The sequence below is a fragment of the Phyllobates terribilis genome, unplaced genomic scaffold (genome assembly GCF_046119375.1).
Source record: "Phyllobates terribilis strain yellow unplaced genomic scaffold, ASM4611937v1 Scaffold_14__1_contigs__length_39327217, whole genome shotgun sequence".
Classification (NCBI taxonomy): Eukaryota; Metazoa; Chordata; class Amphibia; order Anura; family Dendrobatidae; genus Phyllobates; species Phyllobates terribilis.
This window is the reverse complement of record NW_027362774.1, coordinates 21,322,188-21,466,366: the sequence shown is the minus strand read 5'-3', so window position 1 is coordinate 21,466,366 and position 144,179 is coordinate 21,322,188. Positions and strand designations below refer to the sequence as shown.

At 48.4% G+C, this 144,179-nt stretch overlaps 1 protein-coding gene across 2 annotated transcripts; it reads left to right on the top strand.

Moving 5' to 3' along the window:
* Positions 1-91,722: 91,722 nt before the first annotated feature.
* Positions 91,723-134,301, top strand: LOC141175821 (uncharacterized). Of its 2 annotated transcripts, none has more exons than XM_073659763.1 (5): positions 91,723-91,860; positions 110,053-110,167; positions 117,694-117,769; positions 118,020-118,089; positions 126,618-134,301. In XM_073659763.1, exons 2-5 carry the CDS (start codon positions 110,074-110,076, stop codon positions 132,549-132,551), a joined length of 6,174 nt encoding a protein of 2,057 aa, XP_073515864.1. In that variant the 5' UTR covers positions 91,723-91,860; positions 110,053-110,073; the 3' UTR covers positions 132,552-134,301. The 2 variants fall into 2 exon arrangements, with proteins under 2 accessions (XP_073515864.1, XP_073515865.1); XM_073659764.1 differs by lacking the exon at positions 91,723-91,860 and adding an exon at positions 93,778-93,825.
* The last annotated feature ends 9,878 nt before the right edge of the window (positions 134,302-144,179 follow it).

Below are 144,179 nucleotides of genomic sequence, written 5' to 3'. Positions count from 1 at the left end.
GTGCTCTCCCCACCCTCCACTCCAAATTCCCCATACTCTCTTCCCACCCTCCATGTGCTCACCCCCAAGACCATTTAATTAATTCTATTTAAAAATATAAAGTTTTCATACTTACCTCTCATACGATCCCTGCAGCTGTGCTGGCATCCTGGCGCTCTCTGCAGGCGCGTATGCGTTGAGTCATCGCATACGTACCTTCACCAGCGCGTCACTGAAGGGAAGGAGGAACCCCCTTGGAGCCGCTGCACAGCCATTCAGGCTTGAAGGCTGTGAGCGCTCCTAGGGTCCCTGCACCGAGGAGAGGTACGCCGCCGGTTCTCCTAACTTCTGGTCATGTGACGGTGCGTACGTGATGTCACCTGACCAGAAGTCAGGAGAAGTATACTGGAACTGCTGGAGCTGCGCAGCTCCAGCAACTCACATAGCGCTGAGGTGTGCACCGCCGAAGGCAGTGCCCCGGTACTCGGCACTCTGCTACAGCATGGGGCCCCGTGAACAGAAGCACAAGAGGGGGGGCCCCGAATGGGCCCAGGCCCCCCCTCTGTACTGCTGCTCACGGGGCCCCATATAGCAGCAAGGGCAGTAATGCCCTGATGGCGGCCCTGCCTTCCAGTGCACCAAGTATTGTAGGGAATGACGTTGGAGACAAAAATCTACAATCCTCGAAATCTGAAACTCCAGATTACCATCAACTATTATTGGGGGCGGCAATAGGGGTGAGGGTTCAAGAGGTTGATGCTTTCTGTGCAAGTGGCACTGAGTCAATGGCGAAGATGGGAATAGGCATAGCTAAAGTACAGCAAGCAAGACCATGAGTTTTCACAAACTCAGCATCAACCATGAAGACTCCAGCTCCACTGTCAACAAACACAGAAATTTTCTCGGATTTGTTCTATAGCACCACCTCTGCAGTCAGGACAAACCAGGAGCTGCAGGTTGGCGATAAATGCACCGCTTGCTTATCCAACTCCAGACTCCCAAAGTTTAATCGAGTTTCCTTTTGCTTAGGAATCAAAGGACAGGTCCCAATAAATGCCCCCCCCCAAAAAAAAAAAAAATATACGCCTTTTTTCTTGCGAATCTCTGGGGAAATGTATGCTGCAGAGGCACCCCCTAACTGCATGGGTTTCTCCACCTCCCCCAGTACTGGTTCAATGCCAGACCACTCCTCTGGCAGAGGTACATAACCCCGACAAGAAGGCCCCAGAGAAGGTGGTTTCACCCACCTATCCCGAAGGCGTCTATCAATACGTATAGCCAACAACATGGCAGCCTCCAAGGACTCTGAGGTTTCATACACTGCCAAGGCATCTTTTAACCTTTCAGTAAGGCCCTCACAAAATTGGCTTCTAAGAGCTGAGTCATTCCATTTAGAATCCGTTGCCCATGTACGGAATTCAGAGCTGTACGTCTCCACTGATCGATTCCCCTGTTGAAGGCGACGTAGCCTAGACTCAGCCAAGGCGACTCCGTCATAGATGAGGGTCAGAGCCCCGAAAAACCCCTCCACAGACTGGAAACAAATCGAATCCTGTGGCAAAGAAAAAGCCCAGGATTGAGGATCTCCCTGTAGCAGTGAGATCACAATTCCCACTCATTGCTCCTCATTTCCGGAGGAGTAAGGACGAAGTTTAAAGTACAGTTTGCAGGCCTCCTTGAACACAAAAAACTTGTCCCTCCCTCCTGAAAGCCTGGCGGGAGGGCAACCTTTTGTTCAGGCTGGACAGGTCTATCTGCAGAGACCCCCACATTAGCGACCTGTAGCCGCTGATGCTGTTGCTGAACTTCACAGCGGAGGTCATTCACATCCAGACACAGACAGCACAGCCGCTCTGCGAGCTCTGCAACTGAACCCATACAAAGGGAGAAAGGGGGAAAAAAAACACACCCTAAAAAAAGTAAAAAAAACACACAAACCCAAGTGTCAGTTTTTTGTTTTTTATTCTCTAAATGTGCATGGCCGGTGATAATGTCATGCAAGGTGTGGGAAAGACAAAGTGCAATACGAAGGGAAGAGGGGAAGGGAGCACAGATACTAGGGAAAGGGGGAAAGGGGACCTCCTAGGCTGATCTGATAACACCCTGTCTCCCCTATAGCCCCTATATTGGTTCCTCACCAGTTGCCATACAGGAACCTTAACATTGTATTTCCCTAGAGCTTGGCCCTGGATAGGGAAGGGGGGATGAGCAGTAGTCTGTCCCCATTAACAACTAAAGACAACAAGGGAGACAAGCACAGGGGAAAGGAACTTAGCTTAAGCCGACTTCAGAGAGATTACACCACATGTCCTCTTAGCACCAGAGAGGAAGTAAACAGACTGTAATAGCTCCAAGCCTTCACAAGGGAACATGTGAATATCACCGGCACCTCCCTGTAGCAAACAAAGTATTTAAACACCCAGGCCTGGGTGTCAATTAGCAGGAGGGAGGTAGCCGCTGGGTCCTAGAGTGAGACAGATTGTAAAAAGGTGTCTGTAATGCCAAACGAAGAGATCTCCTGCAACCAACTGCAGGGGGACTGTGACAACTGCATCCTCAAGACCTGCTGCATCCCTCCAGTCCTGCATCCTCCAACCCTGCTGCATCCCTCCAGACCTGCATCCCTCCACCCTGCTGCATCCCTCCAGCCCAGCTGCTTCCCTCCAGCCCTGCATCCTCCAGCCCTGCATCCCTACAGCCCTGACACATCCTCCAGCCCCGCTGCATCCATCCAGCACTGCTGCATTCCTCCAGCCTTGATACATCCCTCCAGCACTGACCGTCTCTCACTCTCTCCTGTCTCGACTGCTTGTGACATCATAGCAGAGGAAGAAAGGCCAGAGCTGCTATTTCTGCAGTTTCTGTAGCTCCCCTGCTTGATTTCATTGGCTGGGGGCTGCAAACTGCAGCTGTGCTAAAGATCTGCATCTGGTGCCACCTCCTAGAGAGGTAAGCAAATTACCCACGCCGACCCTGAGCAGGAGCTGGGAGACCGGCCTGGGGGGCAAATGACTCCCTGCGCCCCTGGCCCAGGCCACCCTGCCCAGCGGCCATAGCACCTGTGATTGATCTGGGAAGGGGGGTGCCAATATATTGCAAAAGGACTGGTAGGGTAACAGTAGAAGCCCTTTCCCTCTATTAAATGCTCTGTTAACCACGACATTAAAGGAAATCCGTCAGTAGGATTTTTGTTATGTAATCTGAGAGCAGCACAATGTAGGGACTAAGACCCTGATTCCAGTGATGTATCACTTATTAGATTATTAAGTCAGGGTTTTATCAGCAGGAGATTATTACTACAGGACTAGGTGTCCCGTGCCTCCTGGTCCAACACTGCCACTAGAGATCCTGTGCATTTCAAGGAAACCTATTTGTGTACATAATTTGGCCTCTACTGTATCCAGCATTCTAATGAATGATATTAAGAATATTTCCATTCTACAAACCTACAGCCAGCGACATAAAATTTATATAAAATGATGGACGAAAGTGAAACCAAAAGTGACCAAAACCCGATTTTGTAACAAATATTTGTTAGTACAGGGCAACCTTGAACCGAATGTTATACAGTAACTGGAGTTTGCATTTCTGTAATGTTTGCCATCATGACTGATTAACCTTCTGTATAAATAAAGATACATTTTGGGGAGTGTCAGGGAGATATTGATGTCAAGAAAATGTTCTTCCATATTTCCCTGACATGGATATTGACCATTTCTCCCTTTTGTCAGTATCAAGCTGTCTCCATAAAAATCTCAGCACAAAACCCCAATTAACACAGCCATGAGTAAGAGCTTACACAAACAAATGGCACCCAAGAGGAGCCACCAAGCTACGTAGAGTGCAAGCATCTTGTCCCTGAAAGACACAGGGGGGAATTAGTGGCAGGATTGCAATAATTTGTCTGTAACTGAGAAGGTTTGCTTTCCCGAGCTTAAAAAATAGATCTCTAGCCACGTCGACTCCGATATGAAATATGGAATAAATAATGTTCTATAATTCTGACAATAATGGGACCCATATTTTTGGTGGCAGGGACAGCTAAGAAACAAGATGCTCAGTTTTTTCATAGTCGTAGGCCCCTCTGGGGAGCTGTAGTGCAAAAATACCAGGATAGCAGACTGCAACTATGCGATGTGTGGTCTCTACATGAAAGTAAAATCATAATAGAAAATATTATATCAATTTTGGGCTTCTGGGATCAACTCACGATGAGTTATCCCAAAACCCAGGTTTTTAATACAAATCTGAAGGGTGGAGCCCTCTCCCATCAGCATAAAATAGTTTGTTGAGGCTGAAGCCGTGTTCTTTACCCTGGGGTATATGTCTATCATAGCGGAGGATCCTGTTTGATAACAGTTTAAACGGAGCATCTCCCCTCCACCTATATTAAATGGTCTCAGCGATTGTATAGTAAGTTGTCTTCTTTTATCCTGTTTTATTTTATGTATCTGCATATGTATTTTAATGTCCCCTTTGTAACATCCTTGTATATATTTTTCCTAAACACTGCCTCCCTTTTGGATTAAATATAAAATGTAATAGTTCTGTTTCTTTTGTCCTGTAATTGTTCCCTCCCCCGAAGCCATATACGCTACCAAAACGCAGGCGTCCGCCCAGGCCTGCATTATATTTCAAATCTGGATGGTAATGGCAGAGAATAATAGTAATAATCGGTCTATCGTGCAGCTGGCAGCAACCGTACGGGGCGTGCACCCATATTCCTGGAGGGGGAATTCGGAGGTGTGACGCCATACGCTTTCTGCGTGCTCGCCGATGCAAAAGGAGTGAGTAGTCTGAATCGTGTGCTCGCGATTCCGGACAAAATACTGACAGCGTTACGGCACGGTGAGATATTGCGTGATCTCCCCGGTGTCGTCCCTGTGGGAATCCCTGACAGGGAGATTATGCCATTATAGATTTCATTTGTATGACAGTGTCGTCTTTACAGCACCAGATCATCATCATCATCACTATGCCCAGGTAAGATTTCTTTATAAACTCCAAAGTGGTGGTAAGTTATATGTCATCCATGTCCGACCACTGTGACCCTCGGCAATCAGTAGAACAATTCTGTTCCCACTGTGCGCCTATAGGTACTACTGTCCGCTCTACTTAAAGTTCATCTATTATTTACATCTTTAAAAAAAAAAAACCATCAGGCGATTTCTGCTGCCCAAACAGAATCAGAGCCTGGCTACGCTCGAGTTTGATAAAAAGTATACTTTGCATATCCGGCCAAAGACCAGACTAGACCTGCTCTGTTCCCGGCCGGCTCTTCCCAGCGCTGCTGCAAGTGACTGGCAGATTTCTCCCTATGTACACATCAGGGTGAGATCTGTCAATCACCTGCCGTGGCGCCAGGAAGAGTCGGCCGGGAACAGAGCAGGACTAGTCTTGGCCACTGCTATGGTCCCTGGCCAGATCTTCAACGTATATATTCTCTGAAACACTGAAGCAATTCAGAGAATAATATACCGGGTCGCAGTTGGGCAGCCAGCCTGCGATTCATGGTTCAGGCAGCATGAATTGTTCGAAATGATAAGTAGTACCTAACATGTGAAGCAGTTTCGATCCGGGTCTTGAGACCCCACTGATCAGTCACAAAGCCGCTGTGTGCGCACAGACAGACTCTGTACTTAGGCTTTAGATCTGGACCCGTAGACTTAGTATTGATGCTGCGCACCACTCTGTGAACGCGCTAATAAAGGGCATTTACAGCGAATAATGGGGGTCTCAGGTCCCAAACGCACCAATCTGTTGCACTTTAGCTAGTACCTATCATATACATATGTAAATTAATTAATTTATAGGTACTCTTTAACGCTGTATTGTTAGGCAGTAGTCTGCTATTTCAAAAGATCATTCGTGTATAGTTTCTAAAGTTGAAATGGTCAAAATCAGCCATTTTGGCAAATATTTATCTTGCACAGGTAAAAGGTTTTGCTGCGGATTTTGCTCAGCAAATCTGCACAGAAGTTTGTGTATGTACATTTTGTTGTGGATGACACTTTATGCATTGCATTGTGAAAATCCACAACCGCAGATCAATTAATGTGCAGGAAAAATTTAGCAATATGCCCAACCATATTCCGGCTCTGTGCCAGCTCTGTGATTTTTTTGGATTTTTTGTTATGCACTGACCTGTGACATGGTGCGCCTGAGTGGAGGTGTTTTTGTATGCATTGCATAAATTGCCAACTTATAAAAAAATGCACTGCTCCAGCATTGGAATTTTGGAAAAATTCACGTATGTACATAAAAAATGCAAGGCTATGTTCACACTTCTATTTTCCTGTTTCCATTTAGCAGAATAGACAAATAGAATTCATGTGCAAAACGGATCCGCTGCATTACTGATGCAAACTAAAGCAGAGGGGCCCCATCGATTATTATGGGCTCCAACTGGGTATCCGCTTTGTATCAGTTTTGAACGTTCTAACAAGTGACACAAAACGGAGCCCATAATAATCATTCAGCGGCCTCAGTCCTCAACAGGTTCCCATGTTATAAAATATATGTTTCTTTACTGTATAGAATAGAGCTGACTGCGGTGCAGCCCTAAAAATGCACACCTCAACTTACAACTGTGGGAAAAGTGGCTCATAAATGGAGAAAGATGAATATTTCTTTGATAAGACATATTTCAAAGTTTCTTATATTCCCTTGTACTATTGATTTATGCAGAGTTTTGATTTAGCGACAGCGACCATTTAAGAAATACGTTAAGTAAGTCATTTTCGTTTTCTCTAGACCATGTTGATGATCTAAGAGATGGATTCAAAGAAGAAGACGTTTTGGTTGTGTATCGTCCTGTGGACCGTTGTGCACGTGCTGAATATTCAGAGTGGACAGCGTAGATGATGGTAAGGAGAGTGAGATGGTTTTACGTAGGTTTTATGTAACTTTTTCACTGCAGTTCAAACTATTACAGAAGCCAAACTCCAAATTAGATTGGTCATCATAAAAAAAACAATTAAAAGGGTTATACAGGACTTTAAAGTGAATGATGGTCCATAGGTTATGTTACTAATCTATGATCGTCTGTGTCAATCTCAAGAACCTCCACAGATCAGCAGACCACATAAGCTGCAGCACTCCACTTGGCCATCTCAGCTCCGTCATTGTCATTGAAGTTTAGATTGCAAAAAACTGGGATGGAATCTAACTTTTGGGATGAGTCTATGTCCCTATTTTGGGCTAGGACATACCACATGACCAGTGATATCATCAAGCCACTGGCCCAAACAGTGCAAGCAACAGAGCAGCAAAGTGGCACTGAACATGACCGGAATAATCCAATATACAATACAGAGGGGATAATAAGTATTTGATACACTGCTGATTTTGCACGTTTTCCCACCTACAAAGAATGGGGAGGTCTGTAATCTTTATCGTAGGTACACGTCACCTGTGAGAGACAGAATCTAAAAATAAAAACCAGAAAATCACATTGTATGATTTTTACATAATTAAATTGCATTTTATTGCATAAAATAAGTATTTGATACCATAGAAAAACAGAAATTAATATTTGGTCCAGAAACCTTTGTTTGCAATTACAGAGGTCAGACGTTTCATGTAGTTCTTGACCAGGTTTGCACACACTGCAGCAGGGATCTTGGCTCCCTCCTCCATACAGATCTTCTCCAGATCTTTCAGGTTTCGGGGCTGTCACTGGGCAACATTGAGTTTCTGCTACCTCCAAAGATTTTCTATTGGGTTCAGGTCTGGAGACTGTCTAGGCCACTCCAGGACCGTGAAATGCTTCTTACGGAGTCACTCCTTAGTTGCCCTGGCTGTGTGTTTTGGGTCATTGTCATGCTGGAAGACCCAGCCACGACCCATCTTCAATGCTCTTACTGAGGGAAGGAGGTTGTTGGCTAAAATCTCACGATACATTATCTCATCCATCCTTCCTTCAATATGGTGCAGTCGTCCTGTCCTCTTTGCAGAAAAGCACCCCCTAAGTATAATGTTTCCCCCACCATGCTTCACGGTTGAGATGGTGTTCTTGGGGTTGTACTAATCCTTCTTCTTCTTGCAAACCCGGCGAGTGGAGTTGATACCAAAAAGTTCTATTTTGGTCTCATCTGACCACATGACCTTCTCCCATGCCTCCTCTGGATCATCCAAATGGTAATTGGCGAACTTCAAACGGGCCTGGACATGTGTTGGTGTGAACAAGGGGACCTTGCGTGCCCTTCAGGATTTTAATCCATGACGGTATAGTGTTTTACTGACAGTAATGCTTGAGACTGTGGTCCCAGGTGTTTTCAGGCCATTGACCAGGTCTTCCCGTGTAGCTCTGGGCTCATTCTTGAGCTTTCTCAGAATCATCTTTACCCCACAAGGAGAGATCTTGCATGGAGCCCCAGAATGAAATTAGATTGACAGTCATCTTGTATTTCTTACATCTTCTAATAATTGTGCCAGCAGTTGTTGCCTTCTCAACAAGCTGCTTGCCTATTGTCCTGTAGCCCATCCCAGGCTTGTGCAGGTCTACAGTTTTGTCCCTGGTGTCCTTAGACAACTCTTTGGTCTTAGCCATGGTGGAGAGGTTGGAGTGTGATTGAGTTGACGCACCCCTGGGCCTGTGTCGCACAGCGTTGCGCATGCAGGAGCTTACCCGGAGCCGGATCTGTTGAGGGTTGTAGTCTCGTGGCGGTGACACGGTCCGTGCCCAGGGAGTCAGACTAAGTGGCGTTGTATTAGCGGTAGATGTTGGACGACTACGCCACCCGTTGAATGCAGCGAAGGAGCTGCCGCTGCAGGGCAGACCGCTGAGGCCGGTGGTAGGATTGTGCAGCGTGATAGTATCACCCCCAACGGGAGGGGTATGGCCTCAGGGCAGCCGACGTGGATGATGGGGGTAGCAGGAATCACTCAGAGACGATGCGGTGTAGTTCAGGGTCTTTACTGGTGATAAAGATAGACCCTCCCGGAGTACTGGCTAGCGATCGGGGCCTGGTCAGTCCTTGAGCAGATGGGATCTCCCCTGGCCAGGCGGAGTTGTAGGCCTCCCAAACTGACTGTACTCTTCTGGCTACCTTGCTAGAGGCGGGTATAAGTAGCCCAAATCCCTGAGTGTACCGTGTGGTGCTCACCCGTATGGCCGGTGACTCGGGGCCTTCTAGTGGCGTCCGCTCCACGACGGCGGTGCTGGTCCCACGCGTGTGACCGTGCCTTCGGGTTTCTTGGCCAGAGGACCTGGAATCCCCTGCCGGGCGGTTTCTGCTGTTGGGTAAAGATTAGTCCCCACAGCCTCGGACTCCGGGTCCGGTGATAGCTTCTCAGTCAGGGCGAGCTCTGCAGCTGCCAGCCCCTGACTCCTTATAGCACTGCTCCCACAGAGCTCCTGATGTTCTTCTCCTATATCTGCTTCTCTTCTCTGTCTCTACTTCTTCTCTACTCACTAACCCTGCCTCAGCCCTAGGTTTATATAGGGGAAGTTCTTCCCCTCCCAGGACTGGGCAGGAGGTGTGGCATGCATAGGATCCCTAACCAAGAGACCTCCCACCTGCTCTCAGACATAACATTGCTGTTACTGTGGGAACCAGACCCCTGGGGTGCCACATTCCCCCCTAGTGAAATTTAGTACTCCGGGACTAAACATATTTTTACAAAAACATAACAAGGTATAAACAATAATAATACAATAAGAAAAACACATAAAGATGGTTACGGCGTGTCCGCAACCGGGTGCAGTTTTGAAGAAAAGCAAGGTGTCCATTTCACCAAAACAGGGAGACGTAACCAGGTAGGGGTCTGTCCTGCCCCGAGTCCTTAACAGTCTTTAGTCCATTCCTAGGTTACGCTCCAACCAATTGTACAAGGATTCCCGGTAAATCCACCAAGGACTCCTAAAAATAACTAGAAACACATAATTATTTACAAGTAACAGACAGGTGACCACAAATAAAACAATTTAAACACTTCAAATCCTCCAACGTGCGGGTAACTGGCCTCTAGTGGCCCTAGTAGACCTACGGAGCTGACTGTCTGGCCCTGAACTACAGGGTGTAGGAGCTGTCAAGGGTAAACTGGGCAGCTGTCTACGGGCTCTTTGGCTCACTAGGGGTACGGCAGGCTTACTATGAGCAGAGGGTTGATCCTCCTGTTCTGCTTGTGTGGAGTCTGCTGCCTCCTGGACCGGCTGCTCTTCCAGCTCTACCTGTTGCTCCGTAGGCACTTGGGATGCTGGTTGGAGGAACGTGAGGACGGGTACCACAACTGCACCATTGACTTGAGTCCAGGACCGAGGGAAGTCTCCGAGCACAGTACTAACCATATCTTCCCTTTCCTCTACGGGTCGAGGGTCTTCTTGCTCTCCTTCTGGGTTCCGTAGCTGTTCGGGACACTTCTTCAGGTGATCCCGGGATACAATGGCTGTGGTTTCCCCTCCGTCTTTACTGATGGTACAGACCTTTGGGTTGTCGTGGCTTGAGGGCAGTACGGTGTACGGGTCCTTCTCCCACTGGTCGTCCAACTTGTGGAGCCGTCTCTTCCTTTTCAAGACCTGCTCTCCGGGTACCAGGGGAACAGCGGGAGCATACTGGTTGTAAGTTTTCTCTTGTCTTTCCCTAGCGAGACAGAGACTTCGCTCCACGCTCTCCTGTACTTTCCGGTACTGCTGCTGCCTCTCTGTGTCCCAGTCTGCTTCCGATGAAGTGTCCTCGGGTGTCAGGACTCCCATCTCCAGGTCAACAGGTAGCTTACCAGGCCTTGCCCTCATTAGGTAAGCCGGGGTACAGTTGGTGGAACCTACAGGGATGTAGTTGTATAGGTCCACCAGGTCGGGCAGCTTCTCAGGCCACAGACTGCGTTCTTCCAGGGGCAAAGTTTTCAGAAGATCCATTACCACCTGGTTCATTTTCTCACAAAGTCCATTAGTTTGCGGATGATAGGGTGTCGTCCTTATCTTCCGGCAGCCATACAGATTGCAGAATTCCTGGAAGACCTCCGCTTCAAAGGCAGGTCCCTGGTCCGTCAGCACTTGGTCCGGGTACCCGTGTGGACGGCAGAAGTGCTGCTGGAAGGCTCTAGCTGCTGTTTGAGCTGTTAAGTCCTTAACGGGGACGACAACCAAGAACCGGGAGTAGTGATCCACAATGGTTAACGCGTAGACGTAGCCACTTCTGCTTGGGGTCAGTTTTACATGATCCAAGGCTACCAGTTCCAACGGCTGCTTGGTGACGATGGACTGAAGGGGGGTCTTCTGGCTGGCACGGTCCTTCCTTCTTAGGTTGCATGGGCCACAGTCTCTGCACCACCTCTCGATGGTTCCCCTCATGCCTACCCAGTGGAACCGCCCGCGCAGCAGGAACTCCAGCTTCTTCCATCCGAAGTGTCCAGCCCCGTCGTGGTATGCCTCCATCACCATGGCTGCGTCTCTTCGTGGCACCACTACTTGCCAGATTAGTTCATGCGTCCGGGAGTTAACCATTCTGCGGCACAACTTCCCCTTGTAAAGGAACAGTCGACTCTTCTCAGCCCACAGTTGTTTGGCTTCCTCCGGAGCGTCCGGGTCAAGGCGAGCCTCTGGCCGAGTCAGCATCTCCTTCACCAGTCGGACGGCAGGGTCACTGTCTTGCGTTTCCTCCCAGTTGTAGTGAGGCAAGGGGTTAAACGTAGCGGCTTGCTTACTCCTTACCCGATGGGAATACTGGATAGTCCCATGACGGTGGAACGCGGGGAGTTCGACTTCTTCCAGTCCCTCTGGATCTTCTCCTACGTCCGGTAGGTTTGGCATCCTGGACAGGGCGTCAGCGTTGGTATTGGAGCGTCCTGCCCGGTATTTGATTGTGAACTCGTAGTTGGACAGACGGGCCATCCATCTCTGCTCTAGGGCACCGAGTCTTGCCGTGTCCAGGTGTGTCAACGGGTTGTTATCCGTGTACACGGTGAACCGGGAAGAAGCGAGGTAGTGCTTAAAGCGTTCGGTGACTGCCCACACCACTGCCAGGAACTCTAGCTTAAATGAGCTGTAATTCTCAGGGTTTCTTTCGGTGGGTCGCAGTTTTCGACTGGCGTAAGCGATTACTCGTTCTTTCCCCTGCTGGATCTGGGACAGTATGGCTCCTAGCCCGATGTTACTTGCGTCGGTGTAGAGGATAAAGGGCTGGCTGTAATCAGGGTACGCCAGGATTTCATCCCCCGTGAGGGCCATCTTCAGCTGGCGGAAGGACTCTTCTTCTAACTTCTCCCATTTGAAGGGCGGCTTCTGGTTCTTGGCCTTCCGGGACTGGCCTATCAGGAGGTCCTGCATAGGAGCTGCCTTTTTGGTGAAACCGGGGATGAATCTGCGATAATAGCCTACCAACCCGAGGAACTGCCGCACTTCCTTTACACTGGAGGGACTTGGCCATTCCTTAATTGCGGTGATCTTATCAGGGTCGGGAGCCACTCCGTCAGCGCTCACCACGTGTCCCAGGTACTGCACCTTTGGTTTTAGGAGGTGACACTTGGAGGGTTTTACCTTTAGGCCGTAGTTTGCCAGAGCTTCGAACACTTCCGCCAGGTGTTTCAGGTGGTCCTCATAAGTCTTGGAATATACGATGACATCGTCCAGGTACAACAGGACCGTCTCGAAGTTTCTGTGGCCCAGACAGCACTCCATTAATCGTTGAAAGGTTCCTGGTGCGTTACAGAGTCCGAATGGCATGCAGGTAAACTCGCTAAGTCCCATCGGGGTGGTGAATGCGGTCTTCTCCCGGTCCGCCTCTGCTACAGGAACCTGCCAGTACCCGCTAGTGAGATCCAAGGTAGAGAAGAAGTTAGCAGATCTTAAAGCAGCCAAAGACTCCTCTATCCTTGGTAAGGGGTACGCATCCTTGTGTGTGATACGGTTGATTTTCCGGTAATCTACACACATCCTCATGGTGTTGTCTTTCTTTTTGACTAAGACTAGTGGAGCTGCCCAGGGGCTACAGCTATCCCTGATCACCCCAGCCTCCTTCATGTCCCTAAGCATCCCCTTGGCGTGTTGGTAGTGTGCAGGGGGTACGGGTCGATACCTCTCTTTTATGGGAAGATGGTCTCCCGTGGGGATGTGGTGTTCTACCCCCTTGACTCGCCCGAAGTCTAACGGGTGTTTACTAAACACTCTCTCGTACTCTTGAACCACCCGGTAGACTCCCTGTCTCTGGTGTGAGGGAGTGGAGTCAGTACCCAAATGTAGTTGCTGACACCAGTCCTCCATTGTTTCCTTAGAGCCGTTACTTTCCTCTGGGGAAGATGGAGGCAAGGGTTCTACGGACTGTATGGAATTTTGATTGATGGTATACAATTTGGCTAGCGTGGCATACCGGGGCAGGTACACTTCCCTCTTCCCGATATTTATTATGCGAACGGGCACCCTCCCATGGCGTACATTGACCACCCCCCGTGCTGTCAAAATGGTGGGCCTACTGTCTGAGTAAACTGGTTCTACCATTGCCTGGTAATCTCTACCTCTCAGACCAATAGCTGCCCGGCACCAAATCATCATTTCACTTTTTGGGGGCATGGCAATAGGGAAAGGGTCACACATTCTTACGCTACCAATCTCACCACCGGAGAGTTCTATCTGTTGCCGTCGCATCAGTGCCCGGATCTCTTTCTGGAGCACTCGCTGCTGGCCGGAGCTGGCGTTCTTGGCAACCTGCTGTAAAAGGAAAATCACCTCTGCAAGACAATTTTCAATTACATTAGTTCCTAGAGTTATCTTTGGGTGACTCTCGTGCTTGTCAATGTCTACAATGATCAGTCCCTGTGCCGCCAGTTCAACTCTACCGATTTTAATGGTCACCTCTTTAAATCCAATCTGTGGCACGGGCTGACCATTGCTGGCGATGATACTCAAATCGTCGTCAGGGTAGCGGGTGATATCCGAGTCATTCCAGTACTGCTTGAAGAGCACGTACGGGATAGTGGTAACCTGTAACCCGGTGTCCAGTAGGGCACTCATAGGGATGCCATCCAGTACCACAGGCAAGACTGGACGTCCTCCCACATATTTGTCGCGCCAGTTCGATGGGCCTGATGATCTTTTTCCTGGGGTTTGGCCCTCTACCCCAGGTTGTGCCAGTTTAAAGGACAGTACCTTGCCATATGTCCGGGTTGATTGCAGCGGCGGCAGATGGGTTGTCCGTCCTCGTTGTATCGGTCGCTGGGTTTTTTGCTCTTCTGTGAGGGGATACACCTGGAAGAGGCTATCCAGCTTTTCTCTAAAGTCATGCAGGGTATGTGACTCCCCTGAGTACTGGGGTAGCCAGGCCGCTCCCGGGATATAGGGCATGGTGAAAGGCATGACTGCAGCAGCGGTGGCGCTGGCGGGGGTTGAGGCAGTGAAGCTCTCCTCCGGATCCGACATCTTCCTCCCCCCTAGTGGACCGTGGCCTACCTTGCGATGATCCTCTTCCGTAGGCCGCGGCTCCGCAGTGGATCGTCAGGGTTGAGGACCTTCCGTCGCGCTCCTGTGACGTCGGCGTCTGCTGGGCTCCTTCCAGGACCTTACGCAACGTCCGCACGTGAGGCGGGGCTTCAGTTCTCGCGCGCTTTCGGAGTCCACGCCCCTCTTCTTCCCGCGCGGCGTCTTCAAGATGGCGTCCAACGGCGGGAAAACTCCACGGATGGCGGGAAGAAGGCAGAAGATGGCGCCGGATGGCGGGAAAACTTCGCGGATGGCGGGAAGAAGGTAGAAGATGGCGCCGGATGGCGGGAAACCTCCACGGATGGCGGGAATCTTCACCACTGGTAAGTTTGAACAGTCTTTTTCAGGCACGCAGTACCCGGTGGTTGCGGGCACGAAATCCTGCCGACTACGCCAAAAGTTGACGCACCCCTGGGCCTGTGTCGCACAGCGTTGCGCATGCAGGAGCTTACCCGGAGCCGGATCTGTTGAGGGTTGTAGTCTCGTGGCGGTGACCCGGTCCGTGCCCAGGGAGTCAGACTAAGTGGCGTTGTATTAGCGGTAGATGTTGGACGACTACGCCACCCGTTGAATGCAGCGAAGGAGCTGCCGCTGCAGGGCAGACCGCTGAGGCCGGTGGTAGGATTGTGCAGCGTGATAGTATCACCCCCAACGGGAGGGGTATGGCCTCAGGGCAGCCGACGTGGATGATGGGGGTAGCAGGAATCACTCAGAGACGATGCGGTGTAGTTCAGGGTCTTTACTGGTGATAAAGATAGACCCTCCCGGAGTACTGGCTAGCGATCGGGGCCTGGTCAGTCCTTGAGCAGATGGGATCTCCCCTGGCCAGGCGGAGTTGTAGGCCTCCCAAACTGACTGTACTCTTCTGGCTACCTTGCTAGAGGCGGGTATAAGTAGCCCACGTCCCTGAGTGTACCGTGTGGTGCTCACCCGTATGGCCGGTGACTCGGGGCCTTCTAGTGGCGTCCGCTCCACGACGGCGGTGCTGGTCCCACGCGTGTGACCGTGCCTTCGGGTTTCTTGGCCAGAGGACCTGGAATCCCCTGCCGGGCGGTTTCTGCTGCTGGGTAAAGATTAGTCCCCACAGCCTCGGACTCCGGGTCCGGTGATAGCTTCTCAGTCAGGGCGAGCTCTGCAGCTGCCAGCCCCTGACTCCTTATAGCACTGCTCCCACAGAGCTCCTGATGTTCTTCTCCTATATCTGCTTCTCTTCTCTGTCTCTACTTCTTCTCTACTCACTAACCCTGCCTCAGCCCTAGGTTTATATAGGGGAAGTTCTTCCCCTCCCAGGACTGGGCAGGAGGTGTGGCATGCATAGGATCCCTAACCAAGAGACCTCCCACCTGCTCTCAGACATAACATTGCTGTTACTGTGGGAACCAGACCCCTGGGGTGCCACAGAGTGTGTGGACAGGTGTCTTTAATACAGGTAACGAGTTTACACAGGTGCAATTAATACAGGTAATTAGTGTAGAGTAGGAGGGCTTCTTATAGAAAAACTAACAGGTCTGTGAGAGACAGAATTCTTGCTGGTTGGTAAGTGATCAAATACTTATTTCATGCAATAAAATGCAAATTAATTATGTAAAAATCCTACAATGTGATTTTTTGTTTTTTATTTTTAGATTCTGTCTCTCACAGGTGAAATGACCCATGATAAAATTACAGACCTCTCCATTCTTTGTAGGTGGGAAAACTTGCAAAATCAGCAGTGTATCAAATACTTATTTTCCCCACTGTATATCCAAACAAAAATCTATTTATCTATTTATTGGCATATATGTAAGTACGCACACATATAGAAACAGGATAACATAGGCACAGCACAAAGAGATGCTCGCACCCAAATGATCCATCCCAAAAGTTCAGGAAGGTGTAAAGGCTTCTAGCCAAAAATGATCCCTGAGCTGCCTATGACTATAAACGCAGGAAGCCTCATCTATTCTGTTATGTTTTTCCTTCAGTACCTAGAGAATTTCAGCACTTAGAGCACTACAGAGCCAGGATCGCTGGAGAAGATGGGAAAAATCTGGATCTTAGGGGGGTGCAATAATCTGTAATACAAGTCTGACGTGAAAGAAAGAAATGCAGACGTGTAGGTTTGGAAGAATTTGTTAAAAAACCAAAAACAGTTAGTTACAAAAAAAAAATGGGTGTCTGTCTGCTGGTATGAAGCCTAATAAAATGAATAAAATGTTTTTGGTATAAATTATATCACCCTATGTCAAACAATTTACCAGTTGGTGCAATATTCTAAGAAAACCACCAGACTCTGCATTCATGATCTGCAGGTTTTTGAGTCTGTGTATTTGAATAATTAATTGTACGGGGGTGTGTTCAAAATAATAGCAGTGTGGAGTTCAATTAGTGAGGTCAATCATTCTGTGAAGAAACAGGTGTGAATCAGGTGGCCCTTATTTAAATGTGTCACTGCTCACATTGGACCCTAGGCTTTTTCTTTATGCACTCCTGACCATAGGCGGATTATAATGAGGGCAATCTGGGCTACTGCCCGGGGCCCGAGAGGCCCGAGGGGCCCATGGTCAGATTGCCCTCATTATAATGTTTTGTGCGGAGGCAGGGGCAGGTTTGGCAGGGGGACCGCACTGTATCTGACGCTGGCCGGGCGGCCACATCACAGGGAGGCAGACACGCCCCCTGCACGCTGTGTTCTGCGTCTCCAGGACTGACGTCACACAGCAGCACCTGGAGCTGCATCATCCTGCCAGAGAGGAGCTGGTGCAGTGGATGGCGGTAAATACGAGGTTTGGGGAGGATGTCTGGAGTAAGGAGGGGGCTGCAGGATGCTGCTCCCCTCCTGATGAGTTTGCATAAGATTCCATAGTGTCAGTTCAGCGGCCGCTCTGATGGGGCCCTGTATATGTTATTGCAGGACTTTGACCTATGCTGCAGATCAGGTCACTCTGGGTCATCGGCTCCAGCGTTACCAGATCTGCCGGAAAATTCAGAGTCCTGTAATAAATCACACTGAGCCCCAGTGTAACATACCTGGCGGCGTCCTTGCATAGTGGTCCATCTCCCACTGTGCAAGAGCGCGCACTTGATCTCCAGTCCAGAATGTCTCTCTGGCTTCCCTCCATGCTGTCTGTTTGCCTCTGTGTCTGCTGCTTAAGGGCGGCGCCCGATCACTTCCTGCTTTTTGTAGCTGCTGCAGGCACACCCCTTGTGCGTCCTCAGCCTATTGCTGTCTGTCACCTGGTATTTAAAAGAGCTGCCCCAATTAACCCATGCCTGAGCATCTTGCCCTGTCAGTTGGCTTTTGTCTCTGACATGCCAGGTCCTGTCTATGTTACCTGTCTTGCAGTATCTGTTCCCATGTCTGTACTGTGTCCTATCTGTGTACTTTAACCTGCAGTCTGTACTCGTTCCTTGCCTGTTCGTTCCGCCTTCCTGGAGGCTGTATTTCCAGGCCGGCCTGAACACGCTCCTTGCCTGTTCGTCCCGCCTCTCTGGGGACCGTATTCCCAGACCCGCTCCTGTATCCCGCTGCAGTGTCGGTCTCCTCCGTACACTCAGTTCCAGTCTGAACTCTCTCCTATCTTTTACCTGTTTTTTCTCTATGTCCGTTCCTTTCCTTTTTCTGCAGAGTCTGAACTCGTACCTACTCCTGCTCGTTGTCACTGTACTTCCGTTTGTGAGTTTGTGGTCCACTCGCTACTTCTCTGCAAGTACCCTGTGGGTATCTGGTTCTGCCTTTCCCTTCTAGTCTGTTCCGTGTGAACAGAGCCCTGTTCCCTCCGCGTCTGCGGTTTTCGCTTTGCTCTGCTCTGTCCGCCGCGTCTGCGGTTTTCGCTTTGCTCTGCTTTGTCCGCCGCGTCTGCGGTTTTCGCTTTGCTCTGCTCTGTCCGCCGCGTCTGCGGTTTTCGCTTTGCTCAGCTCTGTCCGCCGCGTCTGCGGTTTTCGCTTTGCTCAGCTCTGTCCGCCGCGTCTGCGGTTTTCGCTTTGCTCAGCTCTGTCCGCCGCGTCTGCGGTTTTCGCTTTGCTCAGCTCTGTCCACCGCGTCTGCGGTTTTCGCTTTGCTCAGCTCTGTCCGCCGCGTCTGCGGTTTTCGCTTTGCTCAGCTCTGTCCGCCGCGTCTGCGTTTTCGCTTTGCTCAGCTCTGTCCACCGCGTCTGCGGTTTTCGCTTTGCTCAGCTCTGTCTACCGCGTCTGCGGTTTCGAATTTGTCTCCCAGTCTGTACTGGACCCTACCCAGCCTGTGCTCTAGTCTGCCTGTTCCTGTATTCCCCGGTGTGGGTCAACAGCCGTGTCCGGAGTCTGACCTGGAGTAGACCCTGGTTCCTCTGCTCGGTTCCTCCCTGGTGCACTGGCGTCGTATGCCGTCGTGCGACCTTGGTCGGATCGGGCAGATACTTAGTTACGCCCCTCCAGGCACTCTCCGGTTCATGGCACAGTGGAATCACTACATAAACACGCACACGCCAGTCAGTCCGGGCGTGTGCTTTACAGCATGCTCAGGCCATGGTTCCCGTTGAGCCCCACGGCTTTCGCTCTCTGAGACTTTTTTCCAGCGAATACGTGCATTAAAAATATATATATATATTTTTTTTTTCTCTAGCTGAGTTCCAGGTGAATTACGCACCCGTCCAGATGGATCTATCAGCTCTCGTTCCTGCGGATCCGCCACGTTACTATGGGGATCCAAGACAGAGTCGTGCATTTGTGGAGCAATGCATGCTACACTTCAAGTTCTACCCTCTATGTTTTCCCACAGATCGGGTTATGGTAGGATTCATGATGTCTTACCTAGCGGGTGATGCCTTGAATTGGATCATTCCCCTATGGGACGCACAGGATCCTATCGTCCTAGACATAATGGCCTTCCTGGTGGCCTTTCTAATGGTCTTTGATGATCCTAACCCGGAGGCTCCTGCTGAAGCTTCAATTCCCAGTATCCCGGAGCAGCCCTGATGGGTAATATGTGTGGGTAGCGCAATAGTCCTTCAGCCCAATGAGACTACTGCCCACCCAGAATCCTCACAGGGTGACTACACTCTCCGGAATACTTCTCCCAACCTCAAGAGGCAGTCCAGACGTGCTAGACGTAGAGGCAAGCCATCACGCCAGGGTCTGTCCTCCCTGAGACCTCCTGACCCCAACCTTGAAGTCCCTACTGAAGCTTCATCTCCCTGGATCCCGGAGAAGCCCCAACGGGTAATGTGCGTGGGTAGTGCACCAGTTCTCCTGCCCGAAGAGACTGCTGCCCACCCAGAATTCACACCGGAGGACCCCCTGTTGCCTCCTGAATCTCCCGGGATACCACTTGAGGACAATTGGAGAGAGACTTCCCTATACCCTGCACCTGATACCTCGCCCGCTTCGTCCAGTGAGTCCGACCTAGTGTTCTCCGAAGCAGAGGTTACCCCTGAGTCTCTACACCCCTCCGATCAGGCGGAGGATCTCCAGTTGTCTCCTGAACCCTTCGGGGTGCTACCTGGTAGCGAATGGACAGAGACTTTCCTATACTCGGTACCTGATACCTCGGCTGCTTCATCCAGTGAGTCCGACCTAGTGTACTCTGAAGCAGAGGTTACCCATGAGTCTCTTCACCCCTCCGACCTGGCGAAGGACCTCCAGTTGTCTCCTGAACCCTTCAGGGTGCTACCTGATAGCGAATGGACAGAGACTCTCCTATACTCGGTACCTGATACCTCGCCCGCTTCTTCCAGTGAGTCCGACCTAGTGTACTCCGAAGCAGAGGTTATCCCCGAGTCTCTACACCCCTCCGACCAGGCGGAGGACCTCCAGTTGTCTCCTGAACCCTTCGGAGTGCTACCTGATAGCGAATGGACTGAGACTCTCCTATACTCGGTACCTGTTACCTCGGCCGCTTCTTCCAGTGAGTCCGACTTAGTGTACTCCGAAGCAGAGGTTATCCCCGAGTCTCTACACCCCTCCAACCAGGCGGAGGAGCTCCAGTTGTCTCCTGAACCCTTCGGGGTGCTACCTGATAACGAATGGACAGGTACTTTCCTATACTCGGTACCTGATACCTCGCCCGCTTCATCTAGCGAGTCCGATCTAGTGTACTCCGAAGCAGAGGTTACCCCCGAGTCTCTGCACTATTCCGACCCGGCGGAGGATCCCCAGTTGTTTCCTGAATCCTCCTGGGTACCACCAGATAACAAGGTAACAGGGACTTTTCTACACCTTGTACCTGATACCTCGCCCATTTCATCCTGTGAGCTTGACAAGATGTACCCCGAAGCAGAGGTTACCCCCGAGACTCTGCACCCCTCCAACCCGGCGGAGGACTTCCAGTTGTCTCCTGAACCCTCTGGGGTGCTACCTGATAATAAGTGGAGAGAGACTTCCCTGTGTGCTGTTCCTGGTATTCCACCCTTTTCGTCTGTTGCTGAGGATGGCTGGATAGGAGGTAGCATCCTAGCTAACCAGATGAGACCAGTTTCTCCAGTGGACAGTGGAAGTGATCCCCTTGAAGTGAAGGATTGGCCCTCGAATTACCTGCGGAACATTCTGGCAGGCCTGAAGAAGAGGGGGCGTAAAGGGGGGGGTACTGTAACATACCTGGCGGCGTCCTTGCATAGTGGTCCATCTCCCACTGTGCAAGAGCGCGCACTTGATCTCCAGTCCAGGGTGTCTCTCTGGCTTCCCTCCATGCTGTCTGTTTGCCTCTGTGTCTGCTGCTTAAGGGCGGCGCCCGATCACTTCCTGCTTTTTGTAGCTGCTGCAGGCACACCCCTTGTGCGTCCTCAGCCTATTGCTGTCTGTCACCTGGTATTTAAAAGAGCTGCCCCAATTAACCCATGCCTGAGCATCTTGCCCTGTCAGTTGGCTTTTGTCTCTGACATGCCAGGTCCTGTCTATGTTACCTGTCTTGCAGTATCTGTTCCCATGTCTGTACTGTGTCCTATCTGTGTACTTTAACCTGCAGTCTGTACTCGTTCCTTGCCTGTTCGTTCCACCTTCCTGGAGGCTGTATTTCCAGGCCAGTCTGAACACGCTCCTTGCCTGTTCGTCCCGCCTCTCTGGGGGCCGTATTCCCAGACCCGCTCCTGTATCCCGCTGCAGTGTCGGTCTCCTCCGTACACTCAGTTCCAGTCTGAACTCTCTCCTATCTTTTACCTGTTTTTTCTCTATGTCCGTTCCTTTCCTTTTTCTGCAGAGTCTGAACTCGTACCTACTCCTGCTCGTTGTCACTGTACTTCCGTTTGTGAGTTTGTGGTCCACTCGCTACTTCTCTGCAAGTACCCTGTGGGTATCTGGTTCTGCCTTTCCCTTCTAGTCTGTTCCGTGTGAACAGAGCCCTGTTCCCTCCGCGTCTGCGGTTTTCGCTTTGCTCTGCTCTGTCCGCCGCGTCTGCGGTTTTCGCTTTGCTCTGCTTTGTCCGCCGCGTCTGCGGTTTTCGCTTTGCTCAGCTCTGTCCGCCACGTCTGCGGTTTTCGCTTTGCTCAGCTCTGTCCACCGCGTCTGCGGTTTTCGCTTTGCTCAGCTCTGTCTACCGCGTCTGCGGTTTCGAATTTGTCTCCCAGTCTGTACTGGACCCTACCCAGCCTGTGCTCTAGTCTGCCTGTTCCTGTATTCCCCGGTGTGGGTCAACAGCCGTGTCCGGAGTCTGACCTGGAGTAGACCCTGGTTCCTCTGCTCGGTTCCTCCCTGGTGCACTGGCGTCGTATGCCGTCGTGCGACCTTGGTCGGATCGGGCAGATACTTAGTTACGCCCCTCCAGGCACTCTCCGGTTCATGGCACAGTGGAATCACTACATAAACATGCACACGCCAGTCAGTCCGGGCGTGTGCATTACACCCAGCAGAGCGACCACAGACATACAGGATCCTACACTGACAGATCAACCCTGAACCTACAGGACATCACATACTATACTGCTCCATATATAATATGTGAGGTCCTGTGTGTAGGTCCAGGTCTGATCAGTACAGTGTATATCCCTGTACAAAATGTCACATCCAGTATACAGATTAATGTATGGTATACTGTGGTACAGACATCAGATGGGATATAACAATGTGTATAGTATATAACATCTAATGTCTGCATCACAGTACATTATACTAGCTATTGAACCTGTTCTACACCTGGGTCACGAGCATTTTTAGTGGTACATTTCTTGGGTGATTTTTTTTTTTAAGACACAGTGTCTGTGAATTCTCATATACAGTGTCTTCAATAAAATGGCGCCGGATAGCGTGGTATGCGCATGCACTGACTCCGGCACCATTTCATTGAAGTATTGTGCTACAAAATTAAAGGGATCCTTTCATGAGAAATAACGCTATTAACCTGCAGGTTAAAAGCATTATTATACTTCCCAGCAGCTGAGTGCAGTGAGGAGAAAATGAACTTTATTCTCCTGTAACCGAGCCCCCAGCACTGACTGACACTGGCTCTACATTGAGGCCGGCTGTCAGTCAGGGCCAGGATTACAGCGGTTGCTCTGTATACTCAAAGTAATGACTTAACCAGCGTTGGGCCAGACCCCATGACTAAAACCGAATGCTCCCCCATCCTGGTATATGCTCTCCCCATCCTGGTATATGCTCTCTCCCCATCCTGGTATATGCTCTCCCCATCCTGGTATATGCTCTCTCCCCATCCTGGTATATGCTCTCTCCCCATCCTGGTATATGCTCTCTCCCCATCCTGGTATGTGCTCTTGTGTCACCCTGGCCTGGATGCCACAAATGTATAATAAAGCTGTGTCTGAGAGCAAGGGAGAGGTTCTCTGGTCAAGGACCATTAGCACGCAATACCTCCTGTCCCAGGTCAGTAGGGGGAGCAGGCTGCCCCTAAAAAGCTGGAGCTGGGGGCAGGGTTAGAGAGAACTGGACAACCTGTCTCTGGATTGAGAGGTGTCCCAGAGCAGGGACAGACAGTTGTGTTGCAGCCTAAGAGGCCGTGTGGCAGTAGGAGAGCCATGAGCCAGGGACAAAGGCGAAGTGAGCCTGTCCTGGCAGATAGAGAAACTAATCTACCAGACTTTGGTGTCTGAGACTGTTAGGATTCCAAGTTCTACAGCAAATAACCAGTCCGCAGGGGATTGTATGTTCCCTGGCCTAAGAAGCCCGGAGGTTCCGCCACAGCAGAAGGGACCAGCAAAGCCGTACCAGGCCGGGAGTAGAAAGGGACCCAAGTTGCAAGCCATACGGGCGAGAAGACACGGCAAGCTCAGGAACGTGGGCTATTACACCACGAGGAGGGAAATAGCCAGAAAGAGCGCAGAGAGCACGGTAGGCCTACAACCTCACCCTGACCAGGGCCAGCTTCCCACTTGTTCTCAGACATCCAGGCCCCCTCCTAGCCGGGACTGTTTTTGGGTCGTCTCACCTGTTCTAATAAAGACCCTGAATTGTTTAAGAGGCCTCCGTTTCCTGGCTATTGCGGACGGAATCATCCCCTCCATCATCCATTATATACTGGCCTGGGGCCATACTCCTCCCATGGGGAGTTGTACTATTCAGTGCTGCACATTTACATCTGCCCCAGCAGTCTGCACTGCAGCGGCGGTTAGCCCTGACCGCAATCCATGGGTGGCGTAGTCGGACATTGCAAAACATATAGAAGACAGCCACTGGTCTGACCACCCTGAGCCACGGACCGGGTTGCCACTACTACCCCTATTATTGCCCTGTTGCCCGGATCCGAGTGCCCCACGGCCCAGGGGGCGAGTCACTCTCCCCATCCTGGTATATGCTCTCCCCATCCTGATATATGCTCTCCCCATCCTGGTATATGCTCCACCATCCTAGTTCCCCATTCTGGTACATGCTCCCAGTCCCACCCATCCTGGGATATGCTCCCCATCCTGGTCCCCCATCCTGGTATATGCTCTCCCCATCCTGGTGTATGCTCTCCCCCCATCCTGGTATATGCGCTCCCCATCCTGGTATATGCTCTCCCCATCCTGGTATATGCTCTCTCCCCATCCTGGTATATGCTCTCCCCATCCTGGTATATGCTCCACCATCCTAGTTCCCCATTCTGGTACATGCTCCCAGTCCCCCCCATTCTGCTGGGATATGCTCCCCATCCCGGTCCCTAATTCTGGTATATGCTCTCCCATCCTGATATACAGAGCTGTGGAGTCGGTAAGCCAAACCGCCGACTCCGACTCCTCAATTTCCATGACTCCAGCTCAACTACTCCGACTTCCTCATACATGGCTCATGTTTAAGTGATAAATTTACTGTAGAACAGATTCATCTCAGCTAAAAGTCTAGACCCTTAGATCAGGAATAGGACAGACATTTATAGGACATTTCATAACTTTCCCAAATTCTTATGAAAAAATATTCCCCACAAACTGCATTGAACTACTGTACCCAGTTTATTATATATTTTAGGAGTCGGTCCATTTTATACCAACTCCGACTCCACTAAAATGGGCACCTACTCTCAGACTCCGACTCCACAGCCCTGCTGGTATATACTCCCCCATCCTGGTATATACTCCCCCATCCTGGTATATGCTCCCCCATCCTGCCTGCTCTGCTGTTCTTCCATCCATACAAAAAAAAAAAAAAACACTCCTACTCGCTTTTTCCCCTCTCCCTTGCAGCGCGTCCTCAGACTGGCTGGAGGAGTGTGGCACCGGAGTTCGCACCTGCGCATGAGTGAACAACGACGCCACACTTCTTCAACCTCACCAGAGATCAAGGTATGTGTCCTAATGGCACCGAAGATGGCAGTATGCGGTCGACGCTTAGGCACCCCGTGATCTCCGGCATCACAATCCTTTATCCTCTTCCTTCTCCCTCTCACATGTAACGTCTGATGTGTTCTTCTGTCTTTGGCCAGACTGCTCGGGCGCATTGCGTGCACAATCTGTAGAGGCTTCCAACAGACGCACACATCTCTGATTATATTATAGATAGCAGTCATGTATTCTCATATACAGGGTCGGACTGGGGTGTCTGGGGCCCACAGGGGAATTGACTCTAGGGGCCCACCTACAGCCATATGCAAATATCTGTTATCCGCTATCCCTGTTATAGTGGAGCATTGACAGGCGGCTCCTGCACATCTACTGTGCGACACTAACTGGGATGTACAATTACGGTAGTTTGCAGTAAAGGGGTTCTTTGGTTAAAACAAGTTATCACCGATCCATGGGATCCACAGGATCGGTAATCACTTATTGATCGTTTGGGTCCGAACATTGGAAAACGTGCCTATCAGAAGAATGGGGAAGTTTCATCCCTGACAGGACACTTATCCCCATTTTAAAATGCAGCTTCCAAAAAAGAGCAGCGCTCACAGTCACTGAGGGAATGACTGGATGAGTGGTCGCATCTCACATGCCGCTCCAGTCTAATGGGGAGAAAAGCTCCACATTCTGCCGATTGTGTCCCAGCAGTCAGACCCCCACCAATCAATATCATCACTGATCCTGTGGAGAGGTGATTACTTGTTTTCACCAGAGAACCCCTGTAAGTGCATCTCTGCCGCTCTGGTCCAAGTATTTAATCTCTAAGGCCACGGCCCCACTATCAGTATTTGGTCAGTATTCGGTCAGTATTTTTTCTCAGGAGTGGGAGCCAAAACCAGGTGAGGAACAATCAGAGAAAAGGTATAATAGAAACAAGTCACCAATTCTGCATTTATCACCCCTCCTGGTTTTGGCAGCGACTCCTGAGAAAAAATACTAACCAAATACTAATGGTGGGGCTGTGGCCTAATGGAAAAAAATCTTTTCCTAGTTAATATCAGCAAGAACAAAATGACTGCCATACACAACACAGTCCACTATATCAACACCAATAATACCACATACAAAAGGGACAAATATCGCCACACCATGACTAGATCACATATTACCACCACATAGTGACCGAATAATACCACATACAAGGAACAAATACGGCCACACCATGACCAGACCACATATTACCACCCCAAAGTGACCAAATACTACAATACTGATCATGAATACAAACCACAATACTAACAACACTGTTATTACCACCAGCGACATTATACACAGGAGCTCTGTATATAGTGTCAGTGTACAGGTAATACAGGGATCACCAGTGACATTATACACAGGAGCTCTGTATATAGTGTACAGTGTACAGGTAATACAGTGACCACCAGTGACATTATACACTGGAGCTCAGTATATAGTGTCAGTGTACAGGTAATACAGGGTTCACCAGTGACATTATACACAGGAGCTCTGTATATAGTGTCAGTGTACAGGTAATACAGTGATCACCAGTGACATTATACACTGGAGCACTGTATTTAGTGTACAGGTATTACAGTGGTCACCAGTGACATTATACACAGGAGCTCTGTACATAGTGTATAGTGTACAGGTAATACAGTGATCACCAGTGACATTATACACAGGAGCTCTGTATATAGTGTACAAGTAATACAGTGGTCACCAGTGACATTATACACAGGAGCTCTGTATATAGTGTACAGGTAATACAGTGGTCACCAGTGACATTATACACAGGAGCTCTGTATATAGTGTACAGGTAATACTGTTAGAACCTTGCTCTTAGTTTTTTTTTCCTTTGCTGGTCACATGACCTTGTTGGCCTATTTAATCCTGCTCCGCCGATCTGGCTTTGCTGGACTTCATTGTATAACTACTTTCTAGCTAGCCTGTGCTCTGTGTCTTGCTCTGTTAGTTTGCTTGGTCTACTGACCTCTATGTTCTATATATTTTGTTTGTTCGTCTGTCTGCTACTATTTCTGTTAGGAGGTGTCCCATATTCCTCCCAGTCCTTAGTACTTGTAGGGATTCCTTCCCCACATCTATAGGTCTCCGTACAGACTAGCTTAGGACTTTAGCAGGTCTGATCGCAGGATCAGGTTCCCTGTTACATCGTAGGGATTAAGCTGAGTTCTATCGTAGGGACAGATCTCCTCTCTTTCCTTAGCTCTGGTAGCAGAACATAACAAATACAGTGGTCACCAGTGACATTATACACAGGAGCTCTGTATATAGTGTACAGGTAATACAGTGGTCACCAGTGACATTATACACAGGAGCTCTGTACATAGTGTATAGTGTACAGGTAATACAGTTGTCACCGGTGACATTATACACAGGAGCTCTGTATATAGTGTACAGGTAATACAGTGGTCACCAGTGACATTATACACAGGAGCTCTGTATATAGTGTACAGGTAATACAGTGGTCACCAGTGACATTATACACAGGAGCTCTGTATATAGTGTATAGTGTACAGGTAATACAGGGATCACCAGTGACATTATACACAGGAGCTCTGTATATAGTGTCAGTGTACAGGTAATACAGTGATCACCAGTGACATTATACACTGGAGCTCTGTATATAGTGTACAGGTAATACAGTGGTCACCAGTGACATTATACACAGAAGCTCTGTATATAGTGTATACATAATACAGTGATCACCAGTGACATACACAGGAGTTCTGTATATACTATATACACACGTGGTCAGAATTGTTGGTACCCCTCGTTTAATGAAAGAAAAACCCACAATGGTCACAGAAATAACTTGAATCTGACAAAAGTAATAATAAGTTAAAAATCTATGAAAATGAACAAATGAAAGTCAGACATTGCTTTTCTGCTTCCACTGAATTTAAAAAAAAATTAAACTCATGAAATAGGCATGGACAGAAATGATGGTACCCCTGAAAATAATGTGACAAAAGGGACATGTTAAATCAAGTTGTGTCCACTAATTTGCATCACAGGTGTCTACAATCTTGTAATCAGTCAGTGGGCTTGTATATAGGGCTACAGATACTCACTGTGTTGTTTGGTGACATGGTGTGTACCACACTCAACATGGACCAGAGGAAGGAAAGGAAAGAGTTGTTTCAGGAGATTAGAAAGAAAATTATAGAAAAGCATGTTAAAAGGTAAAGGTTATAAGACCATCTCCAAGCAGCTTGATGTTCCTGTGACTACAGGTGCACATATTATTCAGAAATTTAAGATCCATGGGACTGTAGCCAACCTCCCTGGACGTGGCCGCAGGAGGAAAATTGATGACAAATCAAAGAGACGGATAATATGAATGGTAACAAAAGAGTCCAGGAAAACTTCTAAAGAGATTAAAGGTGAACTTCAAGCTCAAGGAACATCAGTGTCAGATCGTACTATCCACCGTTGTTTGATCCAAAGTGAACTTCATGTAAGATGACCAAGGAGAACACCATTGTTGGAAAAAAAAAATAGTAAAAAAGCCAGACTGGAATTTGCCAAACTACATGTTGACAAGCCACAAAGCTTCTGGGAGAATGTACTATGGACAGATGAGACAAAAATGCAAGTTTTTGGCAAGTCACATCAGCTCTATGTTCACAGACGGAAAAATGAAGCATATCAAGAAAAGAACACTGTCCCTACTGTGAAACATGGGGGAGGCTGTTATGTTCTGGGGCTGCTTTGCTGCATCTGGTACAGGGTGTCTTGAATCTGTGCAGGGTACAATGAAATCTCAAGACTATCAAGGGATTCTAGAGATAAATGTGCTGCCCAGTGTCAGAAAGCTTGGTCTCAGTCGCAGGTCATGGGTCTTGCAACAGGATAATGACCCAAAACACACAGCTAAAAACACCCAAGAATGGCTAAGAGGAAAACATTGGACTATTCTGAAGTGGCCTTCTATGAGCCCTGACCTAAATCCTATGGAGCATCTTTGGAAAGAGCTGAAACATGCCGTCTGGAGAAGGCAACCTTCACACACAAAACAACTGGAGCAGTTTGCTCATGAGGAGTGGCCAAAATAGCTGTCGAGAGGTGCAGAAGTCTCATTGACAGTTACAGGAATGGTTTGATTGCAGTGATTGCCTCAAAAGGTTGTTCAACAAAATATTAAGTTAAGAAGAACCATCATTTCTGTCCAGGCCGATTTCATGAGTTTAATTTTTTTTAAATTCTGTGGAAGCAGAAAAGCAATGTCTGACTTTCATTTGTTCATTTTCAAAAATTTGTAATTTATCAGATTCAAGTTATTTCTGTGACCATTGTGGGTTTTTCTTTCATTAAACGAGGGGTACCAACAATTTTGACCACGTGTGTAGTGTAAGTGTACATGTAATACACTGACTCACCAGTGATGTCTCTAGGTGAAGTCCTTCATCTTCGCTTTTCTTCTTCATCTGGCACAGACAGCCATCACTTCTCCCAGCCAGGAATCATCTCTGCAGAAAATAACACACAGTTATCAATAACTGATCTCTTCTAGAGAATATTCCCACTTTTCCCCTCGACTTCTACACTATACCAGTTGAAGAAAAAAAGCAACATAGTGCTGTCCTGCACAGTAACAGGACCCCTCTTTTGTCCCATCCCATGGAAAACAATTTCCTAAAAAGTAAATTATATTACAGAAGTAATAATGTAATAATAATTGGAATCTAAAGTAATAATGTTCCCCACTGGTCACCATAAACTAATAAAGTATGTTCCTCAATCTGGCTCCCAAACAGTAATTAAGTCCCTTGTGTAGCCAGGCATCCCCATATGTCCCTTCTGGCCACCATTTGTCTAGTGTGACCCCTCCATATATTTATCCTAGCACACGTGTATCGAGCCTGCTCCCTCCCATATACCCATCCTAGCCCCCCCATGTGGCCAGTCTGCCGCCCCCACATATCCATCCTTGCCTCCATGTTTCCAGCCTGCGCCCCCATATATCCCCCCCATATATCCTCCATGTGTCCAGCCTGCCCTCTACATATCCATCCTGGCCTCCATGTGTCCAGCCTCCCCCCTCATATATCCATACTGCCCTTACCCCCTGCATATATCCATCCTGACACCCCCCATATATCCAGCGTGCCCCTCCATATATTTATGCTAGCCCATGTGTATCGAGCCCGCCCCCCCACATATTCATCCTAGCCCCCCATGTGTCCAGCCTGTCCCCCCCCATATATCCATCCTGGCCTCCATGTGTTCAGCCTGCCCCCCCCCATATATCCACCCTGGCCTCCATGAGTCCAGCTTGCCCCCCCCATATATCCATCCTGGCCTCCATGAGTACAGCCTGCCCCCCCATATATCCATCCTGCCCCCCATATATCCATCCTGGCCTCCATGTGTCCAGCCTGCCCCCCCATATACCCATCCTGCCTACCCCCCTTTGCCTGGGTCCAGCCAGGGCCCCCCCTTGTGTGTCCAGCCAGGGCTCCCCCTTGTGTGTCCAGCCAGGGCTCGCCCCCTTGTGTGTCCAACCAGGGCCCCCCCTTGTGTGTCCATCCAGGGCTCCCCCCTCGTGTGTCCAGCTTGGCCCCCCCTTGTGTGTCCATCCAGGGTTCCCCCCTTGTGTGTCCATCCAGGGTTCCCCCCTTGTGTGTCCCGCCAGGGTTCCCCCCTTGTGTGTCCCGCCAGGGTTCCCCCCTTGTGTGTCCCGCCAGGCTTCCCCCCTTGTGTGTCCCGCCAGGGTTCCCCCTTGTGTGTCCCGCCAGGCTACCCCCTTGTGTGTCTGTCCAGCTGGGCCCCCCCTTGTGTGTCCAGCTGGGCCCCCCCTTGTGTGTCCAGCTGGGTCCCCCCTTGTGTGTCCAGCCTGCCCCCCCATATATCCATCCTGCCCCCCATATATCCATCCTGGCCTCCATGTGTCCAGCCTGCCCCCCCATATACCCATCCTGCCTACCCCCCCTTTGCCTGGGTCCAGCCAGGGCCCCCCCTTGTGTGTCCAGCCAGGGCTCCCCCTTGTGTGTCCAGCCAGGGCTCGCCCCCTTGTGTGTCCAACCGGGCCCCCCTTGTGTGTCCAGCCGGGCCCCCCCTTGCGTGCCCAGCCAGGGCTCCCCCCTCGTGTGTCCAGCTTGGCCCCCCTTGTGTGTCCATCCAGGGTTCCCCCCTTGTGTGTCCATCCAGGGTTCCCCCCTTGTGTGTCCCGCCAGGGTTCCCCCCTTGTGTGTCCCGCCAGGGTTCCTCCCTTGTGTGTCCCGCCAGGGTTCCCCCCTTGTGTGTCCCGCCAGGGTTCCCCCTTGTGTGTCCCGCCAGGCTACCCCCTTGTGTGTCTGTCCAGCTGGGCCCCCCCTTGTGTGTCCAGCTGGGCCTCCCCTTGTGTGTCCAGCTGGGCCCCCCCTTGTGTGTCCAGCTGGGCCCCCCCTTGTGTGTCCAGCTGGGCCCCCCCCTTGTATGTCCAGCTGGGCCCCCCTTGTGTATTCATCCAGTGTTCCCCCTTGTGTGTACAGCCAGGGCCCCTCCTTGTGTGTCCAGCTGGGCCCCCCCTTGTGTGTCTAGCCAGGGTTCCCCCCTTGTGTGTCCATCCAGGACCACCGCTTTTGTGTCCAGTTGGCTCCCCCCTTGTGTGTCCAGCCAGCCTACCCCCTTGTGTGTCCAGCTGGGCCCCCTTCTTGTGTGTCCAGCTGGGCCCCCTTCTTGTGTGTCCAGCTGGGCCCCCTTCTTGTGTGTCCAGCTGGGCTCCCTTCTTGTGTGTCCAGCTGGGCTCCCTTCTTGTGTTTCCAGCTGGGCCCCCCCCTTGTGTTTCCAGCTGGCCCCCCCCCTTGTGTGTCCAGCTGGGCCCCCCCCTTGTGTGTCCAGCTGGGCCCCCCCCTTGTGTGTCCAGCCAGTGGGTCCAGACCAACACACACACACACACACACACCTCTTACCTTCCTGCGCTCCCGTGCGGTGTCCTCCTCCTGAGTTGCGCGCCTCCTTCACAGCAGGCGCATGACGATGACGTCATACGCCGGCCGGCGAAGGGAGACACGCAGCTTCAGCTGCTTCACTGGGACGTGTGCCGCGGTGGTTCAGGTAATGAACGCTGCGTGCGTGCGTCCCTGCATACAGTGTGCCTGCGCTTTTAAATGGCCCGTGCCCCTTAAAACCGCAGGATTTTTTTTTTTTTTTCTCCCCCTCTACTCTGCAGCAGGGGGCGGGTCCCACCGGGAAATTTCCCGGTATCCCGCCAGCCCAGACCGACCCTGCTCATATAGACTGTACAGGGCCGTACCTAGGAGAAGAGGAGGGGCATGTGACTTGGGTACAGCCATCAGGGGGTGCCTTCGGGCTACCTCATGTGGTGGTCAGAGGTGTCTCACAGGCAGCTGCATTTTGCCGCCCCCAGAGTGGGATTCAACCGTTCTCTGAGCTTGCTGTGGAACTGACAGTCGATCAGAGAAGGGAGCTATGTGCGGGCTCATACTGTATACAGGGAGCTATGTGCGGCCTCATACTATATATAGGGAGCTATGTGCGGGCTCATACTATATATAGGGAGAAGTGTTGAGCGAGCATGCTCGACACTGCTCGGTACTCGCCCGAGTATCTCACTACTCGGGATGTTCGGCGAGCACTGAGCATTTTCGGGTTACTCGGGCGGGAGCTCGGGTCTCTGCCCTGCATGTTTGGCGCTCTTTACAGAGCCAATGAACATGCAGGGATTGCCAGCCAGTCACTGTAATGCCGCAGCCATGTTGGTTGTGGGCATTACAGTGATTGGCTGGCCGCACAGTGTCACCTCGAGTATTTAAAACCGGGCGCCGCCATCTTGGACACAGTCGCTCCGGATCAGACAGTGTAGGGTCAGCGCTGCTGAGCTAGGGAGAGATTTATACTGCGAAATAGGTAGTGTAGGGTCTCTAAAGCCTGCAAAATCAAACAAACAGTCCTTCTCAGGACTAATATCCATCCCAGATATCAGGCAGGCAGGCTGTATAGGAGACTCAGTGGTTATACCAACAAACGCTGCATTACAGTCCTGTGTGCTGATTCTCACATTGCTAGACTTAGCCCCAGGTCTCAGGGGCCAGGAAAAATCATTTTTTTTCATCTAAATCCTCTTTTTTTTTTTTTCCTCAGTCAGACTCTACATATGCCCGTCTTATTAACCTTTTGGTACTCCCCCCCCAAAAAATAAAATTGAGTGTGTCTGTGAGTGTTCAGACACAAATATATCTGTTTAAAAGAGTCTGATGTAGGCGAAATAACTAGAACTGTGGTTTTTCAGTTCCACGGTTCAAATCTCTGTATTATCCACTTTTTTGCCTTTTTTCCATAAAAAAAAAACAGTTTGAGTGTCTCGCTGTCTGTTCAGACACAAATATATCTGTTTAAAAGATTCTGGTGTAGGCAAGAGAACTAGAACTGTGGTTTTCCTTTTCCACGGTTCAAATCTGGGTGTAATCCACCTTTTTGCATAACAAAAAACAGTTTGAGTGTCTCGCTGACTGTTCAGACACAAATATATCTGTTTAAAAGATTCTGGTGTAGGCCAGAGAACTAGAACTGTGGTTTTCCTCTTCCACGGTTTTAATCTCCTTTTTATTACCCTTTTTCCATTGATAGTGCGAGTGTAAGCTATTTTACTTCATTTACAGTGGGCAAGGCGCGTGGCAAGGGACGTGGAACTGGACGTTCTGGTGATGGTGCGTGCAGAGGATGGGGCCGTGGCCAAGGTGAAAATGTGCCACAACCAACAGCCACATCTTCTCGCTCCCAGTTCTTGACCAAATTACTATGGAAGCACACAACAACACCACTATTGCGAACTGATCAGTGTGAACAGGTTATTAATTGGATAGCAGATAATACTTCCAGTCACTTGGGCACCACCACCTCTGGTCTGTCTTCCACACGGTCAAGTGTTAGTAGCCGTGAGTCTCGACAGCATACTCCTCCTCACCCCGATGCTCCTTCCTCCCACCATGCCGAGTGTCGTCAGACAGCAACTGATGCCACAGTTGGACACTCTGAAGAGCTGTTCACTGGTCCATTTCCATATTTGGGCCCCTCACCTGCTCCGCTTGAAGTGGTGGAAGAGGACATCCCATGTAGCGATGGCCAAATATTTGAACAGCCACTGCCACAGGAAGGCGACGCTGGCAATTTGTCACAAGAGGTTGATGATGACGAGACACAATTGCCACGAAGTGAGGAGGAGGATCATGGTGCGGAAGTGGAAGAGGAGGAGGTGGTGGATGATCTAGTAACTGACCCAACGTGGCAGGAGGACACGCAGAGCGAGGCCAGCAGCACACAGGGGGAGGGAGGCAGAGTACCCAAACAGGCAGGAAGAAGCAATGTGGTGGCCACAGACAGAAGACGGGCAACCGCTCCCCGTAACACCAACACGAGGGACGTTGCCAGTACAACCGGTAGGTCTTCCAGAGTCTGATAACCAAAAAAAGGCCATTTGTACCACCTGCCAGGCCAGCATCAGCAGGGGTGACAAAACTACCAGCCTGACCACCACCAGCATGATCAGGCACATGTCAGCAAAGCACCCGACTTTGTGGGGCGTACCCCAGGGTCCACAACAAGTGTCAGCGGGTGTCACCACTGCTTCTTCCACTGTTGTTGTTAGAACCTTGCTCTTAGATTTTTTCCTTTGCTGGTCACATGACCTTGTTGGCCTATTTAATCCTGCTCCGCCCTTCTGGCTTTGCTGGACTTCATTGTATAACTACTTTCTAGCTAGCCTGTGCTCTGTATCTAACTCTGTTAGTTTGCTTGGTCTACGGACCTCTATGTTCTATATATTTTGTTTGTTCGTCTGTCTGCTACTATTTCTGTTAGGAGGTGTCCCATTTTCCTCCCAGTCCTTAGTACTTGTAGGGATTCCTTCCCCACATCTATAGGTCTCCGTACAGACTAGCTTAGGACTTTAGCAGGTCTGATCGCAGGATCAGGTTCCCTGTTACATCGTAGGGATTCAGCTGAGTTCTATCGTAGGGACAGATCTCCTCTCTTTCCTTAGCTCTGGTAGCAGAACATAACAGTAAGTCCAGCCAGCAAATTCTCTAAGGAAAGATTTTTCTGTTCCATCATGGTGTCGGTTCAGGATTTGGCTCATCGCCTGCAGGGACTCTCTCTGGAGGTGGCCGAGCTCCGTCAGCACGTGAGTAACTGTCCTGGAGCACATTTCTTGGAGCCTAAGGTATGTTTGCCGGATTTATTTTTTGGTGAACACCGAGAATTTTTTTCATTTAAAAATGCTTGCTTATTGTATTTTTGTTTGAGACCCAAGTCCTCTGGGGATGAATCCCAGCGCATAGGGTTCATAATGTCACTTTTGCGCAAAGAGCCTCAGGAGTGGGCCTTTTCTTTGCAACCTAGTGATACATGCTTCAGATCAGTGGATAGTTTTTTTTCTGCTTTGGGACTATTATATGATGATCCTGACCGTGTCGCATCAGCTGAGACTGAGTTGAGACGTTTGAAACAGGGATCAGGTAATGTGGAAAAATATTGTACTCATTTCCGTCGATGGTCTACTCAAACAGGGTGGAACGATTCTGCTCTGAAAAGTCTATTTCTTGCTGGGCTCAATGAAAGGGTTAAAGACCTGCTAATTGCTTATCCTACACCTGAAGATTTGCAACAGGCTATGCAATTAGCTATACGGGTGGATAGGAGACTGCGTGCAAGGGTTAATGAGAGCAAATCCTCTGCTATGTCAGTTTCTGGTTATGAGAATGTGTGTACTAACAGTGGTGAACCGATGGAGATTGGATCAGTGGCACCTCGCTCTCAAGAAAAAGACCGTCGATTTTCTGAAGGCTTGTATTTCTATTGCGGAAAATCTGGTCATTTGATTAAAAGCTGTGAGCTTCGTATGAAGAAAGAAAAAAAAATGGTCAGTCATGCCCGTATTGCCTGTTTAAATTCCAAGGGTGTATTTTTAGCTGCTTCCACGATTGCTCAGGAAAAATTAATGGAATTTCGGGTGTTTGTTGATTGTGGGTCTACTCTGAATGTAATTGATGGGGGATTCTTGGAAAGACTCAATTTAAAACCCGAACCTTTATCATCCCCCATTGCTGTGGTTTCTGTGGATGGTTCCCCTTTGAAGAATATTACTCTCAAGGTCTGTGAATTTCCTCTCACTATTAATGGTGTTCACCATGAGAAATTGGATTTGGTAGTTTTGAATAACTTGCCTTCTCCAGTAATATTGGGATTGCCCTGGTTAAAATTTCACAATCCTGTACTGGATTGGTCTACCAGTGAAATTAAATCCTGGAGCCATAAATGTTATGACAAGTGTTGTAACGGGCGTATTGCAGCTTTGGATAGGGGAGAATTGCCTTTTTGGAGAGTTTTTTCTGAGAAGGAATCGCAGGTTTTGCCTCCCCATAGAGACTATGATTGTTCTATTGAATTTGTCCCTGGAGCGACTCTTCCTAAAAGTCGTTTATTTAACCTTACTATTCCTGAGAGGAAGGCTTTGGAGGAATACATACAGACAAGTTTGGCCGCCGGTCACATTAGGCCCTCTAAGTCTCCTGTGGCGGTTGGATTTTTTTTTGCAAAAAAAAAAGACGGCGGTTTACGTCCTTGTCTGGATTTTCGTGAGATTAACAAAATTACTGTGCGCAATCCTTACCCACTGCCATTGATTCCTGATCTGTTTAACCAGTTAATGGGGGCCAAGTGGTTCTCTAAAATTGACCTTAAGGGGGCATACAATCTGTTGCGCATGAAGGAGGGTGATGAATGGAAGACTGCTTTTAACACTCCTGTGGGTCATTTTGAGAACCTGGTTATGCCTTTTGGTCTTACTAATGCTCCTGCATTTTTTCAGAATCTTATTAATGACATCCTTAGACCTTTGATCGGCAAAAATGTGGTTGTGTATTTGGATGACATTTTGATTTATTCGCCGGATCTGGAGTCTCATTGGCGGAGCGTACGTGAGGTATTACAGTTATTAATGGACAATTCGCTTTTTGCTAAGCTGGAGAAATGTGAGTTCGCTGTACAGAGAATTAGTTTTTTGGGTTACATTATCTCCAGCGAAGGTTTTGAGATGGACCCGGTTAAAGTTCAAGCTGTACAGGAATGGCCTAGGCCTATTGGTTTGAAATCGATACAGAGGTTTTTGGGTTTCGCCAATTATTACAGAAAATTCATAAAAAAATTTTCTAGTATTGTCAAACCTCTGACCGATCTCACCAGGAAAGGTGCTGATGCGGTTCAGTGGTCTTCTGAGGCCATTGAAGCTTTTGTGTATCTCAAGGAGAGGTTCACCTCTGCTCCCATCCTTATGCAGCCTGATGTGACTAAGCCGTTTTTGGTTGAGGTTGATGCTTCCTCTGTGGGGGTTGGCGCAGTATTGTCTCAGGATAACGGGGATGGATTACATCCCTGTGTCTTTTTTTCAAAAAAATTTTCGGAGACTGAACTGAATTACGATATTGGTAATCGGGAATTATTGGCTATTAAACTCGCATTTGAACACTGGCGCCACTTCTTGGAAGGTGCGGAATTTCCCGTTCAGGTTCTTACGGATCATAAAAATCTGATATATCTTGATGCTGCCAAGCGCCTGAATGCCCGTCAGGCTAGGTGGGCACTGTTTTTCTCGCGGTTTAATTTCTCCGTTACTTACATCCCTGGTACTAAGAATGTTAAGGCGGATGCCTTGTCTCGCAGTTTTTCTCCCATAGTCGGTGCTGAGAATGAGGAGAACATTTTACAAGAAGGTGTTGTGATAGCTGCTTTGGACTCCGTTTTGGAAGATGAGATTCTTAAAGCACAGGAGAATGCCCTATCTAACACTCCTCATGGGAGGTTGTTTGTGCCTGGGACCTTTAGGAGAGATTTGTTTGTTGAGTGTCATGAATCTCGGTTGGCAGGTCATCCCGGAATCTCTGAGACCAAGAGACTGGTGGGTCGCAGTTTTTGGTGGCCTGGATGGCAGAAGGAAGTCATTAAGTGGGTGCGTCAATGTACTATATGTGCTAGATCTAAGTCCTCACATACTCCTGCTGCGGGGTTGCTTTGTCCTTTGGAGGTTCCCAGTGCTCCTTGGACACATTTGGCTATGGACTTTATAACTGACCTTCCCCCCTCTGAGGGTTTTACTGTCATCTGGGTGGTCGTGGACCGTTTTAGCAAGATGTGTCACTTGGTTCCCTTCGTCAAACTGCCCTGCGCTAAAACTCTCGCTAAGGCCTTTGTCAAGGAAATTGTCAGACTTCATGGCGTTCCTACTGACATTGTTTCTGATAGGGGTCCTCAGTTCGTGGCTCGTTTTTGGCGTGCCTTTTGTGACAGGTTGGGAGTTCATTTGTCGTTCTCGTCCGGATATCATCCTGAATCTAATGGCCAGACAGAAAGGAAAAACCAGGATGTTGAGCAGTTCTTGCGTTGTTTTGTGGCAGACAATCAAGAGGGGTGGTCTGAGTTTCTGCCACTTGCTGAATTTGCTCTGAACAATCATACATCTTCTTCTGCTGGTTGTTCGCCTTTTTTTTGTTGTTCTGGGAGACATCCGTCGTTTGGGTCGTTCTCCAAGTTGGGATCTGCCGTGCCTGAGGAGAGTTTGGACGGATGTGCGTGGTAATCTTCAGGAGGCCAACAGAAAATCTAAAGACTACTTTGATAGGAAACGACAGGAGGTTTTGTTCGCTGTTGGTGACATGGTCTGGTTGTCCTCTAGGAATCTGCGGTTGAGGATTCCTTCTAAGAAATTGGTTCCCAAGTTTGTAGGGCCCTTTAAGGTGCTTCAGGTTGTCAACCAATCTGCTGTTAGGTTGGAGGTTCCTACCTCCTGGAGAATTAATCCGGTATTTCATGTCTCTCTGTTAAAAAAAGCTGTTGTGTCGGATGGTGACGCCTCTGCCTCTGTTCCTCCGGTGGTGGAGGACGGGGAATATGAAATTTCTCGCATCCTTAACTCTAGACGGTATAGAGGTAGTTTGCGGTATCTTGTGGCCTGGAAAGGTTTCAGACCCGAGGATAACTCTTGGGTGAGGTCAGATGATGTTTCCGCGTCCAGACTTATCAGAGCGTTTCACAGGAGATTTCCTGATAAGCCTGGTCCTAGGGGATCCGGAGGATCCTCTTAGAAGGGGGGGTACTGTTAGAACCTTGCTCTTAGGTTTTTTCCTTTGCTGGTCACATGACCTTGTTGGCCTATTTAATCCTGCTCCGCCCTTCTGGCTTTGCTGGACTTCATTGTATAACTACTTTCTAGCTAGCCTGTGCTCTGTATCTAACTCTGTTAGTTTGCTTGGTCTACGGACCTCTATGGTCTATATATTTTGTTTGTTCGTCTGTCTGCTACTATTTCTGTTAGGAGGTGTCCCATTTTCCTCCCAGTCCTTAGTACTTGTAGGGATTCCTTCCCCACATCTATAGGTCTCCGTACAGACTAGCTTAGGACTTTAGCAGGTCTGATCGCAGGATCACGTTCCCTGTTACATCGTAGGGATTCAGCTGAGTTCTATCGTAGGGACAGATCTCCTCTCTTTCCTTAGCTCTGGTAGCAGAACATAACAGTTGTGCGTGTAAGAGAACCCCCTATTGTGCGTGCAAGGCAATTCCCTGTCCATACTGCATGCAAAGATGCCCCCTCCTCTCAGTCGTCACTTGTTATGGCAGTTTCTCAAGAAGCAGAATCAACGTCCACGTCCACGTCCCACCGCAGCGTTCAATTGTCCATATCCCAGACCTTTGAACGAAAGCGGAAATTCACAGCCAACGCCCCACAGGCCACAGTCCTAAATTCGCAGATTTCATGACTGCTTGCGTTAGAAATGATGCCTTTTAGGCTGGTGGAGACGGAATCTTTCTGCAACCTTATGGCGGTGGCTGTCCCTCGGTACTCGGTCCCCAGCCGACACTATTTTGCCCGGTGTGCCATCCCCGCACTACACAAGCACGTGCCCCAAAATATCTGCCGTACCCTCAACAACGCAGTTACTGGGAGAGTCCACCTGACAACGGACATGTGGACAAGTGCTTATGGCCAGGGACGGTACATCTCCCTGACGGCACACTGGGTAAACATAGTGGAAGCCGGGACCCAGTCGGACCTTGGGATGGAACACATCCTCCCCACACCGAGGATTGCGGGCCCTATGTCAGTCAGAGTTGCCCCCACAGTGTACAGCTCCTGCGCATTATCCTCCTCCTCCTCCTCATGTTCAGCCTCCATCACAGATATCACCACATCAGTTACAAGCTGGAAGCACTGCAGTACTGCCTCAGCCAAGCGGCAACAGGCTGTGCTGAAACTCATAAGCTTAGGTGATAAACCTCACACTGCTTGTGAGTTGTGGACAGCTGTGAAAGAGCAGGCAGATCTGTGGCTGAGACCGCTGAACCTACATCCAGGCATGGTCGTGTGTGACAATCGCCGTAACCTGGTGGCGGCTCTGAGGCGAGGCAAGATCACACACGTGCCATGCCTGGCTCATGTGCTTAACCTCGTGGTTCAGCGGTTTCTTAAATCGTACTCCGAGTTGCCAGATCTGCTCATCAAAGTACGCCGCCTGTCAGCTCATTTTCGCAAGTCGGCTACAGCTTCCGCCGCCCTTGCTGTGTTGCAGCAGCGTTTGCAGCTTCCGACACACCGACTGTTGTGTGATGTCCCCACAAGTTGGAACTCTACCCTCCACATGCTGCAAAGGATTTGTGAGCAGAAGAGAGCAGTTGTGGAGTACCAGCTGCAACAAGGCCGTCGATATTCAGGTCAGACTCCACACATAAGACCTCAGGAGTGGACCTGGATGTCTGACATATGTACCATCCTGACAAACTTTGGGGAGTCCACCAAGATGGTGAGTGGCGATGACGCCATCATTAGTGTCAGCATTCCACTTGTCTGTCTTTTGCAACGCTCTCTGCAGAGAATGAAAGAGGAGGCATTGCAGCCAGAGTATGATGAGATGGATCAAGAAGCCGTAGCGGGCAATTACACACAGCCCAGCCTCATCTCATCCCAACATGCATTGGGGGACAATGAGGGAGAGGAGGAGGAGGAGGAAGAACAGGAGTTGGTATCATGCTCTGTAGACGGTAGTACCTGTACAACTGTCATACCGTCGGTTCAGCGTGGGTGGCCTGAGGACAGGGGAGAGGAGGAGGAGGAGAGCATGGTCAGTCGTCATCTTTGTGAGGACACGGAAGTCTTGCCCGTTACCAGTCTGGCACGCATGGCTGACTTTATGTTACGCTGCCTTAACCGTGACCCTCGCGTTGTCAAAATATTGGGTGACAGTCATTACTGGTTGGTGACACTTTTAGACCCCCTCTACAAGCAGAACTTTCACTCTCTTATTCCTGAGGTGGAGAGGTCTACAAAAATGGGGTAGTCCCAGAAGGCCCTTGCTGCAGAACTGTTAAAAAAATTCCCATCTGAACACACTAGCGGCAGAGGTCACAGTTCATTGCCCAACCAAGGCGTACAGGCGAGAGAGACGCAACTCCAATCCAGCAGAGGCAGGGGAACACTGTCAATGTTCTGGGACAGTTTTCTGAGACCCGCCCAGCTTACAGGCCCTGAGGCGTGGGGTACTCTCACAAGGAGTGGAAAGCGTGTTATCGGAGCGTGTTTTTAGTGCCGCTGGGGGAATTAAAACTGATAAGCGCACTCGCCTGTCAACTAACAATGCTGACAAGCTGACCCTTATCAAAATGAACAAGGGCTGGATTGGGCCAGACTTCTCATCACCACCAAATGACAGCAGAGTAGCATAAAGTCAAATCAACTGTGTTATTTCGGGAGGTGTATTCCCATTCACCGCTTCACACCCACACATGGGTATACGCTTCCTCATTTCGGCTGTTTTTTGCTCTTCTCCTTATCCTCAGCCTCCACCACCACTATACCACCAGGGTGACCGTGGTCCGTGTTGCCAGCATTGCAAGTTCCTCCGTCCTAATTTTTGGAAGCTTTTGCTTGGAAGGCATAGGCAAAGACTATGGGAGACCCACTCCCCAATAATGATAATAATGTTTTTAATATGCTGTACTACATGGCTCTTGTAAGGGGCATTGCAAGTTCCTCCGTCCTAATTTTTGGCAGCTTTTGCTTGGAAGGCATAGGCAAAGACTATGGGAGACCCACTCCCCAATAATGGGAATAATGTTTTTAATATGCTGTACTCCATGGCTCTTGTAAGGGGCATTAAAGTCGTCTTGTTAAGCTACTGTGACCTCCACGTCTCTTCCAAGGGTCATTGATATTGTCTTTTTATTTCACTGGGACCTCCACCACTCTTCCAAGGGGCATTGATATTGTCTTTTTATTCCACTGGGACCTCCACCACTCTTCCAAGGGGCATTAAAACCATCTTGTTAAACCACTCTGAACTCCACGTCTCTTCCAAGGGGCATTAAAACCGTCTTGTTAAGCTACTGTGACCTCTACATCTCTCCCAAGGGGCATTAAAACCGTCTTGTTAAACCACTCTGAACTCCACGTCTCTTCCAAGGGGCATTAAAACCGTCTTTTTAAACCACTCTGAACTCCACGTCTCTTCCAAGGGGCATTAAAACCGTCTTGTTAAACCACTCTGAACTCCACATCTCTTCCAAGGGGCATTAAAACCGTCTTGTTAAGCTACTGTGACCTCCACGTCACTTCCAAGGGGCATTAAAACAGTCTTGTTAAACCACTCTGAACTCCACGTCTCTTCCAAGGGGCATTAAAACCGTCTTGTTAAGCTACTGTGACCTCCACGTCTCTTCCAAGGGGCATTAAAACCATCTTGTTAAACCACTCTGAACTCCACGTCTTTTCCAAGGGGCATTAAAACCGTCTTGTTAAGCTACTGTGACCTCCACGTCTCTTCCAAGGGGCATTAAAACAGTCTTGTTAAATCACTCTGAACTCCACGTCTCTTCCAAGGGGCATTAAAACAGTCTTGTTAAGCTACTGTGACCTCCACGTCTCTTCCAAGGGGCATTAAAACCATCTTGTTAAGCAACTCTGAACTCCACGTCTCTTCCAAGGGGCATTAAAACCGTCTTGTTAAACCACTCTGAACTCCACGTCTCTTCCAAGGGGCATTAAAACCGTCTTGTTATGCTACTGTGACCTCCACATCTCTTCCAAGGGGCATTAAAACCGTCTTTTTAAACCACTCTGAACTCCACGTCTCTTCCAAGGGGCATTAAAACCGTCTTGTTAAGCTACTGTGACCTCCCAGTCTCTTCCAAGGGGCATTAAAACCGTCTTGTTAAACCACTCTGAACTCCACGTCTCTTCCAAGGGGAATTAAAACCATCTTGTTAAACCACTCTGAACTCCACATCTCTTCCAAGGGGCATTAAAACCGTCTTGTTAAGCTACTGTGACCTCCACGTCACTTCCAAGGGGCATTAAAACAGTCTTGTTAAACCACTCTGAACTCCACGTCTCTTCCAAGGGGCATTAAAACCGTCTTGTTAAGCTACTGTGACCTTCACGTCTCTTCCAAGGGGCATTAAAACCATCTTGTTAAACCACTCTGAACTCCACGTCTTTTCCAAGGGGCATTAAAACCGTCTTGTTAAGCTACTGTGACCTCCACGTCTCTACCAAGGGGCATTAAAACAGTCTTGTTAAATCACTCTGAACTCCACGTCTCTTCCAAGGGGCATTAAAACAGTCTTGTTAAGCTACTGTGACCTCCACGTCTCTTCCAAGGGGCATTAAAACCATCTTGTTAAACAACTCTGAACTCCACGTCTCTTCCAAGGGGCATTAAAACCGTCTTGTTAAACCACTCTGAACTCCACGTCTCTTCCAAGGGGCATTAAAACCGTCTTGTTATGCTACTGTGACCTCCACATCTCTTCCAAGGGGCATTAAAACCGTCTTTTTAAACCACTCTGAACTCCACGTCTCTTCCAAGGGGCATTAAAACCGTCTTGTTAAGCTACTGTGACCTCCCAGTCTCTTCCAAGGGGCATTAAAACCGTCTTGTTAAACCACTCTGAACTCCACGTCTCTTCCAAGGGGAATTAAAACCATCTTGTTAAACCACTCTGAACTCCACGTCTCTTCCAAGGGGCATTAAAACCGTCTTGTTAAACCACTCTGAACTCCACGTCTCTTCCAAGGGGCATTAAAACTGTCTTGTTAAACCACTCTGAACGCCACGTCTCTTCCAAGGGGCATTAAAACCGTCTTGTTAAGCTACTGTGACCGCAACGTCTCTTGCAAGGGGCATTAAAACCGTCTTGTTAAGCTACTGTGACCTCCACGTCTCTTCCAAGGGGCATTAAAACCGTCTTGTTAAACCACTCTGAACTCCACGTCTCTTCCAGGGGCATTAAAACCATCTTGTTAAGCTACTGTGACTTCCACGTCTCTTCCAAGGGGCATTAAAACCGTCTTGTTAAACCACTCTTAACTCCACGTCTCTTCCAAGGGCATTAAAACCATCTTGTTAAACCACTCTTAACTCCACGTCTCTTCGAACGGGCATTAAAACCATCTTGTTAAGCTACTGTGACCTCCACGTCTCTTCCAAGGGGCATTAAAACAGTCTTGTTAAACCACTCTGAACTTCACGTCTCTTCCAAGGGGCATTAAAACCGTCTTGTTAAACCACTCTTAACTCCACGTCTCTTCCAAGGGCATTAAAACCATCTTGTTAAACCACTCTTAACTCCACGTCTCTTCGAACGGGCATTAAAACCATCTTGTTAAGCTACTGTGACCTCCACGTCTCTTCCAAGGGGCATTAAAACAGTCTTGTTAAACCACTCTGAACTTCACGTCTCTTCCAAGGGGCATTAAAACCATCTTGTTAAGCTACTGTGACCTCTACATCTCTCCCAAGGGGCATTAAAACCGTCTTGTTAAACCACTCTGAACTCCACGTCTCTTCCAAGGGGCATGAAAACCGTCTTTTTAAACCACTCTGAACTCCACGTCTCTTCCAAGGGGCATTAAAACCGTCTTGTTAAACCACTCTGAACTCCACATCTCTTCCAAGGGGCATTAAAACCGTCTTGTTAAGCTACTGTGACCTCCACGTCACTTCCAAGGGGCATTAAAACTGTCTTGTTAAACCACTCTGAACTCCACGTCTCTTCCAAGGGGCATTAAAACCGTCTTGTTAAGCTACTGTGACCTCCACGTCTCTTCCAAGGGGCATTAAAACCATCTTGTTAAACCACTCTGAACTCCACGTCTTTTCCAAGGGGCATTAAAACCGTCTTGTTAAGCTACTGTGACCTCCACGTCTCTTCCAAGGGGCATTAAAACAGTCTTGTTAAATCACTCTGAACTCCACGTCTCTTCCAAGGGGCATTAAAACAGTCTTGTTAAGCTACTGTGACCTCCACGTCTCTTCCAAGGGGCATTAAAACCATCTTGTTAAACAACTCTGAACTCCACGTCTCTTCCAAGGGGCATTAAAACCGTCTTGTTAAACCACTCTGAACTCCACGTCTCTTCCAAGGGGCATTAAAACCGTCTTGTTATGCTACTGTGACCTCCACATCTCTTCCAAGGGGCATTAAAACTGTCTTTTTAAACCACTCTGAACTCCACGTCTCTTCCAAGGGGCATTAAAACCGTCTTGTTAAGCTACTGTGACCTCCCAGTCTCTTCCAAGGGGCATTAAAACCGTCTTGTTAAACCACTCTGAACTCCACGTCTCTTCCAAGGGGAATTAAAACCATCTTGTTAAACCACTCTGAACTCCACGTCTCTTCCAAGGGGCATAAAGCCGTCTTGTTAAGCTACTGTGACCTCCATGTCTCTTCCAAGGGGCATTAAAACCGTCTTGCTAAACCACTCTGAACTCCACGTCTCTTCCAAGGGGCATTAAAACTGTCTTGTTAAACCACTCTGAACACCACGTCTCTTCCAAGGGGCATTAAAACCGTCTTGTTAAGCTACTGTGACCGCCACGTCTCTTGCAAGGGGCATTAAAACCGTCTTGTTAAGCTACTGTGACCTCCACGTCTCTTCCAAGGGGCATTAAAACCGTCTTGTTAAACCACTCTGAACTCCACGTCTCTTCCAGGGGCATTAAAACCATCTTGTTAAGCTACTGTGACTTCCACGTCTCTTCCAAGGGGCATTAAAACCGTCTTGTTAAACCACTCTAAACTCCACGTCTCTTCCAAGGGCATTAAAACCGTCTTGTTAAACCACTCTTAACTCCACGTCTCTTCGAACGGGCATTAAAACCATCTTGTTAAGCTACTGTGACCTCCACGTCTCTTCCAAGGGGCATTAAAACCGTCTTGTTAAACCACTCTGAACTCCACGTCTCTTCCAAGGGGCATTAAAACCATCTTGTTAAACCACTCTGAACTCCACGTCTCTTCCAAAGGGGATTAAAACCATCTTGTTAAGCTACTGTGACCTCCACGTCTCTTCCAAGGGGCATTAAAACCATCTTGTTAAACCACTCTGAACTCCACAGCTCTTCCAAGGGGCATTGATATGTTGTTTTTAATTACCTCTAACCTTCTCGACTCTTCCAACGGGCATTGCATTTCCTCCGAATTTTAGTCAGCGTTTGCTTTTCAATGCATAGGCGAACACTAAGGGAGACCCACTCCCCAATAATGGGTACAAGGTTTTGAGTACGCTGTAATCCACGTCTGTTTCAAGGGGCATTGCAGTTCCTCATAATTTTTGTAAAGCCTTCCATTCACTGCTTAGGCCAACTGTGTACAGGAGACCCAGTTGCTATAAATGGAAAAAACGGTTTAGTTAAGGCCCTCTGACCTCCATGTCACTTCCAAGGGGCATTGGAGTGCCTCAAAATTTTTGGTAGGCATTGCACTCACTGCATGCCCTCTAACTGTGTAGCCGAACTGCTCCTTTTGGTACAGAAACATATCCTACAAGACATGTGTGGTTGACTGGCCTGATATTCATGTGAATGGTCCCTGTTCCTCCTGCTCTTTCTCCTTTGCCACCACCTCATCCATCATTCATCACCTGAAGCTTTGTTATAACGGGAGTCATAGAACTGGGATAGTAGCAGGAAAACATCCAGCAATCCTCGGAGGAGGTAGGATATGCGCCAAAACACTGACCTAGCCGTTACTACATACATGAGCTTGCATTCCAAGGAACAGAAAGCTAAGGAGATGGATGGCCTCATGATCATGAATAATTTACTCGTTGTGTAGGAGGCCGAACACTGCTGCTGTCTACCTTCTGAACTTTGTGCTGAAGCTTGATTGACCCAGGACCCGCAATCCTCTATGTCTGGAGGACGTGTTCCATCCCAGTGCCCAACTGTGCCCCGGCTTCCACAATATTAACCCAGTGTGAAGGCGTCAGTGAGATGGACCATCCTTGGCCACATTCACTTGTCCACGTGTTTGTGGTTAGGCTGTCCTTCCCACTAAATGCACTGGGGAGGGCACAGGTAATGGTTTGGTATGCGTGCTTGTGTATAAGGCGCACCGGGACAAATAGGAGTGGCTGGGGACCAAGTATGGACATCCGGCTGCCCACTGGCGGCTGGGGACCAAGCGAGGACACCCGGCCGCCGGGCGGCTGGGGGTCTCTCCAGAAATGAAACTTTATTACTAGAAATACTCTGAATAACACAATCATAGGCAGTGAGGACACGGATGTACTCTACGGTCTAGAAGATGACGTACTTCAAGGTTCTAGTGGGAAAGATTACCTCTCCGGGGGAGCTGGGGATGACAAGATACATGGAGGTGAAGTAAGCGATCTTATTTTAGGTGGTGAAGGTGATGATGTTCTCAACCCCGGTCAGGGGGCAGACGCAGTTTATGGAGGTACTGGATCCGATACTTTATTATTCTTTGGAGATGGTCGAAACAAAACTGGTGTGTTTGTAAATCTATATCTTGGATATGGAGCCGGAGCAGATGCTGACGGCAACCTCTACTTTGGAATGGAGAACGTGGTGGGCACCAGTTATGATGACATCTTGATAGGAAATTATGATAGTAACTATATCAGAGGTGCGGGAGGTAATGATCTTATTCAACCACTGGGTGGTAATGACTTTCTCCAGGGAGGAGATGGCAAAGATATCTATAATCAGGTGGACGCTACAGGAACTAAAATGATTGATAATTATGCCAGTGATGGTAAAGCAGATGTAATTTACATTAATCATTCTGTAGAACTAGAAATAATAAAAAAGAGATCCCAAGATCACCTTCACATAACCATGGACCATAAAAATTATGAAAAACTTGAAATCATTGTGAAAAACTGGTTCAGGTCGGAAAAATACAGGCACCTCATCATACAGATATTGAAGAGGGAATTTACAAATGGAAATGAAAAGCTTCGGATTTATAAAGAAGAGATTGTCAACTAGTAACAGTAATGACATCTAATACATCATAAAATGCGGACAATACTAATCGTGAATTCTATACCGTGATATGCATTGCTTTTTGTAAAGAAAATTGCCTTACAAAAACTTAAAAACAATTTTAGTATACTCACTTTATAACATGCAGATTTTTGGTTATTCAAGTTAAAGAGATAATTTTGACGCTTTTTCTTCATGTCTTTTATAAGCATTTAAAAAAGATGAAAATTTGACATTTTTCTTTTTGCTTTTGTGTTTAAATAATTAAAACTTTCCTTATCACCAACTTTGAGGTGGCGTCTGTGTCATTGAAAGAACTAATCTAATAAGTAGTAGTCTAAAACCAGTGATGAGCACATACATAACGCTGGAAGAATGAATTTTAATGAAAAATGATGGAAAAATGTAAACTTTTTACAAATTAAACATACAATGATAGCAAACTATAAAGTGGTTTCACATTTTTGATAATTTAAAGCTTTCTTGGATGTTCAAAACATAAATATACACAAATATACAAGTTTAATTCACTGAGGATCTAGCCTTTATCTCTCCTCTCCTGAATCATCTTCTAAGCTGGTTTATGATGTAGCATCGGCGTCTCTGCCTCCTGCCGGGCAGAGATGCCGTTCTCCTCACCGCCGTGGTCCTGGTCCGGCGTCTTCCTGTTCCTCTGCTGCTAAGGCGCGCACTGCGTGCAGCTTCCCGGGCACTGTACTTAGGGCGCGCGCTCGCTCCCTCCCTCTTAAAGGGGCCGCGCGCTCACCGTCCTAAAGAGTCCCTGGCCAATGGACGGAGGACTGCCCCTATATTAAGCACCTCCTCCAAAATGGAGGTGCCTGTGCAAGGTTGTTGTTTGTGTGCTAACACTCTCCTCAGCCCTCAGGTTCCTTGCCCACCAGTCTGTCTAACAGTCCTGCCCGCCAGTCTGTCCAACAGTCCTGCCCGCCAATCTGTCCAACAGTCCTGCCCACCAGTCTGTTTACCTGCCGTGCCCGCCTGCCTGCCTACCAGGAGCACCTGCCAGTTACCTGCTGTGCTCGCCAGACAGCCTACCCGGAGCACCTGCCAGTTACCAGCCATGCCCGCCTGCCTGCCTACCAGAGCACCAGCCAAGTTACCTGCCGTACGCACATGCTCATTTACCCGGAGTACCTGTCTGGATATCTGCCGTACCCGCCTGCTTGTCTACCCGGATCACCCGCCAGCCTACCTGCCGTGCTCTTCCGCTGTACTGGTCAGCTCCTGTCATCTGACCTGTGGGAGTCACCTACTCTCACACAAGGTCGGTCCCAGAGTGGCACCTGGTTCACCTGCCTGGTCCCTTCTTGGCTCACGGAGTCAACTAAGCCGCTGTGTGACCTGGGTCAGTCTGAGTAGGCACTTAGTTACGCCCCTCTGGTCCCTCCTTGCATCAAAGCACAGAGGTTCCACCACCCGGATCCATAACAGTTTGCACAGGCCATGGAATCCGGTGGCTCCCAGGCTCCTTCGCTCTCTGACTTGTACCAGGAGGTCTCTCGTCAGAGATCCCAGCAGGAGACTATCCTGTCCTTTCTAAGGAAGTCAACTCCCGCCTGGACACGCTGTCTACTCCGACGGTGTCCGTGTCTAATCGAGCGGCACCCACTCCGGCGGCACCCACTCCAGCGGCACCTCAACCCTGTGGCGCTGTGGCACCTTGCTTTGGACCCCAGCTTTCTGCGCCTCCATGTTTCGATGGTGACCCTGTCCTATGTCGGGGCTTCATAAATCAGTGCACGCTGCACTTTGAACTTCTGGCACACCAGTTCATCTCCGACTGGGCCAAGGTGGCATTCATCATGTCTCACCTCACCGGAGAGGCGTTGGCGTGGCTTAACCCTCTGTGGGAGAGAGGGGATCCTCTGGTGTCCGATCTCCAGGCCTTCCTCGCGGCTTTCCGGAAGATGTTCGATGAACTGCCTCCTCACTTCTCCGACTCCGTCAATGGAGTCTTTCTGTGGAACGGTATGCCGTGCGTTTCTGTGGCACCACAGGAGTCCGGTTGCCAGAGTGGCATTGCCTCCCTCACAAGGGGTGATGCCATGCCTGGAAGCAAACAGGGGTACCATAGTCAGGTATACTAGCATGCAATACTTTCCTGGCTCCAGACCAGCAAGGGGAGCTCTTCCCCTTAGCAACTGGAATCTGGAGGTGGGGTTAGTAAGAGTTAGTTGAGAGTTGAAGTCAGGAGAGAGAAGAGGAAAGACCTGGGGAGTGGAGCTGCAGTTCACCCCAGAGAGGAGCGCAGAAGAACCGGACCCCGGAGTCCGAGGTTGTGGGGCACTGAAGGCCCAGCAGCAGAAACCGGAGGGCAGGAGATTGCAGGTCTCCTGGCCCCATCAGACGCCCGGAGGCTCAGCAGCACCATAGGGCCCAGCACCGCCACATGGGAGCGACACTCCAGGAAAGCCCGAGCTGCCTGCCATACGGGTGAGCACAAAGACGTTTTACTCAGGGACGAGGGCCGCAGCACAGCTATAAGCAGCAGGGTCAAAGAGATTAGCGCAGAGGGAAGGCATACAACTTCACCTGGCGAGGTGGATTCCCAACTTGCTTCCAGGCCGCCTGGACCACTACTACCAGCTAGTACCTGTGCCCCGGTCTGCCTAACCACCGCAAGTAAAGATAAAAGGAAACCGCCATTAAGTTGTGGACTGGTCATTATCTGCGCCATGCCCTGCACTACACTGCACAGCAACATCTATAACATCACCACTTCCTGCCCTGGAGCTAAGCTCTGCCTGTGGAGAGCTGAACCAACTCTGCTGCGTCATCATTAGCTCCAGAGGATCTGCACCGCAGCGGCGGCCCCATATAGCTGCATATCACAGGTGGCATCATCAATATTGTATATATAAAACTTTAATTCCCCTTTTCTTGATTCCCCTTTTATTGACCGCCCTGGGTCACGGACAGGGTCACCGCCAATGTGACATCCCCCCCCGCATCGACCGGCCCGGCTACCCAGGGGGTGCGTCAACTTGGCGTCACGAACAGGATTCACGGAGCCCGGTATAACCGGGTCCTGTGTGCCACAAAAACTGTGTATAACTGTATAAACTTCAGCCATTACTGTAGCACATGCAGAGTTAATGATATGTGGGGTGTCCAATAGTGGGCGGAGCCTCAGAATCAGCGCCAAAATAGGCCCCTCCCACTTGCATAGACTGTATCAGAGTTGTCTGAAGGTGCCAGCCTTCCTCTGTGCATCAGACTGAGGGGGGAGATTGTCGCCTCCCCCCTGCAGAGGGCTGTGTGATCCCATCCATCCATCCCAGCTGCTGCAGCTCTGTGCTGTGTGATCCCATCCATCCAGCTGCTGGGGCCCTGTGCTGTGTGATCCCATCCACCCAGCTGCTGCAGCTCTGTGAATACAATAAAAGTGTGAGAAGCTGTGCAGCAAGAGTGCAGCTGTACAGTGACCTGCAGAGCAGCAGACTGGTATGCCAGCAGAAACCCAGGACCTGGCTGATGTTCACTAGGGGGGAGGAAGATGCCCAACCAGGGAGAGGATTTGGGCGCGGCCGCCGCCACTGAAATGCCGTTATCAATAACATATATACCGGGGGCGGCGTGGTTGCCCCAGTACTCAGGGGAGTCGCACACCCTGAGCGACTTTGAAGAGAGACTGCGCAGTTTGTTTAAAGTGTACCCCCTGTCTGAGGAGCAAAAAGTTAGCATCCTCATAGGCTAGCTAATCGGTGCAGCCCAGAGAGAGGTAAAGCCCTGGCCAGGCAGGGACAAAGGCACTGTCAAGGAAATACTGGCCCGGTTGAAGGATACCTTTGACACCCGCACCGCAGCAGAGATTAACATGAAGTTCTACGGGTGCAAACAAAGGGTGCAGGACAGTGTATGGGACTATGCTCTAAATCTGCAGGAGGTGCTGCGGGCCATTAAACAGGTAGACCCCGACAGTGTGCGAGACAAGGACAGATTGCTAACTGAGCAGTTTATTGAGGGGCTCCTGTCTAACACTCACCGGACATAGCTATGCATTATGGTTCTGCAAAACCCTGATCTAGACTTTGCGCAATTTAAAGACCGGGCCATCCGGGTGCTGCGAGAATCAACCCCAAGTGGCACTGCACCCCTCCGGCGCCCAGCTATGTCATACCACCAGGAGATGGCGTCCTTTTCCCTGGCACCTGTGGAGGCTGATGCGCAGACCCTAGATAATGACCCGTCTGCAGAACTACGCCTTCAGGTCCAGGAGCTAACCAAAACTGTGCAGGCCATGCAAGTGTCTCCAAAGGAAAGGATCCAGCTGGCTTCCAGTCCAGATGACGTCCCGTGGTGACGGCAGAGAAAGATTCCACCGACCAGCGGGAGAAACAGCGATCTCTATGACCAGAACGGACAACCCATCTGTCGACGATGTCAAAAGGCGGGGCACGTCGCAAGATTCTGCAATTTAAACGAGCAACCCCTGGGGCAGAGGGTCAACCCCCCAGGAGTAAAATGACCAGGCCCACAAAGCTGGCGAGACAAGTACGTGGGAGGACGACCAGTCCTACCAGTCGTGCTTGATGGCATCCCGATGAACGCACTGCTGGACACTGGGTTCAAGGTGACAATGATGCCATATATCCTTTATAAACGATACTGGACTGATTCAGACATTACCCGCAGTCCAGATGAACATATTAACATTTATGGCAGCAATAGTTGTAACATACCTGGCGGCGTCCTTGCATAGTGGTCCATCTCCCACTGTGCAAGAGCGCGCACTTGATCTCCAATCCAGAATGTCTCTCTGGCTTCCCTCCATGCTGTCTGTTTGCTTCTGTGTGCTGCTGCTTAAGGGCGGCGCCCGATCACTTCCTGTTTTTTGTACCTGCTGCAGGCACACCCCTTGTGCGTCCTCAGCCTATTGCTGTCTGTCACCTGGTATTTAAACCAGCTGCTCCAATTAACCCATGCCTGAGCATTGTGTTTCATTCAGTGTGTTCTTTCATTCTGAATGTGCCAGGTCCCCTTCTGTGTTTGCTTGTCTGCCTATCCTGGAGGCTGTATTTCCAGGTCTGTCTGAACACGCTCCTTGCCTGTTCGTTTCGCCCTCTAGGGGCCGCATACCTAGACCCGCTCCTGTATCTTGTCTGTCCTGTCTGAACACGCTCCTGGCCTGTTCCTCCAGCCTTCTAGGGGCTGCATACCTAGACCCGCTCCTGTATCTTGCTACTGTGTCTGTTCTTGTTTGTATACTCTTCTAGCCTGTTTCCGGTGTTTCTCTATGTCCGTACCTTTCCTTTTTCTGCAGAGTCTGAACTCGTACCCTACTCCTGCTCGTTGTCACTGTACTCCCGTTTGTGAGTTTGTGGTCCACTCGCTACTTCACTGCAAGCACCCTGTGGGTATCTGGTTCTGCCTTTCCCTTCCTGTCTGTTCCGTGTGAACAGAGCCCTGTCCCCCCTGTTCTGCCTTGCTTACCACTTCGGTGGCTCTAGCCTGCTCTGCCTTGCTTACCGCTTCGGCGGCTCTAGCCTGCTCTGACTTGATCACCGCTACGGCGGTTCTAGCCTGCTCTGCCTTGCTCACCGCTCCGGCGGTTCTAGCCTGCTCTGCCTTGCTCACCGCTCCGGCGGTTCTAGCCTGCTCTGCCTTGCTCACCGCTCCGGCGGTTCTAGCCTGCTCTGCCTTTGCTCACTGCTCCGGCGGTTCTAGCCTGCTCTGCCTTTGCTCACCGCTCCGGCGGTTCTAGCCTGCTCTGCCTTTGCTCACCGCTCCGGCGGTTCTAGCCTGCTCTGCCTTTGCTCACCGCTCCAGCTGTTCTAGCCTGCTCTGCCTTTGCTCACCGCTCTGGCGGTTCTAGCCTGCTCTGCCTTTGCTCACCGCTCCAGGCGGCCTCGTCCTGCTCTACTCTTGCTCACCGCTCCAGACGGCCTCGTCCTGCTCTAGTCTTGCTCACCGCTCCAGGCGGCCTCGTCGTGCTCTACTCTTGCTCACCGCTCCAGGCGGCCTCGTCCTGCTCTACTCTTGCTCACCGCTCCAGGCGGCCTCGTCCTGCTCTGCTCTCGCTCACCGCTCCAGGCGGCCTCGTCCTGCTCTGCTCTCGCTCACCACTCTGGGCGGCCTTACTCTGCTGTGTTTGTCCGCCACATCTGTGGTTCTGTTCCTGAGTCCCAGTGTGTACTGGGTCCTATCCCGCCTGTGTTCCTACCTGCTAGTGCCTCCCTGTCTGCACTCTAGCCGTGCTTGCCTGTACCCCCCTGCCTGCATACCCGCCTGCCTGCATACCAGTCGTGCCTGCCTATACCCACCAGTCTGTGTGCCAGCCTAACCTGTCTGTTCCTGTATTCCCCTGTGTGGGTCAACAGCCGTGTCCGGGGTCTGTCCTGGAGTAGCACCTGGTCCCTCTGCTCGGTTCCTCCTTGGGGCACTGGCGTCGTATGCCGTCGTGCGACCCTGGTCGGATCGGGTGAATACCTAGTTACGCCCCTCCAGGCATTCACTCTTCGGCACGGTCCAGTGGAATCACACGCACACGCCGCTCAGCCTGGGCGTGTGCATTACAGCATGCTCAGGCAATGGTTCCCGTTGAGCCCCACGGCCTTCGCTCTCTGAGACGTTTTCCAGCAAATACGTGCATTAAAAATGAATAAATAATTTTTTTTTCTCTAGCTGAGTTCCACGCGAATTACGCACCCGTCCAGATGGATCTATCTGCTCTCGTTCCTGCGGATCCGCCACGTTACTATGGGGATCCAAGACAGAGTTGTGCATTTGTGGAGCAATGCATGCTACACTTCAAGTTCTACCCTCTTTATTTTCCCACTGATCGAGTTAAGGTGGGATTCATGATGTCTTACCTAGCGGGTGATGCCTTGAATTGGATCACCCCCCTATGGGATGCACAGGATCCTATCGTCCTGGACATAATGGCCTTCCTGGTGGCCTTTCTAATGGTCTTCGATGATCCTAACCCGGAGGCTCCTGCTGAAGCTTCACTTCCCAATATCCCGGAGCAGCCCCAATGGGTAATGTGTGTGGGTAGCGCAATAGTCCTCCAGCCCAATGAGACTACTGCCCACCCAGAATCCTCACAGGGTGACTACGCTCTCCGGAATACTTCTCCCAACCTCAAGAGGCAGTCCAGACGTGCTAGACGTAGAGGCAAGCCGTCACGCCAGGGTCTGTCCTCCCTGAGACCTCCTGACCCCAACCTTGAAGTCCCTACTGAAGCTTCATCTCCCTGTATCCCGGAGAAGCCCCAACGGGTAATGTGCGTGGGTAGTGCACCAGTTCTCCTGCCCGAAGAGACTGCTGCCCACCCAGAATCCACACCGGAGGACCCCCTGTTGCCTCCTGAATCCCCCGGGATACCACTTGATGACAATTGGAGAGAGACTTCCCTATACTCTGCACCTAATACCTCGCCCGCTTCGTCCAGTGAGTCCAACCTAGTGTTCTCCGAAGCAGAGGTTACCCCCGAGTCTCTACACCCCTCCAATCAGGCGGAGGATCTCCAGTTGTCTCCTGAACCCTTCGGGGTGCTACCTGGTAGCGAATGGACAGAGATTTTCCTATACTCGGTACCTGATACCTCGGCTGCTTCATCCAGTGAGTCCGACCTAGTGTACTCCGAAGCAGAGGTTACCCATGAGTCTCTTCCCCCCTCCGACCTGGCGGAGGACCTCCAGTTGTCTCCTGAGCCCTTCGGGGTGCTACCTGGTAGCGAAAGGACAGAGACTCTCCTATACTCTGTACCTGATACCTCGCTCACTTCGTCCAGTGAGTCCAACCTAGTGTACTCCGAAGCAGAGGTTACTCCCGAGTCTCTACACCCCTCCGACCAGGCGGAGGACCTCCAGTTGTCTCCAGAACCCTTCGGGGTGTGACCTGGTGGTGAATGGAACGAGACTTTCCTATATCCTGGATCTGATACCTCGCTCGCTTCGCCTAGTGAGTCTAACCTAGTGTACTCCGAAGCAGAAGTTATTCCCGAGTCTCTACACCCCTCCGACCAGGGGGAGGACCTCCAGTTGTCTCCAGAACCCTTCGGGGTGCCACCTGGTGGTGAATGGACAGAGAATTTCCTATACTCGGCACCCGATACCTCGCCTGCTTCGTCCAGTGAGTCCGACCTAGTGTTTTCTGAAGCAGAGGTTACCCCCGAGTCTCTGCACTCCTCTGACCCGGCAGAGAACCTCCAGGTGTCTCCTGAACCCTTCGGGGTGCTACTTGATAGCGAATGGACAGAGACTCTCCTATACTCGGTACCTGATACCTCGCCTGCTTCATCCAGTGAGTCTGAACAAGTGTACTCCGAAGTGGAGGTTACCCCCGAGTCTCTGCTCCCCTCCAACCTGGCGGAGGACTTCCAGTTGTTTTCTGTACCCTCTGGGGTGCCACCTGAAAATATGTGGTGAGAGACTTCCTTGTGTGCTGTTCCTGGTACTCCACCCGTTTCGTCTGTTGCTGAGGATGGCTGGATAGGAGGTAGCATCCTAGCTAACCAGATGAGACCAGTTTTTCCTGTGGTCAGTGGAAATGATCTCCTTGAAGTGAAGGCCCTCGAATTCCCTGTGGAAGATTCCGGCAGGCCTGAAGAAGAGGGGGCGTAAGGGGGGGGTACTGTAACATACCTGGCGGCGTCCTTGCATAGTGGTCCATCTCCCACTGTGCAAGAGCGCGCACTTGATCTCCAATCCAGAATGTCTCTCTGGCTTCCCTCCATGCTGTCTGTTTGCTTCTGTGTGCTGCTGCTTAAGGGCGGCGCCCGATCACTTCCTGTTTTTTGTACCTGCTGCAGGCACACCCCTTGTGCGTCCTCAGCCTATTGCTGTCTGTCACCTGGTATTTAAACCAGCTGCTCCAATTAACCCATGCCTGAGCATTGTGTTTCATTCAGTGTGTTCTTTCATTCTGAATGTGCCAGGTCCCCTTCTGTGTTTGCTTGTCTGCCTATCCTGGAGGCTGTATTTCCAGGTCTGTCTGAACACGCTCCTTGCCTGTTCGTTTCGCCCTCTAGAGGCCGCATACCTAGACCCGCTCCTGTATCTTGTCTGTCCTGTCTGAACACGCTCCTGGCCTGTTCCTCCCGCCTTCTAGGGGCTGCATACCTAGACCCGCTCCTGTATCTTGCTACTGTGTCTGGTCTTGTCTGTATACTCTTCTAGCCTGTTTCCCATGTTTCTCTATGTCCGTACCTTTCCTTTTTCTGCAGAGTCTGAACTCGTACCCTACTCCTGCTCGTTGTCACTGTACTCCCGTTTGTGAGTTTGTGGTCCACTCGCTACTTCACTGCAAGTACACTGTGGGTATCTGGTTCTGCCTTTCCCTTCCTGTCTGTTCCATGTGAACAGAGCCCTGTCCCCTCTGCTCTGCCTTGCTTACCGCTACGGCGCCTCTAGCCTGCCCTGCCTTGCTTACCGCTTCGGCGGCTCTAGCCTGCTCTGCCTTGCTCACCGCTCCGGTGGTTCTAGCCTGCTCTGCCTTGCTCACCGCTCCGGCGGTTCTAGCCTGCTCTGCCTTACTCACCACTCCGGCGGTTCTAGCCTGCTCTGCCTTTGCTCACCGCTCCGGCGGTTCTAGCCTGCTCTGCCTTGCTCACCGCTCCGGCGGTTCTAGCCTGCTCTGCCTTTGCTCACCGCTCCAGGTGGCCTCGTCCTGCTCTACTCTTGCTCACCGCTCCAGGCGGCCTCGTCCTGCTCTACTCTTGCTCATCGCTCGAGGCGGCCTCGTCCTGCTCTAGTCTTGCTCACTGCTCCAGGCGGCCTCGTCCTGCTCTACTCTTGCTCACCGCTCCAGGCGGCCTCGTCCTGCTCTACTCTTGCTCACTGCTCCAGGCGGCCTCGTCCTGCTCTGCTCTCGCTCACCGCTCCGGGCGGCCTCGTCCTGCTCTGCTCTCGCTCACCACTCTGGGCGGCCTTACTCTGCTGTGTTTGTCCGCCACATCTGTGGTTCTGTTCCTGAGTCCCAGTGTGTACTGGGTCCTATCCCGCCTGTGTTCCTACCTGCTAGTGCCTCCCTGTCTGCACTCTAGGCGTGCTTGCCTGTACCCCCCTGCCTGCATACCCGCCTGCCTGCATACCAGTCGTGCCTGCCTATACCCACCAGTCTGTGTGCCAGCCTAACCTGTCTGTTCCTGTATTCCCCTGTGTGGGTCAACAGCCGTGTCCGGGGTCTGTCCTGGAGTAGCACCTGGTCCCTCTGCTCAGTTCCTCCTTGGTGCACTGGCATCGTATGCCGTCGTGCGACCCTGGTCGGATCGGGTGAATACCTAGTTACGCCCCTCCAGGCATTCACTCTTCGGCACGGTCCAGTGGAATCACACGCACATACCGCTCAGCCCGGGCGTGTGCATTACAATGGTCAGCCCTTGCCTCAGGTGGGGTATGAAGAGGTGACCATAAAAGTTGGCTGAGTAGAATTGGCATCACAAGGAATGATTATTGTTCACCTAGAAAGTCATCCTATGATAACTAAAGGCACCAATGTGATAGAGAATTGTCTTGGGGAAATTATTGTTTTGTTGCAACAAATCGCAGAGACTGCCAGTTCCAGTCAGCAGTAGTGTTGAGCCACCCCCGTAGTGTTCGAGTTCGGTTCGGTTCGTCGAACACCCGTGTGTTCGCCGAACTGTTCGTCGAACACCTTCGAACACCGTTAAAACCAATGGCAGGCAAACAAAAACACATAGAAACACATAGAAAACACCTTCAAAGGTGTCCAAAAGCTGACAAACTGCTCAGAAGACACAACTAACACATGGAAAAGTGACAAGTACATATAGTCATGCGAAAAGAAAAGAGGTGGAGGAGTAAAAGGAGGGGGAGACACAGATATAGGCATGTCATGCCCTTCTAAAATCCAAAAAGTGAGAAGCTGACACGTTCAGTCCGCTCCTGCCCGTGCCACCTCCGTGTCGCCGGGTTTGTGCCAGAGCCGCGGTGAACCCTGACGGCCAGCCCCCCTCTCCCAATACTGGTGCCTGTCCGCTGGTGGGTCGAGCGAGCCCCCCTGTGGTGGAGGCAGCTCTAAGCTTTTTAATTTAAATTGTCTCTCTAATTTGAATGAATACACTTTAAATCCATTTACAAGGATCTATTGGAGGGCAAGTCTCATGCCAGCAGCCGCGTAATTCCAGCTCCAGTAGCGTCCACTAAAGCTGCTGCAGTTAAAAAGCTTTTATAAGGATCGAGCTCGGCTGTCCACCGCAAGGCATCCTACTGCCAGTCCCAGCCCCTATGCCTTGGGGTGCCTCCTGATGCTCTTCACTGAGTATCCCGTGGTCCCGAAGCATTTCCTTTGAAAAAATTAAGTGCCCAAACTACAGGTGGTGTAGCTTGCTTAACAGCCGGGATAATCCGCTGACTAGCAGACACTGCTACTAGGCACAAAGTATTTCCTGGGCTAGATGCAGTTAAAAATTTGTAATTAGATACTCTCGTTGGATGCTGAGAAAGCATTCCATAGAGTCTCCTGGCACGCCATATATGATTCTCTTAAAAAGTTTGGGGTAGGGGTCTAGGGGACCCTTTTATAGCCAAAATCACGGCCCTGTATCACAATACGTCACCTAGGCTGAAGATAAATGGAACTGTAGCACCCTGAGGGCTCGGTTGCTACAGAGGTATTGCACCTCACCCAGAGGTGTGATATCTCACTCTCAGGTAAGGATGGAGTGTGGATCAGGACCCGACACCTGCATGCATTACACCACATTGCCGTGGGGCAGGGCGACCAATATGCCTCTGAGATGGGCACGACAGTCCCTGTCCCTGGCTGGAGTGGGGGGAGGGAACACTGAGGAAGGGGAACCCTGTAGTGCAGGAGCAGGGAGGAAGCAGTTCCTGGGTGCATTGAGAAGGGAGTATAAAAGGTGGGCACCATCTTAGTTCAGTGCAGAGAAGTCTGAGCAGAAGTGGCAGGGAGCAGGGGCTCTGCATGAGCTCTGCTCCGGAGGCGGGCCTAGTAACAGAGGCCCAGGCCTGGAAGAGGGAGAAGGAAGGAAGAGGAGCGGAGAAGGCTCCAGGAACGAGGAATGAAGGGATCCCAGGGGTGCGGACGGGCGAGTCGCCACCGCACGCCCGAATCCACCTGCGTGGAGGGGTCAGGCCAAAGGGGGAGACCGGTCCCCGAAACTAGTGGAGGCAGGAAACGACCCTCAGCTAGAAACCGGAGGCTGTGACATTTTATGTGGCGCAGCCCCTCGCTACACCCGCTAGGAAGGCACCACATAGGTTCAGGGAAACTGGCGCCAAGTTTACCAAGAGGAGGCCCGAGGCAGCCGGACAGAAGGGTTGGTAAGAAAGGCCAGACAAAGGACACACAAAGGGGGTCCTGTGAAGCGCTCCAAAGTTATCTGGGAGTTGTCTGAGCCCCTCACCTGGTGAGCACAGTACGACGTGGGCAGCCGTTACCTGCAGACGTGGTCTGGATAATAAGAACTGTGAGTAAAGGCCCTGGACTGCATCACTGACTCCGTGTCGTTACTGCTGCTGCCCTGCACCATCACCCTCATCCTCCGCATACACTGCCCTGAGGCTATACTCCTCCCGTGGGGAGTTATGCTACGCTCTGCTGCACCCACAACACCAGCCTCAGCGGTCTGCCCTGCAGCGGCGGTTCACTCTGACCGCAATCCACGGGTGGCGTAGTCGGACATTTAAACATCAAAACCACATAAATAGTTCCGCCACTGGTTTGACCACCCTGAGCCACAGAACCGGGTCGCCGCCACGGAAGACTACAACCACCAGCATCCACCAAAAAGGGTCCGGCTCCGGGTATCCCAAGGCCCAGGGGGTGCATCAGAACATTTTCATCACCTTTCACAATCACCAATGGGACAAGGCAGGGATGTCCTCTGTCCCCTCTCTTATACATCCTAGTGACGGAGCACCTGCTCTCATCAATTCGCCATAACCCCAATATTGGGTGGATTGAGGTGGGAGGCACCGAGTACAAGTGCTCTCTATTTGCTGATGATGTCCTAGTATATATCACTCAATCACATATATCCATCCATGCTGTTATGGCTGAAATAGATCACTTTGTTACATGGTCAAATTTTAAAATCAATGCAGCGAAGTCTGAGGCCCTCGATGTCTCCCTCCCCAAATCCATATAGGATTCCATCCAGTCCAACTTTCCCTTTGCCTGGCCCTCACAGGGTATCAAATACTTAGGAATTCCTATTCATAGAGACCTCTCCCATCTATGTTATCTTAATTTTGGGCCCTTTATTGAACAACTCCATACAGACCACGGTTGGCAAGTTAGAACTGTAAGATTCACTACGTGAACCACTGGTGTTTTGTGGAAAAGCACATGTACACTGTGTTCCAAATTATTATGCAAAAAGTGTTTAGGAGTGATAAGGGAAGAATTTGTTTGTTTGTCAGTTAAACTCATTGATGGTGATGTGTGTCAGGGCTCTTTATATCACTGTAAGCAATTGCAGACACCTGTGCTAATTAGTTTGGCAGGTGTGTCCAATGAAAGGCAAGACTACTTAAGAAGGCTGTCTCACATTATTAAGCAGCCTACATTTTCTGCCAAAATGGGAAAGAAAAAGGATGTGTCGGCTGCTGAGAAGCAACAAATTGTGGAGTGTTTAGGTCAAGGCATGACTACAATCAACATTGTGCGATGATCAGGATGAAGTGTCTTGGCAATCAAGAAGTATGTAGCTGATTCACAGTACACACGTGTGCGTGCTGATAAGGGCAAATTGAGGACTCTTTCTTACAGGCAATTACGTCAGGTTAAAAGAGCAGCGGCAAAAAAGCCTTGTCATAGCAGCAGACAAGTTTTTGAAGCTGTTGGTGCCTCCAACGTCCCCCGAACAACAAGATGCAGGGTCCTTCAGAGGTTTGCAGCTGTGCATACGCCATCCTGTCGACCTCCTCTATCCACTTCACACAAGCAGAAACGGCTCCAGTGGGCTAAACATTACATGAAGACTGATTTCAAAACTGTTTTGTTCACGGATGAGTGCCGTGCAGCGCTCGATGGTCCAGATGGATGGAGTGGAGGATGGCTGGTTGATGGACACCCCACGCAAACACGGCTACAGCGCCAACAAGGAGGAGGTGGAGTAATGTTTTGGGCTGGAATCATGGGGAGAGAGATTGTCGGCCCCTTTAGGATCCCTGAAGGCGCTAAAGATGAACTCCATAATGTATGTGGATTTTCTCAAACAGCACTTCCTGCCATGGTTCAAGAAGAAGAACCGTGTATTTCACAGCAAGATCATTTTTTTGCATGATAATGCACCATCTCATGCTGCACATAAAACATCTGCATCTCTGGCTGATATGGGCATAAAAGGGGACAAACTTATGGTGTGACCCCCATGCTCCCCTGACCTCTACCCCATTCAGAACCTCTGGAGCATCATCAAAAGGAGTGTCTATGATGGCGGGAGGCAGTTCACATCTAAGCAACAGCTCTGGGAGGGTATTCTGTCCTCATGCAAAACAATTGAAGCAGAAACCATCCAAAACCTGACAAATTCAATGGACGAGAGAGTTCAGAAGCTCCTTTCGAACAAGGGGTCCTATGTGAAAATGCAACATCACCTAGAATAAAGTTTTGAGTTGAAAACTGTTTGATTTCAGTTTCTAATAACCTGCTAATGCTTATAATTTCAAAAATAACAATTTTTTTGGTCTTTATTAAAATGAAAAGGTTGATCGAAAAGTTTGGGGGATCTAAGAGTGTGGCAACCCAGTAGTCATGATTACTTCGAATTCTGACAATATGAGGGTCATGTTGCAGGTAGTGCAGCAAGAAGGCACTTATGTGTCTTGCGCATCTTGGAGCCCCAAAATTATTTTCCGGGCTAGATGCAGCTAAAAATTATTATTAATTTTAAATCTGGTGGAGCTTAGTATAGATGGCCTAATAGGATCAGTGCTGCACACTGCTACAAAGCCCAAATTATTTTCCAGCCAAGATACAGATAAACATGATTAGTAATTTTAAATCTGGTGGAGCTTATTATAGATGGCCTAATAGAATCAGTGCTGCACACTGCTACAAAGCCCAAATTATTCTCCAGCCAAGATACAGATAAACATGATTAGTAATTTGAAAGCTTAAAACGGTTGGTAGGGTGATTTTAACCAATCATCAAGCTTTTACTCTCCCCAGGATGACACAGGGGTAGAAAAGTCGTTTGGGATCCATGATTTGTTCATCTTTATGAACGTGAGTCTGTCTACATTATCAGTGGAGAGCCGCGTGCGCTTATCTGTCAGCACACCACCAGCAGCGCTGAATACACGTTCAGACAGAACGCTGGCTGCGGGGCATGACAAGATCTCCAAGGCGTAAGTGGCTAGCTCCGGCCATTTATCCAGATTGGAAGCCCAAAAAGAGCAAGGGTCCAGTGACACAGTCATGGCTTCAATGTTTACTTGGAGATACTCCTGTACCATCGTCTCTAGGCGTTGACTATGTGTCAGACTTCTTGTCTCCTGTGAAAAAAAAACCAAGCAATGTGAACTGAGGTCTAAGATGGTAGACATGCAAGAAATAGGAGCATGTTCACACTAGCAAAAAGAAGCAAAACCTACAAAAGACAAAAATATATCTCATACCCTACCATCATTATATATAAATGTAAAGCAAAGTTGCATAATAAATATAGGGTACTTAGTGAACTATTTTTGATCAAAAAAAGTATACAAGCCGTCCCACCAGCGGCAAGGTGACCCTAAATTGGGACGGTACCTATACTGCCTATATTAAAAACCTTACTGTATATCAAAGTTGAAGTAATGCATATAAAAGGGTAGACAAATAGGACCGGGTCCCAACTCCAGACCACCTAGGCCCGTGGTAAGCTACATATATACTAATCAGCTCAACAAAGGGGATGCCACACCCTTAAATTGCACAGAATGCAAACAAGACAAAAAACCAAGCAATGTGAACTGAGGTCTAAGATGGTAGACATGCAAGAAATAGGAGCATGTTCACACTAGCAAAAAGAAGCAAAACCTACAAAAGACAAAAATATATCTCATACCCTACCATCATTATATATAAATGTAAATCAAAGTTGCATAATAAATATAGGGTACTTAGTGAACTATTTTTGATCAAAAAAAGTATACAAGCCGTCCCACCAGCGGCAAGGTGACCCTAAATTGGGACGGTACCTATACTGCCTATATTAAAAACCTTACTGTATATCAAAGTTGAAGTAATGCATATAAGATGGTTGCATGTCTACCATCTTAGACCTCAGTTCACATTGCTTGGTTTTTTGTCTTGTTTGCATTCTGTGCAATTTAAGGGTGAAGGCACTCATGTGTGTTGCGCATCCAGGAGCACCAAGTCCCTGTTGTGTTGGTGGCGAGGTAACAATCATGCTTCCTTCCTCTGTCCTCTCCCCCCAACCTCGCACAACAGAAATGTGATCAAGGTCTCCCTCATCTGATGAGTCTTCCATCAGTTCGTCCTCCACTTCTTCCTGGGCTCCTGCACCTTCCTCACTAGTTTGGCTGCTACCATGCGCCCTGGTAAAACCATCTCCCCCACCCTCACATGCCTGCCGCCTTGGTGCTGCCGACCGTCTGGACCTTGCAGATGTTAGCCCTTCCGCATACAACTCCTCCTCCTCTACTTCCTCCACCTCCTCTTGTGCCACCACCTGACTCCGAATTCTGTTTAACATGTGCTCCAGCATGTAAATCACCGAAATAGTCATGCTGATAATGGCATCGTCAGCACTAAACATCTTCGTCGCCATTTCAAAACTGTGCAGAAGGGTGCATAGGTCCCTGATCTGAGACCACTCCTCCAGCGTGATTTGCCCCACCTCTGGATCTCGTTGGCCCAGGCTATACATCAGAACGTATTGCACCAGGGCTTGTCGGTGCTGCCACAGTCGCTGCAACATGTGCAGAGTTGAATTCCACCGGGTAGGCACATCGCATTTTAGCCGGTGAAGTGGCAGGCCCAACGACTTCTGTAGAGATGTAAGTCGCTGAGCTGCGGGATGCGAACGGCGGAAGTGAGCACACAGCGACCGTGCCCTCTGCAGAAGGCCATCTAGTCTGGGATAGTTGGCTAAAAATTGCTGGACAACCAGGTTCAACACGTGAGCCATACAAGGCACGTGTGTGACATTGCCCCGGCGAAGGGCCGCACCCCGGTTTGCAGCATTGTCGCACACGGCCTTCCCTGGTTTCAAGTCCAGTGGAGACAACCATTCATGAAATTGGTTCTCTAGAGCTGACCACAACTCCTCAGCTGTGTGACTCACATTTCCCAGACATTTCAAAGTAAAAACCGCCTGATGACGTTGAGCCCTACTGCCAGCATAGTAAGGAGGTGTGCAGGATCCCTTCTGCGCAGTTAGAAAGCTTGTGGCATGACCAGACAGGCTTTGGGTGCAGGTGGAAGACCGAGAGGAGGTTGAGGAGGCAGAAGCAGTGGAGGAACTTTGACATAAAGAGGATTGACGCACAACTCGTGGGGACGGCAAGACTTGGACAGCAGCCCCTTGTCCTGCTGTCACCATAGTTACCCAGTGCCCAGTCAGCGACTTGTAACGCCCCTGTCCATGCCTACTCGTCCAAGTGTCTGTGGTGAAATGCACCCTGTCACACACAGAGTTTCTCAAAGAAGCGGTGATGTTGTGTGCGACATGCTGGTGGAGCAGGCACACCTTTCTTTGAGAAGTAGTGCCAACTGGGCATCTGGTACTGGGGCACTGCGACGGACATAAGGTCTCGAAAATCCTCTGTGTCCACCAGGCGGAAAGGCAGCATTTCTGTAGCCAAGAGCTTGCAGATGGTGAAATTCAACCTCTTAGCTTTCTCATGGCTAGGAGGAAATGGTCTTTTACTTGTCCACATCTGAGGGACCGAGGGCTGGCTATTGTGCTTAGACGGGGTTGATAAGGGTGTCCCCGGCAAACTGCCGGTCTGTGAGGAAGATGCAGGCGGACATGTTAGGTTGCCTTGATTCAAAGGTGGTGCTATCGATGTCGGACAGCGCTCAACACCAGCTGGTGTTACCACCTCCAAAGAAAATGATGACCTGCCAATCACGCTGGCTGTTGCGGGTAAAGAGGTGGCAGGTCTGCGCCCCAAAACAGGTGTGACTGCTGTCCCCCCAGTCACAGAGGATGAAGAGGCCGCGGATGCACAAGATATGGCAGACGGTGGTTGGCCCGGCCGGCTAGGCCGCATTGTAGCACACTGAGCTTCCCACTGCAACTTATGCTTCATGTCCATGTGCCGGTTCATGTATGAAGTACTCAAACTATGTATTTTTTGGCCTCTGCTTAGCTTTTGCTGACAAATGTTACAGATAACACGAGTTGGGTCATCTTTATCGATCTGAAAAAATGCCCAGGCTATGCAAGGCTTAGCACCCATGCGACCTGAAGAGCCACCACGACTTGTGGTGAGAGGCAGAGTTGTGTTTGAGGATGCAGTTGTTGACGTGCTTCCAGTACTACGTCTCTGTCCAGGAAGGCGCAACCTGACCTCGTCGTCACTAGCATCTTCCTCCACCTCCTCTGCTGACCTCATCTCTTGGCTGACTGTGGGTTGACAGTAAGTGGGATCTCCAACCTCATCATCATCACCCTGTGCGTTATCACACCCGTCGTCCTCAGAGCCAACCTGTTCCTGCCCTGACAAAAAACTAAAGTTGTCGCTCCAATCAGGTATTTGAGTCTCATCATCGTCTTCCTCATTGTCTCCACCAACAGGAGTTACAGTTTGGGAATGAGGGTCTACATTATGGTCAGAACCTTCTGCGTCTGGTCCTGGATCCGACTCATAAAGATTCTGGGCATCAGTGCAGATCATTTCCTCGTTTGGATTCACAGAAGCGCTGGAGTCGACCTCTGATTCCCAGGCTATAGTATGAGTAAACAGCTCTGCAGACTCAACCATCTGTTCTACCTCATACTCAGACGGGCAGCTGGAGATTTGGGAGCTGTGAGGAAGCAAGTGCGATTGGGGTGACACCTTTGAGGACTGGAGTATTTGTGATGTTGAAGTTGATGTGGAGGAGAGCCCACTTAAAGGAGCACTTGATATCCGTTGAAGCACCTGCTGTTTTTGTGCCTCATCTGGAATTTGTAGCGATTGGCGTGGCCGTAAGAAAGGGATCTTATCACATTGTCCGCTAAAAGAAGTAGACATTTTAGTTTGGCTGGAAGATGGTCTTTCTTCTGCAGATGTTACTGTTGCTTTAACACCTACCCCACGGACACAACCTTTTTTCCCCTTCCCAACACGCCTATTCCCCTTTCCACCAGCAGCAGGCCTTTTTCCACTCAACTAATTCACAACTCTGGAGTTGTTTGCACAAAAAAACAATGGATGGGAACCGAGCAGAGCTGAGTGGCCAAACTGTGGTATTAGGCCAAAACTATTGGCTGGGTTAGATGCAGAAAAAAATTATATTCAGTGTGCAACCTGATGGAGGTCAGTATAGATGGACTAATAGAGAAAGTCCCACACACTGCTAGAAGGCCAAATAGTTTTTCAGAGCTAGATGCAGACAAAAAATTATTTTTAATTTGCAACCTGATGGAGGTCAGTATAGATGGACTAATAGAGAAAGTCCCACACACTGCTAGAAGGCCAAATATTTTTTCAGAGCTAGATGCAGAAAAAAATTATATTCAGTTTGCAACCTGATGGAGGTCAGTATAGATGGACTAATAGAACAAGTCCCACACACAGCTAGAAGCCCAAATATTTTTTCAGAGGTAGATGCAGATAAAAATTATTTTTAATTTGCAACCTGATGGAGGTCAGTATAGATGGACTAATAGAGAAAGTCCCACACACTGCTAGAAGGCCAAATATTTTTTCAGAGCTAGATGCAGAAAAAAAATATATTCAGTTTGCAACCTGATGGAGGTCAGTATAGATGGACTAATAGAACAAGACCCACACACAGCTAGAAGCCCAAATATTTTTTCAGAGGTAGATGCAGATAAAAATTATTTTTAATTTGCAACCTGATGGAGGTCAGTATAGATGGACTAATAGACCAAGTCCCACACACAGCTAGAAGCCCAAATATTTTTTCAGAGGTAGATGCAGAAAAAAATTATATTCAGTTTGCAACCTGATGGAGGTCAGTATAGATGGACTAATAGAACAAGTCCCACACACAGTTAGAAGCCCAAATATTTTTTCAGAGGTAGATGCAGATAAAAATTATTTTTAATTTGCAACCTGATGGAGGTCAGTATAGATGGACTAATAGAACAAGTCCCACACACTGCTAGAAGGCCAAATATTTTTTCAGAGCTAGATGCAGAAAAAAATTATATTCAATTTGCAACCTGATGGAGGTCAGTATAGATGGACTAATAGAACAAGTCCCACACACAGCTAGAAGCCCAAATATTTTTTCAGAGCTAGATGCAGAAAAAAATTATATTCAGTTTGCAACCTGATGGAGGTCAGTATAGATGGACTAATAGAGAAAGTCCCACACACTGCTAGAAGGCCAAATATTTTTTCAGAGCTAGATGCAGACAAAAAATTATTTTGAATTTGCAACCTGATGGAGGTCAGTATAGATGGACTAATAGAGAAAGTCCCACACACTGCTAGAAGGCCAAATAATTTTTCAGAGCTAGATGCAGAAAAAAATTATATTCAGTTTGCAACCTGATGGAGGTCAGTATAGATGGACTAATAGAACAAGTCCCACACACAGCTAGAAGCCCAAATATTTTTTCAGAGGTAGATGCAGATAAAAATTATTTTTAATTTGCAACCTGATGGAGGTCAGTATAGATGGACTAATAGAGAAAGTACCACACACTGCTAGAAGGCCAAATATTTTTTCAGAGCTAGATGCAGATAAAAATTATTTTTAATTTGCAACCTGATGGAGGTCAGTATAGATGGACTAATAGAGAAAGTCCCACACACTGCTAGAAGGCCAAATATTTTTTCAGAGGTAGATGCAGAAAACAATTGTATTCAGTTTGCAACCTGATGGAGGTCTGTATAGATGGACTAATAGAGAAAGTCCCACACACTGCTAGAAGCCCAAATATTTTTTCAGAGGTAGATGCAGAAAAAATATATATTCAGTTTGCAACCTGATGGAGGTCAGTATAGATGGACTAATAGAGAAAGTCCCACACACTGCTAGAAGACCAAATAGTTTTTCAGAGCTAGATGCAGACAAAAAAATTATTTTTAATTTGCAACCTGATGGAGGTCAGTATAGATGGACTAATAGAACAAGTCCCACACACAGCTAGAAGCCCAAATATTTTTTCAGAGGTAGATGCAGAAAAAAATTATATTCAGTTTACAACCTGATGGAGGTCAGTATAGATGGACTAATAGAGAAAGTCCCACACACTGCTAGAAGCCCGAATATTTTTTCAGAGCTAGATGCAGACAAAAAATTATTTTGAATTTGCAACTTGATGGAGGTCAGTATAGATGGACTAATAGAGAAAGTCCCACACACTGCTAGAAGGCCAAATATTTTTTCAGAGCTAGATGCAGAAAAAAATTATATTCAGTTTGCAACCTGATGGAGGTCAGTATAGATGGACTAATAGAACAAGTCCCACACACAGCTAGAAGCCCAAATATTTTTTCAGAGGTAGATGCAGATAAAAATTATTTTTAATTTGCAACCTGATGGAGGTCAGTATAGATGGACTAATAGAGAAAGTCCCACACACTGCTAGAAGGCCAAATATTTTTTCAGAGGTAGATGCGGAAAAAAATTATATTCAGTTTGCAACCTGATGGAGGTCTGTATAGATGGACTAATAGAGAAAGTCACACACACTGCTAGAAGCCCAAATATTTTTTCAGAGGTAGATGCAGAAAAAAATTATATTCAGTTTGCAACCTGATGGAGGTCTGTATAGATGGATTAATAGAACAAGTCCCACACACAGCTACAAGCCCAATATTTTTTCAGAGGTAGATGCAGAAAAAATATATATTCAGTTTGCAACCTGATGGAGGTCAGTATAGATGGACTAATAGAGAAAGACCCACACACTGCTAGAAGACCAAATAGTTTTTCAGAGCTAGATGCAGATAAAAAATTATTTTTAATTTGCAACCTGATGGAGGTCAGTATAGATGGACTAATAGAGAAAGTCCCACACACTGCTAGAAAGCCAAATATTTTTTCAGAGCTAGATGCAGAAAAAAATTATATTCAGTTTGCAACCTGATGGAGGTCAGTATAGATGGACTAATAGAACAAGTCCCACACACAGCTAGAAGCCCAAATATTTTTTCAGAGGTAGATGCAGATAAAAATTATTTTTAATTTGCAACCTGATGGAGGTCAGTATAGATGGACTAATAGAGAAAGTCCCACACACTGCTAGAAGGCCAAATATTTTTTCAGAGCTAGATGCAGAAAAAAATTATATTCAGTTTGCAAGCTGATGGAAGTCTGTATAGATGGATTAATAGAACAAGTCCCACACACTTCTAGAAGCCCAATATTTTTTCAGAGGTAGATGCAGAAAAAATATATATTCAGTTTGCAACCTGATGGAGGTCAGTATAGATGGATTAATAGAACAAGTCCCACACACAGCTAGAAGCCCAATATTTTTTCAGAGGTAGATGCAGAAAAAAATTATATTCAGTTTGCAACCTGATGGAGGTCAGTATAGATGGACTAATAGACCAAGTCCCACACACTGCTAGAAGGCCAAATATTTTTTCAGAGCTAGATGCAGAAAAAAATTATATTCAATTTGCAACCTGATGGAGGTCAGTATAGATGGACTAATAGAATGATGCTATGCCCAAAAGATTTTACTTCACTAGGTGCAGTAAAAAAATTGGTATTCTATACACAGGTGGTATATCTTGCAACACAGATAGGCTACTCCACTGACTAACACACTCTGCAATAGGCCAAAAAGGATTAGCTTTGCTAGATTCAGCCAAATGCTGTGAAAAAAACTTGCACAGCACTGGCACAGACCTGCCTGGCAAAAACTGATAGGAACTGATGTAACCTAGTCCTGAAAAGGACTCCAATTACAATTAGTCTTTACTCCCACAATCTATCTATTTAAGAGCACAGACCTGCCTGATAAAAGTCGTAGGAAATGCTGTAACCTAGTCCTTAAAAGGACTGCAATCACAACTATTCCCTACTCCCAAGCTATCTGTAGATTTGTGCGAAAATTGGCTTGAAATTAACAAGGTATAGTGCACACAGCAACAGCGGTGCCGTCTAACACGCAGCTGCAGCAGTGAGAAAATGGTGGCGACGGGGAAAATGGCTTGGTCTTATAGGGCAAGGACATGTGACATACACTGCCAATGACACATGCCCTTGCTTGTGTGAAAAAAAGCAGTTCGCTCCGTGTGTGCGCTGCTGATAGGCTGACAGATTGCACCTCCCCACTGTAAATGCGGGAAAGAGAAAAAAAAATGGAGATCTTCATTGTTCCTGCAGAGATCCATCCCCTGCCCCTCCCCCCGCCCCGCTGTACACTCAAACTGCGTATTAACATTAATTTTCATCATTACTGAGAAAAAATCCAGTTCTGATTTTGGTGCACGAACAGTTATCGAACATAACCTCGAACAGCCAAATTTTTCTCAAATCGTTCGTGTTCGCCGAACGGCTCGAACACCGCCCAAAACAGCTCGAATTTGAGATTGGCGAACAATTCGAGTCGAACAACGCTCATCTCTAGTCAGCAGCGAGTTCTGCAGAAGGAAATCAGAGCCCTGATGAAAAGACAACAGGTAGAGCTGTCTAGTGGAGAAGTTGGCAGTGTCAGGATGAGTGATCCATTCCCCATTGCAATGCCCCCTAGGAGTGAAATGTTAATATGGTGTCGGGCAGCAATAGGTCTCAGGGGTCAAGATTATCAGGCCCTGGTAGAAACCGTGTACTCTGACAGTAGGCCCACCATCTTGACAGCCAGGGGGGTGGTTGATGTCCGCAAGGGGAGAGTACCGATACGCATCCTGAATTGTGGGTAGAAAGAGCTCCATTTACCCCGGTATGCCACTCTTGCTAAGCTGTTCACTGTCAGTAACAATGCAATAAAGGCAGTGGAACCCTTGCCTCCATACAAACCGGCGGAGGATAACGGCTCCAAGGGGCAGGTGGAGGATTGGTGTCAGAAGCTACAAGTGGGCACTGACTCCACCACTTTGCACCAAAAGCATGGAGTATACCGGTTGGTCCAAGAATATGAGCGAGTCTTCAGCAAACACCCACTAGTCTTTGGGCAGGTAAAAGGGGTCCAACATCATATCCCCACAGGAGATCATCCACCCATTAAAGAGAGGTACCGGCCTGTACCCCCAGCTCACTATCAATGTGCCAAAGGAATGTTACGGGAGATGAAGGAGGCTGGGTTGATCAGAGATAGTTGTAGCCCCTGGGCACCTCCATTAGTTCTCGTTAGAAAGAAAGATGGTACAATGAGGATGTGTGTTGATTACAGGCAGAGTAACCGCATTACACATAAGGACGCCTACCCATTACCCAGAATTGAGGAATCATTAGCTTCAGTAAGATCCGCTAATTATTTCTTCACTTTGGATCTCACCAGTGGGTACTGGCAGGTTCCTGTGGCAGAAGCAGACAGAGAAAAGACCGCGTTTACAACACCAATGGTCCTCAGCAAGTTCAACTGCATGCCAAACTGGGCTCTGCAACGCCCCAGGAACCTTCCAGCAGTTAATGGAGTGTTGCCTAGGACACAAAAACTTTGAAACCGTCCTGCTGTACCTAGACAACGTAATTGTCTACTCGAAGACATATGAAGACCACCTGGAGCACCTGGCCGAGGTGTTCGAAGGCACTGTCAAGGAAATACTGGCCAAGACCCTCCACTATCAAGGAAGTGCGGCAGTTCCTCGGGCTGGTAGGCTACTACAGGAGATTCATCAAGGGTTTCACCAAGATAGCAGCACCCATGCAGGACCTCTTAGTGGGCCAGTCCAAGAAGGTCAAGAACCCAAAACCTCCATTCAAATGGGATAAACCAGAAGATAAATCTTTCACTCGACTGAAAATGGCTCTTACTGGAGACGAAGTCCTGGCCTACCCCGACTATGGCCAACCCTTTATACTCCATACAGATGCCAGCAACGTAGGATTGGGAGCGGTGCTGTCCCAGGTACAGCAGGGCAGAGAGAGAGTGATTGCCTATGCCAGCAGGAAGCTTCATCCTACGGAAAGGAACCAAGACAACTATAGTTTCTTCAAGTTGGAGTTTTTAGTCATAGTCTGGGCTGTAACAGAGCGCTTCAAACATTACCTCGCCTCCTCCAGATTTACAGTCTTCATGGATAACAACCCACTGACGCACCTGGAGACTGCGAAGCTTGGTGCCCTAGAACAACGATGGATGGCTCGACTGTCTAACTACGAGTTTACCATCAAGTATCGGGTGGGGCATAAAAACACAAATGCTGATGCGCTGTCCAGGATGCCCAACTTGCCAGATGGGGAGAAGACCCGGAAGAGCTGGAGGAGATAGAGCTACCCGCTTTCCATCATCACGGGGTGACCCAGTGCTCCCACTGTGTGAGGGACAAGAGCTCCGCCAACAGAGAGGCCACGTTCCACCCATTGCCCCACCATGGGTGGGCAGAGACGCAGGATAGCGACCCGGCTGTCCACCTGGTAAAGGAGTTGCTGACACAAGCTGACTCGCATCCTGATCCAGATGCTCCACAGGAGACCCAACAGTTGTGGAAGGAGAAGGGCAAGCTGTTCATCTACGAGGGAAAGCTGTGTCGAAGAAGCATCAACTCATGGACACACAAACTGGTCTGACAGGTGGTAGTCCCGAGGCAGGATGCGCCAATGGTCTTAGAAGCGTACCACGATGGAGCGGGACACTTCGGGTGGAAGAAGTTGGAAGTCCTGCTACGTGAGCAATTCTACTGGGTTGGCATGAGGAAAGCAATCGAGAGATGGTGTCGAGAATGTGGTCCATGCAACCTGAGACGAAAAGACCGTGATAGCCAGAGGACTCCCCTGCAGCCCATAATCACCAAACAACCACTTGAACGGATAGCCTTGGATCACGTGAAGCTGGCCCCAAGCCGGTCGGGCTATGTCTACACTCTCACCATAGTTGACCACTACTCCCAGTTCTTGGTAGTAGTGCCAGTGAAAGACCAGACGGCTCAGACGGCAGCCAAAGCGTTCCAACAGCACTTTTGTTGCCCGCATGGTTACCCTGAATGAGTGCTTACCGACCAAGGTCCGGCCTTTGAAGCAGAGGTCCATGCAACCTGAGACGGAAAGACCGCGATAGCCAGAGAGCTCCCCTGCAGTCCATAATCACCAAATAACCACTTGAACTGATAGCCTTGGACCACGTGAAGCAGGTTGGGCTATATCTACGCTCTCACCATACTAGACTACTACTCCCAGTTCTTGTTAGTAGTGCCAGTGAAAGATCAGACGGCTCAAACAGCAGCCAAAGCGTTTCAACAACACTTTTGTCGCCTGCACGGTTACCCTGAATGAGTGCTTACCGACCAAGGTCCAGCCTTCGAAGCAGAAGTGTTCCAGGAATTCTGTAACTTGTACGGCTGCAAGAAAATAAGGACGACGCCGTATCATCCCCAGACCAATGGGTTGTACGAGAAGATGAACCAGGTGGTAATAGACCTGTTAAAGACGTTGCCCCTTGAAGAACATAGCCTGTGGCCAGAGAAGTTACCAGATTTGGTCGACCTATATAACCACATCCCGGTGAACTCCACCAACTGTACACCCGCTTATCTGATGAGAGCAAGACCTGGTAAGCTACCCATTGACTTAGACATGGGAGTTTTAACACCAGAGACGACATCACCAGATGCAGATTGGAATACCGAGAGGCAGCAACAATACCGCAAGGTACAAGAATGTGTTGAGAGAAGTTTGTCCCAGGCGAGACAGATGCAAGAGAAAACGTATAATCAGCACGCATCTGCCGTTCCCTTATCACCTGGAGAACAGGTGTGGCACCCCAGGGGTCTGGTTTTCCACAGTAACAGCAATGTTATGTCTGAGAGCAGGTGGGAGGTCTCTTGGTCAGGGATCCTATGCATGCCACACCTCCTGCCCAGTCCTGGGAGGGGAAGAACTTCCCCTATATAAACCTAGGGCTGAGGCAGGGTGAGTGAGTAGAGAAGAAGCAGAGAAAAGAAGCAAATATAGGAAGAAACAACAGGAGCTCTGTGGGAGCAGTGTTACAAGGAGTCAGGGGCTGGCAGCTGCAGAGCTCGCCCTGACTGAGAAGTTATCACCGGACCCGGAGTCCGAGGCTGTGGGGACTAACTCCTATCCAGCAGCAGAAACCGACCGGCAGGGGATTGCAGGTCCTCTGGCCCAGAAACCCAAAGGCCCCGAGTCACCGGCCATACGGGTGAGCACCACACGGTACACTCAGGGACGTGGGCTACTTATACCCGCCTCTAGCAAGGTAGCCAGAAGAGTATCGTTAGTTTGGGAGGCCTACAACTCCGCCTGGCCAGGGGAGATCCCATCTGCTCAAGGACTGACCAGGCCCCAATCGCTAGCCAGTACTCCGGGAGGGTCTATCTTTGTCACCAGTAAAGACCCTGAACTACACAGTACCGTCTCCGAGTGGTTCCTGCTACCCCCATCATCCACGTCGGCTGCCCTGAGGCCATACCCCTCCCGTTGGGGGTTATACTATCACGCTGCACAATCCTACCACCGGCCTCAGCGGTCTGCCCTGCAGCAGCAGCTCCCTGGCTGCACTCAACGGGTGGCGTAGTCGTCCAACATCTACCGCTAAAACAGCGCCACTTAGTCTGACTCCCTGGGCACGGACCGGATCACCGCCACGAGACTACAACCCTCAACAGATCCGGCTCCGGGTAAGCTCCCACGTGCACAACGCAGCGCGACACAGGCCCAGGGGCGCGTCACAGGTATTTAAGAGGAAGAGACGAGTCCATAAATTAGATGACCAGTGGGAGGTTGAGCCATACACCGTCCTACCCTCGAATTACGATAACACCAAAGTGTGCCTCATCAGTAAAGATGGAGGGGAAACTTCAGCGGCAGTCTCAAGAGACCACCTGAAGATATGTCCTGAACAATTGAAACACACAGAAGAACACCAAGACAGCCCTCAGCCCAAAGAAAAAGTGGAGGAAACGGCCCTAGACAGTCCTTGGAGCATTTCCCCGGTCTTGGACGCAGGTGAACAGAGCAATTGTGGTACCTGTCCTGACCTTTCTCCAAGCGGCCTCACCGGAAGCTGCAGAGGCTCCAGAACATCTGGAAGACCAGTCGGCCCCAGAGACAGATGCTTCATCAGCAGCAGATCAGGAGAATCTACCCTCTGCTAGCAGTGAACCTGTCGTACCCAGGGTGAGTCAAAGAATTTGTAGGAGATTACCCAGCCTACCGGTGTTACCTCAGACTACTCGTAGTGTAGTTCACACTGAACCCACCATACCAGGGGTAGACACTAGGGACCAGGGTAGGTCAGTGACAACAAATGTACTACGTAGCTCGACCCGGAATACTAAAGGTCAGCTCCCTGCCAGCTGGAGGAACTAAAGTGTATGTTATATATAGTTATAACCGTTAAATAATCCTGGATATATATATTTGTTAAATTTATGGACAATTGGACTACAGAACTAGGTGTGGTCAGGACAATGTTGAAAATAGTTAATAAGTGGCCTTGAAAATAAACCACAGGCGTGGCCGAAGACCAGGCTGAACGACAGTGTGCCCTGAAGCCACACCTAGGGATGATACACAAAGTGGGTTGATGCGGTTCCCACCAGCCAAACTTCAGCTATCCGTAAAAAGACAATTCCCGGATTGTGGCATAAAGACTTTTATTTTAATAGCAATTTATTTTAACTTTTTTTTTTTTTACATGGAGCACAGACGGAGGATTGCTCTCCTGTCAGTGTATAAAGTGATGCCGGGTGATCAGATCGCCGTGGGACACTCGTGATGATGGCGGTAGGTGAGTATGAAGTGTTTTTTATTTTAGTAGCAATTTATTTTAACTTTTTTTTTTTTTTTTACACAGAGCACAGATGCCGGCTGAAGAGACTACCCCTCAGCCGTGCCTGCTTCTGCTGTTATCAGAGGGAGCGGCTGTAGGATGATGGGAAGAGTAGTCTCCCGCGTCGATAAAATGAAAAATCCTATACTCCCCTCCCGTGCCAGCTCCATTCCAGCGGTGTCAGCATTCGTGGTCCTGGGGCTGTGATGCGGTGGGAATGACATTTGATGCCCAGCGCCCAATCAGTGCTGGCGTCACTAGCCCCGCCTTTGGATGAACTGAACATGAAGAGGAAGTCCGGGATGCAGTTGATCTCTCACTTCCTGTTCATGTTTGTCCAAAGGCGGGGCCAGTGATGCCAGCGCTGATTGGGCGCCGGGGTCACATATCATTCTACCGCATCACGAGTGCCGACACCACTGGAATGGAGCCAGCACGGGAGGGGAATATAGTTTTTTTTAATTTTATCGGGGCCAAACATTTAGTTTAAGGAGGGGTTGTCCTAGTAGTGGACAACCCCTTTAAGGCCTCATTTAGACATACTTGTTGTATCCATGAGTAGAATTCATTATATTTTATGCTGTTATTTACATTCAAAATTTTTTCCGACAGCACAGATGAAAGGGGCCAATATAAGTCTATGGGTCAGTAAAAAACACGATGGGGTTGGTGTGTGATCTGTGTGCCGCCCGTGTTTAAAATTGCAAACCCTTATGACAGCAGTACCATTTTCTTCTTGTATGTGTTTAAACACGGATGTGTGAATGAGGCCTTAAAGACAGCAGACATGAAGGACGACCCTGTTCTGTCTTTTTTTTTCAAATAATAAACTTATTCATGGAAATCAGACCAAACGTGTATGTCACCGATCCTTTTTTTTCAAGCCATTGATTGCATGAATGCCACCCTACTCTATAATATGTCCGTGTGTTATCTGCTAAATAATGTACAGCACATGTACAGGAAAATCAGACATGGGGCCTAAGCTAAATAGAAGTATAGGACCACACCCCAAAAAATAGATTGAAAATAGAAAAGTGTTTTAAAGCATTTTAGAAATTTAAATTGAACCTGTCACCAGTTTTCAAGTCTCTCAACAGATGCCACCACTGTTATCTGCCCTGAGCTGCATTACATAAACGTTTATATTTTCTCCTGAATCCCCCTGTATACCCCCCAAAAAACATTTGAATTGAATTGCTCCCACATTGTATTTCAATGAGTATTGGCTGGTCCGATGGGCGTCATCGCAGCAGTGTCTGTGCCTCCTCTCTGCTCCTAGTCGCCGTCCTCATGCTCTGATTGATGTGGATGACTCGTCCTGCATCATTCACATAGTGCAATGAAATCTTGTGCAGTAGCATTGTCAGCCCTACTGCGGGCCGCACTTTCACCCCGGCCGAGAAAGTGCGCCTGTGCGGGACAGCAATGCTGCTGCGCAAGATTTAGCTGTGCTACATGGCTGATAAAGGACAAGTCATCCACATGGATCAGACCTGGAGGGCAGGCTTTAGAAGCATAAAGGAGGCACAGACACCGCAGTGATGACGCCAATTGGACCATCCTCATTTAATGCAGGTGTTATGGTGCCTCAGCCAGGTAGTTATGGGTGAGCTCTAGCCCTTGCTCGCTCTGGCACCCTACAGACAATACGTGTCCTCCCTCTGATGTGTGGCTGTGTATGTGGTGCTCTCCACTTACTTCAGACCATCCGATCGTGGTTGTCTCCAGGCATTTCTCTTCTGGGACCAGGGCAGCAATAGATTCAGAGGACAGGAGGTTCTTAACCATAACTGGGACTTTACTTGGGGAAGAGGAATATATACAGTATTTACAGGCAGATATAATGGATAAGGCCCGACAGGTTGTCACAGGCGCTGGAAACATCTTCAGCCCTGGTTCCCTCTAAGTGAAGCATCTCTATGACTCTATTCTCTAGCCCAAAAGAATCTTCCTCACCAGCAACAGTGTATCCGGATCCTATATCTCCCCACGACTTAGCCTGAGTCCTATCTTCCACTGCTGCCTGCAGACTGAAAGTGCCCTGGGTCCTCAATACTTCCTTTGAGTTTCTCTGACTGGCTAACAGGACTCTTGCGTAGGGAGATCTTCACACTGGTGATCCTACTGTCTGAGGGTACGGAGCTGCCGTCTACCCTAGCAACAACTATATTAGGCTGTCTGTAAGGTTCACTGTCCAAACTCTCACTAAGTTCTTTCTGGAAACTCACCACAGGTTTCCTAAAGTGCCCACCCTCTATGAGCTGCCCTCACACACTTAACTCTTCACTGCCATACATGTCTGCAGACAGTGGCATCTTGTGGCTGGTTAGAAGTAGTGCAGCCCACTCGAGTCTCGACCGCCATGTGCCATCGTCGTTCGGGGCTTTCAACTCAGCTTCTCAACTTTCATGCGTTGAGAAGAAAATGGCACTTGTCACTCCCCGAGGATACGCTTTCTGCACATCTGGCTCTGCCTCTTCCTAGGCCGAATTTCTGATGCGACCGCGCGTCACACATCACTCTCAGCGGCTCCGCCTTCAGCGGCGCCTCCTTCCTAGGCGCACTGATAGTCACTGGGCCGTACTTCACTCTGCTCCGTACCCTCTTCTTCACCGTACCTTCCATCCTGGGACGAATCTTCAACGCTGGGCCCATCCTCCTCTAGCCGGGAACTCGTAGGGGCTGGACATCTTTTTGCACTCTCCGGCGCCGTCCACTCCCACGATAGGCGGTTCTTCTCCTATACTTTACCGCCATTGTTGCCATCTTGGAATCCATGCTTTGGGTCGCCATCTTGGGCTGCATGCCTTCCAACACTTTTTCTTCAGTGTTCTGCGTCGGCTCTTCTCCGTTTTCTCCATGCGAGGAGCTTACATCCTGCTGACTACGCCAAATGTAAGGTGCCTCAGCGAGTTTGTCATGGGCGAGCTGTAGCCCCTGCTCACTCTGGCACCCTACAGACAATACATGTCCTCCCTCTGATGTGTGGCTGTGTATGTGGTGCTCTCCACTTTCTTCAGAACATCCGATCGCGGCTGTCTCCAGGCATTTCTCTTCTGGGACCAGGGCAGCAATAAATTCAGAGGACACGGGGTTCTTAACCATAACTGGGACTTTACTTGGGGAAGAGGAATATATACAGTATTTACAGGCAGATATAATGGATAAGGCCTGACAGGTTGTCATCTCCCTCTGATCTTCAGCCCTGTTTCCCTCTTTAAGTAAAGCAGCTCTATGACTCTATTCTCTAACCCAAGAGAATCTTCCTCACTAGCGACAGTATATCCGGATCCTATATCTCCCCCACATCTTAGCCTGGAGACCTATCTTCCTCTGCTCCCTGCAGACTGAAAGTGCCCCGGGGGCTTAATACCTCCATTGAGTTTGTGTGGCGGGCTAAGAGGACTGTTGCGTAGGGAGATCTTCACAGTGGTGATCCTACTGTCTGAATGTACGGAGCTCCCGTCTACCCTAGCAGCCACTATATTAGGCTATCCGTAAGGCTCAATGTCCAAACTCTCACTGAGTTCTTTCTAGAAACTCACCACAGGTTTCCTAAAGTGCCCACCCTCTATGTGCCCACTTAACTTAACTGTGCCGAGGACAGTGGCATCTCTTGGCTGGTTGCAAGTACTGCAGCCCACAAGGAATTATGTTACACTAAGCTCCAGACACACTCAATGTCTGATCATGGCACTAAGTTCCCCCCCTACTCTACTGACTGCACCACTGCAGCTAAGCCCTTAGCTTGGCCTAACAACAGTTCAGAGAGGTCTAACTCTGGGAACATTCTCTTTTAACTACATCAGTGCCAAAGGAAGGCTACGTCCTTCCCCACTACTACACAGGGTAGGATGTTTTTTTAGAGGGGTATATATCCATCTATCTATTATCCATCTATCATCTGTCTATTATCTATCTATATAATATATACTCACACACAGTACACATACAGACACATATGGTACATATATATATACAGTACAGACCAAAAGTTTGGACACACCTACTCATTTAAAGATTTTTCTGTATTTTCATGACTATGAAAATTGTATATTCACACTGAAGGCATCAAAACTATGAATTAACACATGTGGAATTATATACTTAGCAAAAAAGTGTGAAACAACTGAAAATATGTCTTATATTCTAGGTTCTTCAAAGTAGCCACCTTTTGCTTTGATGACTGCTTTGCACACTCTTGGCATTCTCTTGATGAGCTTCAAGAGGTAGTCACCGGAAATGGTCTTCCAACAATCTTGAAGGAGTTCCCAGAGATGCTAAGCACTAGTTGGCCCTTTTGGGACTCTGCGGTCCAGCTCACCCCAAACCATCTCGATTGGGTTCAGGTCTGGTGACTGTTGAGGCCAGGTCATCTGGCGTAGCACCCCATCACTCTCCTACTTGGTCAAATAGCCCTTACAGAGCCTGGACGTGTGTTTGGGGTCATTGTCCTGTTGAAAAACAAATTATGGTCCAACTAAACGCAAACCGGATGGAATAGCATGTCGCTGAAAGATGCTGTGGTAGCCATGCTGGTTCAGTATGCCTTCAATTTTGAATAAATCCCCAACAGTGTGACCAGCAAAGCACCCCCACACCATCACGCCTCCTCCTCCATGCTTCACGGTGGGAACCAGGCATGTAGAGTCCATCCGTTCACCTTTTCTGCGTCGCACAAAGACACGGTGGTTGGAACCAAAGATCTCAAATTTGGACTCATCAGACCAAAGCACAGACTTCCACTGGTCTGATGTCCATTCCTTGTGTTCGTTAGCCCAAACAAGTCTCTTCTGCTTGTTGTCTGTCCTTAGCAGTGGTTTCCTAGCAGCTATTTTACCATGAAGGCCTGCTGCACAAAGTCTCCTCTTAACAGTTGTTGTAGCGATGTGTCTGCTGCTAGAACTCTGTGTGGCATTGACCTGGTCTCTAATCTGAGCTGCTGTTAACTTGCGATTTCTGAGGCTGGTGACTCGGATAAACTTATCCTCAGAAGCAGAGGTGACTCTTGGTCTTCCTTTCCTGGGGCGGTCCTCATGTGAGCCAGTTTCTTTGTAGCGCTTGATGGTTTTTGCAACTGCACTTGGGGACACATTCAAAGTTTGCCCAATTTTTCGGACTGACTGACCTTCATTTCTTAAAGTAATGATGGCCACTCGTTTTTCTTTACTTAGCTGCTTTTTTCTTGCCATAATACAAATTCTAACAGTCTATTAAGTAGGATTATCAGCTGCGTATCCACCTGACTTCTGCACAACACAACTGATGGTCCCAACCCCATTTATAAGGCAAGAAATCCCGGTGACTACATCTTGAAACTCATCAAGAGAATGCCAAGAGTGTGCAAAGCCGTCATCAAAGCAAAAGGTGGCTACTTTGCAGAACCTAGAATATAAGACATATTTTCAGTTGTTTCACACTTTTTGTTAAGTATATAATTCCACATGTGTTAATTCATAGTTTTGATGCCTTCAGTGTGAATGTACAATTTTCAAAGTCATGAAAATACAGAAAAATCTTTAAATGAGAAGGTGTGTCCAAACTTTTGGTCTGTACTGTATATATAGAGAGAGAGAGAGCATACAATACATCTTTTTACAAACAGTACATATATATATATATATATATATATATATATATACATGACTATACAAATTACAGACATGATTTGCACATTTATACATTGAGCACATACACATATATACTCACACTTTTCTACAGACAGCTGGATTTCTTCGTGTGACTTACTTCCTAGGAGCCGGGGATTTCAGGTCCAGTGCTAGAGTAATGGTTGCACACACAGGTGTTACGGGTCCGGGAGGTGGAACCTCTGAGCTGCAATACAAGGGGGAAGTCCTTGTAAGGAAGCGGGTGACTCCCAGGGAGGGCAAGCAGGTAGTCACAGCAAGTGACGGGGACAGTCTCTGGGTAAGCGGCCAGGTGGTCACGGCAGGTGACGGGGACAGTCTCTGGGTAGACAGGCAGGTGGTCACGGCAAGTGACGGGGGCAGTCTCTGGGTAGATGGGCAGGTGGTCACAGCAAGTGACCGGGACAGTCTCTGGGTAGACGGGCAGGCGGTCACGACAAGTGACCGGCACAGTCTCTGGGTGGACAGGCGAGGCGGATACCTGACAGGTAACTGGCGGGCGCTCCCAGGTGAGCGGGCTAACGGAGACAGCAGGTAACAGGTGGGTAACTGGTGGATGCTCCCAGGTGAGCAGTCTGACAGACGAGGCAGGAGACTGGCAGGCGACTGGTGGACGCTCCCAGGTGAGCAGTCTGGCAGACAAGGCAGGTAACAGGCAAGTAACTGGTGTACGCTCCCAGGTGAGCAGTCTGACTGACGGGGCAGGTAACAGGCAGGTAACTGAAGGACGCTCCCAGGTGAGCGGACTGGCAGACAAGGCAGGTAACTAGTAGACGCTCCCAGGTGAGCGGTCTGGTGGACAAGGCAAGTAACAGGCTGGCAGGCAGGACAAGAAGTCAGGCTAGCAGCGGAACCTGAGGGCTGAAGCACAGGTGAGACACAGTGCAAACAACATTGCTCGGGCACCTCCATTATGGAGGAGGTGCCTTATAAATGGGAGGTCCTCCGGCAATTGGCCGGGGACTCCTTAGGATGGCGCGCGCGGTCCCTTTAAGAGAGGGGGAGCGCGCGCGCGCGCCCTAAGCACACTGCCGGGGAAGGAGCGCGTGCCGGAAGCAGCGGGGAGAGAAGCGATGGAGGACGCCGAACCAGGAGCGGGGAGGTGAGAGGGACGGCGTCTCTGCCTAGTACGGGGCAGAGACGCCGATGCTACAGTACCCCCCCCTTTAGGCCCCCTCTTTTTTTGGCCAGAAAGAAATTTTTCAAGGAGAAGCGGGGCGTTGATGTTCTCCCTGGGTTCCCAAGTTCTCTCCTCAGGACCAAACCCCTTCCAATCTACCAGAAAAAAGGCCTTTCCTCTTACCCTCTTGGAGGCCAGAATACTCTCTACCTCAAAGACGTCATCAGCGGAAACCGGAGCAGGAGGGGCACCTGGATTATTGGAAAAAGAGTTAAAGACAACGGGTTTGAGGAGAGATACGTGGAAGGAGTTAGGAATCCGTAAGGTGGCCGGGAGTTTTAATTTGTAGGCCACTAGATTTATTTGCCTGAGGATTTCGAATGGGCCGATGAAGCGAGGACCTAACTTGTAGGAGGGTATCTTGAGCCGTACATGTTTGGAGGAGAGCCAAACCGTGTCTCCCGGACGGAATTGAGGCGGATCCAGACGTCTCTTATCAGCATATCTCTTCATTCGCTCGGAGGACAGAAGAAGTGCCGACCTAGTACTCTCCCAAATGGTAGAAAACTCGCTAACAAGAGACTGCGCGGCAGGGTTGTCCACAGAAGCGGAGACGGGAAACGGAATCCGGGGGTGCTGGCCATAGACAACAAAGAACGGAGATTTGGAAGAGGACTCGCTCTCGTGGTTATTGTAAGAGAACTCGGCCCAAGGGAGGAGGTCCACCCAATCAGAATGGTGGGCATTAACAAAGATAGCTGGAGATAGCTGGTAAGAATCAGATTGATCCGCTCCACTTGACCATTGGACTGAGGGTGGTAAGCGGAGGAGAAGTCCAGGGTGACGTCCAGCAGTTTACATGTGGCTCTCCAGAAGCGCGAGGTGAACTGAACCCCTCGATCCGACACGATGTGGAGGGGTAGGCCATGGAGACGGAAGATATGGCGGATAAAGTCCTTAGACAGCTCAGGTGCACATGGAAGACCAGGCAGGGGAATGAAGTGGGCCATTTTAGAAAATCGGTCCGCGACCACCCAAATGACAGTACACCCGGCAGAGACAGGAAGATCGGTAATGAAGTCCATAGCGATGTGTTGCCACAGGGCAACAGGTATGGGAAGCGGCAGGAGATGACCAGCTGGTAAGTGTCTGGGAACTTTGTTGCGGCCACAAGATGAACAGGCAGAGACGAAGTCTACTACATCCTTACGCAGGGTAGGCCACCAGTAATGCCGGGAAATGAGTAGGAAGGTCTTTTTTTGGCCGGCATGGCCAGCAAGTTTAGAAGAATGACCCCAGTGAAGAACCTTCTCACGGTCAGGAGGCGCCACGAACGTCTTGCCGGGTGGAAGACAAGTCAAATCCAAGGGAGCCACATTCATCACCTTGGAGGGGTCGATAATGTGCATAGGCTCCTCCTCTTGGTCGGAGGACAGGAAGGATCGGGACAAGGCATCAGCTTTGACATTCTTGTCCGCCGGGTGGAAATGAAGGATGAAATCGAAGCGGGCAAAAAACAGACCACCGGGCCTGACGTGGATTAAGTCTCTGGGCATTTTGGAGATATGCCAGGTTTTTGTGATCCGTGTAGATGATCACCGGGTATAGAGCCCCTTCAAGCAGGTAACGCCACTCCTCCAGCGCCAATTTAACGGCTAACAGTTCTCAGTCTCCAATGGAGTAATTGCGCTCAGAGGAGGAGAAGATTTTAGAGAAAAAGCCGCAGGTTACTATTCTCCCGGATGAAGACTTTTGGGTGAGCACCGCTCCGGCTCCAGAGGAGGAAGCATCAACGTCCAGGTAGAACTGTTTGTTGCAGTCCGGACAGTGCAGCACAGGGGCAGAGGAGAAGGCTTGCTTCAGGGAAAGGAAGGCCTCCTCAGCTTCGAGTGGCCATACCTTGGGATTTGCTCCCTTACGGGTGAGCGCAGATATGGGCGCAGTCCGAGACGAGAAGTGAGGAATGAAGAGACGATAGTAATTAGCGAAGCCCAGGAATAGCTGTATCGCCTTCAAGCCCTCCGGACGGGGCCACTTTAGGACAGCAGAGAGCTTCTCGGGATCCATTCGCAAACCTGTCTGGGAGATAACATAGCCCAGGAATGGAAGAGAGGTCTGCTCAAAAAGGCACTTCTCGTATTTAGCATAGAGGTGGTTCTGCCTGAGCCTCAGCAGGACCTGACGAACATCCCTCCGGTGTGAGGGAAGATCCGGAGACAAGACCAAGATGTCATCCAGGTATACCACCACGCAGGAGTAAAGAAGGTCAACAAAGATGTCGTTGACCAGTTCTTGGAAGACGGCGGGAGCATTGCAGAGACCGAAGGGCATCACACGGTACTCATAGTGTCCGTCCCGGGTATTAAATGCCGTTTTCCACTCGTCTCCCTGACGGATACGGACCAGGTTATACGCTCCACGTAGATCCAGCTTGGAAAAGATCCTGGCGCCTTTAAGGCGATCAAATAACTCAGAGATGAGCGGAAGGGGGTATTTATTTTTAACCGTGATCTGATTGAGTCCTCTATAGTCAATACAGGGGCGTAGCGAGCCATCCTTTTTTTTGACAAAGAAGAATCCGGCTCCAGCCGGGGAAGTAGACTTCCGGATGAATCACCTGGCCAGATTCTCCTCTATGTACTCAGACATGGCCCGGGTTTCGGCCGCAGACAACGGATAAATACGCCCGCGAGGTGGAGTGGCGCCAGGTACCAGGTCGATCGGGCAATCATATGGCCTATGAGGTGGCAATGTCTCTGCCTCCTTCTTACCAAAGACGTCAGCATAGGTCCAGTAAGGAGCCGGAAGACCGGGTAAATTAGCTGGGGTAGGTGGAGGACGAATCGGACGAACCGGAACCAGGCAGGTCTTATGGCAGACCGGCCCCCACCGGAGTACTTCACCAGAATGCCAGTTCAACACGGGTTCATGTGTCTGGAGCCAAGGTAGACCTAGCAATAGGGAGTGGGAGAGTCCGGGTAACACATGGAAGGAGATTACCTCAGAGTGCAGCATTCCCACCTGCAGGGTTATGGGTTCCGTGGCGAGCAGGATGGTCACCGGAAGGAGTCTTCCATCCACGGAGGCGACTGACAAAGGTTCAGCCAGAGACTTGGTGGGAATACGGTATTTCTCAACCAGGGACTGGGAGATGAGGTTTCCAGCGGATCCAGAATCCAGGTGGGCGAGTTCAAAGTGACGGTTCTCTCCCCAGGAGATGGATACAGACAAAGTCAGGGTTGGAGAGGATTTATTTTTGTCTAGGGCGACCTCTCCGAGCGGGCCTAGACACTGGAGTTTCCTGGCCTCTCCGGGCAGAAACGAATCAGGTGCTCCTTACTGCCACAATAGAAGCAGCTCCCCTCGGCTCGGCGTGACTCTTGGCGAGATTTGACCATCTTGGTCTGGTCGATCTGCATGGGCTCAGGTGAGTGCACCCGGGGAGTGACAGAAGAGGAGACAGGTTTCTGGAAGGTAGGAGCTAGGCGGGGAAACCTTCTCTCACGGGTGGTCTCTTTGGTGCGTTCTTGAAACCAGATGTCAATCCGGGTAGCCAGTGACACCAGGTCATCCAGGGTGGTAGGAATATCCCGACCGGCGAGCTCATCTTTAATCCGACCGGAAAGACCCTCCCAGAAGACGGACACCAGGGCCTCATTATCCCAGGCAAACTCAGAAGCGAGGGTGCGGAACCGTATGGCATATTGGCCCACGGTGAGACTCCCTTGACGGAGACGTAGCAAAGAGGAGGCAGATGAGGTCTTTCGTCCCGGTTCATCGAAGACTCTCCGGAAAGCAGTGAGGAAAGACGACAGGTCGGACACCAGGGGATCCCCTCTCTCCCACAGGGGGTTAAGCCATGCCAGTGCCTCCCCAGTGAGATGGGACATGATGAATGCCACTTTGGCCCGGTCGGAGATAAACTGGTGAGCCAAGAGTTCAAAGTGCAGGGTGCACTGTTTATGAAGCCCCGAGCTTGAGCGGGGTCGCCTCCGAAGCAAGGAGGTGCAGAAAGCTGGGGTCCGGGGCAGGATGCCATGGTATTGGTGGGCAGCGGCGCTGCCGGGGTGCGAGTCGTGACACTAGCGGTGGTTGCTGGTGGAGCAGTCAGAGTGTCCAGGCGGGAGTTGACATTCCGCAGGTGATTCAGGATGGACTCCTGCTGGGATCTCTGACGGGAGACTTCATGGTATAGGTCAGAGAGCGAGGGAGCTTGGGTGCCACCGGGTTCCATGGCCCGAGCAAACTGTTACGGGTCCGGGAGGTGGAACCTCTGAGCTGCAATACAAGGGGGAAGTCCTTGTAAGGAAGCGGGTGACTCCCAGGGAGGGCAAGCAGGTAGTCACAGCAAGTGACGGGAACAGTCTCTGGGTAAGCGGGCAGGTGGTCACGGCAGGTGACGGGGACAGTCTCTAGGTAGACAGGCAGGTGGTCACGGCAAGTGACGGGGGCAGTCTCTGCGTAGATGGGCAGGTGGTCACGGCAAGTGACTGGGACAGTCTCTGGGTAGACGGGCAGGCGGTCACGACAAGTGACCGGGACAGTCTCTGGGTAGACAGGCGAGGCGGATACCTGACAGGTAACTGGCGGGCGCTCCCAGGTGAGCGGGCTGACGGAGACAGCAGGTAACAGGCAGGTAACTGGTGGACGCTCCCAGGTGAGCAGTCTGACAGACGAGGCTGGAGACTGGCAGGTGACTGGTGGACGCTCCCAGGTGAGCAGTCTGGCAGACAAGGCAGGTAACTGAAGGACGCTCCCAGGTGAGCGGGCTGGCAGACAAGGCAGGTAACTAGTAGACGCTCCCAGGTGAGCGGTCTGGCGGACAAGGCAAGTAACAGGCTGGCAGGCAGGACGAGAAGTCAGGCTAGCAGCGGAACCTGAGGGCTGAAGCACAGTGGAGACACAGTGCAAACAACATTGCTCGGGCACCTCCATTTTGGAGGAGGTGCCTTATAAATGGGAGGTCCTCCGGCAATTAGCTGGGGACTCCTTAGGACGGCGCGCGCGGTCCCTTTAAGAGAGGGGGAGCGCGCGCGCGCCCTAAGCACGCTGCCGGGGAAGGAGCGTGTGCCGGAAGCAGTGGGGAGAGAAGCGATGGAGGACGCTGCGCCAGGAGCGGGGAGGTGAGAGGGACGCCGTCTCTGCCTAGTACGGGGCAGAGACGCCGATGCTACAACAGGCCTGAGCCCTCTTGTCCTGCTCTCAGCCCTGCATCCTCCAGCCCCGCTGCATCCCTCCATCCCCAATGCATCCTTCCAACCCCGCTGCATCCCTCCAGCCCCGCTGCATCCTTCCATCCCCACTGCATCCTTCCAGCCCCGCTGCATCCCTCCAGCCCTCCTGCACCCCTCCATCCCCGCTGCATCCTCCAGTCCCGCTGCATCTCTCCAGCCCCGCTGCATCCCTCCACCCCCACTGCATCCCTCCAGCCTTGCTGCAGCCCTCCAGCCCCACTGCATCCCTCCAGCCCTGCTTCATCCCTCCAGCCCCACTGCATCCCTCCAGCCTGCTGCATCCCTCAAGCACTACTGCATCCCTCCAGTCCTGCTGAATCTCTCCAGCCCCGCTGCATCCCTCCATCCCCGCTGCATCCCTCCAGCCTTGCTGCATCCCTCCAGCCTTGCTGCATCCCTCCAGCCCCACTGCATCCCTCCAGCCAGCTGCATTCCTCCAGCCCTGCTGCATCCCTCCAGTCCCACTGCATCCCTCCAGCCCTGCTGCATCTGTATATCCTTGATACATCCCTCCAGTTCTGCTGCATCCTCCAGCCCCGCTGCATCCCTCCAGCACTGACCCTCCCTCAGGCTATGTGCACATGAAGCGATTTTAATGCGTTTCTGTGGCGTATTTTCGCTGCGAAAACCAATTAAAATCTCTTTTAATAGGTCTGCCATGTACTGCAATGCAAATCCGCATGTGCTGTGCACATCATGCGAAAATTTCAGCTGCTAATTCGCATTGCGGTAAAAACTGCAGCAAGACCATTTCTAGTGCGATTTCGCTGTGAAATCGCTGCCATTGACTTGCATTGGACCGCATAAGATCCGCATGACTACATGTAGTCATGCGGATCTTATGCGATTAATGCGCGGATGATATCCGGGTCTGGAGAAGAGGAGACTCTCATCCGACCCAGGTACCATCAACAGGTACCTACAAGTTAAAAAACTATAAAGTTAAAAATTAAAAAAAAATAATCATACTCACCTCTCCAGCGCCCCTGGTGTCCTCCCGGCGACGATGCGTTCTCCTCGGCTCCCAGCTGTGATCTGCAAGGACCTTCGCTGACGTCATTAATTCAGCTGATGGTCACGCGACCGCTGACGTCAGCTGTCAGGTGATGGTCGCGTGACCATCAGCTGACTAAATGATGTCACCAAAGGTCCTTACAGATCACAGCTGGGAATCAAGGAGAACGCATCGTCGCCGGGAGGACACCAGGAGGACATCGGGGACCGGCGGAATGTGAGTATGAATATTTTTTACTTTGCAATTCCTTTTTTTAAACTATTTTATGGTCAAACAATATAAATCCATGCCAGTTGCATGGATTTATATTGTGTGACCAACTTGTCAAGCACTTTTCCAAGTGATGCTCAAAATCGCTTGGAAAAGTGCTTGAAAATATACGTGCTTAACACGCGTGTAAAAAAGTTAAAAATGCTTCTCCCTTGCAGAAAAAACGCATGTCAATTCCGCATGCGTTTTTTCTGCCAGGGAGAGGAAAAAATGCATGCAGATTTTGGCGGGAATTTCCGCATCGTGTGCACATTGCCTCATTCTCTACTGTCTCGACTGCCGGTGACATCACAGCAGAGAAAGGAAGACCGGAGCTGCTATTGGAGGAGCTCAGGGCTGGAATGCTCCATAGTTCTGTTCTCCATCCTTAGCAATGGCCCCGCCCACCTCCTCTCATTGGTTTCTGTAGCTCCCTTGCTAGATTTCATTGGCTGGGGCTGTGCTGAAGATCTGGATCTGGTGGCGCCTCCTAGAGGGGTATGTAATTTACCCCTGGGAGACCGGCCTGGGGGGCAAATGACTCCCTGCCCCATGGCCCAGCCAGCCCTATGCAGCTTTTAATACAATTTGCACCTGTGATCGATCTGGGAAGGCGGTGTACCAATATGTTGCAAGAGGACTGGTAGGGTAACGGTGGCAGCCCTCTCCCTCTCCAAATGTTCTTTTAACCACGACGTCTAAGCGGTTAAAGGGAATCTGACAGCAGGATTTTTGCCATGTTAACAGAGAGCAGCACAATGTAGGAGCTGAGACCCTGATTCCAGCAATGTATCACTGATTAGAATATTAAATCAGTGTTTTATCACCAGGGGATTATTACTACAGGACTAGGTGTCTCGTGCCTCCTGGTCCAACACTGCCCGCCAGTGATCCTGTACATTTCCTATTTGTGCACATAATTCAACCTCTAATGTTTCCAGCTGGTTGATGAATGATGTTAAGAATATTTCTATCCTACAAACCTACAGCTAGCCACAAAAAGTGATATAAAATGATGGACACAAGCGAAGGGTTAATACTTGTTAACCGTGAACTGAACATTGTACAGTGACTTGAGTTTGCATTTCTGTAATGTTTGCCATCATGACTGATTAACCTTCTGTATAAACACTGGGTATATACATTTTGGGGAGAGGATGCCATTATAGATTTCATTTGTATGACAGTGTCGTCTGTCCAGCACCAGATCATCATCATCATCACTGAGCCCAGGTAAGATTTCTTTGCAAACTCCAAAGTGATGGTAAGTTATATGTCATCCATGTCCGACCACTGTGACCCTCGGCAATCAGTAGAACAATACTGTTCCCGCGCTAGGAAAGAGTTGTGGACCTATAAGTACTACTGTCCACTCTGATTTAAGTTCATCTATTATTTACTCTTTTTTTTTTAAAGAAAACCCATCAGGCGATTCATGCTACCCAAACTGAATCAGAGCCTGGCTACGCGATTGCAGCCACGGATATTATTCTCTGAAACGCTCCAGAGTTTGAGAAAAATTATATGTTGAAGATCCAGCCCAGGACCAAACTAGTCCTGTGCTTCCCCTGGCCGGCTATAGATCCACATGTGGTGTTCGGACCCGTAGGCTAAGTATTGATCCTATGCATCACTCTATGAACATGCTCATTGCACCACAGAGGGGCATTTTCAGCGAATAATGGGGGTCTCAGGTCCCAAACGCACCAATCTGTTGCACTTTAGCTAGTACTTATCATATACAGTCGGGAAAAGTATTTGATACACTGCCAAAGTTCACCCACCTATAAAGAATGGAGAGGTCTGTAATTTTTATCGTAGGTCACTTCACCTGTGAGAGGCAGAATCTTGAGAAAAAAAAAATCACATTGTATGATTTTTACATAATTAATTTGCATTTTATTGCATCAACTAAGTATCTGATACAATAGAAAAACACAACTTAATATTTGGTACAGAAACCTTTGTTACGATTACAGAGGTCAGACGTTTCCTGTAGTTCTTGACCAGGTTTGCACACACTGCAGCAGGGATTTTGGTCCCCTCCTCCATACAGATCTTCTCCAGATCTTTCAGGTTTCGGGGCTGTCATTGGGCAACATTGAGTTTCAGCTCCCTCCAAAGATTTTCTATTGGGTTCAGGTCTGGAGACTGGGTAGACCACTCCAGGACCTTGAAATGCTTCTTATGGAGCCACTCCATAGTTGCCCTGGCTGTGTGTTTCAGGTCATTATCATGCTGGAAGACCCAGCTAGGATCCATCTTTAATACTCTTACTGAGGGAAGGACGTTGCTGGCCAAAATCTCGTCATACATGACCCAATCCATCCTCCCTTCAATGCGGTGCAGTCGTCCTGTTCCCTTTTCAGAAAAGCACCCTAAAGTATGATGTTTCCCCCACCATGTTTCACGGTTGGGATGGTGTTCTTGGGGTTGTACTCATCCTTATTCTTCCTCTAACCACGGCGAGTGCAGTTGACAACAAAAAGTTCTGTTTTGGCCTCATCTGACCACATGAGCTTCTCCCATGCCTCCTCTTGATCATCTAGATCAGTGTTTCCCAAACCCCATCCTCACAGACCCCCCACAGGCCATGTTTTCAGGATCTCCTTAGTATTGCACCGGTGAGAGAATTCCTGATGCCTTGTTGATACTTCAGTCACCTGTGTAATACTAAGGAGATCCTGAAAACATGACCTGTGGTGGTCCGTGAGGATGGGTTTGGGAAACACTGATCTAGATGGTCACTGGCAAACTTCAAACTGGTCTGGATGTGATGTGCTGGCATGAGCAGGGGGACCTTGCGTGCCCTGCAGGATTATAATCCATGACAGCGTAGTGTGTTACTAACAGTAATGTTTGAGACTGTGGTCCCAGCTCTCTTCAGGTCATTTACCAGGTCCTCCTGTGTAGTTCTGGGCTTATTCTTGATCTTTCTCAGTATCATCCTTACCCCACGAGGTGAGAGCTTGCATGGAGCCCCAGACCAAGGAAGATTGACAGTCATCTTGTGTTTCTTCCATTTTCTAATAATTGTGCCAACAGTTGTTGACTTCTCACCAAGCTGCTTGCCTATTGTCCTGTAGCCCATCCCAGCTTTGTGCAGGTCTACAATTTTGTCACTAGTGTGCTTAGACAGCTCTTTGGTGTTGGCCATGGTGGAGAGGTTGGAGTGTGATTGAGTTGTCTTTTATACAGGTAACGAGTTCAAACAGGTGCAATTAATACAGGTAATGAGCGCAGAGTAGGAGAGCTTCTTAAAGAAAAAATAACAAGTTTATGAGAGCCAGAATTCTTGCTGGTTGGACGGTGTTCAAATACTTATTTCATGCAATAAAATGCAATTTAATTATGTAAAAATCATACAATGTGATTTTGAGAATTTTTTTTAAGATTCTGTCTCTCACAGGTAAAGTGTACCTACGATAAAAATTACAGACCTCTCCATTCTTTGTAGGTGGAAAAACTTGCAAAATCAGTAGTGTATCAAATACTTATTTTCTCTACTGCATATATAAAAATTAATTAATTTATAGTTACTCTTTGACTCTTTGTATTGTTAGACAGTAGTCGGCTATCTCAAACGATCATTCGTGTATAGATTCTAAAGTCGAAATGGTCAAAATCAGCCATTTTGGCCAATATTTATCTTGCACAGGGAAAAGGTTTTGCTGTGGATTTTGTGCAGCAAATCTGCACCGAAGTTGGTGTATGTAGATGTTGTTGTGAATGTCACTTTATGCATTGCATTTTCAAAATCCACAACCGCAGATCAACCGCAGTGCGGGAAAAATTTAGCAATATGCCCAACCATATTCCGGCTCTGTGCCAGTTCTGTGATTTTTGGGGATTTTTTTTGGCGAGTCCTGCACTGACCTGTGACATGGTGCACCTGAGTGGAGGTATTTTTGTATGCATTGCATAAATTGACAACTTATAAAAAAAGTGCACTGCTCCAGCAAACATTGCTTGGTTGCTGATTTTACAGCATAAAAGTGAAGTTGAAAAAATTCATGTATGTACATAAAAAATACAAGGCTGCGTTCACACTTCTATCGGCCTGTTTCCATTTAAGGAATAGACAAATGGAATTAATGTGCAAAATAGGATCAGTTGCATTACTGATGTAAACTAAAGCTGAGGGGCCCCATCGATTATTATGGGATCCAACTGGGTTCCTCTTTGTATCAGTTTTTAGAAAAAGTTCTGAACGTTCTAACAATTGAAACAAAATGGAACCCAGTTGGACCCCGTAATAAACATTCAGCCGCCTCAGTCCTTAACAGGTTCCTATGTTATAAAACATATGTTTCTTTACTATATAGAATAGGGCTGACTGCTATGCAACCCAAAAAATGGACACCTCAACTTTCAACGGTGGGAGAAGTGGCTCATGAGTGGAGAAAGAAGAATATTTCTTTGATAAGACATATTACAAAGTTTCTTATATTTCCTTGTACTATTGATTTATGTAGAGATTTGATTTAGCGACAGCGACCATTTAACCCCTTCCGACCTTGGAAGTACTCAGTGTGTCCTGGTTGGTAAATACTTACTGACTTACCTTAGATGTACTGAGTACGTCCTGGTGATTTTGCGCATACACAAGCTGTGTGCGTGTGATCGCCGCAGGGTTTCAGCTGATTCAGATAGCTGACACCCGGCACTTTAACCCTCTAAATGCTGCGATCGCTGACAATTGCAGCATTTAGCCAGCTGGCAGAGGGAGAGAAGCCCCTCTGCTCTTGGATCAGCGCCCCCACGTGAAGTCGCGCGGGCTCGATCGTTGCCATAATGACCCAATGTCGTTATGACGACATCCAGGTCACCAGGCACTAGCAAGCTAGGTAGATCATGCGCAGTGCATGATCTAACTAAGTTGTGTCAGTGCAGAACTGACAGTTATAAGGCACTATATATATATATATATATATATATATATATATATATATAACAGTATATATATATTTTTTTTTGCATAGATAAATTTGAAATTTTATGTAAAAAAAAATAATAAAAAAATACACATATTTGGTATCATCGTGTCCAGAACGACCTGCCCCCAAAACTGTCACACTAGTTAACCCCTTCAGTGAACACCATAAAAAAAAAAGGGCCAAAAAACCTAAGCTTTTTCATCATGCCACTAAACAAAAAATAGAATAAAACGCAATATAAAAGAAGAATGTAAATAAAAATGGTGTCACTGAAAACATCATCTTGTCCCGCAAATAAACAAGCCGCCATACAACTCCATCAGCGTAAAATTTTAAAAAGTTAGAGTTCTCAGAATAAAACGATGCAAAAATAAATGTTTTTCTACACATTTTTTTTTATTGTGTAAAAGAGCCAAAACATAAAAAACTATATAAATGTAGTATCGCTGTAATCGTACTAACCGGAAGAATAAAGTCATCTTATCAATTCTACCTAGCGCGGAACGGAATAAAAACAAAACAAAAAACAATGCCTGAATTGCTGGTTTTGTTCATTCTGCCTCCCAAAAATCAGAATAGAAAGCAATCAAAAAATGACATTTGTCCGAAAATGGTACTATGCTGATGCAAAAACTATTTTTTGCAAAAAAAAAGCATCTTTTAGTGTGTGATAGCTGCCAAATATAAAACCTGATATAAATCTGGTATCGCTGCAATGGCATCAACATGAAGAATAAATTTGTCTAATCACTTATACTGCACGAGGAACAGCGTAAAAAATAAATAAAACCAATTCTTCACCTGCTGCTGATTTGTTCATTCTGCCTCCCAAAGATCGCAGTAAGGCTCGACTCACATTTATCCTGCGCTCTGAACTGAGTGCTTATGACGCGCCCCTGGGCCTGTGTCGCGCTGCGTTGCGCACGCGGGAGCTTACCCGGAGCCGGATCTCTTGAGGGTTGTAGTCTCGTGGCGGTGATCCGGTCCGTGCCCAGGGAGTCAGACTAAGTGGCGCTGTATTTGCGGTAGATGTTGGACGACTACGCCACCCGTTGAGTACAGCTAAGGAGCTGCTGCTGCAGGGCAGACCGCTGAGGCCGGTGGTAGAATTGTGCAGCGTGATAGTATAACCCCCAACGGGAGGGGTATGGCCTCAGGGCAGCCGACGTGGATTATGGGGGTAGCAGGAACCACTCGGAGACGGTACGGTGTAGTTCAGGGTCTTTACTGGTGACAAAGATAGACCCTCCCGGAGTACTGGCTAGCGATTGGGGCCTGGTCAGTCCTTGAGCAGATGGGATCTCCCCTGGCCAGGCGGAGTTGTAGGCCTCCCAAACTAACGATACTCTTCCGGCTACCTTGCTAGAGGCGGGTATAAGTAGCCCACGTCCCTGAGTGTACCGTGTGGTGCTCACCTGTATGGCCGGTGACTCGGGGCCTTCTAGTAGCTTCCGCTCCACGACGGCGGTGCTGGTCCCACGCGTGTGACCGTGCCTTCGGGTTTCTGGGCCAGAGGACCTGCAATCCCCTGCCGGTCGGTTTCTGCTGCTGGATAGGAGTTAGTCCCCACAGCCTCGGACTCTGGGTCCGGTGATAACTTCTCAGTCAGGACGAGCTCTGCAGCTGCCAGCCCCTGACTCCTTGTAGCACTGCTCCCACAGAGCTCCTGATGTTCTTTTCCTATATCTGCTTCTCTGTCTCTACTTCTTCTCTACTCACTCACCCTGCCTCAGCCCTAGGTATATATAGGGGAAGTTCTTCCCCTCCCAGGACTGGGCAGGAGGTGTGGCATGCACAGGATCCCTGACCAAGAGACCTCCCACCTGCTCTCAGACATAACATTGCCGTTACTGTGGAAACCAGACCCCTGGGGTGCCACATTCCCCCCTAGTGAAATTTAGTACTCCGGGACTAAACATATTTTTAGAAAAACATAACAAGGTATAAACAATAATAATACAATAAGAAAAACACATAAAGATGGTTACGGCGTGTCCGCAACCGGGTGCAGTCTTTGAAGAAAAGTAAGGTGTCCATTTCACCAAAACAGGGAGACGTAACCAGGTAGGGGTCTGTCCTGCTCCGAGTCCTTAACAGTCTTTAGTCCATTCCTAGGTTACGCTCCAACCATGTACAAGGATTCCCGGTAAATCCACCAAGGACTCCTATAAATAACTAGAAACACATAATTATACACAAGCAACAAGAAAAACAGGTAACCACAAATAAAACAATTTATACACTTCAAATCCTCCAACGTGCGGGTAACTGGCCTCTAGTGGCCCTAGTGGACCTACGGAGCTGACTGTCTGGCCCTGAACTACAGGGTGTAGGAGCTGTCAAGGGTAAACTGGGCAGCTGTTTACGGGCTCTTTGGCTCACTAGGGGTACGGCAGGCTCACTATGAGCAGAGGGTTGATCCTCCTGTTCTGCTTGTGTGGAGTCTTCTGCCTCCTGGACCGGCTGCTCTTCCAGCTCTACCTGTTGCTCCGTAGGCACTTGGGATGCTGGTTGGAGGAACGTGAGGACGGGTACCACAACTGCACCATTGACTTGAGTCCAGGACCGAGGGAAGTCTCCGAGCACAGTACTAACCATATCTTCCCTTTCCTCTACGGGTCGAGGGTCTTCTTGCTCTCCTTCTGGGTTCCGTAGCTGTTCGGGACACTTCTTCAGGTGATCCCGGGATACAATGGCTGTGGTTTCCCCTCCGTCTTTACTGATGGTACAAACCTTTGGGTTGTCGTGGCTTGAGGGCAGTATGGTGTACGGGTCCTTCTCCCACTGGTCGTCCAACTTGTGGAGCCGTCTCTTCCTCTTCAAGACCTGCTCTCCGGGTACCAGGGGAACAGCGGGAGCATACTGGTTGTAAGTTTTCTCTTGTCTTTCCCTAGCGAGACAGAGACTTCGCTCCACGCTCTCCTGTACTTTCCGGTACTGCTGCTGCCTCTCTGTGTCCCAGTCTGCTTCCGGTGAAGTGTCCTCGGGTGTCAGGACTCCCATCTCCAGGTCAACAGGTAGCTTACCAGGCCTTGCCCTCATTAGGTAAGCCGGGGTACAGTTGGTGGAACCTACAGGGATGTAGTTGTATAGGTCCACCAGGTCGGGCAGCTTCTCAGGCCACAGACTGCGTTCTTCCAGGGGCAACGTTTTCAGAAGATCCATTACCACCTGGTTCATATTCTCACAAAGTCCATTAGTTTGCGGATGATAGGGTGTCGTCCTTATCTTCCGGCAGCCATACAGATTGCAGAATTCCTGGAAGACCTCCGCTTCAAAGGCAGGTCCCTGGTCCGTCAGCACTTGGTCCGGGTACCCGTGTGGACGGCAGAAGTGCTGCTGGAAGGCTCTAGCTGCTGTTTGAGCTGTTAAGTCCTTAACGGGGACGACAACCAAGAACCGGGAGTAGTGATCCACAATGGTTAACGCGTAGACGTAGCCACTTCTGCTTGGGGTCAGTTTTACATGATCCAAGGCTACCAGTTCCAACGGCTGCCGGGTGACGATGGACTGAAGGGGGGTCTTCTGGCTGGCACGGTCCTTCCTTCTTAGGTTGCACGGGCCACAGTCTCTGCACCACCTCTCGATGGTTCCCCTCATGCCTACCCAGTGGAACCGCCCGCGCAGCAGGAACTCCAGCTTCTTCCATCCGAAGTGTCCAGCCCCGTCGTGGTATGCCTCCATCACCATGGCTGCGTCTCTTCGTGGCACCACTACTTGCCAGATTAGTTCATGCGTCCGGGAGTTAACCATTCTGCGGCACAACTTCCCCTTGTAAAGGAACAGTCGACTCTTCTCAGCCCACAGTTGTTTGGCTTCCTCCGGAGCGTCCGGGTCAAGGCGAGCCTCTGGCCGAGTCAGCATCTCCTTCACCAGTCGGACGGCAGGGTCACTGTCTTGCGTTTCCTCCCAGTTGTAGTGAGGCAAGGGGTTAAACGTAGCGGCTTGCTTACTCCTTACCCGATGGGAATACTGGATAGTCCCATGACGGTGGAACGCGGGGAGTTCGACTTCTTCCAGTCCCTCTGGATCTTCTCCTACGTCTGGTAGGTTTGGCATCCTGGACAGGGCGTCCGCGTTGGTATTGGAGCGTCCTGCCCGGTATTTGATTGTGAACTCGTAGTTGGACAGACGGGCCATCCATCTCTGCTCTAGGGCACCGAGTCTTGCCGTGTCCAGGTGTGTCAACGGGTTGTTATCCGTGTACGCCGTGAACCGGGAAGAAGCGAGGTAGTGCTTAAAGCGTTCGGTGACTGCCCACACCACTGCCAGGAACTCTAGCTTAAATGAGCTGTAATTCTCAGGGTTTCTTTCGGTGGGTCGCAGTTTTCGACTGGCGTAAGCGATTACTCGTTCTTTCCCCTGCTGGATCTGGGACAGTACGGCTCCTAGCCCGATGTTACTTGCGTCGGTGTAGAGGATAAAGGGCTGGCTGTAATCAGGGTACGCCAGGATTTCATCCCCCGTGAGGGCCATCTTCAGCTGGCGGAAGGACTCTTCTTCTAACTTCTCCCATTTGAAGGGCGGCTTCTGGTTCTTGGCCTTCCGGGACTGGCCTATCAGGAGGTCCTGCATAGGAGCTGCCTTTTTGGTGAAACCGGGGATGAATCTGCGGTAATAGCCTACCAACCCGAGGAACTGCCGCACTTCCTTTACACTGGAGGGACTTGGCCATTCCTTAATTGCGGTGATCTTATCAGGGTCGGGAGCCACTCCGTCAGCGCTCACCACGTGTCCCAGGTACTGCACCTTTGGTTTTAGGAGGTGACACTTGGAGGGTTTTACCTTTAGGCCGTAGTTTGCCAGAGCTTCGAACACTTCCGCCAGGTGTTTCAGGTGGTCCTCATAAGTCTTGGAATATACGATGACATCGTCCAGGTACAACAGGACCGTCTCGAAGTTTCTGTGGCCCAGACAGCACTCCATTAATCGTTGAAAGGTTCCTGGTGCGTTACAGAGTCCGAACGGCATGCAGGTAAACTCGCTAAGTCCCATCGGGGTGGTGAATGCGGTCTTCTCCCGGTCCGCCTCTGCTACAGGAACCTGCCAGTACCCGCTAGTGAGATCCAAGGTAGAGAAGAAGTTAGCAGATCTTAAAGCAGCCAAAGACTCCTCTATCCTTGGTAAGGGGTACGCATCCTTGTGTGTGATACGGTTGATTTTCCGGTAATCTACACACATCCTCATGGTGTTGTCTTTCTTTTTGACTAAGACTAGTGGAGCTGCCCAGGGGCTACAGCTATCCCTGATCACCCCAGCCTCCTTCATGTCCCTAAGCATCCCCTTGGCGTGTTGGTAGTGTGCAGGGGGTACGGGTCGATACCTCTCTTTTATGGGAAGATGGTCTCCCGTGGGGATGTGGTGTTCCACCCCTTTGACTCGCCCGAAGTCTAACGGGTGTTTACTAAACACTCTCTCGTACTCTTGAACCACCCGATAGACTCCCTGTTTCTGGTGTGAGGGAGTGGAGTCAGTACTCAAATGTAGTTGCTGACACCAGTCCTCCATGGTTTCCTTAGAGCCGTTACCTTCCTCCGGGGAAGATGGAGGCAAGGGTTCTACGGACTGTATGGAATTTTGATTGATGGTATACAATTTGGCTAGCGTGGCATACCGGGGCAGGTACACTTCCCTCTTCCCGATATTTATTATGCGAACGGGCACCCTCCCATGGCGTACATTGACCACCCCCCGTGCTGTCAAAATGGTGGGCCTACTGTCTGAGTAAACTGGTTCTACCATTGCCTGGTAATCTCTACCTCTCAGACCAATAGCTGCCCGGCACCAAATCATCATTTCACTTTTTGGGGGCATGGCAATAGGGAAAGGGTCACACATTCTTACGCTACCAATCTCACCACCGGAGAGTTCTATCTGTTGCCGTCGCATCAGTGCCCGGATCTCTTTCTGGAGCACTCGCTGCTGGCCGGAGCTGGCGTTCTTGGCAACCTGTTGTAAAAGGAAAATCACCTCTGCAAGACAATTTTCAATTACATTAGTTCCTAGAGTTATCTTTGGGTGACTCTCGTGTTTGTCAATGTCTACAATGATCAGTCCCTGTGCTGCCAGTTCGACTCTACCGATTTTAATGGTCACCTCTTTAAATCCAATCTGTGGCACGGGCTGACCATTGCTGGCGATGATACTCAAGTCGTCGTCAGGGTAGCGGGTGATATCCGAGTCATTCCAGTACTGCTTGAAGAGCACGTACGGGATAGTGGTGACCTGTGACCCGGTGTCCAATAGGGCACTCATAGGGATGCCATCCAGTACCACAGGCAAGACTGGACGTCCTCCCACATATCTGTCGCGCCAGTTCGATGGGCCTGATGATCTTTTTCCTGGGGGTTGGCCCTCTACCCCAGGTTGTGCCAGTTTAAAGGACAGTACCTTGCCATATGTCCGGGTTGATTGCAGCGGCGGCAGATGGGTCGTCCGTCCTCGTTGTATCGGTCGCTGGGTCTTCCTCTGGCCGGTGGGGTCCTCCTTGGTCGACGCCACGGGATGTCCTCCGGTCCGGATGCCAGCTGGATCTTCCCTGGAGTGGAAACCTGTAAAGACTGCACAGTTCGGGTTAGCGCAGCAACGCTTTTAGCTAGCTCTTGGACCTGATGGTGCAGGTCTGGAGCCGGGTCATTGTTCAAAGCCTGCGCATCAGCTCCGACAGGCCCTGCCGACAAGGGCGCCGCCTCCTGGTGGTAAGTGGTAGTGGGGCGTCTGTGGGTCACAACGCCACCTGGTGCTGGTTCTCGGAGCACCCGGATGGCTCTGTCCTTGAACTGTGCAAATCCCAGATGAGGGTCCTGTAAGGCCATTGCCCGCAACTGGGTTCGGTGGGCATTGCAATATAAACCCTCTATAAATTGTTCAGTCAACAGCCTGTCCTCGTCTCCCACGCCGTCAGGGTCGGTCTGCTTAATGGCTCTCAGGGCCTCTTGTAGGTTCAGGGCATAGTCCCTTATACTCTCATGTGCCCGCTGTTTGCACCCGTAGAATCTAAGCTTGATCTCGGCTGAGGTGCGGGTATCAAAGGTGTCCCTCAGCCGGGTTAGTATCCCCGCGACAGTCCTCCCCCCAGGTGGCCAGGACTTTACCTCCCTTTGGGCTGCCCCGGTTAATTGGGCCACCAGGATGCTCACTTTTTGCTCCTCTGTGAGGGGGTACACCTGGAAGAGGCTATCCAGCTTTTCTCTAAAGTCATGCAGGGTATGTGACTCCCCTGAGTACTGGGGTAGCCAGGCTGCCCCCGGGATATAGGGCATGGTGAAAGGCATGACCGCAACAGCGGTGGCGCTGGCGGGGGTTGAAGCGGTGAAGCTCTCCTCCGTATCCGACATCCTTCTCCCCCCTAGTGGACCGTGGCCTACCTTGCGATGATCCTCTTCCGTAGGCCGCGGCTCCGCAGTGGATCGTCAGGGTTGAGGACCTTCCGTCGCGCTCCTGTGACGTCGGCGTCTGCTGGGCTCCTTCCAGGACCTTACGCAACGTCCGGACGTGAGGCGGGGCTTCAGTTCTCGCGCGCTTTCGGAGTCCACGCCCCTCTTCTTCCCGCGCGGCGTCTTCAAGATGGCGTCCAACGGCGGGAAAACTCCACAGAAGGCGGGAAGAAGGCTGAAAATGGCGCCGGATGGCGGGAATCTTCACCGATGGCGGGAAGAAGGCTGAAGATGGCGCCGGATGGCGGGAATCTTCACCACTGGTAAGTTTGAACAGTCTTTTTCAGGCACGCAGTACCCGGTGGTTGCAGGCACGAATCCTGCCGACTACGCCAAAAGTTGATGCGCCCCTGGGCCTGTGTCGCGCTGCGTTGCGCACGCGGGAGCTTACCCGGAGCCGGATCTCTTGAGGGTTGTAGTCTCGTGGCGGTGATCCGGTCCGTGCCCAGGGAGTCAGACTAAGTGGCGCTGTATTTGCGGTAGATGTTGGACGACTACGCCACCCGTTGAGTACAGCTAAGGAGCTGCTGCTGCAGGGCAGACCGCTGAGGCCGGTGGTAGAATTGTGCAGCGTGATAGTATAACCCCCAACGGGAGGGGTATGGCCTCAGGGCAGCCGACGTGGATTATGGGGGTAGCAGGAACCACTCGGAGACGGTACGGTGTAGTTCAGGGTCTTTACTGGTGACAAAGATAGACCCTCCCGGAGTACTGGCTAGCGATTGGGGCCTGGTCAGTCCTTGAGCAGATGGGATCTCCCCTGGCCAGGCGGAGTTGTAGGCCTCCCAAACTAACGATACTCTTCCGGCTACCTTGCTAGAGGCGGGTATAAGTAGCCCACGTCCCTGAGTGTACCGTGTGGTGCTCACCCGTATGGCCGGTGACTCGGGGCCTTCTAGTAGCTTCCGCTCCACGACGGCGGTGCTGGTCCCACGCGTGTGACCGTGCCTTCGGCTTTCTGGGCCAGAGGACCTGCAATCCCCTGCCGGTCGGTTTCTGCTGCTGGATAGGAGTTAGTCCCCATAGCCTCGGACTCCGGGTCCGGTGATAACTTCTCAGTCAGGACGAGCTCTGCAGCTGCCAGCCCCTGACTCCTTGTAGCACTGCTCCCACAGAGCTCCTGATGTTCTTTTCCTATATCTGCTTCTCTGTCTCTACTTCTTCTCTACTCACTCACCCTGCCTCAGCCCTAGGTTTATATAGGGGAAGTTCTTCCCCTCCCAGGACTGGGCAGGAGGTGTGGCATGCACAGGATCCCTGACCAAGAGACCTCCCACCTGCTCTCAGACATAACATTGCCGTTACTGTGGAAACCAGACCCCTGGGGTGCCACACTTACACCAGTGTTTCCGTATAAATCTCTGAAATACACGATTCAGATGGAACCCCAGGCAGAAGATTCCCTGTATTAGGCAGATGGAGACACTATGGACGCCGTCTGGCCTATGATCTGGCGGTGTCCGTCTTTTCAGGTGTGCATAAGTGTCATTGGCCACAGTTTTGGGCACTGCTGAAAAGACGTACACTGCTGAACAGAGGCCAGACAGAGTCCAGAGTAACTCTGCTGCCTCATTTTAGTGAATGGATCCCTCAGGGATTTCATCTGAATCACGTCATTGAGAGATTTAGATGGAAACCCTGATATAAGTGCTCAGCGTAGAGTGCCGGATAAATGTGATCCAAAATGTTCCCTACAAAAGCTTCAACTCAATCCAAAAAAAAACCCCCACTCAAGTCCGTCATCTGTTAACGGTAATATGGGGGCTTCCACGTTACTGGTAGCACAAAGGCTCTGGAAAAGCGCTATGGCTCCTCACCCTCCAAAAGAAATCCAGTGAATTCTGCACTCCCAAACTCAAATGCCCTCCTCCCTTCTGAGCCCCACAGTGTGCCTAAACCGCAGTTGGCGTCCACATGTATGGCATTTCTGTAGTGATGAGAGCCCGCCTAATTTACAGGTGCATGTCTCCAGAAACATGAGCTGTGCACTACAGCATACTGGTCACTACAGTGTATTGGTCACTACAGCGGCAGCTTGCAGTTTTCACTCAGCAACATCCACTGCTGCTTGTTTCTGGAAAACACCCATATAGTTAAAAATTGTTCCTACACCTGTAGATAAATTTCCAAAGGGGTATAATTTCCAAAACGGGGTCACTTAAGGGGAGATTCTGCTCTTCTAGCACTTAGGGGCTCTGTATATAGAGTCCGCAAACTATTCTAGGAAAATCTGATATCCAGGAGGCAAATTGCAATCTGTGCCTCCCGAGTCTCGCCTTGTGGCTAAGCAATAATGTACAGCCACATATGGGGTATTGACACATTCAGCAAAAGTTTTGGTGCCATTTTTACTCACTTTCCCATGTGATAATGTAAAATCTGGGGCTAAATCAAAATTTGGATGGTAAAAATATAATTATTTTTTCTTCACAGCCCAATATCATAAAATTATGTGACACACCCATAGTGTCAATATGATCACTGCAGCCCTAGATGAATTCGTTGAGAGGTGTAGTTTGTAAAATGGGGTCACTTATTGGGGGTACTGGCACTTCAGGGGCTCACCCAGTGGTTCATGGCACCCGCAAGTCATACAAGTAAAATCAGCACTCTAATATGGTGCTTCTTCCCTTCTGAGCTTTGTACTCTGCCTGAAAAGTATTTCCTGGTTACATGTAGGGCATTGGTGCACTGAGGGAAAAATGGACATCAGTTTGTTGTAAAAATTTCTCCTATTAGCCCTTAGAAAAATTAAAAACTTGGGGCAAAAACAACATTTTAGTGGTAAAAATAAAATCTCTTTCTTCACTGCCCAATGGTATAAAATTCTGAGGCACATGTGGTGTCAATGTGATCACTGCACCCCTAGATGAATTCATTGGTTGTGTAGTTTGTAAAATTAGGTCACATATGGGGGATTTCTGTTGTTCTGGCACCTCAAGGGCTCTGCCAATGTGACATGGCCCCCTCAAACAATTCCAGCAAAATCTGAACTCCAATATGGCGCTTCTTCCCTTCTGAGCTTTGCACTGTGCTTCAAAAATAGTTTTTGACTACATACAGTTAGGTCCATATATATTTGGACAGAGACAACATTTTTCTAATTTTGGTTCTAGACATTACCACAATGAATTTTAAACAAAACAATTCAGATGCAGTTGAAGTTCAGACTTTCAGCTTTCATTTGAGGGTATCCACATTAAAATTGGATGAAGGGTTTAGGAGTTTCAGCTCCTTAACATGTGCCACCCTGTTTTTAAAGGGACCAAAAGTAATTGGACAAATTAAATAATTGTAAATAAAATGTTCATTTCTAGTAGTTGGTTGAAAACCCTTTGTTGGCAATGACTGCCTGAAGTCTTGAACTCATGGACATCACCAGACGCTGTGTTTCCTCCTTTTTGATGCTCTGCCAGGCCTTCACTGCGGTGGTTTTCAGTTGCTATTTGTTTGTGGGCCTTTCTGTCTGAAGTTTAGTCTTTAACAAGTGAAATGCATGCTCAATTGGGTTGAGATCAGGTGAATGACTTGGCCATTCAAGAATATTCCACTTCTTTGCTTTAATAAGCTCCTGGGTTGATTTGGCTTTATGCTTTGGGCCATTGTCCTTTTGTAGTATGAAACGACGAGCAATCAGTTTGGCTGCATTTGGCTGGATCTGAGCACACAGTATGGCTCTGAATACATCAGAATTCATTCAGCTGCTTCTGTCCTGTGTCACATCATCAATAAACACTAGTGACCCAGTGCCACTGGCAGCCATGCATGCCCAAGCCATCACACTGCCTCCGCCGTGTTTTACAGATGATGTGGTATGCTTTGGATCATGAGCTGTACCACGCCTTCACCATCCTTTTCACTTTCCATCATTCTGGTAGTGGTTGATCTTGGTTTCATCTGTCCAAAGAATGTTCTTCCAGAACTGTGCTGGCTTTTTTAGATGTTTTTAGCAAAGTCCAGTCTAGCCTTTATATTTTTGATGCTTATGAGTGGCTTGCACCGTGCAGTGAACCCTCTGTAGTTACTTTCATGCAGTCTTCTCTTTATGGTAAATTTGGATATTGATACGCCTACCTCCTGGAGAGTGTTGTTCACTTGGTTGGCTGTTGTGAAGGGGCTTCTCTTCACCATGGAGATTATTCTGCGATCATCCACCACTGTTGTCTTCCATGGGCGCCCAGGTCTTTTTGCATTGATGAGTTCACCAGTGCTTTCTTTCTCTTTCAGGATGTACCAAACTGTAGATTTTGCCACTCCTAATATTGTAGTAATTTCTCGGATGGGTTTTTTCTGTTTTTGCAGCTTAAGGATGGCTTGTTTCACCTGCATGGAGAGCTCCTTTGACCGCATGTTTACTTCACAGCAAAACCTTCCAAATGCAAGCACCATACCTCAAATCAACTCTAGGCCTTTTATCTGCTTAATTGAGAATGACATAACGAAGGGATTGCCCACACCTGTCCAAGAAATAGCCTTGGAGTCAATTGTCCAATTACTTTTGGTCCCTTTAAAAACAGGGTGGCACATGTTGAGGAGCTGAAACTCCTAAACCCTTCATCCAATTTTAATGTGGATGCCCTCAAATGAAAGCTGAAAGTCTGAACTTCAACTGCATCTGAATTGTTTTGTTTAAAATTCATTGTGGTAATGTCTAGAACCAAAATTAGAAAAATGTTGTCTCTGTCCAAATATATATGGACCTAACTGTATGGGGTATCAGTGTACTCAGGAGAAATTGCACAACAAATTTTGGGGTCCATTTTCTCCTGCTATCTTTGTGAAAATGAAAAAAATTTGGTACTAAAACAAAATTTTTGTGGGAAAAATATGTATTTTTTCATTTTCACAGATAAAAGTTGTAAAATTCTGTGAAACATCTGGGATTCAAGGTGCTCACCGCATGTTAGATAAATTCCTTGATGGGTTTGGTTTCCAAAATGGGGTCACTTGTGGGGGGATTTCCACTGCTTAGGCACATTAGGGGCTCTCCAAATGCAACATGGTAATTGTTCCAGCAAATTTTGCATTCACAAAGTCAAATGGCGCTCCTTCCCTTCTGAGCCCTGCCATGCGCCCAAACAATAGTTTTCCTCCACATAAGGTATATCAGTGTACTCAGAAGAAATTGCACAACAAACTGTGTGGTGCAATTTCTCCTGTTACCCTTGTGAAAATGCAAAACTTGGGGCTTAAAAACATTTTTTGTGTGATTTTTTTATTTTCACTTCAAAGTGTTATAAACTTCTGTGAAGTACCTGGCGGTTCAAGATGCTCACCACACATCTAGATAAATTCCCTGAGGGGGTCTAGTTTCCATAATGGTGTCACTTGTGGGCGGTCTAAACTGTTTAGGCACATCAGGGGCTCTCCAAACGTGCCATGGAGGACGCTAATTATTCAGCAAATTTTACATTTAAAAAGTCAAATAGAGCTCCTTCCTTTCCAAGCCATGCCGTGCGCCCAAACAGTGGTTTTCCCCCACATATGGGATATCGGCGTGCTCAGCAGAAATTGCACAACACAATTTGAGACCCATTTTTTCCTGTTACCTTTCTGAAAATAAAAAAATTGGGGTCTAAAGTACATTTTTTGTGAAAAAAAGTTCAATGTTCATTTTTTTTTCACATTCTAAAAATTCTTGTGTAGCACCTGAATGGTTAAACCACTTAAGAGTATGTGCACACGATGCAGAAATGCTCAGGATTTTTTCCTGAGCATTTCTGCATCTCCCTGGCAGGAAAAAACGCATGCGGATTGTACATGCGTTTCCTGCCAGGGACATGCGGAAATGAAGCGTTCTTCACTTTCATTTCCGCATGCGGGTTGACAAGCGCTTCCCAAGCGATTTTAGCATCACTTGGAAAGTGCTTGTCAACTTCACACTATATAAATCCATGCAACCGGCATGGATTTATATAGTGTGTGAATGTCAAAAAATAAAAAATAAATATATACTTTACCCTCTGATGGCCCCCGGTGTCCTGCTTCGCTCGGTCCCGGCTGCAGGCAGTGAAGACTTTAGGACCTGCCGACGTCAGCGCCACGTGACCCGTCACATGACTCTGACGTCAGCGAAGATCCTTCTTCATTCAACCCCGAAGTGCCGGGAACCAAGCAGGAGCAGTGCGCGGGCCGTCAGAAGGTGAGTATATATATATTTTTTATTTTATTCTTTTTTTTTTAATGGTACCTGGGTCTGGATGAGAGTCTCCTCTCCTCCACACCCGGGTACCATCCGCACATTAGACCGCATGAAAAGCGCATCAACATATACAGTGATGCGGATTCCATGCGGTCTAATGCAAGTCAATGGCGGCAAAAAAGCAGCGTTTCCGCAAAATTAATTGACATGCTGCGGATTTTTGAGCGCAGCGTTTACGCTGCGGAAAAATCCGCATCATGGGCACAGCACATGCGGATTTCAATTGGGGAACATTGCTGCCCTTCTACCATGCGTTTTTCATGCGTTTCCGCGGCGTTTACGCAACTGCAAAAACGCCGCGGAAACGCATTAAAAACGCATCGTGTGCACACAGCCTAAATGTGGTTTTGAGCAGCTTGAGAGGTGCAGTTTTTAGAATGGTGTCACTTTTGGATATTTTCTGTCATATAGACCCCTCAAAGTCACTTCAAATGTGACGTAGTCCCTACAAAAATGGTTTTGTAAACTTTGCTGGAAAACTGAGAAATCGCTGGTCAAATGGTATTTATTAACTATTTGGTGTGACATACAGTATGTCTCTGATTTAAGGGCATAAGAATTCAAAGTTTGAAAACTGCTAAATTTTCAGAATTTTTGCTTCATTTCCTTTTTTTTCACAAATAAACACAAGTAATATCGAAGAAATTTTACCACTATCATGAAGTACAGAATGTCACAAAAAAATATTCTCAGAATCATTGGAATCTGTTGAAGCGTTCCAGAGTTATTACCATATAAAGTGACACTGGTCAGAATTGTAAAATTTGGTCTGGTCATTAAGGTGCAAACAGCCTTTGGGGGTACAGGGGTTAAGGTCATTTGGTTTCCACCTGTTTTTTATTTTCTCTAGACTATGTTGATGATCTAAGAGATGGATTCAAAGAAGAAGACGTTTTGGTTGTGTATCGTCCTGTGGACCGTTGTGCACGTGCTGAACATTCAAAGAGTGGACAGCGTAGATGATGGTAAGGAGAGTGATATGGTTTTATGTAACTTTTTCACTGCAGTTCAAACTATTCCAAAAGTCAAACTCCAAGTTAGATTGGTCATCATGAAAAAAAATTAAAAGGGGTTAACCAGGACTTTCATGTGAACACTGATCCATAGGTTATGCCACTAATATATGATCGTCAGTGTTAATCTGAAGAACCTCCACAAATCAGCAGACCAAATAAATTGCAGCACTCCACTTGGCCATCTCAGCTCCTTCATTGTCATTGAAGATTAGGTTGCAAAAAACTGGGCTGAAATCCAATTTTTGGGATGAGTTTATGTAAACTCCTTCCTATTTTGGGCTAGTACATACCTAAATTAGCTGGGATTGTTCATGACCAGTGATATCTTCAAGCCACTGGCCCAAACTGTGCACTCTCCGATGCTGCAAGCAACAGAGCAGCAAAATGGCACAGAAAATGACCGGAATAATCCAATATACAATGCAGTGGTGGGGAAAATATGTATTTGATAAAAATGATGGTAATCCTAATTGACCTAAAACGGGAAAGGTTTATTCTGATTTCATGTCAGATATTAAGAAAGACATGCATATGTGTCTTTTTATAAAGTGTATGTAAACTTCTGGTTTCAACTGTATCTATATATATAATCGTCTTATCCTGTCCGTCTGTCTTTCTGTCTGTCTGTCCAGGAAATCCCGCGTCGCTCATTGGTCCGGCAGCGGCCAATCAGCGCCGCGGGATTTCTGAAAAATGATGGCGGCCGTTAGCGGCTTATCTGCGGGACGGAGCTCAGCGGCGATGCCGCCGGGAGATGACCGGCGCGAGGCGCTCATCTCCCGACCGCCGGCGACGCTGACCTCCATGCGGCTAGGGTGTCAAGGGAGGACCGGGGAGCGGCGCTGCGGGGTCGGGATACTTCTGCTGCGAGCGTCCGCTCATGTCCCGGGTTCTCGCAGCGGAAGTAGCCGTACAGCCTGCGGCACTGACATCCATGCGGCTAGGGTGTCAAGGGAGGACCGGGGAGCGGCGCTGCGGGGCGGGATACTTCTGCTGCGAACGCCCACGCATGTCCCGGGTTCTCGCAGCGGAAGTCCTCACGAATACGATTCCGCTCCCCGGTCCTCAGCAATACGACTCAATGATTGGTCGCGATCTCTCGCCGCGACCAATCACTGATCTAGGACCAAAAGTTAAACACCGCTGTGCTGATTGGTCGCGGCCTCTGCCCGCGACTAATCACCGATTTGGGCGCCACATTTAAACACTGCTGTGATGATTGGTCGCGGACGCTGCCCGCGACCAATCACCGATTTGGGCGCCACATTTAAATAGCGCCCGCGACCAATGACCGATCTTGCAGACACATTTAAACACCGCTGTGCTGATTGGTCGCGGACGCTATTTAAATGTGGCGCCCAAATCGGTGATTGGTCGCGGGCAGCGTCGGCGACCAATCAGCACAGCGGTGTTTAAATGTTTCTGCAAGATCGGTGATTGGTCGCGGCCGCTATTTAAATGTGGCGCACAAATCGGTGATTGGTCACGATCTTCGGCCGCGACCAATCACTGATCTTGCCGCAAAAGTTAAACACCGCTGTGCTGATAGGTCGCGGACGCTGCCCGCGACCAATCACCGATTTGGGCGCCACATTTAAACACTGCTGTGCTGATTGGTCGCGGACGTCAGACGCGACCAATCAGCGAGATTGGCGCCAAATTTAAACAACGCTCTGCTGATTGGTCGCGGACTCCAGACGTGACCAATCAGCGAGATTGGCGCCAAATTTAAACAGCGCTCTGCTGATTGGTCGCGGTTGCCAGCCGCGACCAATCAGCGAGATTGGCGCCAAATTTAAACAACGCTCTGCTGATTGGTCGCCGATGACAGCCGACCGCGACCAATCAGCAAGATTGGCGCCAAATTTAAACAACGCTCTGCTGATTGGTCGCGGACGCCAGACGCGACCAATCAGCGAGATTGGCGCCAAATTTAAACAACGCTCTGCTGATTGGTCGCGGACGGCAGACGCGACCAATCAGCGAGATTGGCGCCAAATTTAAACAACGCTCTGCTGATTGGTTGCGTCTGGCGTCCGCGACCAATCAGCGAGATTGGCGCCAAATTTAAACAGCGCTATGATCTCCCGACGGCAAGTGTGAAAGGAGGACCGAGGAGCGGCACCGCCGGTCGGGATGCTTCTGCTGCGAGCAGCCGCTCATCTCCCAGCTGCGAGCAGCGGAAGTACCCGCACAGGCAGCGCCGATCCCCGATCCTCACTAATACGACGCTGATTGGTTGCGGCCGCCGGCAGCGACCAATCATCGATATGGGCCGCAAATTTAAACCCCGCTCTGCTGATTGGTCGCGGTAGCCGGCCTCGACCGATCATCGATTTTGGTGGCAAATTCAAACACCGCTCTGTTGATTGGTCGCAGTCGCCGGCCACGACCAATCAGCAGTATTGCCGTCAAATTTAAACAACGCTCTGCTGATTGGTCGCGACTGCCAGCCGCGACCAATCAGCGATTTTGCCGCAAAATTTAAACAACACTCTGCTGATTGGTCGCGGACGCCAGCCGCGACCAATCAGCGAGATTGGCGCCAAATTTAAATAACGCTCTGCTGATTGGTCGCGGACGCCAGACGCGACCAATCAGCAAGATTGGCGCCAAATTTAAACAACGCTCTGCTGATTGGTCGCGGACGGCAGACGCGACCAATCAGCGAGATTGGCGCCAAATTTAAACAACGCTCTGCTGATTGGTTGCGTCTGGCGTCCGCGACCAATCAGCGAGATTGGCGCAAAATTTAAACCCCGTTCTGCTGATTAGTCGCGACCGCCGGCCGTGACCAATCTGCGATATAGGCGCCAAATTTTAACACAGCTTTGCTGATTGGTCGAGGTTGCTGGCCTCGACCAATCAGCGATTTTGGCGCCAAATTTAAACACCGCTCTGCTGATTGCGCCCGGTCGGCCGCATACCTATTCTAGAATACCCGATGCTTTAGAATCGGGCCACCATCTAGTGTAATAATAAAGAGATAAATAGATTTTTGTTTGGATATACAGTGGGGAAAAATAAGTATTTGATACACTGCTGATTTTGCAAGTTTTCCCACCTACAAAGAATGGAGAGGTCTGTAATTTTTAGCATGGGTCACTTCACCTGTGAGAGACAGAATCTAAAAATAAAATTCAGAAAATCACATTGTATGACTTTTACATAATTAAATTGCATTTATTGCATGAAATAAGTATTTGATACAATAGAAGAACAGAATTAAATATTTGGTACAGAAACCTTTGTTTGCAATTACAGAGGTCAGACGTTTCCTGTAGTTCTTGACCAAGTTTGCACACACTGCAGCAGGGATCTTGTCCCACTCCTCCATACAGTTCTCCACATCATTCAGGTTTCGGGGCTGCCGCTGGACAACATTGAGTTTCAGCTCCCTCCAAAGATTTTCTATTGGGTTAAGGTCTGGAGACTGGCTAGGCCACTCTAGGACCTTGAAATGCTTTTTATGAAGCCACTTTTTAGTTGGCCTCGCTGTGCGTTTCTGACGCGCCCCCTGGGCCGTGTGTGGGGGAATACCCAGAGCCGGGTCTCTATGTAATGCTGGGGGTTTGTAGTCTCCGTGGCGGCGACCCGGTCCCGTGGCTCAGGGTGGTTAAACCAGTGGCGGATCTGTTTATTTGGTTTTTAATGTTTAAATGTAAGACTACGCCACCCGTGGATTGCGGTCACTGAGAACCGCCGCTGCGAGGCAGACCGCTGAGGCTGATGTTGTGTGCGCAGCAGAGGGTAGTATAACTCCTCACGGGAGTATAGCCTCAGGGCAGTGAGTGCAGATGGTGGGGGTGATGGTGCGCGGGAGCAACAGTAATGACTCAGAGTCCAGTGATGCAGTCCAGGGTCTTTACTCACAGTTTTACACTCCAAGCCACTTCTGCAGGTAATGGCTGCCCACGTCGTACTGTGCTCACCAGGTGAGGGGCTCGGCCAACTCCCAGGTACCTTTAGAATGCTTTTCAGGACCCCCTTCGTGTGTCCTTTCTCTGGCCCGTCGTACCCCACAATTGACCACGTTTCTGTCCAGCTGCCTCGGGTCTTGGCGGGCAAACGTATGTTCCGTTTCCCTGGCCCCTATATGGTGCCTTCCTAACGAGTGTAGTGAGGGGCCGTAACACGTGCAATGTCACGGCCTCCGGTTACTAGCTGAGGGTAGTTGCTCTCCTCCACTAGATGAGGGATCCAGTTCCCTTTCTTGGCCCGACCCCCCTACTCTGGTAGCGGTGGGCGTACGGTGGTGACTGGCCGGTCAACACCCCTGGAGTCCCTTCACTCCACTCCTGGAGCCTCCTCCGTTCCTCTCCTCTCTGTTTTCTCTCTCTTCTCCAGGCTCAGGCCTTGAGACTTGGCCTGCCTGCGGAGCAGAGCCCGTACAGAGCCCCTGCTCCCAGTCTCCTTCTCTCCCTGCTCTCTCTGACTCCAAGATGGTGCCCACCATATATACTCCTCCTTACAGTGCACCCTGGATCTACTCTCCACACCCACACACTACCGGGTTCCCCCTTTCTAGGTGTTCCCTCCCCCCACTCCAGCCAGGGACAGGGGCAGTTGTGCTCACCCTTGGGAGCATTGTCGCCCTGCCCCCGGAAATGTGGTGTAGTGCATTTGGGTGTTAGGGTCCTGAGCCACACTCCATCCTTACCTGGAAGTGAGATATCACACCTCTGGGTGAGATGCAATACCTCTGTAGCGACCGAACCCTCGGGGCGCTACATTTCAGGTCATTGTCATGCTGGAACATCCAGCCACGACCCATCTTCAATGCTCTTACTGAGGTAAAGAGGTTGTTGGCTAAAATCTCACGATACATTACCCCATCCATCCTCCCTTCAATATGGTGTAGTCGTCCTGTCCCCTTTGCAGAAAAGCACCCCCAAAGTATCATGTTTCCCCCATGCTTCACGGTTGGGACGGTGTTCTTGGGGTTTAACTTCTCCTTCCTCTTTCTTCAAACACGGCGAGTGGAGTTGATACTAAAAAGTTCTATTTTGATCTCTTCTGATCACATGACCTTCTCCCATGCCTCCTCTAGATCATCCAGATGGTCACTGGCGAACTTCAAACGGGCCTGGACATGTGCTGGTGTGAGCAGGGGGATCTTGTGTACCCTGCAGGATTTTCATCTATGACATTGTAGTGTGTTACTAATGGTAATGTTTGAGACTGGTCCCAGCTCTCTTCAGGCCATTGACCAGGTTCTTCTGTGTAGTTCTGGACTGATTTCTGACCTTTCTCAGAATCATCCTTACCCAGCGAGCCGAGATCATGCATGAAGCCCCAGACTTAGGAAGATTGACAGTCATCTTGTGTTTCTTCCATTTTCTAATAATTGTACCAACAGTTGTCTTCTCACCAAGCTGCTTGCCTATTGTCCTGTAGCCCATCCCAGCCTTGTGCAGGTCTACAATTTTGTCCCTGGTGTCCTTAGACAGCTATTTGGTGTTGACAATGGTGGAGAGGTTGGAGTGTGATTGTGTGGAAAAGTGTCTTTTATACAGATAACGAGTAGAGATGAGCGGTGTTCGACTAGAACTGTTCGCCAATCTCAAATTCGAGCTGTTTTGGGCGGTGTTCGAGTCGTTCGACGAACGCGAAAGATTTGCAAAAAATTCGGTTGTTCGAGGTTATGTTCGATAACTGTTCGTGCACCAAAAGTGTGTCCTGCATGTCTGGCACTATTTAGAGCACCAATCATGCAGGGATTGTCTGCCACTCACTGTAATGCTACAGCCATGGTGGTTGTGGCATTACAGTGGTTGCCCAAATCGATGGGAACAGTGCTCACAGTGAAACATGAAAAGCGGGCAATTCAGCAGCGGCATACACCGGTACCCAACAATTTAGAACAGAAAGAATAGAGTATCACACATAGATTAGATAGATAGAAACATGTCAGTCACATATATAAGAAGTACAGTGATAGTTTTGATTACTGTACTTGTAATTTAGTGTTAAAATAAAGGATTTATTAAAAAAAAAAATTGGCGTGGGGTTCCCCGTAATTTTAGTCTCTAGCTGAGGTTAAACAGACGGCTCGGGCAGATGTTTGAAGCCTGGGAAGGGGGTAATACCCACGGAGCTTCCCAGGCTACTAATATCAGCCCCCAGCTGAATACCTAGCCTTTACTAGCTATTAAAATGGGGGACCCCCAAAAGAATGACGTGGGGTCCCCCCTATTTTAATAGCTAGAAAAGGCTAGGCAGACAGCTGGGGGCTGATATTAATAGCCCAGGAAGGGTGCCATGAATATTGGCCCCCTCCCAGGCTAGAAACACCAGCCTAGATCAGAATAAACCTTTCCCGTTTTAGGTCAATTAGGATTACCATAATTTTAAATATTTGCCAAATGCCAGAATAATGAGAGAGAGAGGGAATGTTTAAAGGCATTTTTATTACTTATTGCAAAGTCAAAAGTTTACATTTCATTAGTATTTGGTACCATTGCCCTTAACCAGAATGACTTGGGTGAAACGTTTGGGATCTCCTTCCACAATCTTCTCACAATAGTTGGTTGGAATTTGGGCCCATTCCTCCTGACAAAACTGGTGTAACTGATTCAGGTTTGTAGGTCGCCTTGCTCGCACCTGCTTTTTCCGCTGCAGCATCATGTTGTGGGGTTGTTTTGCTTCAGGAGGGACTGGTGCATTTCACAGAATAGATGGCATCAAGAGAAAAGAAGATTATGTGGCAATACTGAAGCAACATCTCAAGACATCAGCCAGGAAGTTAAAGCTTGGATGGAAATGGGTCTTCCAAATGGACAATGAGCCGAAGAATACTGGCAAAATGGTAACAAAGTGGCTTAAGGATAACAAAGTCAGTGTTTTGGAGTGGCCATCACAAAGCCCTGATCTCAATCCTATTGAAAATTTATGGGCAAAGCGGAAAAAGCAGGTGCGAGCAAGGCGACCTACAAACCTGGAGCAGTTACATCAGTTTTGTCAGGAGGAATGGGCACAAATTCCAACCAACTATTGTGAGAAGCTTGTGGAAGGATATCCCAAACGTCTGACCCAAGTCATTCAGTTTAAGGGCAATGGTACCAAATACTAATGAAATGTATGGAAACTTTTGACTTTGAAATAAGTAATAAAAATGCCTTAAAACATTCTCTCTCTCTCATTATTCTGACATCTGACAAATATTAAAAATGATGGTAATCCTAATTGTCCTAAAACGGGAAAGGTTTATTCTGATTTCATGTCAGATATTGAGAAAAACATACAGATGTGTCTTTTTATATAGTGGATGGAAACTTCTGGTTTCAACTATATGTAAGAACGCACAAATATAGAAACAGGATAACATAGGCACAGCACAAAGAGATGCTCGCACCCAAATGAACCATCCCAAAAGTTTAGGAAAGTGTAAAGACTTCCAGCCAAAAATGATCCCTGAGCTGCCTATGACTATAAACACAGGAAGCCTCATCTATTCTGTTATGTTTTTCCTTCAGTACCTAGAGAATTTCAGCACTTAGAGCACTACAGAGCCAGGATCGCTGGAGAAGATGGGAAAAATCTGGATCTTAGGTGGGTGCAATAATCTGTAATACAAGTCTGACGTGAAAAAAAGAAATGCAGACGTGTAGGTTTGGAAGAATTTGTTAAAAGAGAATTGCAAAAAAAAAATCAAAACAATTATCTACAAAAAAAAAGTGTGTCTGCCTGCAGATATGAGGCCTAAGAAAAGATCGTATTTCTGTTAAATTAGTTTAAAGCTTGTTTTTAGCAAATAATGAATATTGTCTGGTAATACTATTTTTATTTTTTATTTTTACAGGACCGAAAATCAAAATTTACAATTATGGATGGAAACTTCACAAAATGGAGACAACGAGGAGACAGCCCAGGTGGGTGAACACATAGATTAATATCCTGATCAAAGACAGTGGCTCATAAGGCAATGGAGCCTGGGCGTCAGTATAACGGGAGGCACTAAAATATTACATAATGCAACTTAAAGGTAATGTGTTTGTAACGTGGCGTGGGGCGGTAGCCATGGGCGAGGTACTGGTCTGTTGCACCCGGCATGTTACATGAAGGTGGGGGTCCTAGCTGGGTGTGTGGACTTGTGCTGTGAGGGTGCTACGCCCGTGCAGGCCGCGTGTAAACGATAGCTTTGGTTTGCCAGTGTAACGGGTCAGGGAGGCGGAACCTCTGAGCTACTATACAAGGGGGCGGTCCTTGTAAGGGAGCGGGTGGCGACCAGGGAAGACGGGCAGGCAGTCACAGCAGGTGACCGGGACAGTCTCTGGGTGAACGGACAGGAGGTCACGGCAAGTGACCGGGGCAGTCTCTGGATGAACGGGCAGGAGGTCACGGCAAGTGACCGGGGCAGTCTCTGGATGAACGGGCAGGAGGTCACGGCAAGTGACCGGGGCAGTCTCTGGATGAACGGGCAGGAGGTCACGGCAAGTGACCGGGGCAGTCTCTGGATGAACGGGCAGGAGGTCACGGCAAGTGACCGGGGCAGTCTCTGGGTAAAGGGTTGGTACGACCTGTGACGGCTGAGCCTCCAGGTAGGCTAGCAGGCAGATAGTAGACGTGAGCTCCCAGGTGAGCAGGCGAGAGTCACTGGATAAGCGGGTGGTCACAGCATGTGACGGCGGAGCCTCCAGGTAGACCACCAGACAGGCAGCAGATGAGCGCTCCCAGGTGAGTGGGCAGGAGTCTCTGGACAGGCGGGTGGTCACAGCACGTGACGGCGGAGCCTCCAGGTAGACTAGCAGACAGGCAGCAGATGAGCGCTCCCAGGTGAGCGGGCAGGAGTCTCTGGACAGGCGGGTGGTCACAGCACGTGACGGCGGAGCCTCCAGGTAGGCTAGCAGGCAGGCAGGTAGCAGATGTGCGCTCCCAGGTGAGCGGGCAAGCTGGTCCATAGACAGACTGACAGGAGTTGGAGGGCAGACCGTCGGACCTCAGGCTAGCAGGCAGGTAGCAGAAGCGCGCTCCCAGGTGAGCGGGCAAGCTGGTCCTTAGACAGACTGACAGGAGTCGGTAGGCAGACCGTCGGACCTCAGGCTAGCAGGCAGGTAAGCGGAATATCAGGCAGGAATCAGACAGCAAACTGGCAGGAATCTGGCAGGTAACTGGCAACGGGACCTGAGGGCTGAAGCAGAGTAGTGAACAGTGCAACAACATTGCTCGGGCACCTCCATTTTGGAGGAGGTGCCTTATATATGGTGAAGTCCTCCGGCCATTGGCCGGGGACTCCTTAGGACGGCGCGCGCGGCCCCTTTAAGAGGGAGGGAGCGCGCGCGCCCTAAGCACAGTGGCCGGGAAGGAGCGCGCGCTGCCAGCAGAGCGGGAGGAGGACGCTGGGCTCGGAGCAGAGGGGTGAGGGGAACAGCGTCCCTGCCTAGCAGAGGGCAGGGACGCCGGAGCTACAGTACCCCCCCCTTTAGCCCCCCCCTTTTTTAGGCCAGAGAGAAATTTAGGTAGGATGAGAGGGGCATGGATGTTCTCCCGGGGCTCCCACGTTCTCTCTTCAGGACCAAACCCCTTCCAATCTACTAGAAAAAAGGTCTTCCCTCTTACCCTTTTAGTGGCCAGAATGTTCTCTACCTCAAATTCGTTTTCAGCGGAAACCGGAGCAGGAGGCGTACCTGTAGACTTGGAAAAAGAGTTAAGTACCACAGGTTTGAGGAGAGATACATGCAAAGAGTTAGGGATCCGCAAGTTGGCCGGGAGTTTCAATTTATAGGCCACCGGGTTGATCTGACTGGTGACCTCCAGAGGACCGATGAACCGAGGACCTAACTTATAGGAAGGAATCTTGAGCCGGACATACTTGGACGAGAGCCAGACCTTATCCCCTGGACGGAATTGAGGAGGATCCAGACGTTTTTTGTCAGCATGTCTTTTCATACGCTCGGATGACAGAAGGAGTGCGGATCGGGTACTCTCCCATATGGAGGAAAATTTGTTAACAAGAGATTCCGCAGCCGGATTGTCCACCGAGGTGGAGACGGGAAATGGGATCCGAGGATGCTGACCGAAGACAACAAAAAACGGGGATTTGGAGGAAGATTCGCTCTCGTGATTGTTGTAAGAAAATTCGGCCCATGGCAGGAGATCCACCCAGTCTGAATGGTGGGCATTAACGAAGTGCCGGAGGTAACTGGTCAGGTTCTGATTGATCCGCTCCACTTGACCATTAGACTGTGGGTGGTAAGCGGAGGAGAAGTCCAGGGTGACGTCTAGCAGTTTACAAGTGGCTCTCCAGAAGCGTGAGGTGAACTGTACCCCACGATCCGACACTATGTGGAGGGGCAGTCCATGAAGACGGAAGATGTGGCGGATAAAGTCTTTAGCCAGCTCGGGTGCAGACGGGAGGCCTGGCAGGGGAACGAAATGAGCCATCTTGGAAAAGCGGTCAGCGACCACCCAAATGACCGTACAACCGGCAGAGACGGGGAGATCAGTTATAAAGTCCATTGCTATATGCTGCCAGGGGGCAGCAGGTACTGGGAGCGGAAGGAGGTGACCGGCTGGCAGATGTCTCGGAACCTTGTTGCGGGCGCAGGACACACAGGCAGAAACAAAGTCTATTACGTCCTTGTGCAGGGTAGGCCACCAGTAGTGCCGGGTAATAAGCTGGAGGGTCTTTTTCTGGCCGGCGTGGCCAGCTAGTTTAGACGAGTGACCCCAGTGTAGGATCTTCTCCCGATCAGGTACTGATACGAACGTCTTACCGGGAGGGAGACGATTTAGACTCACGGGAGCCACCTGCATTACTCTGGCGGGATCGATGATGTGTTTCGGTTCCTCCTCGAGATCAGACACCAGAAAGGATCGGGACAAGGCGTCCGCCTTGATGTTTTTGTCAGCCGGGCGAAAATGAAGAATAAAATCAAAGCGAGCAAAAAACAAGGACCACCGAGCTTGGCGCGGGTTAAGTCTCTGGGCATGCTGGAGGCAAGCCAAGTTCTTGTGGTCAGTGTAAATTATTACCGGGTGAAGAGCCCCTTCGAGCAGGTAACGCCACTCCTCCAATGCCAGCTTGATGGCCAATAACTCTCGATCTCCTATGGAATAGTTGCGCTCAGAAGAGGAGAAGAGTTTGGAGAAGAAGCCACAAGTTACCATTCTCCCGGAAGATGATTTTTGGGTAAGTACCGCTCCGGCTCCAGAGGAGGAGGCGTCAACCTCCAGGAAGAACTGCTTGTTGCCATCTGGGCGATGCAGCACCGGGGCGGAAGAGAAGGCCTGTTTTAAGGAAAGAAAGGCCTCCTCTGCTTCGGGCGGCCACTCTCTGGGATTAGTGCCCTTACGGGTGAGCGCGGAAATTGGGGCAGTCCGGGAAGAGAAGTGCGGTATGAAGAGGCGGTAGTAGTTGGCGAAGCCCAGGAACCGCTGAATGGCCTTCAACCCCTCCGGTCGGGGCCATTTCTCGATGGCAGACAGTTTCTCTGGATCCATTCGTAGGCCGGTCTGAGAAATAATGTAGCCCAAAAACGGAAGCGAGGTCTGCTCAAAGAGGCACTTCTCATATTTATCGAAGAGGTGATTCTGCCTGAGCCTGAGCAGGACCTGACGAACATCCCTCCGGTGAGTCTGGAGATCCGGAGAGAAGACCAAGATGTCGTCCAGGTACACCACTACGCAGGAGTAGAGAAGGTACCGGAAGATGTCATTGACCAACTCTTGAAAGACGGCAGGAGCGTTACAGAGACCAAAGGGCATTACCAGATATTCATAGTGGCCGTCCCGGGTGTTGAATGCAGTCTTCCATTCATCCCCTTGACGGATACGGACCAGGTTGTACGCCCCACGGAGGTCCAGTTTGGTGAAGATTCTAGCCCCCCTCAGACGATCAAATAATTCTGGAATGAGCGGAAGGGGGTACTTATTCTTCACCGTGATCTGGTTAAGGCCTCTATAGTCTATACAGGGACGGAGAGGGCCGTCCTTCTTTTTTACGAAAAAGAAGCCTGCTCCCGCCGGGGAGGTAGATTTCCGGATGAATCCCCTGGCCAAATTCTCCTCAATATATTCGGACATAGACCGGGTCTCAGCAGCGGACAACGGGTAAATACGCCCACGGGGAGGAGTAGTACCGGGTAACAGGTCGATAGGACAGTCGTATAGTCTATGAGGGGGTAATGTCTCTGCCTCCTTTTTATTAAAGACATCAGCAAATGACCAATAGGGAATCGGAAGTCCAGGTAGATTAGTTGGGGTAGGAGAAGGACGGGCGGGATGAACAGGAACCAAACAAGTCTTATGACAGTCCTGTCCCCAGCGAAGGACTTCTCCGGTCTGCCAGTCAAGCACGGGTGCATGTCTCTGGAGCCAAGGTAGGCCTAGTAAGAGGGCGTGAGAGAGTCCAGGCAGAACATGAAAGGAGATGCTCTCAGAATGCAGCATTCCCACCTGCAGAGTTATGGATTCGGTGATGAGTTGGATGGGACGTGGTAAGAGGCCCCCATCCACAGCAGCGACAGATAATGGTATAGCCAGAGGTTTGGTGGGAATGCGGTATTTTTCTACCAGGGCCTGTGAAATAAGATTCCCGGCCGCTCCAGAGTCAAGTTGGGCTAGTTCGAAATAACGACTCTCCCCGCAGATAATTGAGACTGACAGCAGCAGAGATGGAGAGGATTTATTCTTGTCTAGGTCGACCTCTCTGAGCGAACCTAGACACAGGCGTTTCCCGACCTCTCCGGGCAGGTACGGATCCGGTGCTCCTTACTGCCACAGTAGAAGCAGCTCCCCTCGGCATGGCGTAAGTCCTGCCGGGTTTTGACCATCTTGGTCTGGTCGACCTGCATAGGCTCAGGAGAGTGTACCTGGGGAGAAACGGAGGGAGTGACGGGTTTCTGAAAAGTAGGAGCTAGACGTGGAAACCTCCTCTCACGGGTGACTTCTTTGGCACGCTCCTGGAACCGTAGGTCAATCCGGGTGGCAAGAGTTATTAGGTCATCGAGAGTGGTAGGAATGTCTCGACCGGCGAGTTCATCTTTAATAAGGCCGGACAGACGCTCCCAGAAGACAGATACCAGAGCGTCGTTATCCCAGGCCAGCTCCGAGGCAAGGGTACGGAACCGTATGGCATATTGGCCCACGGTGAGACTTCCCTGACGGAGGCGTAGCAGAGATGATGTGGATGAGGTCTTCCGTCCGAGTTCGTCGAAGACTTTCCGGAAAGCCGTGAGAAAAGCAGGCAAGTCGGACACCCGGGGGTCTCCTCTCTCCCATAGAGGATTTAGCCAGGCCAGGGCCTCCCCGGTGAGATGGGACATGATGAAGGCAATTTTGGCCCGGTCGGAGTTAAACTGGTGGGACAGGAGTTCAAAGTGCAGGGTGCACTGATTTATAAAGCCCCGAGCCTGAGCGGAGTCGCCTCCGAAGCGAGGAGGTGCGGAAAGCCGGGGTCCGGGGTAGGATACCATAGTATTGGTGGGCAGCGGAGCTGCCAGATTGCGAGTCATGGCACTGGCGGTGGTTGCTGGTAGAGCAGTCAGAGTGTCCAGGCGAGAATTGACATTCCGCAGGTGACCCAGGATGGACTCCTGTTGGGACCTCTGACGGGACAGTTCATGACACAGGTCCGAGAGTGAGGGAGCTTGGGTGCCACCGGGTTCCATGGCCCGAGCAAACTGTAACGGGTCAGGGAGGCGGAACCTCTGAGCTACTATACAAGGGGGCGGTCCTTGTAAGGGAGCGGGTGGCGACCAGGGAAGACGGGCAGACAGTCACAGCAGGTGACCGGGACAGTCTCTGGGTGAACGGACAGGAGGTCACGGCAAGTGACCGGGGCAGTCTCTGGATGAACGGGCAGGAGGTCACGGCAAGTGACCGGGGCAGTCTCTGGATGAACGGGCAGGAGGTCACGGCAAGTGACCGGGGCAGTCTCTGGATGAACGGGCAGGAGGCCACGGCAAGTGACCGGGGCAGTCTCTGGATGAACGGGCAGGAGGTCACGGCAAGTGACCGGGGCAGTCTCTGGGTAAAGGGTTGGTACGACCTGTGACGGCTGAGCCTCCAGGTAGGCTAGCAGGCAGATGGTAGACGTGAGCTCCCAGGTGAGCGGGCAGGAGTCTCTGGACAGGCGGGTGGTCACAGCACGTGACGGCGGAGCCTCCAGGTAGACTAGCAGACAGGCAGCAGATGAGCGCTCCCAGGTGAGCGGGCAGGAGTCTCTGGACAGGCGGGTGGTCACAGCACGTGACGGCGGAGCCTCCAGGTAGGCTAGCAGGCAGGTAGCAGATGTGCGCTCCCAGGTGAGCGGGCAAGCTGGTCCATAGACAGACTGACAGGAGTTGGAGGGCAGACCGTCGGACCTCAGGCTAGCAAGCAGGTAGCAGAAGCGCGCTCCCAGGTGAGCGGGCAAGCTGGTCCTTAGACAGACTGACAGGAGTCGGTAGGCAGACCGTCGGACCTCAGGCTAGCAGGCAGGTAAGCGGAATATCAGGCAGGAATCAGACAGCAAACTGGCAGGAATCTGGCAGGTAACTGGCAACGGGACCTGAGGGCTGAAGCAGAGTAGTGAACAGTGCAACAACATTGCTCGGGCACCTCCATTTTGGAGGAGGTGCCTTATATATGGTGAAGTCCTCCGGCCATTGGCCGGGGACTCCTTAGGACGGCGCGCGCGGCCCCTTTAAGAGGGAGGGAGCGCGCGCGCGCGCGCGCCCTAAGCACAGTGGCCGGGAAGGAGCGCGCGCTGCCAGCAGAGCGGGAGGAGGACGCCGGGCTCGGAGCAGAGGGGTGAGGGGAACAGTGTCCCTGCCTAGCAGAGGGCAGGGACGCCGGCGCTACAGCCAGGACCAGGCGGTGGACAGTTCAATGAGGCAGTCAAAAATAAACATTTTACTGTACATTGACTTCTCCTCTATATTCACTGTTCCTCAGTGCTTCACCACAACCCAGCTGAACACTACGGTCCAGCTTAGCAAGAATCATAGAATCATAGAATGGTAGAGTTGGAAGGGACCTCCTGGGTCATCTGGTCCAACCCCCTGCTCAAAGCAGGATTCACTAGAAGAGTCGTTTACTCAACCCGATGTTCCACATTTTCTTTCCCCTTCTCTAATGCTGACGCTCTGGATCTACCGCCCAGAGCACTCGATTTGTATCATGTACTCAGTCCTGTCTAGGCCTGTTACCTCTTGGAGTTATAAACTCCGGGACTTACTGCTAGGTTTCCTCTCCCAGGACCCGTCTCTGATAAATCACTCTGTCTCTTCTGCTCCCAATCACGCTATCTTGTTCCTTCAGTCTCCTCTTTAGACACCCAGAAATACGGCAAAGCTCACACTGGACCATAGGTCCTTTCTCCATGCACTCCAGGTCCTATCTGCCATTCCAACAAGAAATTGTCCCTTTCCCTTCAACTCAGACCCTCCCACTCTGGGCTAGTCCCAACATTAACTCTGGCTGTCCCTACTGTCAGGCAATTCACTTTATCAACATTATTAATATCTTTAACGGACATTACTATTCACATTATATATCACAGTTCACATTACAACAACACTTGTTTCTTCAAGGGGGAACTTGGGCAATATGTCCTTTGCATGTCAATACAAAACAACTTTTTTTACATGCAAGTGGTTAAATATTTTTTTGTTTTAATTTGGTTTTCATTGTCATTTTCAGTGACGAGTAACTTTATTATTTTTCCATTGATTGAACTATTTGAGGGTTTGTTTTTTCAGTGTAGTATTTTATTATTAGCATTTCTGGGTACATAATATGACTTAATCGCCTTTTATTGAAAAAAGGCAATTCTGCAATTGTTTATTGTTTTTTTTTTATTTATAGCATTCTTTGAAATATAAAAATTACCTGTGAATTTTAAATATTTTTTTATTTTTTAATTTATAATGGGGGAAAAGGGGTTGGTTTGAACTTTTATATATATATATTTTTTTCTAGATTTTTAAAAACATTTTATTTCTTACATTTTATCGTACTTGTTAGTCCCTTTAGGGGACTTAAACCTACAATTGTATTGCTTTATATAGCAAAAAATACTGTTTCTCATGAAAGCCAGCCACTAGCAGCAGACTACAGGCTGTTACAGCAACCTATCAGCACATCGCAGGGGCGCCGATGGACGGTTAAAATAGTTCAACCACCGGGATGTGTGCTATAAGTGCCACTGTCATAGATTAATAGCAGCATTTAATGTCTTAACAGCTGTGGACGGAGCTTCGCTCCTGTTAGAGGCAGATGATGGCTTAATAACTCAGCCATCATCTGCCGGCAAAGGTGCAGGCTCAGTTTCTGAGGCTGCATCAAAGTCAGGGATATGACCTACCAATGTCATATGTTGGTAAGGGGTTAATATGTGTGACACATAAAATTTAAGAAATACAAGATATGCCAATTTTACCAAAACCTACATTTACCTAAATTTTTCTACTCATAGGTGGTTTCCAGAGCCATGAAAGAAAACAACAAGGAGTTGGAAAGGAAAATACCTGACATTACAATAGACCAAGAAATAATTCTCCAAATTGGATCCAATGATCTTGTCCAAAGTGCTGCAGACCACTTGTTCAACAAGGAGACAGGCATAAATCGCCCGAAAGTCTTACTGGAATATGATAGACAATCTGATCAATTCAGACTGATAAAATCAAATAATGCAATAGATATAACTGGAGATACCAAGATCACTATGGTTGGACATGGCGGTCACAGAGATGGGCGCGTGTCTGTAGGTGGAAAAACACCTGATCAGTTAGCAAAGGATATATTGAAGCTTCGTGAACCTTCATCCCCAATTCACTGGTCATCAAGTTCACCCAAAATTAAGGAAATCAGTATAGTCTCTTGTGATGTTGGGGCAGGAAAAGAAGGGAAAACTTTTGCGAAAGACTTCCTTGTGGACCTGGATACTGCTGGATTATCTATAGGCTCACTCTCTGTTCGCACAACGAAGGTCATAGTGCAGGAAGATGGCAGCAAACGCACTGTTGATTTTGATGATCCAGAGCTGTGGGGTAAATACATCCCAAATCACAAGCGAAAATTCTATTTAGATAATAATAAAAATCTCATGGAAGAGAGTATCTCAAAGGAGAGAAGCCCAGAATGGATAGAAAGTCAGAATATCGAACACGAGTTTCACCCTCTAGCTCCGGGGACAGACCTGTTATATTACTATGAGAACGGGGTGTTATACCACATTGACGATAAAAGAGTTGGCCAAGTAATAAAAGAAAAAGTGAAAGAGTTGTTTGACACAGAAGTTCAAGCAGTAGAAACCATTGCTTTAAAAGTATATATTGGTAAAAATATGGATAGAACTAAATTTCTAAAAAAACAAACTAAAGTCCAAGTTGTAGACGGATTAGACAGTTTAAAAGAAATTATCAAAGACCTCATACAAAGTTCTAACGAGATAAGAAGGGAAATGCTGAATGAAGAAGCTCATGTACTGAGAAGGTATGGAATTGAATTTGACAATAATAAGAATTTAAAGGCAATATGGAAAGATCTCTCAAGTCAAAGAGGAAATGAACAAGTTAGAGATATTTATTCTAAAATTCAACACACTTTGCAAAACACAGTTAAATATTATCGATTTAATGACTACATCTACAGCATAAACTTGGCAGATTTTTATGTTAGATTATATGGCGTAACTGACAAGAAACTCATAAATGAACAATTTTTTGACATTAGAAATATTAGATATGTAACTTATGATACTATGGGTAAGAATATGAAAAGTGGTAGTCATTTTGTAAAGATGGCACAGCAATGGGTAGGCAACCACCACGATACTATAAGTGGGATAAATGCTTATGATGGGATGGCTGTCCTCGCCACTCATATTTCTGAGTCTGTTCGGAATCCAGAAATGTTTATCATAAATCGTTTACTATGGGATATAGAATCATCATGGTCAAAATTTCGTTACCAAAACCCAATGGCAAGAGGGGGCACATGGAGTGGAAACCCTGCCGCTATAGGACTGGATTACGAGACCACAGCAGAGAACATGAATGATCAGGTTGCACAGGAAACAGTATCTGTAATGAAGCTTTGGTTAACCAGAAAATTCCAAACACAATATTATGATTACAAACCTAAACATTTACCCGAATTAATAGAAATGTCACAAAATGAAGTCAACAGAATAACTCAAAGCATATCGGAAAATCTTCCTCTAAATGACCTAAATATTGATGAAACGTGCAAAAGACCAGTATGGCCCTATAGAGAGCAATTATCTGACGATGGCATAAGTTATTTTGAAGATCTGGAAGAGCGAGCGAGGGGAAAGAGCTTAGAAACAGAACTCCACTTAAAAATGGCAGAAGACAAACAGCAACTAAAGGAGCAGATCACCGAGAATATAAAGGAACTAGTCTCTCAAAACTCTGGTGAGAAATGGAAAATAAAATCAATAGAGAACCATGAAAGTGTAACTACGGTAGAGTTAGAAAATGAAATGAATCCCTCAGAGATGAAGAAGATTCAATTATCAGGTAAAAAGGGTTCACTGAGTTCAGATGAAGTCTTACATTCGTACTATAATGATCTTTCTGGTTACGAAAAAGTCAATCGCGGTCTTGGAATCTACGGGACTTTGATGGGATTTCAGGGAGCCAATCAGATGTTTGCCGAAGGACGAAAGTTGGAAGGAGGAATCATGTTAGCCCAAGGTGTCCATGGAATAACAGAGCTGACTGGTATCAATTCAGCAGTTAACAAATTTGTTGGCAATACTGCACAGAAATTAATTTCCCAGATATCTGCTGGACTTGAGAAAGCTGCAGCAGTAAAATTCACAAGTGTTCTGACTAAAGCTGGCATAGTTGCTAAATCAGTCCCCGTGCTTTCTTTAGGATTCACAATATTTTGTGTATATGAAGATCTTCATCAGAAAACTCCAGTTGGGATAGCAGACGCAGCTCTTGATAGCATAATATTTGTAACATCTCTGGCTGGTCCTGAAACGATTCCAGTCACTGTGGTTTTGAGTATTGTTCGTCTAGGTATTGACGCAATGTACTATGAAATAAAACATGAGTTGGATGTTTTACCCGCTGGTGCCAGCATAGAGGACAAATTCAATGCTGTATTAAAAGGGATTAGATTAGCCCTAAGAGATATAGGGTATAGCTTTTCACAAATATCAGAACAGATAACTCTCCGGGAATGGATCTCTAATGTTTATAACCTCGAACAAGAGCACAAACAGTCCATGGATCTTGTATACAACCTGCAAGCTGCTGAGAACTACTACAAAATCTTAGATATAGATGATGCAAACAGGTGTCACAAAAAGATAGACTTCACTCAAGGAGAGGATTCTGCCTATGGAGGAAATTTACGTGTTGAGTTAACAGATCAGAGTACAATGATCATTACATTAACCGATCCTCTTACTTCCAACAGAATTGTGAAAGTGATTCCCTTTGAAACAAATTGTGATTTGGTGGATCTGGTTATGGGGATTGGTGAAACAGTAAATATTAAAATGATGCAGAAAACCGTCACCATGTTTTGGTTCATACCCTTGATAAAAAAAGATGTTATTTCTTCCATGACACCCGAAAACAGATCTCTGCATGGTACATATGTGGGCAACTCCAAACCGAATCGATTCTATGCCGTGCAGCAAAACATCATCAAAGGTCTTTCCTACACTATGGATAGATACCACTATGAACTATTTGGCAATGACGGCAATGACATTTTTTATTTAGGGCCTCAGAAAACCTTTGTCCACGGTGGGAACGGTCAGGACATCTATTACATTCCGGAGAACGCGGGACAAACTGAGATCTGTAATCAGGCAAACGATAAAGAGATGGACCTCCTCATTTTCAACATTTCTCTTCAACAAATCAATGCGAAAAAAGTACAAAATAATCTTAAACTTTTCAACAATAACCTTCACGAAATCCTGATTAAAAACTGGTTCATTGGAGAAGAATATAGACATATGACTTTTAAAAGCATGGAAGGGGCTCTGTTAAAGCCTGGAAAAGTTAGGCTGAATGGGATTGTTCCTTTGGAGCCTTATAGTTTAGATTTTTCAAGCAAAGACTCTGGTGCACAGATTTATCTCAATGATTCACTTTGGGAGACCGTGGTCACAGTTATCGGCAGTAACGATAGTGACATTATATATGGGAATCGCCTCAATAATGTATTTCAGGGAAGAGGTGGTAAAAATTATTTGGCTGGAAGCGACGGGAAGGACATGTATATTATACAAGGAAAAGACGATTGTGACACCATTAACAACTTTGCGTACGATGGCCTGGTAGATATTGTAGAGTTGCCGGCAAGCTATGGAGACCTGAAGGTTGACGCTGTTCTTCAGAACTCTTTGAAGGTTTGGGAATCCAGAGGAAAAATGTGTGTAATCATGGAGGATTGGTACAGGGGGTGGCGTTGGCAACACGTCATATTCAAATCCCAAGATTTTGTGTTGTTCCAGATCACCAACACATCAGAGCCAATGATTATTCCACTAATATTAGACTACAGTCAGTCCGCTGAGGGGATACATATTGATTTAGATACCATTCCCAGAAACGAGAATATAATGACCGTGATTGGTTCCTCTCATTATGATATCATCCAAGGGAATGAGAAACCAAATTTCATCAAGGTAGGCAAAGGCGGGGGATCTCTTAAAGGAAGAGGAGGAAGTGACACCTATGTCATTGACTGTGGGAAAGAGAATATCTTCATTGATAACTACGCAGAAGACGGCGCCATGGACGTCCTTTTCATCAATAAGAAATACAGCTCACTAGAATTCGATAGACGATATTGGTCGCAGACAAATCCCACTTATTTAATTTTTAGAGATCTTAGAATCCAAGTTCCTGACTTTTGCAGCATTTCACTACATAACTGGTACAGATCAGAAAGCTACAGACATTTGCAAATCCAAACGGAAGATGGAGTTACATTCAGTATTCCCAGAGGACGCACACCTGTAATATTTGCGGTAGATAACTCCAGAGATACAATACCTAACACTATCATTGATACCACATTCGGTATGTATGAAGGAGCAACTAAGATAATGGGTCCTCCTAGACCGAACATCATATACGGAAATGGGAAAGACAATTATATCGATCCTGGAACGAATGGAGGAATAATGTCAGGTGGAGAAGGCAGTGACACTTATGTGCTGAGAAAGCATTATAAAGGCATCTATATGATTTACAACTATGCTTCTGATCTAAAGGTGGATTATCTTATACTTGATGTTAACTTTAAGGATATTTTAGTCAGAGTTGATGAAAATTACACCAAAGAATTACTAATTAGTGCTCCAACAGTTGCCCAATGGAAATGTACACTTGTAATGCCTGGTAGTACTAAGAATGATATACATTTGATAGTTAAGACAAATGACGTCTGGTTTACTTTCACCGACCATTTGGAAATCCAGCCATTATTAGTAGATGAAAGATTCTCGTCTATGGATTTGCACCTTGATCTCTCTAGTAAGAGTCTTCATGAAGTACCCACTGTATATGGGTCTCTCCAGAAAAGAAACTTTATTACTGGAAATACTTTGAATAACACAATAATAGGCGGTAAGGACACGGACGTACTCTACGGTCTAGAAGGAGATGACGTACTTCAAGGTTCTAGTGGGAAAGATTACCTCTCCGGAGGAGCTGGGGATGACAAGATTCATGGAGGCGAAGGAAACGATCTTATTTTAGGTGGTGAAGGTGACGATGTTATCTACCCCGGTCAGGGAGCAGACGCAGTTTATGGAGGTACTGGATCCGATACTTTATTATTCTTTGGAGATCTTCAAAACAAAACTGGTGTGTTTGTAAATCTACATCTTGGATATGGAGCCGGAGCAGATGCTGAAGGCGACCTCTACTTTGGAATGGAGAACGTGATGGGCACCAGTTATGACGATATCTTGATAGGAAACGATGATAATAACTACATCAGAGGTGCGGGAGGTAATGATCTTATTCAACCATTGGGTGGTAATGACTTTCTCCAGGGAGGAGATGGCAAAGATATCTATAACCTGATGGACGCTACAGGAACTAAAATGATTGATAATTATGACAGTGATGGTAAACCAGATTTAATTTACATTAATTATTCTGTAGAACTAGAAATAATTAAAGAAAGATTCCAAAATAACCTTCACATAAACATTAACCATAAAAATTCTGAAAAACTTAAAATCATTGTGAAAAACTGGTTCAGGTCGGAAAAATACAGGCACCTCATCATACAGATATTGAAGAGGGAATTTATGAATGGAAATGAAAAGCTTCAGGTTTACAAAGAACAGATTGTCAACTACATTGTGGGCAGAGTTATTAGGCAAGTTGTATTTTAGAGGATTATTTTTATTATTGATCAACAACTATGTTCTCAATCAACCCAAAAGACTCATAAATATCCAAGCTTAATATTTTTGGAAGTTGGAGTGTTTTTTTTTTAGATTTGGCTATCTTAGGAGGATATCTGTTTGTGCAGGTAACTATTACTGTGCAGAATTATTAGGCAACTTAATAAAAACCAAATATAATCCCATCTCACTTGTTTATTTTCACCAGGTAAACCAATATCAGTGCACAAAATTTAGAAATAAACATTTCTGACATGCAAAAACAAAAAAAATTAGTAATCAATATAGCCACCTTTCTTTATGATGACACTCAGCAGCCTCCATCCATAGATTCTGTCAGTTGCTTGATCTGTTTTCAATCAACATTGCGTGCAGCAGCCACCACAGCCTCCCAGACACTGCTCCGAGAGGTGTACTGTTTTCCCTCCCTGTAGATCTCACATTTTATGATGGACCACAGGTTCTCTATGGGGTTCAGATCAGGTGAACAAGGGGGCCAGGTCATTATTTTTTCTTCTTTTAGACCTTTACTGGCCAGCCACGCTGTGGAGTAGTTGGATGCATGTGATGGAGCATTGTCCTGCATGAAAATCATGTTTTTCTTGAACGATACCGACTTCTTCCTGTACCACTGCTTGAAGAAGTTGTCTTCCAGAAACTGGCAGTAGGTCTGGGAGTTGAGCTTCACTCCATCCTCAACCCGAAAAGGTCCCACAAGTTCATCTTTGATGATACCAGCCCATACCAGTACCCCACCTCCACCTTGCTGGCGTCTGAGTCGGAGTGGAGCTCTCTGCCCTTTACTGATCCAGCCTCTGGCCCATCCATCTGGCCCATCAAGAGTCACTCTCATTTCATCAGTCCATAAAACCTTTGAAAAATCAGTCATAAGATATTTCTTGGCCCATTCTTGATGTTTTATCTTATGTTTTGTTGTTCAAAGGTGGTCGTTTTTCAGCCTTCCTTACCGTGGCCATGTCCCTGAGTATCGCACACCTTGTGCTTTTTGATACTACAGTAACGTTGCAGCTCTGAAATATGGCAAAACTGGTGGCGAATGGCATCTTGGCAGCTTCACGCTTGATTTTCCTCAATTCATGGGCAGTTATTTTGCGCCTTTTTTGGCCAACACGCTTCTTGCGACCTTGCTGGCTATTTTCCATGAAACGCTTGATTGTTCGGTGATCACGCTTCAAAAGTTTGGAAATTTCAAAACTGCTGCATCCCTCTGCAAGACATCTCACAATTTTGGACTTTTCAGAGCCGTCAAATCTCTTTTCTGACCCACTTTGCCAAAGGAAAGGAAGTTGCCTAATAATTAAGCACACCTTATATAGGGTGTTGATGTCATTAGACAACACCCCTCCATCATTACAGAGATGCACATCACCAGATTTACTTCATTGGTAGTTGGCTCTCAAGCCTATGCAGCTTGGAATAGGACAAGATGTATAAAAAGTATCATGTGATCAAAATACTCATTTTCCTAATAATTCTGCACACAGTGTAGTAACAGTAATGACATCTAATACATCATAAGATACAGACGATAGTAATTGTGAATACTATACAGTGATATGCATTGCTTTTTGTAAAAAAAATTGCCTTACAGGAACTTAAAAACAATTTTAGTATACTCGCTTTATAACAGACAAAAACTAAGCTTGATTTAAGTTGGTATACATGCAGCACATAAATGCATGTTTTGACTGGCCATAATTCATAAAAAAACTACAAGCAGCAAAAATGAACAAAAACCCTGCTGTAAAAAAAAATAAAAAGCAAAAGTGCATTTAAATAACATAGGGTTCTTAGTAACACTCTTTTTGATCAAAAATAGTATAAAAGCCGTCCCACCACTGCACGGTGACCCCATATTCGGTATGGTCCTACTCTGTCTAATATTAAAACCTTACCATGTGTCAAAGTTGACCTCAGTGTGTGAATAAGGGCAGACAACGGACCTGGTCCCAAACAGTGGACACCAGCCCAGGGAAGCTATATAAATGTGATTTCCAGCTCAAGGAAGGGAGGCCAAATCCTGGCTTGCACAAAATGCAAAAATACAAAATATTAGACAGAATAGGACCATCCCGAATATGGGGTCACCATGCAGTGGTGGGATGGCTTTTATACTATTTCTGATCAAAAATAGTGTTACTAAGAACCCTATGTTATTTAAATGCACTTTTGCTTTTTATTTTTTTACAGCGGGGTTTTTGATCATTTTTGCTTCTTGGAGTTTTTTCCGCTTTATAACATGCGGATTTTTGATTATTGAAGTTAGAGATAATTTTGACGCTTTTATTTCATGTCTTTTATAAGCATTTTAAGAGGATGAAAATTTGACATTTTTCTTTTCGCTTTTGTGTTTAAATAATTAAAACTTTCCTTATCACCAACTTGGAGGTGACGTCTGTGTCACTGAAAGAGCTAATCTAATAAGCACTGCTCTAAAATCAGAGGAGAACACATACATAAAAAGCTGGAAGAATGAATTATGATGAAAGATGATGGAAAAATGTAAACTTTTTACAAATTAAACATACAATGATAGCAAGCTATAAAGTGGTTTCACATTGATGATAATTAAAAGCTTTCTTGGATGTTCAAAACATAAATATACACAAATATACAAATTTAATGCACTGGGGATCTAGCCGTTATCTCTCCTCTCCTGAATCATCTTCTATGCTGGTGTATGACCAAATGAAATTTGATGTGGCCACAAATCAGCTTTGAAGATAATTCAGAAGAAGATTTTTAGTACTCACTGTAAAATCTCTATCTCGTAACCTTCATTGGTGGACACAAGGACCATGGATGTTGTATGCTGCCACCAGGCGTCTGACACTAAGAATTACAAAAGTTGGCTTCTCCACTGCAGACACCGTATTAAACCAGACCATGAGAAAGCAGTAGGAAAAGCTAAATCAATAACAAAGAACAGTAAAGGAGAGGAAGAAAAATTAGGCCACAATGAAAACAAGGAACAAAAACATCCTATCGGGCTAAAAGGGTGGGACCTGTGTCCTCCAATGAAGGCTATGAGAAAAATTTTCTTGGTTGCTTCATAGGGGGACACAGGACCCATGAGACGTCCGAAGTCAGTAGTCTTAAGTGAGTAATAAGATATATACAGCAAAAAAAAGAAAAGCAGAACAATCAAATAACAGGCTGAACCAAAGCTGCCTACAGAGCCAATGTGCTAAGGCTAGATAGAGGGGGCGATACCAAGTGCAATAGCGTCTTATCCGTTGGAGAAATTGGTCTAGTCAGGAGGTATAGGAACTGCTCACCTTTACAACTGAGGAATCAAGGTATGACAGCTACTGCAATACCCTCAGGTCAGGAAATCTCGCATTAAGGTTATATTGTGGTTCTCCTGATGAAGTTGGTTCAACTTTGAAACATATAATAGGTAAGGAACTTGCGCTGGTAGATAGGGTGCGAACAAAGGTGATGACGAGAGTAAAATATTTTAAAAAGACCAAATTTATTTAATACATATAATAAAAAGTACTAAAATATAACTATGTAACTATGTAATTTAAAGGAGTAAAAGGAGTAAAATTGAATACGTAGGGAACACTTGAGATTGTTGATTGTGGTCCCGGATAAGGTGCAACATGCCTCTTTGGTAAGTATGGTAAGTAGAGGAGGTCCCCTAAGGAGAGAAAGGGGATTGTTTCGATCAGGTATTATTAGGATTACCTAAAAAGGAGAATAAGGGTGTACATTTACCTGATTTAGTAGGTGGAGGACGTGGTGAGTCCGGTCTGGTATTCTGTTTCCAGATAGAGGTGAAGCTGTGGAGGGACAAGAGGGGGTCAAGCCCTCAGATTCGGAGGAGAAAACTAGTTGTTTTTTTTTTTAGAGAGGTGGGTACCTGCGGGATCCTATAGGTATAAATAGAGGGGGAAAAATGAGTGGAGAACAAGTTTAAGACAATATGATTGTTTTGGAGAGTGGGACTTCTTGGGGGGCAGGAGTATGATTACCTGTGTTGATCAGGTTATTTTAAGGACAGCCACTCTTGATGGGTGAATACCGGCCTTGCCTTGGAACCAGAGGTACTTGCCACTGACCAGGTGTGGATCCGGGAGTGACTAAGACCAAGTTGGTGTCCTGGCAGAGTAAATTAAGGTTGGATTTCGACAACACAATAGGAGCGTGGATAGGTGCCTGGCTAGGCACTGAAAAATCTTCAGGCATCAAGTTAGACTCCAAGGGGCACAGGATGGGGATGAAAAAAAGAACCATTGAAAGGAAGGAAGGACTTGACTTTAGAAGTGGAAGCCAGAGACCTCTGGGGTACATAACATATACAGAAGATGTTTTCAACAAAGAGTTGTAAATAGAACATTCTCTAAATGGGATAACGTAGTGAGGAGCACAAGGATGTGTCCTGTGAGTAGTGGGGAACACAAGGATCTGTACTGGGAGAGGTGGGGACCACAAGGATCTGTACTGGGAGAAGGGGGAACCACAAGGATCTGTACCTGGAGCAGTGGGGCGCCACAAGGATCCGTGTTTGGACAAATTATTTTTAATCTCTTTATTAATGACCTTGTGGATGGGAATGAGAGTAAAGTGTCAGTTTTTGCTGAAGACACTAAACTATGTAGGATAAGAAAAACTGAGCTTGACAGTGTACTAGAATGATTTAGATAAGATGTCTGCATGGCAAAACACTTGGCAGATGAAGTTTAATGTTGATAAAAGTTGAGTAATGCACCTAGGACGGAGTAATCCTATGGTTGCATATACATTAAATGGAAATATACTCTGTGTCAGGGAGAACACCGGAGAGATCACGCAGATCCCACTGCTGCCATCAATTTGTTAGGGGACGCAACTCTGTTGCCTCCAATCGTCAGGACAATTACGCAATTCACTGACGAGTGATGGACGAGATTGTGGTTGTTTCCACTACTAGGCCAGTTATCGGAGAACTCACAGTGAGTATGTATACATTCCATGTGTTGAAATTGGAGGTGTATATACCATACCACTGTGAGTTTTTGCATAGTAATGGAAATAGCCACGTCCTAGTCCAATACAGAATGTAAAAATCACATAAAATAAAAGGGATTACAAAAGAAAAATTCTAAACCTGTGCCATGGAAATGGCTCAGAGTTTATCGGAGGGAGGTTCTCCTTAGGAAAATGGACCGAACTACAGCAAGCTGTACCTTCCAGGACTGACAAATGACCGAAATCCAACCTTAGATTTTCATTAGATCAAGGTTATGCGCACATACCTCCCTTGGTGAACTCATATGGGGGCTGGTCGTGGGATGTGCTAAGTCTTTTAGAAGTTTATGAGATCCCCAACTTTCAGGATATCTTTGCCCCTGGAGGCCCCAGGTGGGAGACATGGTTGTCATGTTTCCTATCACGATTTTACCTTTCAATAGAGAAGAAACATCACATGGATAACATCATGCAACTCTCAGATGTTAAGTTGGAGGCGTTCGGCTGGCCTTACGGTGATGTGAGTGAATTCATTATGTTCGTCCCATCGCTATGACACCAAAGATATATCTCCCATCAATATTGGATTGATGCAAACCCCAATATTCATCACTGAACACTGGCTTCAGAAAGTCTGAGATAATTCATTTGAAAAGAGGAAGCAGATTCCTTATAAGGCTATGTGTACACAATGCAGTTTCAATGCATTTCCGCGGCTGTTTTTCCACCGCGGAAACGCATTACAACCGCTTGTTAATAGGACTGCCATGTATAGCAATGGTAATCCGGATGTGCTATGCACATGATGCGGAAATTTCCGCTCCAGATTACCATTGCGGCAAAACTGCAGCATTACCATTTAATGTGCGATTCCGCCACAAATTTGCGCCCATTGACTTGCATTGAATCGCAGCAAGTATAATATCTCTATCTGCGGATTTGCTGTGTCTCAATGAAAGTCAATGGGAATGCGAATTTGAGCCAGAAAAGCACTGCGGGTGGAACCCGGGTCAGGAGAGGAGGCTACTAACTCCTCTCATCCAACCGCCGCTCTGGATAATAACAGTGAGAGCGGTGTGGATGGTAGGAGCAGTAGTCTGCTCTTCCCAGCCCGATAGACCGCAGTTAAAAAAAAAAGAATAAAAAAAAAGTAAAAATAAAAAAATAAGCCTCTATACTCACCTGTCCGGCTGCCACTGGTGTCCTCCTGGTCCCCGGCGGCGATGTCTTCAGCCCGGCCAGGACCTGCGCTGACGTGACCAATCAGCTGATGGTCGCGTGATCAGAGCTCAGTGACACCAGCGATCAGCTGATCGGTCACGTGACCAATCAGCTGATGCTCACCTGACCCTGGGAACATTCGCAAGAATATTCCCACGGCGGTAAGTTCACCGGGGCTGATCAGCTGATCAACCCCAGTGACCTCCTGCAGCATGTACTGTATACTGATAGGGGTGATTTTACACCCCTGTCAGTATACAGTGCTGTATTCTACAGCTCTGACATCAGCGATTGCTGATGTCACAGCTGTAGAAGTGACCCAGAACGTCGTGGGACACTCGGCGGTACGTGGACTGCGTCGTTGACGGCAGACAGGTGAGGAATATGGTTGTTCGTTTAAGTTTTTTTCAGGAGATCGAGGGATTTGCGGAGGCGAACAATAAAAAAAAAAATTAAAAACTGTGTTTTTATTGAAAAGGCAGCAACTATTTTACCACGTGGTTAGTAATGGGGACGTCTTAGAGACGCCCTCCATTACTAACCTGGGCTTCACATCAGCCGCCAATACAAGGCTGACGTGAACCCAACCCCATTACCCCACTCACCACCACTACAGGGCAGTGGGAAGAGGCTAAGCACCAGATTTGGTGCATCTTATAGATGCGCCATTTCTGGGACTGCTGAGGGGTGATATTAATAGCCGCGGAGGGGGCTAGTATCCATGGCCCCTTCCCTGGCTATTAATATCAGCCCGCAGCTGTCTAGTTTAGCCTTTGCTGGTTAGATTTTATTGGGGAACCGAACGTCAATTTTTTTCTGGGGTCACCTGTAATCTAGCCAGTAAAGGCTAAACAAACAGCTGTGGGCTGATATTAATAGCCAGGGAACATTGTTGGCTAATGGCCCCTTCCCCGCCCCAGCGGTCGACTTTCCTTCTGCTGGTTATAAAAATGGCGCAGGAGCCCACGCCATTTTTTAATTTTATTTTAGGCTCTGTGCCCATAATTCAGACGTAGCAGCGCTTTGGACGCTAATTTCTTCTGCGTCCAAAACGTTGCATTCTATTGAACGCTGATAAATCCACAAGTGTGCACTGAACCATGAATATTTACCGCATTCAATACATTCTAGTGGTCAAATTTCTGTTGCGGAGACTAGCAACTCCGCAAAAGAATTTGACATGCTGCGGTCCTGAAAGACGCGCCGCATGTCAGTGTCCATGGGTGATCCGCAGCCTCTGATGCACGCATAGTGGACATGGGATTTCTAGAGATCCCATCCACTATACTTTAACATCTGGACGCTGTGGGTTTGACGCCGTATAAACATGCAGCGCCAAACCTGAGGCGGCTCCTGACCGTGGCCACGTACCCAAACTCACCTGCAGCATGTAAATTTCTGTACTGGACAAGCTAGTCTCCGCTGCAGATTTTCACCAACTCAAGTGTCATTATATGCGGTGGATTCACATATATCGACAACAAAAGTGCGGCATTAGAACACCGCATTTTGGACGCAACAAAAATACGTTGTGTCCAAAGCGCTGCTGAGTGCTGATTGGGGGACGTAGCAGCTAACGAACCAGCTGTAGGATGTTAATTATTGCCAGGGACCATGTTTGCTATCGCCACCTTCCCAGGCTAAAATTAGCAGCTCACAGCAGCCGCATAAATTACATGAATAGAAATGCCAATGAAGATTGGGCGAATGGGACTATCTGACACGTAGCTTTTTTGTTTGGTGATGTCAAGGTGTCAATCAGACCTTTTCATGGCCAAACTTAAAGTAAGTAAAGAGCTAAATAAACACACAGACACAATGTAAACGCTTTATTTCAAATACAACAGACCCATTCTTTAATCATTTAAATGAACCAATATACTCACCCCAGTTCTTATGGTAATCCAAGGGTTTAAGCAATGTCCCACCAAATAATTTTATTTAGCTCCAAAAAGCATTCATCGATGTACAAAAACGCTTCAAAAAACGCATGTAAAAACGCATCAAAAATGCATGTAAAATCAAAAAGCATTTTTTCTGCCAGGGAGAGGCAAAAAATGCTCAGGAAATTTCTGTTTCAAATCCACATCGTGCGCACATAGCCGAACAGAGGAAGCCCCTGTACTTCTCCACCTTTGAATCCTGATTCTCACTAGATCCACTGGGGTAATTATCTGTTCATGGCAGGAGGTCCTACTTCAATAGAGGTTGAAGTGTCAGCCTTTTCTCACTTCACCAGTTATCATTAATCCCTTATGTTCAATGTGAGTGAGATATGCCCCCTCTCCGGAGATGTCTTTATGGATTTTACAATTTTTCTCTACGACATTTGGAACTACAGAACAGGAGAAGGACTTGGATTTGCTGGTTACAAGTAAGCTAAGCAGCAGTACTCAATGTCAGGCAGCAGCTCCAAAAGCAAACAAGATTTTCGGGTGTATAAAAAAGAGAGATAAAATTCCACGATCTCAACATATTGTTACCCAGGGTCAGACTGGCCTGGCGAGATATCATTGAAATCCCTGGTGGGCCCCGATGAGAGAGTGAGAAAATTGGTTGCGGGGGGCCCTTTAAAAGTGAGGGCCCTTTAAAAGTGAGGGCCCTTTAAAAGTGCGGCCGAAGCAAATGTAGCATCGCGTGCACATACTATTCAGTGGTGACAGAGGTTAGTACCAAAAAGAAAGGAGGATTGGAGTCCCCAATCATAGCTATATATCAAAAATAACGCCTCCAAGGGCGTGATCCGAGCCAAAACTAGACATTTAATATAGAAAGACGCTCAGAATTCAATCATATCATCCATAGCTTCATTAGTAAACAATTTAAACTTTATTAATTAATCTGGAATTCAAAACACCATAAATAATGGACAAGACTAAAAAACACAACAAATTAAAAAGCGAGATGGTACATGCAGAGATACAGGAGATGTTAATATATATTAAATTACATGATTAATTTCAGAAAAAAGTTCATAAAACAAACTGCGAGTCAATATAATCAGATCTTTAAAGTGACACAGTGATAACAGATATTAAAGTGGCATAGTGCCAAAATCAATTAATCAACAGTTTGTAGTATGGGGAGGAACACTATCTTCCATAAATAAATCAGATATAATATACATAATTTCAACATTGATTATATAAATACAAAGCCTTCAAAAGTAAGTATGTAAAGTGCAATGCTCAGAGAATCCTAACCTAAAGTGACATAGTGCAATAATGAACCTCTCATGCAGCGCTGACATGTAGTACTACATGGAGCAAAGCATTTGTTGGTATACCTGTATTCATGCCGCAAGCACCCCACGCACAAGATGGATGCACTCCAACGCGCGTTTCACAAATACGCTTCCTCAGGGAGTGACAACAGGTAGGGAATAGAGCATGCCATATATACCCTGGGTTAATTAGCAGTTCGGTCTGCACTGAATGCTCATTACCGGGCGCATGATTGCATCCCACTGCCATGGCCGCGCCTCCACCATGCGCCCAATCGCGGCATCACAAGGAGGCGCGGTCGCACCGCCTGTGACATCACCATTCAGCGCGCGTCAGAAAGCGTGAGCACGGAAGCAAGGAGGACATGCGCACCCATCCAGGCACCATATTGATAATGGGCAGAAGTAAGGGCAAAACAGAAATATAAGAATAAGCACACATACATGCATGAATGAGCTAAACTTTAGCATATTAACCCAGGCACCATATCAATAATGGGCAGGAACAAGGACAGGGCAGAAATACAAAAAATAAGCGCACAAATGTGCATGAGTGAGCTAAACTTAAGCATATTAAATCTGGCCAAACTTCAAATCGCTATTTATACAATATATCCACCAATCTTGGAATCATATAATTACATTAAGCAATCATATCTGATGAGATAGTATTAATACTAATATTTTAAATACCTCAATCATAGATAACAGACATTATGACACTATAAATAAATATCAAAATACAGCAATACTATCCAGCAATGCTTGAAGATCATCAAGTAGGATTTGTATGAAGCCAGCAAAAACATTAGTTACTCAGGGGCCACGACCAGAAATATGAGATCTATATACAAAACCTCTGTCACAACAATACATGATCATCAGTAGACTAGAAAATAAAAAATAGCATTAGATCCCAAACCCAGCACAAAACAGAAATATACAGACCAAAAGTTTGGACACACCTTCTCATTTAAAGATTTTTCTGTATTTTCATGACTATGAAAATTGTACATTCACACTGAAGGCATCAAAACTATGAATTAACACATGTGGAATTATATACTTAACAAAAAAGTGTGAAACAACTGAAAATATCTCTTATATTCTAGGTTCTTCAAAGTAGCCACCTTTTGCTTTGATGACTGCTTTGCACACTCTTGGCATTCTCTTGATGAGATTCAAGAGGTAGTCACCGGAAATGGTCTTCACTTCACAGGTGTGCCCTGTCAGGTTTAATAAGTGGGATTTCTTGCCTTATAAATGGGGTTGGGACCATCAGTTGTGTTGTGCAGAAGTCGAGTGGATACACAGCTGATAGTCCTACTGAATAGACTGTTAGAATTTGTATTATGGCAAGAAAAAAGCAGCTAAGTAAAGAAAAACGAGTGGCCATCATTACTTTAAGAAATGAAGGTCAGTCAGTCCGAAAAATTGGGAAAACTTTGAAAGTGTCCCCAAGTGCAGTTGCAAAAACCATCAAGCGCTACAAAGAAACTGGCTCACATGAGGACCGCCCCAGGAAAGGAAGACCAAGAGTCACCTCTGCTTCTGAGGATAAGTTTATCCGAGTCACCAGCCTCAGAAATCGCAGGTTAACAGCAGCTCAGATTAGAGACTAGGTCAATGCCACACAGAGTTCTAGCAGCAGACACATCTCTACAACAACTGTTAAGAGGAGACTGTAACGGGTCCGGGAGGCGGAACCTCTGAGCTACTATACAAGGGGGCGGCCCTTGTAAGGGAGCGGGTGGCAGTCTCTGGATGAACGGACAGGGAGTTACGGCAAGTGATCAGGGCAGTCTCTGGGTAAGGGGTAGGTACGACCTGTGATGGCAGAGCCTCCGGGTAGGCTAGCAGGCAGATGGTAGATGTGTGCTCCCAGGTGAGCAAGCGAGAGTCTCTGGAATAGCAGGTGGTCACGGCACGTGACGGCGGAACCTCCGGGCAGGCAGGTAGGTAACGGAGAAGCGCTCCCAGGTGAGCGGGCAAGAGTCTCTGGAATAGCTGGTGGTCACCGCACGTGACAACGGGACCTCCGGGCTGGCAAGCAGGCAGGTAACGGAGAAGCGCTCCCAGGTGAGCGGGCAAGCTGGTCCATAGACAGACTGACCGGAGTTGTAAGGCAGACCGTCGGACCTCAGGCAAGCAGGCAGGTAGCTGATGTGCGCTCCCAGGTGAGCGGACAAGTTGGT

Coding starts and splice junctions, on each gene's coding strand:
- LOC141175821 (XM_073659763.1), top strand. CDS start 110,074: ATGGATTCAAAGAAGAAGACGTTTTGGTTGTGTATCGTCCTGTGGACC. Junction 110,168..117,693: donor AGTGGACAGCGTAGATGATG/GTAAGGAGAGTG, acceptor TTTTTCCTTCAG/TACCTAGAGAATTTCAGCAC. Junction 118,090..126,617: donor ACAACGAGGAGACAGCCCAG/GTGGGTGAACAC, acceptor TTCTACTCATAG/GTGGTTTCCAGAGCCATGAA.